The sequence below is a fragment of the Mauremys mutica genome, unplaced genomic scaffold (genome assembly GCF_020497125.1).
Source record: "Mauremys mutica isolate MM-2020 ecotype Southern unplaced genomic scaffold, ASM2049712v1 Super-Scaffold_100101, whole genome shotgun sequence".
NCBI lineage: Eukaryota > Metazoa > Chordata > Testudines > Geoemydidae > Mauremys > Mauremys mutica.
The window spans coordinates 793733-929311 of NW_025423268.1; the positions used below are offsets into that span (position 1 = coordinate 793733).

The 135579-nt window shown below is 54.0% G+C and overlaps 1 long non-coding RNA gene and 16 other non-coding genes across 17 annotated transcripts; 11 read left to right on the top strand and 6 right to left on the bottom strand.

Annotated features, from left to right (window-relative positions):
• The first annotated feature begins 13228 nt into the window (after window positions 1-13228).
• TRNAI-UAU lies at window positions 13229-13322 on the top strand. The gene is made up of 2 exons: window positions 13229-13266; window positions 13287-13322. It is a non-coding gene; the product is annotated as a tRNA-Ile (tRNA).
• Window positions 13323-24146: 10824 nt separating this feature from the next.
• On the top strand, window positions 24147-24220 carry TRNAT-UGU. The gene has a single exon. It is a non-coding gene; the product is annotated as a tRNA-Thr (tRNA).
• Window positions 24221-38470: 14250 nt separating this feature from the next.
• LOC123359172 lies at window positions 38471-41171 on the bottom strand. Its single transcript, XR_006575827.1, has 3 exons — window positions 41079-41171; window positions 40350-40446; window positions 38471-38525 (listed from the first exon to the last, which is right to left on the bottom strand). It is a non-coding gene; the product is annotated as an uncharacterized LOC123359172 (long non-coding RNA).
• Window positions 41172-48640: 7469 nt separating this feature from the next.
• On the top strand, window positions 48641-48831 carry LOC123359189. Its single transcript, XR_006575837.1, has one exon. It is a non-coding gene; the product is annotated as a U2 spliceosomal RNA (small nuclear RNA).
• Window positions 48832-56010: 7179 nt separating this feature from the next.
• Window positions 56011-56084, top strand: TRNAT-UGU. The gene has a single exon. It is a non-coding gene; the product is annotated as a tRNA-Thr (tRNA).
• A 4144-nt stretch (window positions 56085-60228) lies between these two features.
• On the top strand, window positions 60229-60300 carry TRNAR-UCU. The gene has a single exon. It is a non-coding gene; the product is annotated as a tRNA-Arg (tRNA).
• A 4481-nt stretch (window positions 60301-64781) lies between these two features.
• On the bottom strand, window positions 64782-64853 carry TRNAA-UGC. The gene has a single exon. It is a non-coding gene; the product is annotated as a tRNA-Ala (tRNA).
• Window positions 64854-70858: 6005 nt separating this feature from the next.
• TRNAA-CGC lies at window positions 70859-70931 on the bottom strand. The gene has a single exon. It is a non-coding gene; the product is annotated as a tRNA-Ala (tRNA).
• A 112-nt stretch (window positions 70932-71043) lies between these two features.
• On the top strand, window positions 71044-71117 carry TRNAI-AAU. The gene has a single exon. It is a non-coding gene; the product is annotated as a tRNA-Ile (tRNA).
• Window positions 71118-82247: 11130 nt separating this feature from the next.
• Window positions 82248-82329, bottom strand: TRNAS-AGA. Its single transcript has one exon. It is a non-coding gene; the product is annotated as a tRNA-Ser (tRNA).
• A 5149-nt stretch (window positions 82330-87478) lies between these two features.
• TRNAR-UCG lies at window positions 87479-87551 on the bottom strand. Its single transcript has one exon. It is a non-coding gene; the product is annotated as a tRNA-Arg (tRNA).
• A 3174-nt stretch (window positions 87552-90725) lies between these two features.
• TRNAD-GUC lies at window positions 90726-90797 on the top strand. Its single transcript has one exon. It is a non-coding gene; the product is annotated as a tRNA-Asp (tRNA).
• Window positions 90798-93172: 2375 nt separating this feature from the next.
• On the bottom strand, window positions 93173-93246 carry TRNAI-AAU. Its single transcript has one exon. It is a non-coding gene; the product is annotated as a tRNA-Ile (tRNA).
• An 8001-nt stretch (window positions 93247-101247) lies between these two features.
• TRNAT-UGU lies at window positions 101248-101321 on the top strand. Its single transcript has one exon. It is a non-coding gene; the product is annotated as a tRNA-Thr (tRNA).
• An 11974-nt stretch (window positions 101322-113295) lies between these two features.
• TRNAS-AGA lies at window positions 113296-113377 on the top strand. The gene has a single exon. It is a non-coding gene; the product is annotated as a tRNA-Ser (tRNA).
• A 2739-nt stretch (window positions 113378-116116) lies between these two features.
• TRNAF-GAA lies at window positions 116117-116189 on the top strand. The gene has a single exon. It is a non-coding gene; the product is annotated as a tRNA-Phe (tRNA).
• A 5286-nt stretch (window positions 116190-121475) lies between these two features.
• Window positions 121476-121547, top strand: TRNAQ-CUG. The gene has a single exon. It is a non-coding gene; the product is annotated as a tRNA-Gln (tRNA).
• Window positions 121548-135579: the final 14032 nt, after the last annotated feature.

The window sequence follows — 135579 nt, forward strand, 5'->3', positions numbered from 1 at the left end:
GAGTGACATTATGATCAGATGATGACACTCTGACACATGAGCAGAGACACATGGGGGAGGGTGGAGGATGAGGTAACATGGAGGCTTCCAGAGTTGAACGTGGCCGTAAGAGCAAACGCCCTCTCAGCCTCTCCTCTCTCCCACCTCCCAGAGTCAGTAATTCTGAGAAATCGTTCCCTGAAATCTAAATAGCCCAAGTATGAGAGACAGTGATTAACGCAGGTACCTTAGGGGCTGCAGCGCCAACCCCCTGCCTGGACGAGGAGGGTGAAGAATTGCAGTAGAAATGGGTTAAGGCTGGGAGAGGGCACAGCTGATGTGGGACTGGGAGCTGAGTTGACCAAGAGGCCAGAACCCAGGGGCGGGGCGGGGCGGGGCGGGGGGGGAGGAAGGAGAAGAAGTCAACAGGACGGGGTAGAGGCATTTCTGTGTATTTTCCCCATTAACCATTCTGCCATGTATTTAATTTCAGAAACTTTTCATTCACATCTAAACACCTTGGAGCTAAGCTGGGTTGATGCATTTCCACTTACAGTGGTACAGTTTTAATCAGGTGTTTAATCAGATGCTTATGCAACACAAAGCAGTCAATAATGGGTGTGCTTTCATGAACTGACTTGTCTGTGTGCTGTGCATCGCTTTGAAAAAAAGATGGTGTGAACGACTGTCAAAATTTTAGGCATTAAGAAATGGTAAGTAGGTGTCAGTTCCTTTCTCATGCGTTTCTCTCATAATTTTAGTGTCAGTTTTGAATCAGTATTAATACCATGTTGTTTTAACAGCAGTAGGGTCCATTTGTATAATTGTTTGGAAGATTTCATTGGATATTGTGACCCAGCCGTCTTCACCTTTTCTTTTGAGATTCCTAAATATAACCCAGCGCACCACTCCTGACAGACTGCAAGCCCTGGCCGGTGACATGCCCCTTAGACAGCAAACACCTGACAAGTCCTTTCGCCCTCAAACGCGGATTTGGCTCTGACATTGCTTTATCCGCCCCACCAGAAAATGCTGTAGGTAACCAGGTAATTACAGCAGACTGTTACTAGGTACCGTTCTACTAGCTATGGGCCAACATTCAAATGGTTCTGTTTGTTTATCTATCATTCTGCTTTGCAATTCTTAGATCCCATTTAAAAACTGGAACTGAAATAACCAAAGCAAGTTAAGAAGGGAGTGACATCGGGCACAGGTGGGTGTAAAACAATAAAGGGAAAGAACTGACTATGGGAAAAACGAACATCGCAAACTATCAGAGCCCCAGACCCCCGCCCAACTGAACCCACCCCAGCCAGGCATATCAAGCTGGGCCCCTGAAAAATCGCCCAGCCCCTCTGGCAGTGAATGCTGCGTGTTCCAGACGGAGCTATGGTGTGTGCGTCTGCTCTGCTGACGTGCTGCTTTGGTACGGAAGGCACCACGGCCACAGGGAGCAGAGACATGGACTCCTACAAAACAAAATCCCAGATACACCTCCAATGCCGCCTCCCCACTGTCTGCCATCTCCTCCCCCACCGCCACATGGCCATTCTCAGCCCATTGCTAACAGTTCCTTCCAGCCTTCAGCACTATAAATAAATAAAACATGGTGTTACGAAAGGTAGATGGTGCCAGAGAAACCTGATCTGGATGTCAGTAAGGCATTTGATACAGTTCCACATGGGAAACTAGTTGTTAAATTGGAGAAGATGGGGATTAATATGAGAACTGAAAAGTCAATAAGGAATTGGTTATAGGGGAGTCTACAAGGGGGTCATACTGAACGATGAGTTGTCAGGCTGGAGGGAGGTTACTAGTGGAGTTCCTCAGATCAGTCTTGGGACCAATCTTATTCAACATTTTTATTAGCGACCTTGGCACAAAAAGTGGGAGTGTGACACAAAACTGGGAGGGATTGCCACTATGGAGGACAAGAAAATCATACCAGAAGAACTGCATGACCTTGAAAGCTGGAGTAATAGAAATGGGATGAAAATTAATATTGCAAAATTATGCACTTAGGGACTATTGACAAGAATTTTTGCAATGACCTGGAGACTTATCAGTTGGAAGTGACAGAGGAGGAGAAAGACCTGGGTGTATTGGTTGATCACAGGGTAATTATGAGCTGCCAATGTGGTGTGGCCGTGAAACAGGCTAATGCAGTCCTAGGATGCATCAGGCGAGGTATTTCCAGTAGACACAGGGAAGGGTTAGTACTTCTGGCCTTAAAGTCTGTGAGTCTATAAACTGTGGCTTGCGTTGCACAGACACTGGTGGAGCTCAGGGCCCCATCGTGCTGAGTATGGCAGAGACCCTGACTGAGATCAGCACCCGCATTGTGCTGGGCACTGCAGACAGAGAGGGACATTCCTTGCCCCAAAGAGATCACAGTCCAAGTAGACAATGGGTACAAGGAAAACAGAGAGGCTGTGACTTCCCCAAGGCCACCAAGCAGGTCAGGGACAGAGCCAGGAACAGACCCCGTTAATGCCTTAGCCACATCACCCGCAGCTTGGAAAGGTCCCAGACCCCATTGTATTAGGCTGCAGGAAGAGGTGGTTTATCCATGGATGCACAGGCAGTCCCTGCACACAGCTGGGGGTGGGGGGTGTCCTGGGTCAGGAGAAGTCAGTGTCCAGCCCTGTGGGGCTGTGGTCCTGGCTCATACACCTCACTGCTGCCCCTCCATTACCAGCTGCACTGTTCAGCCAGCCCCAGGCCTCAGAGACATCACTGTCCCCCCACATCCCAAACCTTCAAACTGGGACATGATGCACCAGTGCCAATCCGAGTGCACCGGTGTAAATTCTGTCTATACTAAGAGTTTGCACCACTGCCTAAAACCCCAGTGTGGCAGAGCCCTTCAGTGCCCAGACCAGCAGTACGGGGGCACTAGAACTGGGATCTAGTTCTAGCTCTGTCAGGGCAGCCTGGGTGACCTTGGACACGTCAATGTTTCACCTCCCAACTTTAGGCTATTGACCCAGCTGCCCACTCACTGGGGTCTCCTCTCTCTCCAGAGCTGCTCACCACTCAAATCTGTGGGGGGGTCCCCAGAGCTAAGGCAGCTCAGCTCGGGAATAGTCTTACAAGGGGGGCTGTGGAGTCTCTGTCCCTGGAAGTTTCGAAGAGCAGTGTGACGAAGTGGGGCTGTTCTTAATGTTTCCTCTGAATACTGTGTGCGTGCCTCAGTTTCCCCTAGGCATTTCTTAAGTCCCCACTGTGCATAAATGGCCGACACTTTGTATCCTAGCAACAAATGGCTGGGGCCCTTCCCCCCGCAAGGGGCTGGCTGAAGGTGAACAGAGAGATCAGGTGACCTCCTGGCCCAGGAAAGAGACAAAGCCCAGAGGGGGAGGGGCTGGAGGGGGTTTCAGTTTGGGAGCTGGCTGGGGACGAGGCGTGAGGGCAGACGTGAGGGCAGACGTGAGGGGAGGCCACAGGGTCTGCCTCACTGGGCTCCAGAATGGACCCGGCTGAGGGGTCCGGTTCTCTGTACCTACAAGCTCTGTTTTAGCCCGTGTTCCTGTCATCGAATAAACCTCTGTGTTACTGGCTGGCTGAGAGTCACGTCTGACTGCGAAGTGGGGGGGCAGGACCCTGTGGCTTCCCCAGGACCCCGCCTGGGCGGACTCGCTGTGGGAAGCACACGGAGGGGCAGAGGATGCTGAATGCTCCAAGAAGAGACCCAGGAGGTGAAGCTGTGGGAGCTTCTTACCCTGAAGACAGTCTGCTCCAAGGGAGAGGAGGCTCCCCAAAGTCCTGCCTGGCTTCGTGGGGAGCAGTTCCAGAGCATCGCCCGGGGACTCCGTGACAAGCAGGTAGGACAAAGCTCTGTCAGAGGGAATCTACATAGACTTGGTCCTGCCCCCGCAGAGAGAGCTGGACTTGATGACATCTTGAGCTCCTGCCCAGCACTACATGTCTCTGATGCTATGAAATAGATACGTATAAAACACAATGTTCAGAGTAAAACCCACAACATGTCAGGCAATTCAGAAAAAAAACAAAACCACAGCATACAATGACAATACAAAGGAAAAGAAAACCACACAATGCTCACTAATACACCCTAGGACCAAATTACTCAATGAAAAAGAGCTCAACTCAAACCAGCACGACACAGGCACCAAATACACTGAGGCAACACAATGCACCATAAAACTATGCAACACAACATGGTGCAGTCACAAATGGCACCATGCAAAACAGCTCAGCATAAAACAGGCACAGCACAAAACAGAAATATTTCAGTGTAGGCCTGGAAGGGATCTTGAGAGGGCGTCTACTCCAGCCTCCTGTGCTGAGGCAGAACCAAGTATCCCTAGACATTCCCAGACTGGTGTATCTCTAACCTGATCTTAGAAACCTCCAGTGAAGGAAATGCCACAGCCTCCCTTGGAAGCCAATGCAAGGCAAACACAGACCCCTTGCTCTCTAGAGAGAAAGGGGGCAGGATGGGAGAGGATAGGGGGGTCCAGAGAACCCCAACCAGACCATCACTGGCAGGCTGGGAATCCTAAAGGGTTCCCCCCACCAAGAGCCCCCAACAGCCAGGGACCCCCCCCCCAGGGGACCCCTCACTGGGAATTCAGTCCCTCACTGCCTGCCCAGGATTCCCCTACTGCCTGCCTAGGACCCCACCTGTCCTGCAGCAGGACCTGCCAGGCCGTTTGCCTGGGACCCCCTGATACTTTACAATGGGACCCCTCCCTCTGCTTGTCTGGCATCCCAACCTAGCGCCTGGCACTCCCCCACCCAGTTCTGTACATTGGGCACGACTGAGCCCCTGGCACAGCACCAGGCTCCCTCTAACCCCCTGCCCTGCCTCCCCAAGAGATGCCCACCCTCACTGTTCTGCACCAACAAGTCCCCAGTGATACCCACCTCCAGGATCCACAGCCTCAGGGCTGGGCACATCAGAACCCACCCCCCCAAACCTCCAGAACCCCCTGCCCAGTCACCCAGAGGCCTCCCCCTCCCACAATGCCCCTTCAGCTCCAATCTCCCCACACAGACACCCCATCCCCTACCCCAGCAACAGTGTTACCTCACTGTGTCTGCTAAGTGGATAGAAAGTTATCACTGCCCCCTGCTGGCCAGTCACCCGGGCAGAGGGATCCCTGGGGGGTGCTGCTTTAACAGGAGAATGGAAGGCCTGGCGGGCAAGAAAGGTCCATGCCCTGTCACTAGCTACATCTTCACACTGCGGGAAGCAACCCCTCCCAGAGACCATTTGTCATGGGCTTTGAGATACTTCTGGACCCAGGCTGCACTCAGAGTGACCTCCTCACCCAGTGCCAGCTGGAGAAAAGACAAGGGTCCAGCCAACTCTCCTGTTACCAGCTGGGAACCACTGATCCCCCAAACAGGGGGAGGCCTCTGGATTTGATGGGTATTAAATCCGTTTAGAGAGGAAAGTGGAAAATCAGAGGGATTTTATATCAGTTGTTGATACGAGGTAAAATCTGAGTGTTTCACATCAATATCTGATAACTGAATAGAGAGAAAATGGGCAACATTTGCCAACATTTTATATCTATGTTCAGGAATCTGAGAAAAGGTGTAAATCTGAGATTTTCTTAGTATTTTATAATTAGAGAGACAGGGAAAAATCTCAGGCCATAGTCAATTAGAAATAGACAATTAGAGAAAAAGTGGGGCTTAGGATAATTTTTAGATTTGCAGAGAATACATATCAGAAACTACGCAATTGATAACATGAGAGAAGGGGGAGGGATAGCTCAGTGGTTTGAGCATTGAGCTGATAAACCTGGAGTTGTGAGTTCAATCCTTCAGGGGGCCATTTAGGGAACTGGGATAAAAATCTAGGGATTGCTCTTGCTTTGAGCAGGGGGTTGGACTAGATACCTCCTGAGGTCCCTTCCAATCCTGATAGTCTATGAACACCGCCGAGATCTGAGGGGATTTTATGTTGCTGTTAAATAACTAGAGGGAAAAGGGGGACTGTTGGACTGGATTTTATATTACTATCCAATACATATACAGAAAGTGATGGTTCCCCCCAGCCCCACCATTCCCATGGGCAGAAGGGAGCCCTGTGAGGAGCTGTTTTAAGAGGGCAAAAGGGGGTGGGGGGAGCTGGCAGGTCCCTGGATGGGGGAAGGGGGCAGCAGTGGGGGATGGGCAGGTGACTGGGGGATGTGTTGGTAGTTGGGGCAGTAACTGGGACTGGGAAACCAGGGTCCGGGCAGCCCCCATGGGGGACACGTGCCCGTCCCGTCCCCCCGGCAGAGAACGGGCATCTCACCCCCCCCCCCACGCCAGGGGCAGCCACGTGCTGGGGACTGACCCAGGGCAACAATTTCCCACCCGGACAAGGACAAATCGCTGCAGGTAAAATGGGAGGGGGGGGGCATCGGAGAGATTTTAAATGGACACTTGAGAAGTATGGAGAGACCGGGGCAATATCGGGGGAGATCAGAGAGATGATCATTGGGGGGAATCTCCCTGGATTTTATGGCCACATACGATAACGAGAGAAAGGGGGGCAGGGGCGGTTGTAGGATTTCCGCCGCCTGCCGCCCTCCCGCGGGACGCCGCCCCAAGCAGGTGCTTGGCGCGCTGGGGTCTGGAGCCGGCCCTGAAGGGGGGAAGACACAAACACGGGAGGATTCAGTGAACTGACCCCAACCCAGGGGAACCCTTTGGGATTCCTAGCCTGGCAGTGAAGCTCTGGGGGGAGGGTTCTCTGGCTGGTGGGGCTCTGAGGGGTCTCTGGCCAGGGATTCTGGGGGTTGGGTCCCAGGGAATATATGGTGGGGCCCTGGGTACTGGGGGTGTTTGGGGGCCCCTGGATGGAGGCTCTGGGGGCTGCTACTAACCTTGCTCCTTCTGTCTCATCAGCTTGTGCCAGAATCCTGGCTCCAAGCACTTCCTGGCATTCCCCAGCCAGGCCCACTCACCCTGATAACTTTCTACCCACTTACCAAACACTGTCAGGTGAAATCACAGATTTTGCTTTTCTCCCCTCTTGAAAACTGCAGGAACTTCTGGTCCCGCAGGGAATATTCATGCCCCCCCCCCCCACCCAAGTCCTTATCCTAGATCTGGGGGGTGCGGCAGGTGGGAAGGGGGCTACAAATGCCACACAATGGTCTCTTCCACAGCGTTCTGGACTCATTCTTCCTGAAATCTGGTTTCATTGAGACCATCGTTAATCCAGAGTCACTGCATGGAAAGACAAGGAGTGACTCCAGATGGACAGTGGGGCAACTGAGATCAGCAGAGCTGCTCTCCCCAGAGAGCTAAAGGAGGGAAGCTGCTCAAAGGCTCTGTCCCTCTCTGCTCAGAATATTGGGGTTCAGCTTCCTGGGTCAGATGCTTGCAGCCTCCATTGTGATCTGGGAGACCAGGCTTAGCAGCTGCTGTTCCCCCAGTGGGGCCTCTCTGCTGGGAAGTGACCTTAATTAAAGCTTCTTTTCTGCCCTGCCAAAGTGATGACTTTCTCCTCTCATCCTAGCCCCCTAGGGCAGCCCTGGGCCCTGTTAATACAAATTCTACCACAGACTCCAGGTAACAGACCTCAGGAAAAGTGCTGGGGACTGGCAAGAAAGTGACTCTGCACAAACAGCCCCCTCCCCCCCCCATTTCTCCTCCCATTAGTAGTTGCCAGGAGAAAATCCAGCCCTGGGAGATCAAAGCCTCCAGGAATGGGACTGTCCCAGCCAGAGGGGCAGGGAGAGAGGACAGGGGAAGGAGAGACTGAAAGGGGCAGTGGGAGAAATGAGCGGGGGGAGAGATTTCCAGCTCTCTAGTCCACCCAGACACATGTATTGCAGCATCCCTGGACAGAACCACTTTCCAGTGATCACTTTCCAGTGAACAAGAAAAGGTTCAGACAGAGGATAAACCAGTTCTTGACTCCATATTCCCCCTGCTGGGGTGTGGCTGCCCTGGGGTCACTGTCTGAGGGAATCCCCCACGGTGACTCCTTTGGTTCTGCTCTTTTCTAGCCTTGTGTTCAGAGACTTTGTTACGGGGTGAGGGGAGGGAGAAGGGAGGTTAAAAATGTCTCTGTGGGCTTAGCCTGGCAGGAGGGGCCAGGTCTACACTGTAATTAAAGAGATCAAGCATGTTCCCAGCATGGCGGAGTCTACGATGTCTGTGTGCAGGGAAAGGGCCTGGGGGACTCGTGATGTGAAATTAACTAAAGCCTGTTCTGAAACCTCCACAACTGCCCTTCTTGCCCTGCCAGGCTGCAGAATGACGTCCATGTTTTTCTCCAGCTCATCCCATCCTCCCATGACACAGGGAAGAGAAATGTCTGCAGTGGAGCCAGCTCAGGTAGGGATTATTTTTTTGAGGGGGGGTTGGTGGGTTCCTACAGGAGGAAGAGGGACAGCAAATACAGCGGAGATGGGAAGGTTTGTATAGTCTGGTTTGGAGGCTGGAGCAGGACAGGAAATGCACAGGGTGGAGAAAGGGAGGAGGGCAGCGTGTGACAAACCTGCTGGGAGTTGTTTAATAAGTGGCCTAGATTCTAGGAACAGACCCATGAGGTTCGGAGGTGTAAATGCTCTAGTCTGTGGAGCAGAAAATAACCCACGTGAATGGGGCTGGGAAAACTGACCAGACTCATAGTGCTGGAGCCTGACCCGACTAACCAGTGGCTGCTGTGAGATATGAAGGGGGCACCCACCAGTGAGGGTTAGGGGAGATTCCCCTCCCTTCATATCCAGCTCCTCACAATGAGGAGGGTGTTGGGCTTCCTACCAGGGAGCTCTCCCTGGTCCCTGCTAGGGGCTCCCTCTCCTCTATCAGTCTGTGGCTAGTAGGTGTGTGATGGATCTGCTGGGAGAGATAAGGGGCTCTCTCTTTGTCCCCTCACTCTGATGTTTCCTGGATGCTCTGACCAGGGTGGGGGTGGGACTTTGTTGACTGCAAGCCACCCAGGGCTTCCCTTTGATGGGCTCTTCTCCTCACAAGTAGTGGGGCTGTGAATGGGGCAGCAGGTATTGAGTGTTGGCCTTTTGCTCTTTCAGGGGCTGGTGACCTTCGAGGAGGTGGCTTTGTATTTCACCAGTGAAGAGTGGGCTCTGCTGGACCCCACTCAGAGAGCCCTCTACTGGGATGTCATGCAGAAGAACTATTCTAGCACTAGAAAAGGTTCAGAAAAGGGCAACTAAAATGATTAGGGGTTTGGAGAGGGTCACATACGAGGAAAGATTAAAGAGGCTAGGACTCTTTAGCTTGGAAAAGAGGAGACTAAGGGGGGATATGATAGAGATATAAAATCATGAGTGATGTTGAGAAAGTGGATAAGGAGAAGTTATTTACTGATTCCCATAATACAAGAACTAGGGGTCACCAAATGAAATTAATAGGCAACAGGTTTAAAACAAATAAAAGGAAGTTCTTCTTCACGCAGCGCACAGTCAACTTGTGGAACTCCTTACCTGAGGAGGTTGTGAAGGCTAGGACTATAACAATGTTTAAAAGATAACTGGATAAATTCATGGAGGTTAAGTCCATAAATGGCTATTAGCCAGGATGGGTAAGAATGGTGTCCCTAGCCTCTGTTCGTCAGAGGATGGAGATGGATGGCAGGAGGAAGATCACTTGATCATTGCCTGTTAGGTTCACACCCTCTGGGGCACCTGGCATTGGCCACTGTCGGTAGACAGATACTGGGCTAGATGGACCTTTGGTCTGACCCGGTACGGCCTTTCTTATGTTCTTATGAGAATGTGATCTCACTGGGTAAGGGTTACTGTCCCCTCGGTTCTTGGAAGGGGAAATGGAGAGAGAAGATTTACGCCAGCCCCACAATGCCACCTCTACTCTGCCCTGTTTCAGCATTACCCCAATATGCCAGTGACACACACACTACCAGAGACCCTCCCCTGCTGCAGAACACTTTGGGAACAGAGCACAGGAGCCGTATCGCACAGTGTCAAATATCTCCTGTTTGCTCAAATAAAACTGAGGGTTAAGTGCAGCATAATCAACAGAAGATTCCTAGGGATCACCAGATGAAATTAATAGGCAGCAGATTTAAAGAAAATAAAAGGAAGTTCTTCTTCACGCAGCGCACAGTCAACTTGTGGAACTCCTTGCCTGAGGAGGTTGTGAAGTCTAGGACTATAACAGCGTTTAAAAGAGAACTGGATAAATTCATGGTGGTTAAGTCCATCAATGGCTATTAGCCAGGATGGGTATGGAATGGTGTCCCTAGCCTCTGTTTGTCAGACGATGGAGATGGATGGCAGGAGAGAGATCACTTGATCATTGCCTGTTAGGTTCACTCCCTCTGGGGCATCTGGCATTGGCCACTGTCGGTAGACAGGATACTGGGCTAGATGGACCTTTGGATCTGACCCGGTACGGCCGTTCTTATGTCATATATGTATGTGTGCATTTGGTGCAAGGCGCTCCTGGCCCTCAGAGACCGTGTGAAGGCTTTGGAGGCCAGGGTGTTGGAACTGGAGGAGCTAAGGGAGGCAGAGAAGTATGTTGATGAGGCTTTCCAGGACACTATAGAATTGTCCCAACTCCGGTCAGACAGCCCCCCCGCACTGTTGAGGAGGATGGAAGGCCCAGGGAATGAGAGCAGTCAACGGGAGCAGAGGGAAAGCTTCTCATAGTTGGGACCCTCACCCCAACACTATCTGGAAGAACCTCTTGCACTGAGGTTACCTCACCGCGGGAGGGAACTCCACTCATTAAGAAAAGGCAGCTGTTAGTAATGGGAGATTTGATCATTAGAAACAAGGATATCTGGGTTTGTGATGACCGGGAGAACCGTATGGTGACTTGCCTGCCTGGTGCGTAGGTTGCGGATTTCTCAAGGCATCTAGATAGATTTATGTGTAGTGCTGGGGAGGAGCCAGTGGTCATGGTACATGTAGATACCAATGACATAGGGAAGGGTAGGTGAGACGTCCTGGAGGCCAAATTTAATCTGCTAGGAAAGAGACTGAAATCCAGGACCTCTATGGTGGCATTCTCAGAAATGCTCCCAGTTCCATGCGCAGGGCCAGGTAAGCAGGCAGAGCTTCGGAGTCTCAATGCGTGGATGAGATGATGGTGTAGAGAGATGGGGTTTAGATTTATTAGGAACTGGGGAAACTTTGGGGATGGGGCAGCCTATACAGGAAGGATGGGCTCCACCTAAACCAAAGTGGATCCAGACTGCTGGCAATTAACATTAAAAAGGTTGCAGAGCAGTTTTTAAGCTAAGAGATGGGGGGAAAGCCAATGGCTGCAGAGGAGCACGTGGATCGGACAGAGACTTCTCTTAGAGGAGAGTCTAGTGATAGAGATTTTTCTAGTTTTAGTCAGGAAGAGAGGCTGGAAGAGGATAAAGTAGGGGCCAGATCAGACGAGAAGCATTCACACACACAACAGAATCTAACACATCAGAATAGGGCAGACAAATAAACAGTGACAAGTTTTTAAAGTGCGTGTACACAAATGCTAGAAGTGTAAATAATAAGATGGGTGAATTAGAGTGCCTCGTGTTAAAAGAGGATATTGACATAATAGGCATCACAGAAACCTGGTGGAGTGAGGATAATCAATGGGACACAATCATTCCAGGGTACAAAATATATCTGAAGGTCAGAGCAGGTCATACTCGGGGGGTGGGGAGGGGAGTGGCACTGTATGTTAAAGAAAATGTAGACTCAAATGAAGTAAAAATCTTAAATGAAACCGCATGTTCCATAGAATCTCTATGGATATTAATTCCATTCTCTAATAAGAATATAACAATAGAGATCTATTATCGACCACCTGTCAAAGACAGTGATAGTGAGGATGATATGCGAAGGGAGATTAGAGAGGCTATCAAAATAAAGAACTCCATAATAGTGGGAGATTTCAATTATCCCCATATTGACTGGGTACATGTCACTTCAGAACAAAATGCAGAGACAAAATTTCTCGATACTTTAAATGACTGTTTCTTAGAGCAGCTGATACAAGAACCCGCAAGGGAAGAAGCAACTCTCCATTTAGTCCTGAGTGGAGCGTAGGATCTTGTCCAAGAGGTAACTATAACAGGACCGCTTGGAAATAGTGATCATAATATAGCAGCATTTAACAATGGGCCATCAACATTTAACAATGAGCCATCAAACAGGCTAGACAGAACTGACACCAACTTGTCTGGGGTGTTTCCTGGAAGCAGAGCACAAGTTTGAAATACGGGCAGCATAGAGCCAAGATTCATAACGTCAACTACAGAAATGATACACATCTAGAGATAGCATCATTATAATCAGCCAATCAGAACCTCTCCATAGACCCCTTACACGACAACCTTTCTACAAACACCACAATCAGGATTCATAACACAACACTATGAGCAAACCACCCGCCCCACAGTGCGCTGGGCAGTGGCCTTTTGCCTCGGGCTCCTAAATCCAGACACCAGAAGCTCTGTGGATGTGCCCCTCCCTTCACTGCACCTCACCCACAGCTGCTGCCCTGGGTCAGTGAAAACCCAGAGTTCACCTCTCACCTCCCGGGGGGAAAGCCCCTTTCTCCCTCCGCTGTCTGGCCACATTGCCGGCCACTTGCCGTTCTACCCTGTCATTGCTCTGCTGGCCACTCTTTCTGCTCTGGGATGTCTTGTGGTCCCACCAGGAGCGGAACAGGCTCCCTAAAAGGAGCGGCCACCAGAGCCCGAACAGTAGCCCCATCCCTTCCACTCAACGCCACGCCCCTGCCCCACCCCTTCTCCCCGAGGACCCACTCCTACGCTGCCTCTTCCCCCAAGACCCCACTTCCCGCTCACTGCTCTCCGTCCCCTCCCCACCCTCACCTGCCCTTACGGTCATTACAAAGTGGCAAGGCAGAGCCCTCCCATTTTTAAAAGCCCTGGGGTGTTGTTCCCCCGTGTTCAGGCACCCCTGGGGCCCTGCACTTCACACAGCTCTCCCTGATTTCAGCTGTTAGTGAGGGAGCCTCACTGCTAGCGCAGACTGGGCAGTTTGTTGCATGAGAGACACTGTCCCAAAGCAGGACTAATGCTTAGAGCTGGTTATCAGTGATTTCAGCTCTGTTGGTCTGCAGCAAGATTCTCCATTGAGCCTTAACCAGCTCTGTTATTACACAGGAAAGAACAAAAGGGTCAAATGGTGCCTGGAACCCTTAAGAAGAATCCACCCCACCAAGTACAACACTTGTCGCTGCCTGCTCTCAACCCCACTGAGAATGTTTTGGGGTCACTCCTTGCCTATATCAACCTATGGGACTGGGAGAACAACAATTAACAGGTGCTCCAGTGGCGCAATTGGTTAGCGCACAGTACTTATAGGGCAGTGCTGAGAGGAGCTATGCTGAGGTTGTGAGTTCAAGCCTCACCTGGAGCACTGGTTTTCATTAACCAAATGGCTTCACCCCCTTATTTGGCCCTGTGGAATGTAGAATTCCAGCCCAGGGGACACTGAGGAGGGGAGGAGTCAAAAATGCCCCCTTCACTTATTGCCTCCTCTCCAGAGCACAGGTCAGAATCTACAATCCTTTCTCCCCCACCTCCCCCCAGCCCCTGTGCCAGGATCCCTCAAGCAGAGCCTGGAGTCCTGCCCATCCTTGACCCCTGAGCCTGGAGGGAGAGGAGCAAGGAGCCATTGTTAGAGGGCTTTCCTTCCCCTGCCCACTTCCCTGGCTCTTGTCACGCAAGCAGCAAAAGGCCAGAAGTCAGAAGCGCAGACAAAGGGATGGTTACTGGGGTTAGTTTCCAAGCAAGCAGATTTCAAAGCCCTTCACACCAATTGCGCTTATCTCTATACACCGACAGAGTCTGATCCCCAGTGTCCCCCTTCCCAGCTCTGACACCGCAGAGCGTTTACCCCACCACCCTACAGACAATTCTTTCCTGGGTGCTGGCGGGTGAGTCCTGCCCACATGCTCAGGGTTTAGCTGGTCGCCATATTTGGGGTCAGGAAGGAAATTTTCCTCCAGGGCAGGTTGGCAGAGACCCTGGGGGGTTTTCACCTTCCTCTGCAGCATGGGGCACGGGTCACTTACTGGAGGATTTTCTGCACCTTGAAGTCTTTAAACAACGAGTTGAGGACTTCGCTAGCTCAGACATAGGCCAGGGGTTTGTTACAGGAGTGGGTGGGTGAGAGTCTGTGGCCTGCGTTGTGCAGGAGGTCGGACTAGATGATCATAATGGTCCCTTCTGACCTTAGAGTCGATGAGTCTATGAGCTCTGACACTGCAGAGTGTTTACCACACGTCCCCCTTCCCAGCTCTGACACTGCAGAGCCTTGTCTGTGTCCCTGTTCCCCGTTCTCTATTCCCATCCCCCCCCGTTAGCATGATTCCAATTTCCTCTTCCACTTCCTGTCTGACCCCAGTTTACACAGTAATATTCTCAGCTAGACCTTAACCAATCATTGTAACTAACCAATTCTAACCTATTGTAACAGAATTCTCTAACCAATTACATCCCACTCCCCTAATTAACTTACACCCAGCAAAATTAACTTGGCAGCAGCCAGAAACAATCAGAGAACCAGACAGATGACAATAGAAAAGTGGGGGCCAGAAAGATAAACCCTACAGAAATGAGGGTTTCACAACCACAACCATTGAGAAGGGATTTCGTGCCAGACCGGATGCTCCCTTAAGATCTGTTTCGTTATCTGGTGATGGGCACTATCGGGACAGGATCGTCTTCCTAACAGCCTGTTGCCGGCCCAAAAGGCCTGAGGCAGCAAACAGTGGTTCGTTGCCCGGTGTGCGTCGCACTAATTATCACACCAGGGTGGAGAATGCAGAAAAAGTTTATTTGAGCCCAAATAGAGGTGCCAGGGAGATATTACAATCTCAGATCCTGCACACAGATGCAAGCTGTGTGTCCCTTCTTATACATGATTTCAACAAGGCATTCTCATTACCCCCCATTGCCCACTTACCCCCCTTCTCCCTTCTAGTCCCCTCCCATATAATAGGCACTTTGTATAGTTAACAATTACATCAAACAGATTAAATCATCCTTGACAGCAAACAATTTATCTCGTAACTTTTCAAGGCTGTTAGCTTGGTTTACTCCTGGATTTATTACCTTGTCTCCCCTCTAAACTAAACACAAGTAGGGCCCCTATTTACTATCTTCTGCTGTCCGTGTTCCACTGATAAGAAGCAGTTACACATTCCATTCTCACTTCTAACTTGGGAATTCAACTAGAGTTTAACATGAAGGGACTCCTAGCCCAGCATAAAATAACTTTGGTTCAATTCAGGCCTAGTACAGAAAGACTTCATTAATACTGTGGTTTTCTACCCTCCTAAATTATCTAGGGATATGCCTAATGGCACCAACAAGCCCAACCCCACCTTAGTTCAGTGTGACGGGTTTGGGAGGTGAGGATGGGACCGTTCGCTTCCCAGCTTATGGCTGCCCCTGCTGCTTAGCCAAAGGTCTTCGCCTACGAACAAGGCTCAGACTCTCCGAGGGAGAGAAGGCCCAGACACAGGCAGACTGGGATTTTGGGTCTTTGTTTTATACCCCTGTCACTAGCTAAGTGATAAAAATACACCTAAGTTCTTAAAGTCTAGGCCTGTACAGGCAGCCTGAATATCTCTATTCTAACAGCCATCGGTCCCTGTGGGAAAATGATCTATTCAGGGTTGTCCCTAGACATTTTGGTGCCCTACACGGCACCCCCATCCCCCAGCCCGAGCTGGCAGAGCGGAGCGGGCTGGGGCCAGGTCACTCTACTTCCCGCCACCCGGTAATTGCAGGGCAGGCCCGACCCCACACTCACGGGGCGGCGGGAAGTGGAGTGATCCGGCCCCAGCCTGCTGCACTCTGCTCCCAGCCTTGGAACTTGGGGGGGAAATGCCCCCCAGCACTCACCAGTGGCGTGGCTGGGAGCTGGTGGAGCAGAGCAGGCTGGGGCCAGGTCGTTCCACTTCCCACCGCCCGGTGAGTGCAGGGGGCGCCTGATCCCTCCTGCAGTCCACCGGGATGTAGCTCAGGGGAAGGGACAGAGTGGGGGGCGGGGATGGGGTGGAGCAGGGGTGGGAAAAGGGTGGTGGGGGCAGAGCAGGGGTGGGGGGCTGTGGGGAAGAGGCGGAGCAGGGGCAGGGGCAGCTTTCCTGGCCGGCTCAGCAAGCCGGGGGATCGAGTTCGCCGCTGGAGCAGTACACAGCTGCGTAGGGCACCAGGAAATTTGGGGCAATTTGGTGCCTCCACGTCCCTTAACCAGGCAGTGTCCCTGTAGTGTGGGCTGCCTTCATAGGTCCTTTCTCAATCTTTCTCACCCTTTGCCTTGAGTCTCCTGTGTCTCTGCTTTCTAAGCACAGACTAACTCTGGCTGTTCAGAGGAGGGGAGGACCATGCCTATGCGTGGCCAGCAGACAGCGACAAAGACCCCTAGCCAGCCTGCTCCCTGCCATGCCAAAAACCCACTGAAGGCCACCCACAGACCAGCATGCAGGGCGGCTGCTGATGCTCTGTGGCCAACATCAGAAGATGGTAGGAAAGCAGGGCCAGCCCCCGTGGTGGGGCCTCTTACCGTTCCCACTCCAGGTGTTCACTTTTGCAGTGGGGCAGGAGATTTTACCCCAAGAGGCTGTTCCCCAGCTGGCGAGAAGCAGAGAAACACCCCGGCTCCCAAGGCGCTATGTAGCAACCCCCCTCCAGCACAGGGACAGGCGCACATTTGGAAGAGGGAACTGCTCCACACGCTAGCCCGGGCAGCCGCCCATTTTCTTTGGCAAGTCAGGAATGGCAAAGGTGAGACTGGAAGCACCTGGGGCTCATGTCCCAGCCTTTGTGACGCCCAACCCCCAACTCCTTTCCTGGGGCTCTAGCTGAAGCCAGAGCATTAGCCTGAGCGGCCAAGAAGAGGTTCCAGCCCTGAAGGGAGCAGGACGTTCAGCCCAAAGGTAAAACTGCACAAGCACAACCACGAAGGGACTCGCACCCTCAATCGCCTGATCCGAAGTCAGACGCCTTATCCATTAGGCCACATGGTCACACAAGAAAAATCTCTCCAAGTACTTCTTTAAAGAAGACGGACACTGTGTTTCTCAGACTCAGGTCATCTACTGAGGGGGGTTGAGACTCTCTGGGCACAAGAAGTTGAGATCCCAGCGACACGTGAGACTTAATTGTCTGGAGCCAGGTGCAGGGCTTTGGCAGGGAGGTTCAGGCATGGGGGACTGGGGTGCAGCGGATGGACCGGCTGTCTAGGTACAGAGATTTAGCTGCACTGAGGCACAGGAGGGAGGAGGAATCCCGCTGATGGTCAGTGGCTGTGCAGAAAAAAGGGTGTTGATTCCCCCATCCTAAATGGGCTGGTTGGCTTGACCCTTCTCCCCTCTGCAGAGCGTGGTGGGGACTGCAGCTCACCCTCTTGTGGGGCAGGAGGGAACAGGTGCAGGGCGCTGGGCTCCAATGTACTCGGAAGGCAGCTCCAGTGCGGTGGGGCAGGGCAGGGCAGGGCCTGTGGTTTACGTTCTGCGTTGCCTGGTGCTGGGCCATTGCACAATCCCCAGCCACGCCGCACAGCGCGCCCCGAGAGGGGGTAGGGGGCCAAGCAGATGATCCAGCACGAGGGGGGAGAGGATGTGTGGTTGGGGGGAGGAAAGGCCTTGGGCTGCACTGGGGGAGCGCAGAGCAGGGGTGACACCCCAGAAACCTGCAACAAAGGGATGGACAGGTGGGCTGGGTGGATAGAAGAGGCAGCGAGCCTAAAAGGGGAGTGGGGTCTAGCGGTCAGAGCAGGGAGGGGGCTGGGCGCCAGGGACCTCTGGGTTCTATCCCTGGCTCTGGGAGCAGAGGTGGGTCTAGAGGTCATAGCAGGGGGACTGGGAGCCAGGACTCCTGGGTTCAATAGTGGCGGCTGCTTTTTCCTGTGTCTCCCTCCCTACAGATCCCAGCCCAGCCCCCTAGCAGAATCTGACTGGGGGAGGGGGTTGCCCTGCCACTCCAGACTCGTGATTCGAACCCCTCTCTCCATAGGCTCTGACATCACGGAATCTCCCCCCCAAGACAGAAAGTAGGAGCCCCTCCCCTCATGTGGAGGAAGCTAGTGAGTTTCTTGGGGGTCTCTGGCAGAGGTGACGGCACCCACCCATGGTTGCAAGAAGACCCCCCTGCACAGCCCCCTGCTATGAGGGGCTGGGGGTGCCCAGCCAGGGTCAGGAGGTGAGATGGGGATGCAGTGGCAGGAAAGGGGCAGAGCTGGGGGTGGTGCCAGGTCTGGTGCTGGCTACACGGGGAAAAACCACACTGCTCCCCCATAACACACACACACACACACACACCTCCTGGTCTTGGGAGGGGAACAGGAGAAAGGACAAAAGAAGCAAGTGTCGGAGAAAAACTCAGTTCTCGCTTTTTCTTTGGGTGCAGCAAAATCAAATACTTTATTATTTCTCTGGTAATTACAATAGAGGGAGGAGGGAGGGAGTGCCCTAGGACACAGGGTCGCCCCAGTCCCGGACAGGTCTCTCAACTGGTAAACAATTACAGCAAGCCTTTATACCTTTGTTACAGACAATAACTAGCAATAATACAGACAATAAAGAGCAACAACTGCATTTTGTTTATACATAAGCCATCCTGCTATCTTGTTTTTCTCACTCCTAGAAGACACCAGTCTGCATATTTGGTTATCAAGTTGCAAGGTCGTAATAACTTTTTACACAGTTTCTTTCCCTCTCGCCTCACACCATCCTCACTTCTGCAAGTCTCACGTCATTGGGGTTACAGTGTGGCCTGACTTTTGCTAACTATTAGCTTGACTCTTGCTAACTGACTGACACGCATTAAGATCCCCTTCAAATCCTTGTTAATTCTTTCCCTGCTTCCACACAAGAGACAAAGAGAAAGGAGGGATGGAGGAAAAGGTGAAAGCAAAAGGACAAACCCTAATGTCCCCAGTGATTCTAAGGGACAAAATCCCAGGTGTGGAATAAAATTCTGCCTCCTTAAGTTTGTGTTTTCCATGCCTAAAATTCAACTGTCACTAGATGGATCAGACTGAACAGGTTTCAAACCTCGAGGAGGCTCTTACCTTCTAAACTGGGATGGCTGTTTTCTAGTAAAATCAGGAAAAGGGAAGGAGAAAACTCGAAAGAGGTTCCTCCTGGCGCTCACGTACCTGAACCCGAATACTCTCTCTGTCCTCAAAGAGAGACCTGGAGAAGGAGACTTGCTGAAGCAAAGCCACAGGGGTCTCTAAGGTTTCCCTGGCCCCTCACCCCTGTCCTGCCTGCCTGATGTCAGCATCGCTCTGTGAAGTCACCACCTCCCCACCACTTTTGACCAATAGTCTGAGGTCCTGCAAAAAGCCTTTGTGATGTCACTGCCACACCCCTCCCTTGCTGTGCTAATGTCATGCCCCTGGCCAGGCACTTTGGTGGTTTGAGCTACTCCCTGTGGATCACCCCACTCAAGGAGCGTTCGTTCTAGGAAGCAAGCCGGCTAGACAGGAAAACATCAGACGCTGCTCCCAATGCTACACTCAGTTTTTCAGAAATTAGTCAACTTTATGGCCAGAAGAGACCATTAGAGCACCTAATCTGACCCCCTGCATATCACAGGCCTCCTATATGACACAATAGCTACTTTGGGGGCAAATACATTCTATAAAGGCATCTAGTCTTCATTAAATGACATCAGGAGATGGCAAATCCATCACTTTCCTTGGTAGCTTGTTCCTGTAGTGAATCATCCTGGCTGTTGAATATTTGTGTCTTATTTGTAATATGAATTTGTCTCTTTTCACCTTCCAGCCATTGAGTCTTGTTATGCCTTTCTCTGCTAGATTCAAGAACCCTTTCATACCCAATCTTTTCTCTCCATTAAGGCCCTTCAACACTTCAATGAAGTCACCTTTCAATCTTCTTTTGATAAACTAAACAGGTTGAGCTCGTTCAATAGCTCAGTAGAAGGCATTTTTCTCCAGCCCTCAGAACATGTGTTGGCTCTTTCGTCATCAGACTTCTCAACTGCAGCTGGATGTGGCTCTTGTTCTTCTGCACAGCATAGCCCCTGGAGAAGAGGGAGCTGCAAATGTACATTCATATGATACCTTTGTTTAACTGATGAAAACATAAACTAGACACTTAGAGGATTGGAACTGATTTCAGCTGATGGACAGCTTCGCTAGGTTTTTATGCATTTGGACAGTGAAATGTTGAGTGTTTACATCCATATCAAGCACCCCTGTATAGTGGAGCTCCTGAACATAATGGAGAATGGAAATGAAAATGTTTTCCTTTTTTTTAAGAAAAGAAAGAAGGTTATAAGAGAACACTGGGGCTTGAATCAAGGATCACTTGATCTACCATCAAGCACTGTACCACTAAGCTATACCCCCATGACCATAGACTCATGATCTCCAAGACTTTGAAGGACAGATCTTCCTCGAGATCCTTTGCCATTCCCAGACCAGAAGTGGTTTTAAAAATGGGGTTTGATTAAACTTCTTAAATGTGTTAAACACCACAGCTTGCACACCCACCGATATAGCTTCTCCCACTGACATAGCTGCCACCTCTTGGGAAGTGGATTAACTGCACCCACAGGAAAACTCTCTCCCATCAGCATAGAGCAGTGGTTCTCAAGCTGTGGGTCAGGACCCCAAAGTGGGTCATAACCCTGTTTTAATGGGATCACCAGGGCTGGCATTAGACTTGTTTGGGACTGGGGCTGAAGCCAAAAGTCTGAGCCCCAGCACCGAATCATTCAAGCTCTGGGGCAGAGCTCAGGCTTTGTCTCCCCTGCCTCTGCGCAGTGGCTTGGTCCCTCTTTCCAGGGCCATGTAGTAAGTTTTTTTTTTTTTGGGCAGAAGGGGGTTGCAGTGAAAGGAAGTTTGAGAAACCCTGGCATAGAGCCTCTGAATATGTCTAGACTTGGCTCCTTGTGGGTGATCAGACACTGAAAGTACAGCCATGGAGACACCACACACCAGCCTTGCCTAGCAGGCAAGAATCAAACCTCCACAGAAAGACGCCTGTTAACCCATCTCCCTAAGCCCTCAGCCACCACCTCTGAACAAAGAGGCTTTTCTACACTATGGTTCTGGTCTCACTGAAGGGTCATTTCCAGTTGTTTGCTCAGACCAGCATTAGGGAAAATGGTGCCCTGGGCAAAGCTTGTACTTTGGCAATTCCCCATTGCCCCTGGACGATCCCCACTCCCCCTTTACAGCTAGCTCCTGCACTCCCAACCCTTGCGCCTCCTTCACCCCTAACTCCTGCCCCCTCCTGTGCCCCCTTTGCCCTTAACTCCCTGTGCCACCAGCCATTGCCCCTCTCCTGCAGCCCCTTCACATGGCTCCAGTGCTGGGGGCCCCGCACTTGTTCTCCCTTTCCCTGGGCTTTGGCATCACTAGCCCCTGTTTAGCGAGTAGGGTTCAGTGGTTCCCAAAATGTGGGGCATGACTCCTAGGGGACACAGAGGAACCTTCATGGGGGCACCTCAGGGCCTGAGCCAGCCCCCATGGAGGGAGCAGCACTCAGCCCCACTCTGCCCCAGCTCTTCCCCAACCCCACCCTCAGCCTGGGCCTCTGGCTCCCAGCTCGGCCTCGACCCCCTTACCCCTGTCTGCACCCCTCTCCCCAGCAAGCAACAGCCACATTCCCAGCCTTGAAAAAGCAACAAAGAATCCTGTGGCACCTTATAGACTAACAGACGTTTTGCAGCATGAGCTTTCGTGGGTGAATACCCACTTCTTCAGATGCAACTTGCATCTGAAGAAGTGGGTATTCACCCACGAAAGCTCATGCTGCAAAACGTCTGTTAGTCTATAAGGTGCCACAGGATTCTTTGTTGCTTTTACAGATCCAGACTAACACGGCTACCCCTCTGATACTTGATTCCCAGCCTTGGTTCTCAACCGCGGCTTCCGTGGGGCCACAACCATGGCTAAGAGGGCACAGTGTGAAATGTTTGGGGACCACTGGTTTAGGGTGATGTTCTCAATCACTTCTATGCAGTCCAATAAAAGCTCTTCCTCACCCACCTACCCCTCCATCAGGACGGACTAGGTATGTTCTGCTGCCCTTCACTCATGCAGGAAGGATAATAACATTTCATTCTATTCACTCCTAAAGTGATTTGTAACCCACCACGAACCGAAACTGGTCATTTTGGGAAAGTGGCCCCATCATGCTGCATAGCTAGGCAGAGTAGGTGTGTCTGTGCAAACACGGTCTGTTCCTGAAGTCTTTCCCCCAGCTCCTCACTAGATGTGAGGGGGGAGCTCATTCAGCCCCTGCTTCCACTTAGTATTTAAAAACTCCTTATTGTCCCTAGCTCTGCTGGCCTTAGATTTCTCCTCCTGTCCATTTTCTAACAACTCAGATGAGGTGGCCGAGTGGTTAAGGTGATGGACTGCTAATCCATTGTGCTCTACACGCATAGGTTCGAAGCCCATCCTCATTGGATGCATTTAGTTTTCACCCCTCCTTTGTAGACAACCATCTCCCCCTTTGGTACAATGACAGATCAAACAATGTTGCTTCTTGCAAACAAAAACCTTCTCAGAAACTCAGAACTCCCTTGCTTTAAATAAAATGTCTAAATCCCAGATTTCTTTAAAAAAGAAATTCTCTAGTGCTGTATTTCTTAGTTTTTATCTCAAAAGGGAACATCCTCATCTTCTCCCCCAAACACCCTGGGACCTGCCCAAATTATTAAAATACCCTCAACCCGAGCAAGGCCAGAGCAGTGAACCAGAGCTAGTGTCTAGGCCAAGCTGTTCTGAAGGAGGCAACTCCAACATTTTCTCCCTGCTTCCCTTGGCAAGGTCTGACTGAGAAAACAAAATTCCCCAAACTGAAAATTTTCTGCTGAAAAACCAATACTAGTCTGTTTGGGGACTTTGGTTTGCAAGTATTATTGTTATTATTCTCTTCTGATTTCTGAGTCAGTTCAGTTCAGTCTTTGTCCTCCAGGTGTGTTTCCAGCTGCTGAGTTGTGGGGGAGAGAGGCCAAGTCATGATGTCTCTTCCCCTCTTTCATAGTTTCTTCCAACTTGCTAGGAAGCTCCTTTGTTACCATGTGACTCAAGCAGTGTCCCTTGTCTCTGTGCTATCTCGGAGAAGCCTGCATTGTACACGGTTCCTGGGCTAGTCCTTGGGAGTGTGGATCCCTTCAACGGGCCAGCAGCGAGTCTGGCTCCTCCCTTGTCGCACCTGAAAGGCTGGTGGGGGGCATTTCTCAACCTCATAACATATCTCAGTAACACACACAGAGCAAAACTTCATAACTTCCCAACCAATGTGAGCACACACAATCCAACACAATATTAATGTTGAACAGATCAAGACTTTTGAAATGATATGTCACCAGGCAGACTTTGAACAAACCATGTCATCATTATATGAGAGTGGTGAATATGGGGCTTCCAGGTCCTGCTCTGAGCACAGCGTGCCACACCTGGGTTTACATTGCAATGGAGACGTACCCTTAGAGTCCATCTCTCCTGGGATAAAGATGGCCCACTCCTGACTCTCTGCCAATCCCCACTGGGCCCTGAGAAGTGTTGTTCGTGTTTGTATTCTATAAAGCAGAGGAGCAGATGAAGTTTTGCTCCCAAGGTGTGTGTGTGATTCTTTGGACAGGTCTACACTACAAAATTAGGTTGGTGTAATTACATTACTTAGGCTGGCAATGCAGTTCTATCAACCTAATCCCGGTATAGATAGTGGCTCAGCTGTCAGAACTTTCTGGAGCTATGAAAGGGGAGGGGCCCAGCCTCTGTAGCAGGAATGCAGGGCAGGCGAGTTCACGGCGGGCATTATGGGATACTGGTGGAGGCCAGTTATGGTGATATAATGACCAGCAGCATTTACACTGACAATTTGTCACTTTAAGTTTGCTGCAAAAAGCACTAGGCCTCTCGTCGAGGTAGTTTTATTTTGTCACCAAAACAGGGCAATTTTGTCACCAGACGTGGTATTGCAGTGTGTGCACCAGCCACAAGCTGCTGACCGAGGGAGCGTTGTGTGTTTTTCACACATCTGAGCAATATAATGATGCTGAAGTAACCTTGTAGTGCAGACCTGGCCAAAGATTCACACACACAAACACACACACAGCTTGCAAGGAAAACCTCACCTGCTCCTCTGCTTTGCAGAATCCAAACACAAGCAAAGCTTTTCAGGCCCCAGTGGGGATGGCAGGGAGTCAGGTGTGGGCAGACAGTGTGCTGTTGCCCCAGGTAGGCACCATGGCTTAGCTGGCTAAAGCACCTGTCTTGTAAACAGGAGATCCTGGGTTCAATTCACAGTGGTGTCTCATTGACTAACTGTTAAGCAACCTGGTATTGGCTACTGTGGGAGGACAAAACACAGAGCTCTTTGGTCCAGCCCAGTATGGTTGTTTAAAATATACTCACAGGCACTGATAACAGAATTACTGAAAGTTTGGGAGTTAAGAGCTGATAGGTCAGTGTTCCAGCCTGTCACAGATGATCCTGCTTCCTCTGGGACAGAGGCAGGTCTGGGCTCTCACACCAAATGGCTGATTGTGGCTGCCAGAACCTGTGGGCAGCTCATTTAGTTTACACCCCAAGGATTGAGTCCTGCTTTGTGCACTGTGTGTGACAATGAAAATCCTAAACCACCCTTTGAAATAACGAAAGCAGCAGGACGTGTTATTGTCCCTGCCCCAAAGCAGACAGACCAATGGAGAAATGCCATTGAGTCCAGGGTAATACTCCACTGCCATTCTATCTTGTTTGCTTGCTAAACTCCCTCCCAACCTTGAGGGCTCCCAGAGCCGGGTATTGAGCCTGAGCCGAGATGTCTACGCTGCAAATTTACCACCCCACGGCCCTAGCCTGGGAGCCTGCACTGGCACGGGGCAGCCGTGGGTGTTTCATTGCAGTGTGGACATAGCCTAGCGTTATGTCTACACTGCCATTAACACACCCAAGTCACTATTCTCAAACCCTGGGTCAGTTGATTCAGGCTTGTGAGGCTTGTGCTGCAGGGTTATAAAATAACAGCGTAGACACTTGGGCTTGAGCCCAGCCTCCGAGACCCCACGAGGGGTGAGGGTCTCCGAGCCTGGGCTCCAGTCTGAGCCCAGATGTCTATGCTGTAGTTTTTAGCTCCACAACCTGAGCCCCAGGAGCCCAAATCAGACCATCCAGGCCAGCGGGATTTTGTCACAGTATAGATGTCCTCTCAGGATATGTCTACACTGCAATGTAAGCCCAGGGTTAGTAGAAGTAATGTCAGCAGCCCCAACACATAAACATAAACCACGAGGGAAAGACCCACCCCCCAAATAAGCTGGGCAGTGTCCTTCTCCCTACGGTTCGTAAGTCCAGCAACCAAAAGTCCTTTAACATGAGCCATCCCCTCTCTGCACCCCACTCACAGCTGTTGTCCTTAGTCAGTGCAAGCCCAGAGGTGCCTCTGTAGAGTTCACCTGCCATCCTGGGTGGAAAAGGGGGAAAATAAGAAGGCACCGTAGTCACTATGTCACCTGCCTAGCAAGTGCTATTGAATTGAGGGTGTCTCTCTCAATCGGGGGCTGCCAAGCACAGTTGTGCTGCCCTCGATTCACACAACAAGGATAACAACCCTTTATTTCTCCTGCCCCTATAACAAGGAGACTGGGAATCCAACACCAGCCAAAAGTGATCATTTCGGCAAGCAACCCAACCTATTTCCAACATACTGTAAAATCCACATGCAGACTCATACATGAAACCTTGCAAGAAAATCTTCCTGAGGGGGTCTGAAGCACCTGCTGCTGGAGGGAAGGAGGGAGCTGTGGGTTGGGATTGAGGGGCTCTGGGAATAGGAGGGGGCTGTGGGTTGGGACAGAGGAGAAGGGTGAAGAGGAGCAGGCTCTGGTTGGGAGTGAGGAGCAGTGAGCATAGGAGGGACTGAGGGTTGGGATTGAGGGGCACTGGGAAAAGAGGGGACATGGGTTTGGGCTGAAGAGCATCTTCATTTGGGGATCCAGCAGGACAGGGGAAGGCAACAGGTGATTCTAATTCCTTAGGGATATTCTGTGTGTGTGTGTGTGTGTGTGCGTGCGTGCGTGCGTGCAGGGAAGGAACATGCTCTATGCCCAGAGGCCTTTATTCCTCCAGGCTGCAAGGACACAGCGGCTGTCAGGAAGTTGCCCCTTCAAACCCACACACAAAAAGGTCCTTTTGAGGAAAGGGAAAATCCTGCAGAGAAAAGTAACATCAAAGAGGACTCCAGCAAGACTCCTTAAGATCTTGGTGAGTAGTTTATCACCTGACCAGGGACTTGAACCCTAGACCCTCAGATTAAAAGTCTAATACTCTACCCACTGAGCTAGCCAGGCTCACAAACAAAGGATGGAAGTTGGTGCAGAGGAGAAAGTAGTCAAGAAAACAAGAGCGGGAAACAATAGGGGAAACCTGCTGCTCTCTCTGGCCCGGTCAGGGGGCTGTGCCGATCAGGTGTCCACACTAATTTCGGCATCAATATGGTGATCCCGGGGAAGCTTGGGCTCCCCAGGTTGCCTAAGGAGGGGTGAACTGGCCCAGGTTGGAAACGGAGCAGGTCAAAACTCCCGTGCCGATCAGTAGTGGGATCGCGCCTGTGAACAGCCCCTGCAGCGTAGCCTGGGCAAGACAGTGAGACACGGTGTGTTTTTATACACCCCACCCCCACCCCGCAGAGCCTGGCTGGGGGGATGGGAGCTCCCATTGTGGGGATCCTGAACTGGTGGGAGGGAGGCACCATGTATCGGGGATCCCGAAACGCGGAACAGGGACACCCACACACCAGGTGTCTTGCAGCAAGAGCTGCAGTCTTGATTTACAAACTGCAAGTGATGATGAATTTACCACCTCCCTTGCGGATCTTGTTCCACTAGATAATTAGCCTCACGGTTAAAAAATGGTCATTTCCAGTTGGGATTTTCTGACATCGACTGCGAGCCAATGGGGTCTTGTTCAGTCTTTGTCTGGTGAATTAAAGAACCCTTTAAAATCACATATCCCCCCCTCTGGGCATTTGTAAAACGTATTTAAACCAGTGATTAAATCGCCTGTGAACGTCCAGTCAATGAAATCAATTGAGCTTCTTCAGTCTCTCGCTGGAGACATTTCCCTTGTTTTTAAAGGCAAAAATCCTGATCTTTCCAATGGGAGCTGCTGCTTCAATGTTCAGTTTGGGGAGGGATTTGGCTGCGCTCAGAGATCTGCCCGCGGGTTACAATCTGCGATCCGAAGGGTCGATCGCAAACAGCGTTTAGATGGGACCGTTAGTGCCGCCCCCGTGTGGCCAAAGACTAGAACTGACCAGCAGAGTTTACAGCTGGAGCCTGGGACGCTCCTGAACAAACTGGGCACGAAGCCTCTCGCGTGGGATCCTCGCTGTGCAGCAGGAGGCTGAGGGAAGCTGATTGTCAGGGCTCAGGGCAGCTCCCTGCCAGGCTGAGCCGGTGTCTGTGCTAAGCTCGGCATCAATCAGGTGATTCTGGGCAGTTCGGGGTCCCCAGGCTCCCACAGGAGGGTGAAGCAGGTCACCCCTGGAGCAGGTTAAAGCTGCAGGGTGACAGTGGGGTTGCTGCCCCTGTGAACAGCTGCTGTAGCCCCGCCTGGGCAGGACAGGGAGAGCCAGTTATACCCCCCCCAGCCTGTATCGGGGGATGGGAGCACTCACACCCTGGGGACCCACCCACCAGAGATCTACTGGCGGGGAAGTGGCACCCACACACCCAGGATCTTGTAGGGGGGTCAGAGGTACCCGGACACCTGGGTGGGGGAAGGGGGCACTGAAACATCCGGGATCTTACCTGGGAGGACAGCGGCGCCTGCAGCTCGACATGAGACGGGGGCGGGGGAAGCAGGAGCATTTCCCAGTTCCAGGCTGTCCCTGTCTGGCCAAGGCACAGAGCTCACAAGCAGAGTTTAAATCTCCAGCTGCCAGACAGCAAAACAAGCCAGGCACCGTGGCTGGTGCCTGTGATCCCAGCTCCTGGGGAGGCTGAGGCCAGTGGATCACTTGAGCTCGGGAGTTCTGGGCTGCAGGGGGCTGTGCCGATTGGGTGTCTGTACTAAGTTCAGCATCAATATGGTGATCCTGGGGAAGGTTGGGGTCCCCAGGTTGCCTAAGAAGGGGTGAACCGGCCCAGGTCGGAAACGGAGCAGGTCAAAACTCCTGTGCTGATCAATAGTGGGATTGCACCTGTGAATAGCCCCTGCAGCATATCCTGGGCAAGACAGTGAGACACGGTCTCTTTTTATACAGACACCCCCCCCCCACAGAGCCTGGAGGAGGGGGGATGGGAGCACCCACATGCTGGGGATTCTGACTTGTGGGGGAGGGACGCCCCCCTGCAACACGGATCTTGAAAAGAGGAACAGCGACACCCACACACCACAGAGCCTGGATGGGGGCAGGGGAACCACACACGGGAGCTAGTTCATGGGGTGGGGGACACACCCATATGCTCCATTACACCATTCTTAATGAGAAGAACGGGGGCATCCGCACAACACGGATCCTTAACGGGCTGGGGGACACCCACACACTCCACTATTAACCAGGAGGGACAGGGGCACCAGACACCCCCAGTAGTGCGGAGAACACCCACATCCACCGAATCCCTCATGGGGGGTAAGACAGAGGCTTCCAACTTATGAGAAATATGCATTTAGGAGGTAGAATTTCCAATCTTTCATAGGGTCCTAGTGCCCTAATAGACAAGGCAATGGCTTTCTAAGTCAGAGATTGTGGGTTCATGTCCCATCTGGGGTGAAAAACTGCCTTTTCCTGTATATTGCAAGGAAATCTTGGCCTTATTTTCACCAAGGAAGCTGGGAGATGTCTGAATACAAAATACTGGCTCTTGGGGAAAATCCCTCAGAAATGACATTTTGACAAATGCTTTCTAAACCCATCAGTAGCAAACAGTTAATACTAGTGTTTGTCTGAGACTAGAGGGAAGGGGAGTGTTTACTCCCACACCTCAGTGAGTGAAACAGAAGGAAAGAGCAAGGCCGTCCTGAAAGAGAAGGGATCTGTCTGGAGACAAAGCAGCCCCTGAGAATGAGCAACGGTGTGAAAAGAAGAGGTTCAAATGTGTGTTAGATGTTAGTTAGTGTTAGAGGGTTTATCCCTTCACCCTCCCATTACCGGGTCCTTCTCGCGTACACACAGAGCAGCAATACCCAAAGTCCGAAGGGGCAAACATTTAGATGTTTATTGGATTAAACTTAATCCACAGCAACACCGAGAGACCTGAGCACTGTAGCATGGGCCAACATCCTGGCCACCACCGAAACACCTCCTCTCCTCCTTCGACGGGGTCAAGCTTTTAACATGTCCAGTTGCTGGCAGCTGCAATACGCTGCCGCTGCAGGTTTTACATGCTTTTGTCCATATCATAAGTCCATTGAATATCCACAGAGAAATGGGTTATTGTCCAAACCAACTTAACCACATGGTGTGGAATCAGGCCGTATGCGCTGGTTCGATTATTCACAGCAGTAAGATTCACAGATCTATCTTTGCGCCAAAGCCCAGAGAGCAGTGTGTAGTGTGGAATTTGGTTAGGGGCTGGTGTAATTGTGTCCCCAGTGATATGTACATTTCCAGCTTAACACCTCATACACAGTACACCCAATTGTCCACCCCTTGCCACGGGCCATTGGGTGTGCTCCTCCATGGCCATCAGGAAGGGGCACAGTCAGACATCTTCTCTGGATTTACATCATTTTACACACCCCTCCATTGATTCCCAGCGAGCAAATCCCCTTCTCATTATTCCCATAGGGCATGTGGAGCCCACCTTAGCTGCCCATTCACTTCCAGGCACCACGGTAGCTATTACACAGGTGCTGGCCTCCTAGTCGAACATTTTGAATTTCCATCCACATCTTCCCCCAGGTCAGCCTTTTGAAGCCATTCTCACCCATGTCATGAGGTTTTCTGTTCATTGAAACATAACAATGCTAACAACACAATAATAACAACAGCAGTGCAGTGCTTGCATAGTTGGCAGTATTTGAACCTGTGCAGAGAGACCCCAATAGATTTCTAGTCCATCCCTTTAACCACTCAGCCACAACTACTTGACATGCATCCATTTCACTGCATGATGATTTTGTTCTCACTGAATAGTCACTTCAAATTGTTTGCTCAGACCAGCTTCCCCAGCACACTCACGGCTGCGCATCAGTGTAAGTGTGTCCTGGGCTGAAGAGCGAGAATTCCTGCCCATTTCCCTTCTGGCTGGAGCAGGATGAGAGTGTGTTTGTGTGAATGACATTGCTGTAGATTGTTGTTCATTCCCCACTCTGACAACTCAGACAGTCCCTTTCCTAGTCAAATCTCCAGCACATCGTTCCAATAGCAGGGGGCAGGATTTCTCTGGGGCACTGACGGCTGGTGCATGAACTGAGCCTTGCATTCCACCCTTGATGTTTTATGGACTAACAACAGCAGCAGAAAGAAAGAGCCGAGCCAATATCTCCCTGGCAGGGATGCAGGTGCCACGTCCCCTCTGTCTGACCATCGCCACTGCAGGAGAGAAGGGTTCACTGGAATCGAACGCCCTGGCTCAGACCAGAGACACAGGGAGGTTTTTCTGTTTATGGATCTGTGCAGGGCCGGCTCTAGCTTTTCTGCCGCCCCAGGCAGAAAAGAAGAGCGCCCCCCCCCCCGAGCGGCGCCGACCGCAGCCCGAGCCCCCGCCCCCGAGCAGCGCAGCGCCGCCCTAGCCCCCCCGCCCCGGAGGCGGCCCGCAGCTGGCTACCGGTTGGTCTGGAGGGTGGGGGGTGGCCGCTGCCCGCAGGAGAGCAGCGCGAACAAGCTGAGGAGCGGCCCCTCCTCTGCAGCTGGGGCAGGGCCGTGCTACCAGCTCCGCCTGGGGGGGCCTTACTGCGGAAGAGCGGCGGGAGCTGGTAGCGCGGCCCTTCCCCAGCTGCAGAGGAGGGGCCGCTTCTCGGAGTGCACCGGCGGGGACAAGCGGAGGAGAAGCGGCCCCTCCTCTGCAGCCCGGGCAGGGCTGTGCTACCGGCTCCCGCCTTTCCGCGGTAAGCAACCCCCTCCCCTCCCCACCCCACCCCACCCCACCCCACCCCAGGCGGAGCTGGTAGCGCGGCCCTTCCCCGGCTGCAGAGGAGGGGCCGCTTCTTGGTGTGCACCCGCGGGGACAAGCCGAGGAGCGGCCTGTCCTCTGCAGCTGGGGAAGAGCTCCCGCCGCTCTTCCGGTAAGCGGGCACATACACGCCCGTCATTTCACCGCCCCCTAAATTTCGCCGCCCTAGGCACCTGCTTGTTTAGCTGGTGCCTAGAGCCGCCCCTGGATCTGTGCAAAGGAAATTTTGTCTCTGTGTGAAACTGAGGTCAGAAATGAAACGTCCACATGGTGGCCCAATGCTCTAGGGAATGTGGGTGAAGGACTCGGGCTGAGAAATGATTTAACAGGGGTTTGTTTCAATTTATTGCCCTGTTTAAAATCTATGGCTAAAAGGCAGCCACTGTTGTTAGTATTTGTACCTGTGTAGGGACACCCCAGTGGGTGTCAAGTCCATTGCCTTCACCAGGGGCAGTCGATTATTTTAGCAAAGTACAAATTTCTTGGTCAAGGCCTAGGCTCCAGAGAAAACAATACACTGCTGATAAGAAGAAGTACATCAAAAGATTTTGAAGCCACCATGGGCATAACTATGATGTGTCGTGTTTCACTCTTTATACCTGGCACCACCTCCTTTCCCTTTAGCCTTGTAGTTGACCAAGGGCAAAGCTGAACATCTCCTCAGATACCAGGGAGTGTTTATGTCCATTCCTGCGAGCTACACAGGGGTTTGATGTTGCTGTTTCAGTCCTCTGGCTCTGCTGGGATAAGGAACAATTCAGGCTGTCACTGAACTGAAGGAGGAAGATCAGTTTTTGACAGGGAGAGGGACGCCTCCTCTTAAAGGTGTTTGTCTGGCTGGCAGCCCTGGTTCCCAGGTCTCGCCCGTGGGGCGCCAGCAGTTTTGGGACCGGGTCACTCCCTTGGCCCCACCTGCTGCCCCCAGGCGCTCCCCCCCAGGGGCCCCAGCAGTGCAGCGGAGCTGAGCAGCGTCTGCCTGCTCGCTCCAGTGGCTGCCAGCCCCTCCCCATGGCAGGGCAGGGTGGATCGCTGCCTCCGCGCGCTGCCCCCGCCCCGAGCCCCTGCAGCCAATGGGACACTGCGGGGGTGATGCCTGGGGACAGCAGAACATGGAGGCAACCCAGCCCACCCCGCCTTGGAGCCCCAGGTAAGCGCCGCACCCCTGACTCCCTCCCAGAGCCTGCACCCCCACCCCTCCTCCTGTTGCCCCTACCCCCTGCCCCAGCCCAGACCTTGTACCCAGCACCCAAACTCCCAGAGCCGTACAAGGAATTTTTGTGCCCGAGGCAAGGGCCGGCTCCAGGCTCTTTGGCTGCGGGTCCTTGAGTCCCTGTCGGAGGGAAGGACCTGCCACTGAATTGCCATCGCCGCTTCATTCATCCTTCGGTGGCAATTCAGCAGCGGGTCCCTGAGTCCCTCTTGGAGAGAAGGACCCACTGCCGAATTGCTGCCGAAGAAGTGGCAGTGGTAGAGCTGCCGCCGAAGCTCCTCTGATCGTGGTAGAGCTGTGCCCCTCCACTTTGCGCGCCCGAGGCAAGTGCCTCACTCGCCTTGCCCTTGTTACAGCGCTGCAAACTCCATCCCAGAGCCTGCCCCCCAGAACCCCTCCCCCACCCAAACTCCCTCCCAGAGACCAGCCTCTCACCCCTTCTGCACCCAAACTCCCCCCAGAGCCTGCACCCCTCCTGCACCCCAATCTCCAGCCCCAGCCCAGGGCCTGCACCCTAGACCTCCTCCCCCCACCCAAACTCCCTCCCAGAGCCTTAGGCAGGTGGAGGGTGGAGTTTTGGGGGGCGGGTTCTGGGCAGTATGAGTGACATTATTGGCCCACTGGGAGGACTGGAGGACTGGCCCTGGCCCTAAGGTAAATTGAGGTTGAGACCCTGCTTTAAGGGATTGGAGCAATGCTGGAGAGACTGACGGGCAGGGAGCTGGGGAGCTGTGTGTGCTCCAAGGAGAGTTGTTGTTGTGCTCTGGTGACACAGAGCGGGGGTGGGGAGTTTGTAAACTGTGGTGTTTGTATAGAGAGAAAGTTTACTAACCCCCAGGTTAAAAACTGTTCCTGCTCTAGGCTATACCTGACACTCTTTGTTGTGAGTGTAGGTCAGTGGGTGAATGTTTCCCTGTAGGGTAATGGGTTCCTAGTTCCAATCCAAATGATTCCCTTTAAAAACTTTTTCGAATGAAAATCGATTTCCAGACCCATCTCCAGTATGTTCAGGAGTTCGCTGAAGGCAGGGATGGGGCGGGGGGCTGAAATGAATTTAAACTCTCAGCATTTTCCTGTGCAAATGAATAAAGACCTAGCAGAGCTGTCCAGCAGCTGAAATCAGTTCCAGTCCTCGGCGTCTCTAAGAGGGACACTCGGTAGCTGAGGCAGGTGGGACACCTCTGTGGTGAGGACAGGTGAAAAAATGCTGGATTCAATGAAAGCTGAGCCCATAGGAGGGGAAGGTGAACGGCAGCACCACACAGGGTCATAACACTCAGACACGGGGCTTCACTGTCACAGGACTTTGGCAGGGAGGATCAGGCATGAGGGATTGGGGTGCAACGGACAGACCAGCTATCTAGGTAATAAAAAAAAAAAGGTAATAATTGGAGATATACCAATCTCCTAGAACTGGAAGGGACCTTGAAAGGTCATCAAGTCGAGCCCCCTGCCTTCACTAGCAGGACCAATTTTTGCCCCAGATCCCTAAGTGGCCCCCTCAAGGATTGAACTCACAACCCTGGGTTTAGCAGACCAATGCTCAAACCACTGAGCAATCCCTCCCCCTAGGTGCTTAGATTTGGTCTCACTGAGGAGAAGGAGGAATCCTGCTGACAGGCAGTGGCTGTGGAGAAAAAGTAGGATGTCCAGGCTGCTCAGGTCTCCTTCTTCCAGCTCCTCATCTGGCTGAGCTGCTCCACCGGCCTGGACAAGTCCTCTGCATGCACAGCAAATAGCCCAAGAGCCATTTCTGCCCAAACCTGTGCTGGGGGGTGAGCGTCTGTCTTCCCTGTCCCATCTGCGCTAGAGCAGACCACTAGATTGAGAGAGACAGTTAACAACGATTAAGGCTAAGATTATATAAAGGGGGTCACAGAATCTGTGACTTTCAAAGATCTCAGTGACATTTTCCACCTCAGCCCTGGGGCAGCAAGACTGGAGCTGTCGGATGGTGGGGGGCCCACAGCTATCAGCCACCAGTGGCGTAAGGGGCTCCCACAGGCCCATGGCACCACGGATGGACCCCACAGCTCCCAGCTACTGTGAGCAGCCGGATGCCCCCAGAGCTCCCAGCTGTTGTGGGTGGATCCCAGAGCTCCCAGGTACCACATGTGACAGGGGGACCCTGGAGCTCCCAGTGGGGTGACTGGGTTATAAAGTCCGGTCAGCGGTGTTGCGGGGCTCAGGCAGGCTGGTCCCTACGTGTCCTAGGGCACCGCACTGTGCCCTGGAAGTGGCCAGTAGGTCCCCCCTGCTGCGCCGCTGACCAGGAGCCACCCGAGGTAAGTCTGCACCCCAACCCCCTGCCCCAGCCCTGAACCCCCCGAAACCCAGAGCCCCCTCTTGCACCCCAGAGCCCTCACCCCCGTGCCCCAGCTCAGAGCTTCCTCCCACACCTGGAACCCCTCATCCCTGCCCCCACCCCAGAGCCATCACCCCGTCCTGGACCCCGACCCCCTGCCTCAACCCACAGCCCCCTCCTGCACTCTGAATCCCTCGGCCCCACTCTGCAGCCTGGAGCCCCCTCCTCCACCCCAAACCCCTCATCTCCCCACAGCTCCCACAGGCAGACCCTGGAGCTCCCAGCAGCCATGGGTGGCCGGGGAGCCCCCACAGCCCCACCCCACCGCGTATGGACCCTGCAGCTCCTACGAGTGGACCCCAGAGCTCCCAGCTGCTGCGGATGGACCCAGGATTTCCCAACAGGCCTTGATGGCGGGAGGACCCTGCAGCCCCACGTCATTGCTCACAGACCCTGCAGCGCCGAAGCCCCGGGAGCTCCCGGCCGCCCCAGGCAGGAGAGGAGCCCCCAGTGCTCAGACACCGCAGGCAGAGCCGGGAGCTCCCAGTCACCGGGGGGGAGGGGGGGGAGGAGAAGCCGCAGCCCCCGGCCAGTGCAGGTGGCCCCGCAGCTCCCAGCCGCCGCGGGCGGGCGGACGCCAGAGCCCCCAGCTGCCATCGGGACCCCCCGTCCGCCACGGGCAGGACCCGTCACCCCGCGACCGGCAGGAAACAGCCGCGCGCGGAAGCGCCTTGCGCCCTGTGACCCCCCCCGGTGCTGCGGCTTCTCGCGGGCGGCGCTGAGCTCTGAGCGCACAAGGCCCTGGCGGCTCCGCCCCACATCGCTGTCAGACAACGTCACCAACGGGAGATGAGCTGTCAGAAACATCAGTTGGGGAGGGCCCAATGGGAGACCGGCTTTCAGAGACCCGCCCCGCACGAGGGCCAATGGGAGATCAGCTGTCAGAAAACACTTGAACTTCCAGCAAGCAATGATTCCAGTTTCCTTCCTCAGTGTCCCCATCCCAGCCCTGACGCCACAGAGCCTTGCCTGTGTCCCTGTTCCCATTCTCCTCCTTGGCAAAGCATAGGACATATGGTGACACATTTCCTGATAGGGCCAGGCATCAAGGTGGAAGGTGTTGATATTCCATTTGTCCCTGTGCGTAGTGCAGTGCCCTGCACCTTCTCTCGTACGGGCGTGCCACACCTGTTCCAATTAGCGTTCCAGACTTCCCACTATAGTGGGCCCGGGAAGGTTGGGTCCAGGTTGTCTAGTACAGGGGGGAGGGGCTTACTCCATTACTTCTCGGTTATTTCCATAGGCAACGTAACATAAGTATACTTAGCAATACACCAGCCGCTGTAATAATCCACAGCAAAACCGAGAGACCTGAGCACTGCCGCATGGTCCAACATCCCGGCCACCACCGAAACACCTCTTCTCCTCCTTTGACGGGGTCAAGCTCTTAACGTGTGCAGTTGCTGGCAGTTGCAATACACTGCCGCTGCAGGTTTTCGTGCTTTTGTCCATAGCATAAGTCCATTGAATGTCCACAGAGAAATGGGTTATTGTCCCTCACCCCAGGGGCCAGACATGGGGTCCCACTCACCGCAATGCTCTCCACGAGGGCTGCTTTGGAGACCTGGGGCTCCAGAGAGTCCAACTCCTGCTGCTGTGCCAAGCAGCACAGACGTGGGACAACATGGAGGAAGCCGAGCTGTTGGGCCCTGTCCTCCACCAACTAGGAGTGGAGGGGGGGGGAGAGGGAGAGAGAGAGAGAGACGGAGACGGTTAGGTGGGGACCTCCCCAACCCACCTACACCAGCTCCACGGCTCAGGAACCCCATGGAGTTGGACAGGGAAAACCGCCCCGCTTCCCGAAACCAGTGTCGCCCTGAACAGACTGGGGTTGTAACTGGGACAGTGTCTGCGGGGAGCAGACACCTTGGCCTGCGTGAGACAAATGACCCCACTTTGGGGTGCCAGGTAACAGGGGAGAAGTTCCCCCCATTGGGGGTGATGGATTCTCTGGGACAAGACCCCCCTGCGTGGGTGGCGATGGAACAAGGGGCAGGACAGACTCAGGGGCAGCGCAGCTGGGGGATTTTTGTACCTCAGCTCTGCCCTGGAGGTGCTGCTGGATGACCCTGATGGTGTCCTGTTCAGGGGACACATCCTCCTCCTCCTTCTCTTCTTCCTCTTCCTCCTCCTCAGCCCACTGCTGCTGGGCACTGGGGGTCTCTGCATCAGGGAGAGAAGGAGAAAGGACAATCCCTGCTGCCACTGGGGGGATGCAGTGTAGAGAAATGGCTCAATGTCCCCCATCCTCAACAAGGAGCCCCATGGCATAGAGGGCCCCACCCTGCCCCTCCCAGAGGCACCCTCAGAGCCATCAGCCTCAGGGCCCCCCGGCCGTCAGCCCCCCTCCCCAACATCATCAGGGAAGGCTGGAGCTCCCCCGACTCTGCCCAGCATCCCCTGCCACAAGGTGTGGCAGTGTCACCCCCGCAGGTGTTAGTGGGGCTCCCATGGCTCAGTCCTGGCGCCTTGGTGACCCAATGGGCACAGGGTGTTCCTAGTCCCCCACTGCCCCTGTCCTTCCCCCTGTCCCCAGGGTCTCCCCTCACCTGCACAGAGGGAGCCTTCAACCTCAGGGCTGTCAGAACCCACAGAGGAGCTGCTGGCCCCTCGGGAGTAGGCGAACCTGCTGGTCCCCATGCCGGAGCCGCCCAGCTCCTGCTCTGGGCTGGCTGGAGGCTCCTCGGTGGCCAGGCGGGTGGATGGCTTCTGCTGGGCCCTGGGGCTGGGCTCCTGCCTCCTCTGCTTCCTGGAAAGGAAGCCGCAGAGCCACCTTGCCTGGCTCCCGCCCTCTCCTGGGTCCCTCCTACAGAGCATCACCCGGGGCCACCTCCATTTGGGACCAGAAGGTGCCTCTGGGCCTGCTAAGGGAGCTGGTGGTTTTCTCTTCCTCCAGAAGGTCAGAGAGCTCCTCCGCTTTGCCTGCCCACTGGTCTCTTCCCTGCCCGCGGGGACAGAGGGGCCACTCTCCTCCTGGGCAAGACGGACGCTGCTCCCTACTGGCTCCAGAGCCACCTGCCCAGGCTTCCTCCTCAGCATCCGCTTCAGCCGCTCCATCCTGGAACTGAATGGGGAACAGCCATGAGTCTGGGCTCAAGGCAGCCTCTCATTAACGGGCCTGCCTGCTCCCCTGTCCACGTCCCCTCTGCTGAGGCAATTCCTCCTCACCACACACCCCACCCCAGGGCAGGGGGGCTGCCGTCCACACGCACTGGCAGCAGCTCACAGCACAGGCTGCTCCCAATGTTCCCAGAGCAATGGGGCTCTCCGTTAGTTTGGACAAGCAGCTCCCTCCACCCCAGTAGGCCCCGCTCCCTCCCAGGCCAGAGAAAGAGCAGAACCCGGACAGTCCTCAATGAAAGTTCGTTCACAAGGTGCCAGTCCTAGGAGGGAGGAGTCGCCCTCAGTTCCCACTGATTTCACTGCTTGCGGTTGTGGGTGTTCAGCACCTGGCAGGTTCTGCCCTCCCCAAAGACTCTCGACGTTGGGAACAATCTCCTGCAAGGGAAGCGCTGGGAGCCCTATTGCTGGGCCATTCCCACCACACTGGCGATGGCTCTGGAGACCTCCACTCACTTGCTCTAGATGGGGTGGAGCTGGATGGCAGATGCTCTCTTCCTCGATCTCCTGCACCCAGGTGGGCTGGAAAGGGGCTGCACAATGCCCTGCCAGCTGGGTAGGGGGCAGAAGCCAGGAGATCGAAAGTGGCTGTGAAAACAAGACAATGTTTTATTGCCAGGGGATGGATAAACTCAGCCTAGTAACTGGGGGTTCACAACACTGACCTATGGCCAGCAGGACACCCCCCATCTCCAGGTCTCCTAGTACCTCACGCACATTCCTGAAGCGTGACGGCCCAAGGGCTCTAGCGCATTTCTTTGGAGGTGTCTCCGCTGTCGTCGTCTTCACTGTTGTCATGTTCCATTCTATATGATTTTATAAAAATATGCTAATGAGTGTGAATATAAAGTGACTGGACTCTGCTTCATGCAAAAGGTCTCTTGTAAGGTATCATTACAAAGTTTATAATCTACTGAGTGTGTTCATCCTATTTGTATAAATGTATCACTTTTCTATCTGTATCTGGGTGGAAGAGAACAAATGGGGCAGCCATCATGAGAAATCCACTAGCTACCACCTGAGCTGGAACAAAGGCTGTACCAGGGGAAAGGAGCGTGAGGAGGGCTCCAGGGAGGCATGGCAAGGCCCAGCCCAGCCCAGACGAGTGGCTCCCTCCAGTCCGTTCCCGACTGAGCGGCTCCCTTCGGCCTGGCTTCGTCCGCCCCGGCCTGGCCCCAGCTAAGCGTCCCAGGCCCAGCCTGGTCCCAGCCTGGCCACGGCTGTTTTGACCATATATGGCCTGTGACGTTTTGGGTGTAATATAATATCTCATTGGAAGGCGACAGGGCCAGAAAGAGTTAATTAACTCACAGACTGACTTAACCCTTTAAAGACTGGTTAGGAAGATATGTAAAAATCCACTGACTTTCCTTTTGAAAGCTCCAGTGTGGGTAGCTTTGAAAAGGTCTCAGATGGAGTAAGAGCTGATAAGAAAGTTCAGCTTATATAACCAAGTGGCTGTGTTTGGCCAGCAGGTTGGGAAGACAATGGGGTTGGAACAGGAATGTCTCCATTCTGATCCTTTAAGTGAGCAGCCTGTGCTTCTGTGTTGATGCAAATTACTTGGCTGGCAGGGAGAGGAAAGACTTGCTAATAGCTGTTAGCAAAGAGAGCCCACCCCATCAGCCAGTGAATTCTGTTAAGCAAGAAAAATCAGGGTTTGATCCTTCAGAACAAGGAGGAAAGAGAGAACTTAAGTTTGCAAAGGGAAGCCACAGGTTAACCCTAAAAGGCCCAAACCCCAATGGTATTGAGCCAAAGGTGTGGCATGACGACAAAAATGATTGTAGGTGGACACCTGCAATGAATTTGTTGTTATTGCTAATGGTAATTTTTGTAACTGTGTTGTTATTGCCAAGAACTGTAAAAATGATCCATCTAGGGTGACCAGATGTCCCCATTTTATAGGGACAGTCCTGATATTTGGGGCTTTTTCTTATATAGGCTCCTATTACCCCCCACCACTGTCCTGATTTTTCACACTTGTTATCTGGTCACCCTAGTTCCATCCCTCCCTTTCAGAGGTCCCTGTGATCTAACCTGTCACAGCTTCTGCGCCTTCTATTTGTTTCCATCACGCTAGGCGTCTGGCTTTCAAGTCTTGCCTACAAGAGGCAGCCAGCCTGTTCTTGTTGGGATTTCTGGAGCTTGTGAGCCAAACTGGCAGCTCCAGCCTTTATAGGCAGAGGCTGGCTGGTGTGTCACACAATCTCTTTATTACTCACCTGAGATGGGTCACCTGTTACTTGTGGCTCTGAGTGTCCATATAAGGAAAAATCCCACAAGGTTTGACCATCTATGGCCATCAGGTACCAGTGATGTGAAAGTGCCATCACCACAATGGTGACCATAAAGCCAGGTGTTTTGACCATCTATGGCCTGCGATGTTATGGGCATAATATAATATCTTATTCAGCCAATCACTCAGACAAACAAGTTGTTTATATTTGCAGGAGATAATGCGGCCCACTTCTTGTTTACACTTCTCTGCACAAGATGTCACAATTGTGTCCTTGGCAATGGAGTGTGATGTCACAGACTGTGTACATCACCATGTAATGACTGACTGCACCCATCACTTTTAAACCACTTGGTTTGCACCCATGCCCTTAATCCTGTCCTAAAATTACCTTTTCACGTCACTGAGCTCTCTTGTTGCTGCGGGGTACTGTAGGTGTGAGGCAGGGCAGGTTGGGAGAAGAAATATTCTTTATCTGAAGAAATGATCTGTGTGAGGAAAACATTTGAAAACTTGTTTACTGAGTAATGTGAGTTCTTCACTCTACCTGATGGCATTTCTCTGTAACATGAACTTGTGAACACCACATCCAATCAATTCTGAAATTCCAGGAATATTCTAGGCATCAGTGAGCAGAACCATATTGGTTTTGGTGAAAATTGGAACAGGAAATAGACCAGTAGTGCTTAAGTTAGGTTTGGCACCTAACTCCTATTGAAATCGGTGGGTGTTATGCACCTAACCTGCTGGTGGGATTTTCAAAAGCACCTTTAAGCATCTGTTTGCATCTTAAGCACCTAAATATCTTTGAAAATCTGGTCCTTCATCTCTGTCTCAGTTCCCCATCTATAAATGGAGGTTAATACTTCTTTATGCTACTGTTTACCTATCTTGTCTATTTCTTTAGCTTGTATTTGAGGCACGGGACAATCTCTTACTATGTTTTTGTAATGGGACCCTGAATTTTGGTTGGGACAGCTAAACACTACTGTAAAACAAAAAATGATCAGCCCCCTAATATAAAGGCCCACCAATGATCTATTTTTCAGGGCAAGTCACAGGCCCAGCTGTGTCAGAGGAAAGTCTGAGAAACCCCATAGAAAAACAATTATGGATTAACCTGCCCATAGGAGAAGTTTCTTCCTGACCCCCATCAGTTAGTGGTAGGCTTATATCCTGAAGCACGAGGATTTATATACCTTCTACATTTTGTATACCAGCAAAGTTAAGATGATATTATCCATATAAATGTCTAATCCCTTTCTGAATCAGCAGTGTCTGACCCAGGAAACTCAACCCCAATATCCTGAGGCTCGAGAGAGACACAATCAGACAGACACTGAGGGCTCCCCCCGCCCTTTATCAACAAGTGAAACCCCCTCCCCACAGGGACATGGTCTGATTTGATTCACCCCCATGTTAATCCAGCCCAGAGCCTGGGGAAAGTGAGTGAGGGTGGGGGGGAGCGACGGAGGAAGGGGGATGGGGTGAGCAGGGCGGGGCCGCGGGGAAGGAGGGAGGTGGATCCCGGGCTGCTCTGAAGTTCAGACAGTGACCGGGTGGGTGACGAGGCTGCAGCCCCTGAACTGCGACAACTCACAGGCTGGGGCCGCCCCTGGGTCCCTGCGCACCCGGGATGGGACATCGCCCGGCCCCGCGGCCCCAGGCTGCCGCGTGTGGGGCTGCTCCCGGGCAGCTCAGCCCCCCGCCCCCCTGCTGCTGCCCCCCCAGGCCCAGCTGGGGGGGGGGGGTGAAGCCCTTTCACTCCGCGCTGCCTCTGCCCTGTGACCCCCCCGCCCGGATCCCACGGGCCCGGGGCTGCTCCCGGGGCAGGGGCGCGGCAGGGGCTGGGCCTGGCACTGGGGGTCTGAGCCCCCGGCCCCCCCCGTGCGCAGCCGCCACTCGCCGTCCCGCCCCAGCGCCCCTCGGACCGGCCCCGCCCCCCGCGCCGCGCCCCACCCGCCGGCTGCCCCCGAGCCGCGTCCCCCGATCCGGGACCCCCCAGCAGCGCCGGGGCGGGTCCCACTGGTGCCGCCTGCGGGGACTGAGCCGCGCAGCCCCTGGCCGCGAGCGGGATTCGAATCCCAACTGGTGCCTCCCCCCACGCGCCGAGTCTCTGTCCCGCGCTCTCTCTGCCAATCAGGGAGCGGGGAGGGGCGCGGCGAAGTGACGAGTTACGGCCCCTCCTCCAATAGAGGCCGCGCGTGAGACAGAGAGAACTACACTTCCCAGTGTGCACCGGGCGGGGCGTTGCCTGAGCAACCGTCCGTCACTTCCGCTCTGAGACGAGCCAGGAACTACAACTCCCAGCCTGCCCCGGGGCGCCTCCGTCCTCTCCAGCCCAGGTAAGGGCCGGTCCCTGGGTCAACCTGACACCTCCCCCCCAGCGCAACTCCTCATCCCCGCCCCCGCCCCCGCCGGCTCCTGACAGGAAGGCTTGTGTCCCGGGGTCTTGGCCCGGCCCCCCCCCGCAGCGCCGCGCCCCCAGCGCTTCCCCCCCCCCCCGCCTGCTTCTCCCTTGGCCTCGTCTCTCCCCACTCGGGGGGGGGGGGGCTGTTGGATGGAGCCATATGGAAATATGAGGGGCCAGGACTCCTGGGTTCTCCCCCAGCTCTGGGATGGGAGGGGGGTGAGGGGGAGTAGAGTGGGGGAGGGGTTGGGGTTCCTGCTGCCCTCGCGGTGACCAGCAGAGCCCCCCCCTGCAGCTTGCCCCCCAACCAGGCGCTGGGTGTGCTGGTGCCGGGAGCCGCCCCTGGTTCCAGCCCCTCTGCCCAGGCAGCTCCCCCAGCCTGACACACACACCCAGCCCCTGCACCCGCCCACCCCAGGGCTCCTCAGCCCAGAGGGGAGCCCCCCGGCTGAGTGGGGAATCAGAGCCCCCCGAAATTACCCTGGGACCAGCATGATCTGCCTCCGCCCTGCCCTGCCCTGCTCCGCATGTATTCGGAGTGAGTCAGTTTCCCTGTCCCAACGTGTGTCCTGCCCTGTGTCTCTTCTCCTCCCCAGCTCCCTCCAAACCAGCCCATTTCCCTGCACCCCGGGCTGGGTCTCTGCCAACCCCCCTTCTCCCCTCCTGCCCCCAATATCTCCCTGCCCCAGTCTGTCTATGGGGCTGGGTCTCTCCCTGAAGCCCCGCCCCCAGCACGGAGCTCACAGACAATCCCCGCCCAGCGGCTGTGACGTGAGGTGACGTGCTCACTCCCCGCGGGCAACTCATTCACTAGAGACCAAAACGACAGATGGTGTCACGTGTCCAGGGGCGGGGCTATGCAGATGAGCAGTGTCTGGCGGCAGGACGGAGACAGCGAGAGGAACCGAAGGAGCCCGGCGGAGAGAATTCTCTGCGTGTGGACAGAATCCGGTGTGGGGAGTTCGTGCTGTGGGTGCCTGCACCGGAGTCACTTCCTGCAGGAAGTGGAGTGACCCGGCCCCAGCCTGCTCTGCTCCCCTGGCTCCCAGGCTTGTGTTGGTGTTGGCTGGATTTGTGCGGGTGTTTGTGTATATTAGCAATTGTGTGTGTGTGTGTGTGTGTGGCTGGATTCATGCATATGTTTGCAATTGTGTGTGTGTGCATGCTCTGCTGCCCTCTGCTAACGTGACAACTGTTTCTCTGTATGTCACAGCCCCCATACCGTCGACCCCAATGGTGATTTCCCCATGTTACAAGGGCTGGCTGGCCTGACCCTTCTCCCCTCTGCGGAGTGTGGCGGGGGCTGCAGTTCACCTCCTGTGGGGCAGGAGAGGCCAGGTGCAGGGGGCTGGGCTGGGCTCCGATGCACCTGGAGAGCAGGTGAGGTGGGCAGGGCATGTGGTCTCCATTCTGCGTTGTCTGGTGCTGGGCCATTGCACAATCCCCAGCCACGCCGCACAGCGAGCCCCGAGAGGGGGCAGGGGGCCAAGCAGATGATCCAGCACGAGGGGATCATTCTCATTGGTAGCTGTCCAATGGCAGTGAATTCCACAGGCCTTGGCACATGCTGTGTGGGGTAGGAGGTCCTTGTGTTTGGAGCAGTGGGAGTGAATTGTGTGCAGTTGTGTCTCTGAGCACGATTGTGAATATTATGGTGTGTGGGGGGGGTGATTGTTTCTTTGGGGGTTCGGCTAGCATGTCCCTCTGGGTGTGTTGTGTGTGAGTGTTCTTGGGATTGTGTGAGTCCCTTTGTGTGTGTGTGTGTCAGTCACAGTCAGTCACTTGCTGCAGAATACAAAATCCTGCAAAGCCATTTCCTACTGGTTAGCCCAGCAACACACTGATACAAACAGTGTCACACACACACACACACCCCACCCAGAGCGGGGCTCAGCCCCACCAGCAGGGGGCAGCAGGGACACACACGTCTCCCCTGGACCAGCTTGGACAATTTCCCATCACGACCCGGCACAGTGCTGGTGCCCCCACACGGGGGTGGGCAGCAACCCGGGTGGGGGAAGGCAGATGTGCTGGATTCAGAAGGAAGCACTTTGGGAAAATCAGTCAAGGCCCTTAGCAGAGCTGGGACACAGACCCAGTGACCCCTGCACCACCGTGGGAGGGGAGTGAGGTCGAGTGGTCAGAGCAGGGAGGGGGCTGGGCACCAGGACCCCTGGGTTCTATCCCTGGCTCTGGGAGTGGAGGGGGTCTAGAGCAGGGGGAGTGGGAGCCAGGACTCCTGGGTTCCATAGGGGAGACTGTTTTTCCCTGCGCTTCCCTCCCTAGAGATCCCAGCCCAGCCCCCTAGTGAAGAGTGAGTGGGAGCGGGGGAAGTTGCTCTCCCACTTCAGAAACCCAATTCAACTCCCCCCACCATGGGCTGTGACATCATGGAACCTCCCTCCCCCCAAGGCAGACAGTAGAAGCTCTGCCCCACCAGAGAAGGGGGGGTCTAGTTGCACCCACAAGACACCCACTCATGGTTGCAAAGAAACCCCCCCACACACACCACAAACCACTGCTAGGACAGGATCTGCTGCTCCCACTGCTTTCTTTTTCACCATGAGCTGCTCCCCACCAGGCACCACACCCCATTCACACGCCTTTGGTCAATATGCAGCTCCGGGGAGTGAGCACATCACAGCATGTCACAGCCCCAGCACACAGCCGCCGGGCGGGGATTGTCTGTGAGCCCCGCGCTGGGGACGGGGCTTCAGGGACAGCCCCAGCCCCATAGACAGACGGGGGTAGGGAGATATTGGGGGAAGGGATGGGGGGAGAAGGGGAGAGGGAGAGATCCACCCCCATAGACCTGTAGGGGCAGGGGATATTGGGGTCAGGAGGAGAGGAGAGGGGGTTGGCAGAGACCCAGCCTGGTGTGCAGGAGAAATGGGGTGGGGTGGAGGGAGACATGTGGGGTGGGGGTGGGGTGTGTGAAATGTTGGTCCAGGGACTCTGAGTCACTCCCAGGACATGCTGTGCAGGGGGGAGCACAGGGGCAGGGAGAGAGACCCAGCCCCACAGAGCCCCAGAGGGATATTGGGGGCAGGGGAGGGGATGGAGGGAGGAGAGACCCAGCCCCACAGACCCCTAGAGGCAGCGGGATATGGGGGGGCAGGAGAGGGGATGGCAGAGGAGACACCCATCTCCATAGACCCCCAGATGCAGAAAATGAGGGGAGAAGGGGGGAGGGAGGGATCCAGCCCTATAGACCTGTAAGGGCAGGGAGATATTGGGGGCAGGAGGGGAGAAGGGGGGTTGGCAGAGACCCAGCCCAGGGTGCAGGGAAATGGGCTGGTTTGGAAGGAGCTGGGGAGGAGAAGAGACACAGGGCAGGACACATGTTGGGACAGGGAAACTGACTCACTCCGAATACATGCAGAGCAGGGCAGGGCGGAGGCAGATCATGCTGGTCCCAGGGTAATTTTGGGGGGTTCTGATTCCCCACTCAGCCGGGGGGCTCCCCTCTGGGCTGAGGAGACCTGGGGTGGGGCGGGTGCAGGGGCTGTGTGTGTATGTCCGGCTGGGGGAGCTGCCTGGGCAGAGGGGCTGGAACTGGGGGGGCTGCAGCAGCCCCTGGCTTGACGTGGTTTCCATCACACCCAGGGGTTACAGTTGGTTCAGTGGCTCAGCCCCCCCCACTATACAGATTGTTCTGGCACCACTGGCCTAGGGTCACCGTCTAGTGCTCAGGGCCTGCCTGGCTCTCCTAGAGCAGGGCGAGCGCCCAGCTCTCCTGGGGCAGGGCTGGCGAGAGCTCTGGACAGATACTAACAGCGCCGGGGAGCCTGGGCGAATATTAGTTGGGCAGAGGAGCCTGGGGCAGTTTTATCAGAGAGCAGAAATGAATCCCGCACACAGCACTGGAGCTGCACTGCTCAGCGCGTGGGCCTGGGTCTCCTGCACAGTCTCCCTGCCCCCCCTCGTGGCATAACAAGTTCCCTGCAGAGAAGCAGAAGTGCGGGACCGAGGGCTGCGGCGGGGGCTGCAGCACCCCCATGTCTCACTGTGAAAAGCTCCAGGTGCTGTGGGAACAAAGCCAGCATTATTGTGCGATTCCAGAGAACCCCGGAGCTGTGCTGCCCCTGTGCAGTGTGAGCGGGAATTGCACGTTTTCACAATGCTTGTGAACACACCTGGGTACAGTTCGCAGGCTTTCCGCACCCCTGACAGGCTGATTAGAACACCTGCAGCCAATCAAGGCAGAGCTAATCAGGGCACCTGGGTTTAAAAAGGAGCTCACTTCAGTTTGTGGTGTGCGTGTGAGGAGCTGGGAGCAAGAGGCACAAGGAGCTGAGAGGGAGAGGGTGTAGCTGCTGGAGGACTGAGGAGTACAAGTGTTATCAGACACCAGGAGGAAGGTCCTGTGGTGAGGATAAAGAAGGTGTTGGGAGGAGGCCATGGGGAAGTAGCCCAGGGAGTTGTAGCTGTCATGCAGCTGTTACAGGAGGCACTATAGACAGCTGCAATCCACAGGGCCCTGGGCTGGAACCCGGAGTAGAGGGCAGGCCCGGGTTCCCCCAAACCTCCCAACTCCTGATCAGACCCAGGAGGAGTTGACCCAGACTGTGGGTTCCACCAGAGGGGAAGATCACTGAGGTGAGCAAATCTGCCAATAAGCTCAGGACCCACCAAGGTAGAGGAGGAACTTTGTCACAGCCTCTAATTGCAGCGTTTTTAAATGATCTGCATGTTGCTTGTAGGCTCCTAACACTTGCCACAGCAGCTCCTTTTAACTTCCATTCAACCATCTGTACTTATGCCCAGGGCTGCCCAGAGGGGGGGGGGCAAGTGGGGCAATTTACCCCAGGCCCAGTAGGGGCCCCCACGAGAGTTTTTTTGGGGCCCCTGGAGCAGGGTCCTTCACCCACTCCGGGGGCCCCGGAAAACTCTCGCTGGGCCCGGGCCCCCAGAGCTTCTTTGCTCCCGGTCTTCGCTGGCGGGGGGTCCTTCCTCTCCGGGATAGAATTACTGGTGAAGCGGGACCTGCAGCCGGAGTGCAGCCGGGTCTTCGGCGGTAATTCGGCGGCGGGGGGGCCCTTCCGTTCCAGGACCCGCCGCCGAAGTGCCCCGAAGACCCGCGGAGGGGGCTGCACTTCAGCGGCAGGTCCCGCTTTGGCGGTAATTCGGCGGAGGGGGGGTCCCCGCCGTGGGTCTTTGGGGCACTTTGGCGGCGGGTCCCGGAACGGAAGGACCCCCCCGCCGCCGACTTACCGCCGAAGCAGGGCCCCCCGCTGCCAAAGACCCCGGGCCCCTGGAATCCTCTGGGCGGCCCTGCTTATGCCGATAGGTTGACTTTAGGTCTTTAACTTTGATTGGTAGCTGAGAAGATGGTAAATTGGACAGAAATCCGTTCTTCATTTGCTTGTTATTTCCTGACTTCTTTATTCATTGCCTTTTCCTTATTTCCCTGCAGATTGACAAGTTCTGGGTGCTAACAGGGCCAGGGGGACCTGACGGGCTCCTTATTTTCTGATTTCTTTCGGAAGCATTGAACTTGCCAGGGCACAGTCAGATTCTGGATGCTCATGTAAATGTAACACCTCGTGCTCAGCTTTAGTTCTGTTTCTCAGCTCTTTTTTGGAAAATCGATCTTTAGTCTGACATGTAGCATCCTTGCATTAGGAGATGGCTAATTAATAAGACCATAAACCTTGGCAATCAAATGGAACCTGAAGTCCATAGAAGAGCCTGAAAGGCCCTTGGGGAGTGGAGTGCAAGTTGAGGAAGACTTCCCTGCACAGCTTCTCTCTCAATTCTCGTTTTCCTGTATTGAGCGCAAAAGTCGGGAATCAGCTCAGGGTAGGGTTATACCATGTGTGTGCAGTGGTTAGACAAGAAACTGGACTGGTATGGAGCAAAACTCTTATGTGTGCCTGATGACTGTACGTTTGAGAAGGAGCAGAAAAGAGCATTGGGGCTGCAGTATAGCGCTTGCATAGGCTTTCTTTGGCCTGTTTTGCTGTAAGAGTTAACAGTGAGAGATTGTTAGTCACAGGTCAGTGGGTGGGTTTATGCAAATTAGGCATGTACAGGGAAACCAGCGAGAGGAAGGAGGCTGAAAGACGTCTCTGTCTCCGAACAGAACTGTGTGTTAAGGGCTCTTGCTTTGAAGTCTTCCAGTGGAGTCATTTCGGGGAAGTGGTCATCACTTCGAGTTACCTAGTTATCAAAGCCTTGTGAATGGTGTTTGGTGCATGTCTGGGAGCTTCTCATGCTGAAGTAGAAAGCAGTGGGGGAAGAGTGGCTGCCTAGCATCCGAGATTCAGAGCATCGCTTCTCGGTCTCATGGCTAAGATCAAGCGTAGTGTCTGTTCTTATCAGTTTAATATCTGATAGGTCCTGTATTTGAGGACTGTATATTAAATTGATTTTTGAAAAAAGGGAATGGAATAGGAGCTTGCTCTGTCCACCCCATGCATTGACCTGGTATTGCAGTGTCTCCAGGACCAGTGCTTCTTTCTCTAGGGAGAATTGTCTGTTAAAAAGATAGAAAGTGTTTCACTCTAAAGATGTTGATTTAAAAAGATTATTTTAAAGTAGTTGAAAAATCAGGTATCTTTAGCACTTTGGTTTCTTCATGACAACATATTGCTAAAAATTTTGGGGGGTGTTTTCTGAGTCTACAGATGTGAGTTTCTTTGTCTTGCTGGAGGATTGTTTTAAAAACTGGAATTTTTCTGTTTGCTGTGAGTCTTTTCAACAATATGAGGGACGAATGCTTTTTGGACTGAGGGTCTGTTTGAGAGATGGTTGGTTGGGGGGGCAGTGAGTGTGTGTGTGTGTGTGTGTGTGTGTGTGTGTGTGGTGGGGGGGGAACACAGATTGGTAATGTTTGAGGTCACATGTATATCAATAACTGCATGAGTTACATAGACTTCTCCCCACCCAGCCTACGTTCCATGTATCTTGACTGAGCCTGTCGCCCACCATCCCAGAGCAGAAGCCTGAAGCCTGAGCCCCACCGCACGGAGGAGGGGAACTCCCACCGGTTGCCTGCTCCTGCAGTGTTTATGACTCCGGAAGGGGGTAGGGACCAGCCCCTGTAGGCAGCCCGGGGGAAGAGCCGCTGCTTTGCTGCCCCCAACTCCCCCTCAATTACAGCCCAGGAGGCTGCGGCCACAATAAAAGCCCCTGGTGGCCACACTTGAGAAATGCTGGAGCTTCACAGTAAACAAATCCCAGCAAGTTTGTCACACCCTGTCCCCCACCCTGGGGATTTCCTGCCCTCTCCCACCCAGACCAACCTCCCTGGAAGTTCCCACCCCCTATGTATTTATTGCCCTTTCTTCCCACCAAGGGAACCCGCCAGCAACTCCCTGATAATCCCTCCCTCACCTGGCTCCACTGCAGCCATTTCCCTTCCCCGGCCCCTGGAAGGACGGAATGAGCTGGAGCAAAACATGGATGTTGCGCTGCAGCCTGTTAGGGCAAAAAGGGCAATTGGGGACATGTCAGAACAGGAAATAATTTCACAGCACAATTCCCCCCAGGCTCTTTCCCTGCACACAGATATTCCAGCTTGTCCTGCATGTGACAGAAAAATTCAAATCTAGGGCTGTCAATTAATCGCAGTTAACTTACGCAATTAACTTTTTTAAAAAATCATGATTAATCTCAGTTTTAATCACAGTTAAACAATAGAAAACCAATTTAAATTTATTATATTCTTGATGTTTTTCTACATTTTCAAATATATTGATTTCAATTACAACATAGAATATGAAGTGTACAGTGCTCACTATATATAGTTTTATTAAATATTTACACTGTAAAATATAAAGTACTGCAGTGCAATCTCTTTATCATTAAAGTGCAACTTGCATATGTAGATTTTTTGTTGTTGTTGCATAAGTGCACTCAAAAAGAAAACAGTGTAAAACTGTAGAGTCCAGTCAGTCCTACTTCTTGTTCAGCCAATCGCTAAGACAAACAAGTTTGTTTACATTTACTGGAGATAATGCTGCCCATGTCTTATATACGTCACCTAAAAGTGAGAAAAGGCTCTCTCATGGCACTTTTGTAGCCAGCCTCCTGCACCCCACTGAACAGCTGATCACTACCCCTCTGATACTCCTAGTGACACTCTCCAATGGATCCCCATCCTCCACCCACAGTGAGGGAGGTAGGAGCGGATCATTATTATCCCTACTTGAAAGAGGGAGGAGCTAAGGCTGAAAAAGGAGAATTGACTTGTCTTAGGTCACATGTCCAGCCAGTGGCAGAGTTGGGAATAGGACCTAAAAGCCCTGATTTTCAAACTGACCATCAGAACTTGAATTTCACACATTGAATGACCTGAATAAAGTGCTCTCAGATGAGCTCCAGACCAACAACAGTGCACAGTAATTATTCAGCAAGTATTTGAGGAGAACTGCAATGTTAGAGAGAATCATGAACTGCTCAGAGACCATTAATGCAGCGAAGCAGCAAAATTTGTCAAACATATAACAGGTTCTGACTTATTTCCTTGGTCTTAAAAGAGAACAACAAGGACCTGAGTCTCCTCCCTGTCAATAACGCCCTGCTCAGCCAATCAGGGTAGAGACTGAGGACGGGAGGCTGAGGGTTCTCACCAGAGAGCCCAAAGGATGGCCCAGGTCACTGGTGGGGATCACTGCCCGAGCACTATTTCAGCCCCACATTTTGGGTGGACCTCCCACAGTGGGAGCTGCAGAGCACTCCCCCGCAACACACACACACACACACTGCTCCTGGTGTTGGGAGGAGAACAGGTGAAAGGACAAAAGAAGCAAGAGACAAAGAGAAAGGAGGAAGGGATGGATGGATGGAGGAAAAGGTGAAACAAAAAGGACAAACCCTAATGACCCCAGTGGTTCTAAGGGACAAAATCCCAGGCGCGGAATAAAATTCTACCTCCTTAAGTTCATGTTTTCCATGTCTAAAATTCAACTGTCACCAGATGGATCAGACTGAACAGGTTTCAAACCTCGAGGAGGCTCTTCCCTTCTAAACAAGGATGGCTGTTGTCTAGTAAAATCAGGAAAAGGGAAAGAGAAAACTCGAAAGAGGTTCCTCCTGGCACTCACGTCCGTGAACCCGAATACTCTCTCAGTCCTCAAAGAGAGACCTGGAGAAGGAGACTTGCTGAAGCAAAGCCACAGGGGTCTCTGAGGTTTCCCTGGCCCCTCACCCCTGTCCTGCCTGGCTGATGTCAGCATCTCTCTGTGAGGTCACCACCTCCCCACCACCTTTGACCAATAGTCTGAGGCCCTGCAAAAGGCCTTTGTGATGTCACTGCCACACCCCTCCCTTGCTGTGCTAATGTCCTGCCCCTGGCCAGGCACTTTGGAGGTTTGAGCTACTCCCTGTGGATCACCCCACTCAAGGAGCGTTCGTTCTAGGCAGCAAGCCGGCTAGACAGGGAAACATCAGACGCTGCTCCCAATGCTACACTCAGTTTTTCAGAAATTAGTCAACTTTATGGCCAGAAGAGACGATTAGAGCATCTAATCTGACCACTTGAAGATCACTTGAGCTGCAGTCAAGCACTCTACCACTGAGCTATACCCCCACAATGACCTGAATAGGGAATCGTGATTTCCAGGACTTTGAAGGACGAACCCTGCTTCATCGAGGTCCTTTGCCATTCCCAGACCACAGGTGGTTTTAAAAATGGGGTTTGATTAAACTTCTTAAATGTGGTAAACACCACAGCTTGCACACCCACCGATATAGCTTCTCCCACTGACATCGCTGCCACCTCTTGCAAAGTGGCTTATCTACACCCACAGGAAAACTCTCTCCCCTCAGCATAGAGCAGTGGTTCTCAAACTGTGGGTCAGGACCCCAAAGTGGGATGTGACTCTGATTTACATGGGGTCGCCAAAGCTGGCTTTAGACTTGTTGGTGCCTGGGGCTGAAGCCAAACATCTGAGCCCCACCACCCAGGGCTGAATCCCTCAAGCTCTGATTTTGCCCTCCCCCAACTGGGGCAGGGCTCAGGCTTTGTCTCCCCTGCCTCTGCTCAGTGTGGAGGAGCTTGGTCCCTCTTTCCAGGGCCATGTAGTAAGTTTTTTTTTTTGGCAGAAGGGGGTTACAGTGAAAGGAAGTTTGAGAAACGCTGGCATAGAGCCTCTGAATATGTCTAGACTTGGCTCCCTGGGGCAGATCAGAGACGGAAAGTACAGCCATGGAGACACCACACACCAGCCTTGCCTAACAGGCAAGAATCAAACCTCCACAGAAAGACACCCAGTTGCTTTCTATCCCATCTCCCTAAGCCCTCCGCCACCACCGCTTAGCAAAGGGGCTTTTCTACACTATGGTTCTGGTCTCACTGAAGGGGCATTTCCAATTGTTTGCTCAGACCAGCATTAGGGAAAATGGTGCCCTGGGCAAAGCTTGTACTTTGGCACTTCCCCATTGCCCCTGGACGATCCCCACTCCCCCTTTACCGCTAGCTCCTGCACTCCCAACCCTTGCGCCTCCTTCACCCCTAACTCCTGCCCCCTCCTGTGCCCCCTTTGCCCTTAACTCCCTGGGCCACCAGCCATTGCCCCTCTCCTGCAGCCCCTTCACATGGCTCCAGTGCTGGGGGCCCTGCACTTGTTCTCCCTTTCCCTGGGCTTTGGCATCACTAGCCCCTGCTTAGCGAGTAGGGTTCAGTGGTTCCCAAAATGTGGGGCGTGACTCCTAGGGGGACACAGAGGAACATTCATGGGGGCACCTCAGGGCCTGAGCCAGCCCCCATGGAGGGAGCAGCACTCAGCCCCACTCTGCCCCAGCTCTTCCCCAACCCCACCCTCAGCCTGGGCCCCTGGCTCCCAGCTTGGCCTCAACCCTCTTACCCTTGTCTGCACCCCTCTCCACAGCAAACAACAGCCCCACTCCCAGCCTTGGTTCTTGACCGCGGCTTCCGAGGGGCCACAGCCATGGATAAGAGGGCACAGTGTGAAATGTTTGGGGACCACTGGTTTAGGGTAATGTTCTCAATCACTTCTACGAAGTGCAATAAAAGCTATTCCTCACCCACCCACCCCTCCATCAGGACGGACTAGGTATGTTCTGCTGCCCTTCACTCATGCAGGAAGGATAATAACATTTCATTCCACTCAATCCTAAAGTGATTTGTAACCCACCACCAGCCAAAACTGGTCATTTGGGAAAGCGGCCCCATCATGCTGCATAGCTAGGCAGAGTAGGTGTGTCTGTGCAAACACGGTCTGTTCCTGAAGTCTTTCCCCCAGCTCCTCACTAGATGTGAGGGGGGAGCTCATTCAGCCCCTGCTTCCGCTTAGTATTTAAAAACTCCTTATTGTCCCTGTCTCTGCTGACCTTAGATTTCTCCTCCTGTCTTTTTATTGACAGCTTAGATGAGGTGGCTGAGTGTTTAAGGTGACAGACTGCTAATCCGTTGTGCTCTGCATGCATGAGTTCAAATCCCATTCTCATTGGATGCATTTTGTATTCAGGCCTCCTTTGTAGACAACCATCTCCCCTTTGGTACAGTGACAGATCAAACAATGTTGCTTCTTGCTAACAGAAACTCAGAACTCCCTTGCTTTAAATAAAATGTCTAAATCCCAGATTTCTTAAAACAAGAAATTCTCTAGTGCTGTATTTCTTAGTTTTTATCTCAAAAGGGAACATCCTCATCATCAATCCCAAACACCCTGGAACCTGCCCAAATTATTAAAATACCCTCAACCCGAGCAAGGCCAGAGCAGTGAACCAGAGCTAGTGTCTAGGCCAAGCTGTTCTGAAGGAGGCAACTCCAACATTTTCTCCCTGCTTCCCTTGGCAAGGTCTGACTGAGAAAACAAAATTCCCCAAACTGAAAATTTTCTGCTGAAAAACCAATACTAGTCTGGTTGGGGACTTTGGTTTGAAAGTATTATTGTTATTATTCTCTTCTGATTTCTGAATCAGTTCAGTTCAGTCTTTGTCCTCCAGGTGTGTTTCCACCTGCTGAGTTGTGGGGGAGAGAGGCCAAGTCATGATGTTTCTTCCCCTCTTTCATAGTTTCTTCCAACTTGCTCGAAAGCTCCTTTGTTACCATGTGAGTCAAGCAGTGTCCATTGTCGCTGGCCTATCTCGGAGAAGCCTGCATTGTACACGGTTCCTGGGATAGTCCTTGGGACTGTGGATCCCTTCAATGGACCAGCAGCGAGTCTGGCTCCTCCATTGTCACACCTAACACCTGAAAGGCTGGTGGGGGGCATTTCCCAACCTCATAACATATCTCAGTAACGCACACAGAGCAAAACTTCATAACTTCCCAACCAATGCGAGCACACACAATCCAATAAGATATTAATGTTCAACAGATCAAGACTTTGTACAAACCATGTCATCATTATATGAGAGTGGTGAATATGGGGCTTGCAGGGTGCTGCTTTGAGCACAGCGTGCCACACCTGGGCTTACACTGCAATGGAGACGTACCCTTAGAGTCCATCTCCCCTGGGATAAAGATGGCAGCAGGGCTGGCCTAGGTCATCTGACTTGGGCACCTGGACGTAAAGCTGAGGGGCTAAAAACTGTGGTGCAGTTATTTGTGTTCACGCTGAAGCCTGGGTTCAGAAACCCTCACCCCTCATGGGGCCTCAGAGGTTGGGCTCAAGCCCATATGTCTGCCCTGTAATTTTATAGAGGTTGGGAGGGAGTTTAGCAGGTGGAAATGGTAAAACCGCATTGAGGGGAGTGGACCATTGACCTATCAGCTCTTAACACCCAAACTTTCAGTAACTCTATTATCAGTGCCTGTGAGTATAATTTAAACCATAGGGCCATCTAGCTCTGAATCTTGTCTTCTGACAGTAGCCAATACCAGGTGCCCCAAAAGCCATTCCCAAGGGACTACAAGGAGTTGAACCCAGGATCTCCTGTTTACAAAACAGGGGCTTTAACCAGCTAACCCAGGATACCTACTGTTACTTAAAGTGTTGTGTTTGCCCACACCTGACTCTCTGTCAATACCCACTGGGCCCTGACAAGTGTTGTTCGTGTTTGTATTCGGTACAGCAGAGGAGCAGATGAAGTTTTGCTCCCAAGGTGTGTGTGTGATTCTTTGGAGAGGTCTACACTACAAAATTAGGTTGGTGTAATTACATTACTTAGGCTGGCAATGCAGTTCTATCAAGCTAATCCCGGTATAGATAGTGGCTCAGCTGTCAGAATTTTCTGGAGCTATGAAAGGGGAGGGACCCAGCCTCTGTAGCAGGAATGCAGGGCAGGTGAGTTCACGGCAGATGTGGTGGGATACTGGTGGAAACCAGTTATGGTGATATAATGACCAGCAGCATTTACACTGACATTTGTCACTTTAAGTTTGCTGCAAAAAGCACTAGGCCTCTCGTCGAGGTGGTTTTATTTTGTCACCAAAACAGGGCAATTTTGTCGCCAGACGTGGTATTGCAGTGTGTGCACCAGCCAAAAACTGCTGACCGAGGGAGCGTTGTGTGTTTTTCACACATCTGAGCAATATAATGATGTTGAAGTAACCTTGTAGTGCAGACCTGGCCAAAGATTCACACACACAAACACACACACAGCTTGCAAGGAAAACCTCACCTCCTCCTCTGCTTTGCAGAATCCAAACTCAAGCGAAGCTTTTCAGGCCCCAGTGGGAATGACAAGGAGTCAGGTGTAGGCAGACAGTGTGCTTGTGCCACAGGCAGGCACCATGGCTTAGCTGGCTAAAGCGCCTGTCTTGTAAACAGGAGATCCTGGGTTCAATTCCCAGTGGTGCCTTGTTGACTACCTCTGGGGGCACCTGGTATTGGCTACTGTGGGAGGACTAAACACAGAGCAAGATGGTCCAGTGCAGTATGGTTGTTTAAATTATACTCACAGGCACTGATAACAGAATTACTGGAAGTTTGGGAGTTAAGGGCTGATAGGTCAGTGTTCCAGCCTGTCACAGATGACCCCCTCCCTCTGGGACAGGGGCAGGTCTGGGCTGTCACACCAAATGGCTCATTGTGGCTGCCAGAACCTGTGGGCAGCTAATTTAGTTTACACCGAGGGTTGAGTCCTGCTTTGTGCACCGTGTGTGAGAATGAAAATCCTAAACCACCCTTTGAAATAACGAATGCAGCAGGACGTGTTATTGTCCGTGCCCCAAAGCAGACAGACCAAGGGAGAAATGCCATTGAGTCCATGGTAATACTCCACTGCCATTTTACCTTGTTTGCTTGCTAAACTCCATCCCAACCTTGTGGGGTCCAGAGCCTGGTATTGAGCATCAGCCGAGATGTCTACAGTGCAAATTTACCACCCCACGGCCCAAGCCCTGGGAGCCTGCACTGGCACGGGGCAGCCATTGCAGTGTGGACATAGCCTAGCATTATGTCTACACTGCCATTAACACACCCAAGTCACTATTCTCAAACCCTGGGTCAGTTGATTCAGGCTTGTGGGGCTTGTGCTGCAGGGTTATAAAATTACAGAGTAGACACTTGGGCTTCAGCCCAGCCTCCGAGACCCCACGAGGGGTGAGGGTCTCCGAGCCTGGGCTCCAGTCTGAGCCCCAGGAGCCCAAGTCAGATCATCCAGGCCAGCCGGGCCAGTGGGATTTTGTCACAGTATAGATGCCCTCTCAGGATATGTCTACACTGCAATGTAAGCCCAGGGTTAGCAGAAGTCATGTCAGCAGCCCCAACACATAAACATAAACCACGAGGGAAAGACCCACCCCCAGATAAGCTGGGCAGTGTCCTTCTCCCTACGGTTCGTAAGTCCGGCAACCAAAAGTCCTTTAACATGAGTCCCCCCGCACCCTGCACCCCACTCACAGCTGTTGTCCTTAGTCAGTGCAAGCCCTGAGGTGCCTCTGTAGAGTTCACCTGCCATCCTGGGTGGAAAAGGGGGAAAATAAGAAGGCACCGTACTCACTATGTTGTCTAGGGACTCACTCATCCCTACACAGCCACCCTGTCCTAAAGTTGGTCTAACACCTAAATTTTAGTATTGGGACCCAGTTGTGCTGCCCTCGATTCACACAACAAGGATAACAAACCTTTATTTCTCCTGCCCCTATAACATGGAGACTGGGAATCCAACACCAGCCAAAAGTGATCATTTCGGCAAGCAACCCAACCTATTTCCAACATACTGTAAAATCCACATGCAGACTCATACATGAAACCTTGCAAGAAAATCTTCCTGAGGGGGTCTGAAGCACCTGCTGCTGGAGGGAAGGAGGGAGCCGTGGGTTGGGATTGAGGAGCAGCATGAGGAGGGGCGGCCTGTGGGTTGGGATTGAGGGGCACCGGGAGTAGGAGGAGGCTGTGGGTTGGGATTGAGGGGCACTGGGAATAGGAGGGGGCTGTGGGTTGGGATTGAGGGGCTCTGGGAATAGGAGGGGGCTGTGGGTTGGGACAGAGGAGAAGGGTGAAGAGGAGCAGGCTCTGGTTGGGAGTGAGGAGCAGTGAGCATAGGAGGGACTGAGGGTTGGGATTGAGGGGCACTGGGAAAAGAGGGGACATGGGCTTAGGCTGAAGAGCATCCTCATTTGGGGATCCAGCAGGAAAGGGGAAGGCAGCAGGTGATTCTAATTCCTTAGGGATATTCTGTGTCTTCGTCTGTGTGTGTGTGCAGGAGAGGAACATGCTCTATGCCCAGAGGCCTTTATTCCTCCAGGCTGCAAGGACAGAGGGGTTGTCAGGAAGTTGCCCCTTCAAACCCACACAGAAAAAGGCCCTTCTGAGGAAAGGGAAAATCCTGCAGAGAAAAAGTAACATCAAAGAGGACTCCAGCAAGACACCTTAAGATCTTGGTGAGTAGTTTACCACCTGGCCATGGATTTGAACCCTGGACCCTCAGATTAAATGTCTGATATGCTGCCAACTGAGCTAGCCAGCCTCACAAAGCAAAATAGCAAGTTGGTGCAGAGGAGAAACTAGTCAAGAAAACAAGAGCGGGAAACAATATGGGAAACCTGCTGCTCTCTCTGGCCTGGTCAGGGGGCTGTGCCGATCACGTGTCCACACTAAGCTCGGCATCAATATGGTGATCCCGGGGAAGCTTGGGGTCCCCAGGTTGCCTAAGGAGGGGTGAACCAGCCCAGGTCGGAAACGGAGCAGGTCAACACTCCCGAGCTGATCAGTAGTGGGATTGCACCTGTGAATAGCCCCTGCAGCATAGCCTGGGCAAGACAGTGAGACATGGTCTCTTTTTATACAGACACCCCCCGCAGAGCCTGGAGGGAGGGATGGGAGCACCCACATGCTGGGGATTCTGACTTGGGGGGAGGGACGCACCCAAGCAACACGGATCTTGAAAAGGGGAACAGAGGCACCCACAGATCCCAGATTGGGGCAGGCAGGGGAAACCACACACGGGAGCTAGTTCATGGGGTGGGGGACAGAGACACCCACCAAAGGTCCTGCATGGGAGCACCCACATGAGGGGGATCTTGAACTGGGAGGAGGGAAGCACCATGTACCAGAGGTTCTGAAGGGGGAACAGGGACACCCAAACACCAGGTGTCTTGCAGCAAGAGCTGCGGTCTTGATTTACACAGGGCAGTGATGGGGAATTAACCATGTCCCTTGCGGAGCTTGTTCCACTAGATGATTAGCCTTATTGATCAACACTATGAGTTTATATCGAATTTAGCAGCGTTAAATCGCATTAACCCTGCACCTGTCCACACAATGAAGCCCTTTATATCGATATAAAGGGCTCTTAATACCGATATCTGTACTCCTCCCCGACGAGGAGAGTAGCACTGAAATCGGTATTGCCATGTCGGATTAGGGTTAGTGTGGCCGCAATTCGAAGGTATTGGCCTCCAGGCGCCATCCCACAGTGCACCATTGTGACCACTCTGGACAGCAATCTGAACTCGGATGCACTGGCCAGGTTGACAGGGAAAGCCCTGTGAACTTTTGAATTTAATTTCCTGTTTGCCCAGCGTGGAGCGCCGATCAGCACAGGTGACCACGCAGTCCCAGAATCAAAAAAGAGCTCCAGCATGGACCGTATGGGGAGATGAATCTGTTCTATCAGAACTCCGTTCCAAAAGACGAAATGCCAAAACATTTGAAAAAAATCTCCAAGGCTATGATGGACAGAGGCCACAACAAGGACTCAACACAGTGCTGAAACTTAAGGAGCTGAAACAAGTGTACCAGAAAGCCAAAGAATGAAATGGACGCTCATGGAGGGAGAGGCGACTGACATCTGTAGCTATCCCACAGTTCCTGCACTCTCCGAAAACCATTTTAATTCTTGGCTGAGTTCCCAAAGCCTGAAGGGTCAAAAACATTGTTGCGGGTGGTTCAGGGTATATGTCGTCCCCCCTCTCCTCCTGTGAAAGCAAAGGGGAAAAAATCATTTCTCGCCTTTTTTCAATGTCACCGTATGTCTACTGGATGCTGCTGTCAGACGCGGTGCTGCAGCGCTACACAGCAGCATCCCCTTCCCTTCCCTTCCCGACAGCAGACGGTACAGTAGGACTGGTATCTGTCATCATCGTCCCGTGAGTGCTCCTGGCTGGCCTCGGTGAGGTCACCTGGGGGCACCTGGGCAAAAATGGGAAAGACTCCCAGGTCATTCTCTTCTTTAAGCTTTGTCTAATGAAGATTCAGTCCTGCCTGGAATATTATAGCAGTTGGAGGCTGCCCTCCCCTCCCCCCTTTGAGCTCTACTTGCAGAGGCAATAAAGTCAGTGTTGTTTCAAATTCCTACATTCTTTATTACTTCATCACACAAACGGGCGGATAACTGCCACAGTAGACCAGGAGGGGTGGGGGAGGAGGGAAGCAATGGGTGGGGTTGTTGCAGGGGCACCCCCTAGAATGGCATGCAGCTCATCATTTCTGCAGGATGTCTGGGGCCTCAATTCTGGTCTAGCCTCATTGGGCAAGCATAAGTAGTACTTTTGCCAGCTGCATTGGTGGTATAGTGGTGAGCATAGCTGCTTTCTAAGCAGTTGATTTGGGTTTGATTCCCAGCCAATGCAGGGATGTGACAATTTCTCTACTGGAAACTCATTTTATTTCAGTCAACTTGTATAAGTTTATCAATGAAATGAGAGAATCAATGTCCTGCAGGTCATTCAACACACAGTGGAGGAAGAAAGGGGCAGGACTATACAATGAGCTGTTGGAGTTATCATGGTATTACAATGTTTGGTTTATTATTAAAAAAAAAATTCTTTACTTCCCTCTCCCTTTTAGACTCAGAGCCTTTAAGGTCAGAAGGGACCAGTGTGATCATCTAGTCCGACCTCCTGCACCTTGCAGGCCAAAAGACCCCACCCACCCACTCCTGTAACAGACCCGGGAGGGGAGGCAGCTCTGTGCACTGCCCCTACCCCAGGCAGCACATGGAGGCCCTCTGCTCCCCTCCCCCCATGGGTGTGCAGAGATGTGCCAGCAGCACTGAGGTGGCTCCCTGCCCACTCTGCCTCCGTCCCTCCGTGCTGCTCCCAGAAGTGGTTGGCACGTCCCAGCATCCCCTGGGGTGGGGGGAGTGTCTCCATTCACTGCCTCTGCCCCGAGTACCAACTTCGCAGCCCCCATTGGCCAGGAACTGCAGCCAATAGGAACTCTGGGGGCAGCGCCTGCAGGCAGTGGCACACAGAGACCCACTGGCATGGCCCACCTAAGACCTGCTGCCGCAGGGTTGTGTGTACCAGTCACTTGGGGAGCTGCACTGGCCGGGGTAAGTGCCACCCCTCCTGCACCCCAACCCCCTCCCCCAGCGCAGAGCCCGCACCGCGCACCCAAACTTCCTCCCAGAGCTTTGCTTGTCTTCCTTTCACCCAGAACTGTCCTTCTCCTGGGCTGCAAGTAGCCATCCCTGGGAAGCCAAGAGGCAGGCACAGGATTCTACCTCCCAGCAGCCAACCGCACCTTCCCAGGCTTTGCAGAACGACTGGTGGTGCTGTACTAACCCCACTTAGCCGCACTGAGGCGCTTAACTTCTGCCCTGCCTTCCTCAGCTCGACTTTCCTCTTTTTCCCCATTCCTGCCTCACTCCCTCCTTTGGCAAGTCACACAAAGGAAGCCAGCAGGAAGAGCCGGCCGCCATAGGCCAACCTCCAAGGGCAGAGGAGACCAAGCCACAAGGCTTCAAAAGGTGACTGGCCAAGGTCCTCTAGCTTTCCCCTGATGATGCCAAGGCTTTTTCCCAGCTCATTTCACCACCCTCTGCCATGCAGGGGTTGAGTTTATCGCAGGTGTTACTAGCTGGCCCAATTTTGGGTAAGCGTAGGGAGGACTAATGACCCACCAGAGTTTGCCAGAAAGCAGCACATTTATTATACTGACAGCTAAGCTCAAAAGAAAAAGCGTGTGTGTGTGTGTGTGTCACAATCACACTTGCATACTCACGATCTCAGGACAGGCACGGCACTAGAGATGTCAGGATTCTGCAAGTGTCCCACAGCGCAGCTATGGACGGTGTGATGAAGGTAAGTCTTTCTGAGGCACAATGAAATACAACGCAGAGAACCACTGGCCAGGCGGTCCGGGCGAAGGGCATTCACTGGAGGTACAAGCTTGTGAGTGCTCTCCTGAGCACAGGGCCCCTTCCCCTTTTAAGGGCCTGCACCTCATGGCCTGCAACTAGAAATGACTTGGCTGCATCTGGTGGGTCACACCCCACCTTGGGCAGTGTCCATGCTCTGTGTGTGTGATCGCTGCCTAATTCGAGTCCCAGACACCTTGTCTACCTGGGAGCTCTTCTGCTCTTCAACCAGCCCGTTCATCCCAGGAGCATTCCAGGAGGGCTGGGGAGGGGGAAAGCCACCTCACAGGCATTCAGAGAGGGAGAGGAGACAGAAGTGGGAGCAGGGGAAGTATAACAGACCTTCTGAGCATAGAAATCACTGCTGCTCCTACAACAGCAGGAACAGCTGGAAAATTAAGCCCATATGTTTATACCTGGTTTTGAACCAGGGACATTTTGCGTGTTAGGCAAACGTGATAACCGCTACACTGCAGAAACTCTACCTCAGTGCTCTGCCCCTTCCTTCATAAGGACATAAGAACGGCCATACTGGATCAGACCAAAGGTCCATCCAACCCCACATCCTATCTGCCAACAGTGGCCAATGCCAGGTGCCTCAGAGGGACTGAACCTAACAGATAATGAGCAAGTGATCTCTCTCCTGCCATCCATCTCCACCCTCTGACAAACAGAGGCTAGGGACACCATTCCTTACCCATCCTGGCTAATAGCCATTCATGGACTTAACCTCCATTCATTTATCTGCAAAAAGAACAAGGAGTACTTGTGGCACCTTAGAAACGAACAAATTTATTTGAGCATAAGCTTTCCTGGGCTAAAACCAACTTCATTGGATGCATGTAGTGGAAAATACAGCAGGAAGATATATATATATATACACACACACATAGAACATGAAAAATTGGGTGTTTCCATACACACTATAACGAGAGTGATCAGTTAAGGTGAGCTATTATCAGCAGGAGAAAAAACCCTTTTGTAGAGGCTTTCATGGGCTTTGAGAAAGCAAGACAGAGCCTTGGAAGACCCAGCAGGGTTTGTGGCCCAGGAATTGTTCTCAGATTCCACTGAGACTTCACCTCAGATTGCAGGATTCAAAGTCCTGAGTGCTGCCCTCACACCATGGGACCAGCAGAGCACCTGTTGATTACTGTAGACTTCCAGCAGGGAGGACTCTGTGGGCAGGGGCGGCTCTAGGCATTTTGCCGCCCCAAGCACGGCAGGCAGGTTGCCTGCGGGAGGTCCGCCGAAGTCGCAGGACCAGCGGACCCTTCACAGGCAGGCCGCCGAAGGCAGCCTGCCTGCCGCCCTCGTGGCGACTGGCAGAGCACCCCCTGCGGCTTGTTGTCCCAAGCACGTGCTTGGCATGCTGGGGCCTGGAGCCGCCTTTGTCTGTGGGGACAATTTTTTCTGTCAGGGAGGACTCAGTGGGAACATGCCTCTCTGGCCAGCCCTGCATTTGCTCAAAAAGTCAGCACCCAGCACTTTGCTGCAGGCCCAGAGGCCTTTCTTCCTCCAGACTATGAGGCCAGTGGACAGCAGAGGCAGTAGCACCTTCAGTCCCAGGCATTAAAGGGCCCTTCATGGGAAAGGCCATGTCCTGAAAAGGAAAAACTAAAGTCAAGGAGAGTCCTTCTAAAAATCCTTGGGGATGTCACAGGGGGAAAGTGTTTCTTTATCTGACGAGGGACTTGAACCCTGGACCCTCAGATTAAAAGCCTGATGCTCCGCCAACTGAGCTAGCCAGGTTCACATTTTAAAGAGGCAAATTTCGTGCAGAAGAGAAACTAGTCAAGAAAAATGAGGGGAGGAAATAATACAGAAAACCTGGTATTTTCGCTCTCTTAGCAGTCCTAGCCCCAGCCTGCTCCTCCATCTGGTGCCTTCAGGCCTTATTCTTTTTTTCGTTAAATATCAAATCCAGGAGAAAACACAGTTATACAAAGCAAAACAAAATCACAAACAGAAATGTCATTGGAAATACAGAAATAAAAAAGGAAAATGCAGTTCCCATCACTTTATCATGTCTGGGCAATTCCTGTATCAAGAGCACCCGCTAAGGTCCTTGTGTGCTTACGAGAAATCTGGAGGAACTCATACCACAACCTGAACATGAAACTCAACTGCTCCCAGATGCTGCAGTAAAACCCTTTCCCTGCTGTGACATTGCACTCCATAGGATTTTATGAAAATATGCTAATGAGTGTGAATATAAAGTGACTGGACTATGCTTCATGCAAAAGGTCTCTTGTGAGGTATCATTACAAAGCTTATAATCTACTGTGTGTGTTCATCCTATTTGTATGAACCGATCATTCTTGGATCTGAAACTAGAAATATGAACAATAACTCTGAGGTCCTGTTGTAATGATGCAAAGTGTGGGCCATTAATAGTGGTTTGGACTCTTGATGGCTCCCATTAACCAGGACAATAGACTGGAGATGGCTCTGTCCTGCACCATCTGTGAGTCAGGCCAGGAAGAATGAAGGCTTGGGGGTCTCACAGGACATGTGACCATGTCCCCCGGTACAGGAATCCATCTTAAACCTGGGGCTTTTCCCCAGGAGAGAGACAAAAGATTCCTGCCTTGTACCAAAGCTGTACAAGGGGGTGGAACTGAACAAACATGGCTGCAGTCATGAGATATCCCCTAGCTACCACCTGAGCTGGTACAAGGGCTATACCAGGTGAAAAGATTGGGCCCAGACAAGAAATAAGTCTAGTCTTTGCAGATGGGACCTTTCCCTCCAGTGCTGGAGGATTCGCCCTTCTCATCTACCATTGTCCCAAGCAGCACAGCTGGTGGGAATCTTAAATGTACAGAGAAGACTTAGGAGCAGAAACTCCACCCTGACCTTCCATGCAATTGGCACTTGCCCCTCACTGAGCAGGATTAAAATTCCTGCAGGGAGACTGGTGGGCCCCATCCCCTCTAGGGATGAGCAAAGCAGCAGGGTGAAAAGAATTGGCGATGCTGGGGATTGAACCCAGGGCCTCATACATGCAAAGCATGTGCTCTACCACTGAGCTACATCCCCAGATGGGCCATATGTGCTATAGGTTACACTCAGAGCCCTCCTGTTTCCAGAGCACCTAGTGACCTAAAAGCAGCATGAGGGACACATTCCCTGCTCTGAGGCCAAAATAATACACTGATGATAATAAGAAGTATATACAAAGATTTTGCAGTCACTATGGGCATAACTATGATGATTGTTTCGTGTTTCACTCTTAATATCTGGCACCACCACTGCCTTTCCCTTTAGTCTTGCAGTTAACAAAGGGTAAAACTAAACATCACTTCAGATACAAGGGAGTGTTTGTCTTCATTCCTGTTAGTTACACAGGGGTTTCATGTAGCTGCTTTCAATCCTCTGGTTCTGCCGGGATAAGTAACATTTCAGGGTGTCACTGAACTGAAGAGAGGAGATCATTTTTTGACAGGTTACGCCTACTCTTAAGGGTGTTTGTCTGGCTGGCAGCCCTGGTTCCCAGGTCTCTCCTGAGGGAAGAAAGTTTCTGTGCAAAATACTAAAACTTTTAACAGAGAGGAGGTAAAGGCCATGGCAACATGATGGGGCCAGTATGTACCACAACATGGTTCTTTTATGTGGGATGACTCTCAACACTGACTGATCTCCACTCCCTTGGATTTGAAGAGATGTTTAGTTTTGCACTTGGGAGCCTGTAAGGCTGAAGCAATTTTATGGATGGTGACACTACGATTGAAGGGTTATTTAATGTTGTAAAAATTGTTAAAAACACTTAGCTTAAACTGGAACTGCCTGTTATTAAAAGCTGGTTTCCCCATGCCAGTTCCATAAGCTCTGCTAGAAACACCCTGGATTCTCTCCTGCTTCGGTGGGAACTGCAGGGAATCGTCCCCTGCTGCCCTTGGCTCCAGGCTGGTTTTTCTGGGGAGGGGACGTAGAATTGATTTGTTTTCTGTTGAGAAGGGAGCCAGGCCAGTTCTCAGGGAACGAGCATCTTCCCAGCATCTTCCCAGCCCAGCCCAGGCTGTCCCAGCCTCTGTTCCCCTGGGGGCCCCGCGCGTTTGACTCTAGAGCAGGCCGGGAGCAGCAGCTGAGGCAGAGGACAGCCTGGGCTGGGCAGATGCTAGGAGCAGAGCACCAGAGGCTTCTACTGGCTCCCTCCTCAGCAGCAAACAATCAGTCCCCACAACAGCTTGCACACCCACCGATATAGCTTCTCCCACTGACATAGCTGCCACCTCTTGGGAAGTGGATTAACTGCACCCACAGGAAAACTCTCCCATCAGCATAGAGCAGTGGTTCTCAAGCTGTGTGTCAGGACCTCAAAGTGGGATGTGACCCTGTTTTAATGGGGTTGCCAGGGCTGGCATTAGACTTGTTGGTGCCTGGGGCTGAAGCCGAAAGTCTGAGCCCCACCACTGAGGGCTGAATCCCTCAAGCTCTGGTGGTTTTGCCCTCCCCTAACTGGGGCAGGGCTCAGACTTTGTCTCCTCTGCCTCTGCTCAGTGTGGAGGGGTTTGGTCCCTCTTTCCAGGACCATATAGTAAGGTTTTTTTTGGCACAAGGGGTTTGCAGTGAAAGGAAGTTTGAGAAACCCTGGCATAGAGCCTCCGAATATGTCTAGACTTGGCTCCTTGTGGCACGGTTAATGATCATACACTGAACGTGCAGCCATGGAGACACCACACACCAGCCTTGCCTAGCAGGCAAGAATCAAACCTCCACAGAAAGACGCCCGTTGCTTTCTAACCCATCTCCCTAAGCCCTCAGCCACCACCACTTAACAAAGGGGCTTTTCTACACTCTGGTTCTGGTCTCACTGAAGGGTCATTTCCAATTGTTTGCTCAGACCAGCGTTAGGGAAAATGGTGCCCTGGGCAAAGCTTGTACTTTGGCACTTTCCCATTGCCCCTGGACGATCCCCACTCCCCCTTTACCGCTAGCTCCTGCACTCCCAGCCCTTGCACCTCCTTCACCCCTAACTCCTGCCCCCTCCTGTGCCCACTTTGCCCTTAACTCCCTGGGCCACCAGCCATTGCCCCTCTCCTGCAGCCCCTTCACATGGCTCCAGTGCTGGGGGCCCCGCACTTGTTCTCCCTTTCCCTGGGCTTTGGCATCACTAGCCCCTGCTTAGCGAGTAGGGTTCAGTGGTTCCCAAAATGTGGGGCATGACTCCTAGGGGGACACAGAGGAACATTCATGGAGTCAATTAAATCAATTGAGCTTCTTCAGTCTCTCGCTGGAGACATTTCCCTTGTTTTTAAAGGCAAAAATCCTGATCTTTCCAATGGGAACTGCTGCTTCAATGTTCAGTTTGGAGAGGGATTTGGCTGCACTCAGAGATCTGCCCGCGGTTACAATCTGCGATCCGAAGGGTCGATCGCAAACAGCGTTTAGATGGGACCGTTAGCTCCGCCCCCGTGTGGCCAAAGACTAGAACTGACCAGCAGAGTTTACAGCTGGAGCCTGGGACGCTCCTGAGCAAACTGGGCACAAAGCCTCTCGCGTGGGACCCTCGCTGTGCAGCAGGAGGCTGAGGGAAGCTGATTGTCAGGGCTCAGGGCAGCTCCCTGCCATGCTGAGCCGGTGTCTGTGCTAAGCTCGGCATCAATCAGGTGATTCTGGGAAGTTCGGGGTCCCAGGGCTCCCAAAGGAGGGTGAAGCAGGTCACCCCTGGAGCAGGTTAAAGCTGCAGGTTGACAGTGGGGTTGCTGCCCCTGTGAACAGCTGCTGTAGCACCGCCTGGGCAGGACAGGGAGAGCCAGTTATACCCCCCCCCCGCCTGTATCATCGGGGGATGGGAGCACTCACAGCCTGGGGACCCACCCACCAGAGATCTACTGGGGGGAGAGTGGCACCCACACACCCCAGATCTTGTAGGGGGGGACAAGGGCATCCACACTCCGGGATACTCTGGAGAGGGACGGACACCCACACACCCAGGATTCTGTATGGGGGGCAGAGGTACCCGGACACCTGGGCGGGGGATGGGGGGCACCGAAACGTCCGAGATCTTACCTGGGAGGACAGCGGTGCCTGCAGCTCGACATGAGACGGAGGCGGGGGGAGAAGGAGCATTTACCAGTTCCAGGCTGTCCCCGTTTGGCCAAGGCACAGAGCTCACAAGCAGAGTTTAAAGCTCCAGCTGCCAGGCTGTGAAACAAACCGGGCCCTGTGGCTGGTGCCTGTGATCCTAGCTCCTGGGGAGGCTGAGGCCGGCGGATCGCTGGAGTTCTGGGCTGCAGGGGGCTGTGCCGATCGGGTGCCTGCACTAAGCTCGGCATCAATATCGTGATCCTGGGGAAGCTTGGGGTCCCCAGGTTGCCTAAGGAGAGGTGAACTGGCCCAGAACAGAAATGGAGCAGGTCAAAACTCCCGTGCTGATCAGTAGTGGGATCGTGCCTGTGAATAGCCCCTGCAGCGTACCCTGGGTGCGACACGGTCTCTTTTTATACAGACACCCCCCGCAGAGCCTGCAGGGGGGGATGGGAGCACCCACAAGCTGGCGGGGAGGGACGCACCCAAGCAACACGGATCTGGAAAAGGGGAACAGAGACACCCACAGATCCCAGATGGGGTCAGGCAGGGGAAACCCACTCCCTCCACACAATGTTCTTATCTGGCGGTGAAGCCAGGGAAACCACATGGAGGATTCTTATCTGGGGAACTGGGGGGACCCACTTACCACCAGAGATTCTTAAGGGCAGGAGGAACAGGGACTCCCACCTCTGCAGCATGGGGGTGAGTCGCCTGCTGGGATCATCTGGGCATATTTCACCTCGTCAGTTCCCTGCCATTGCCTTGGGGGCCCCTTGTTCGCTGCCTCTGGTACCCAGTTTAGCCTCCTTCCTGAGGGCTGAAACGCTTTGATCTATCTAAGGTCTGTGGGATCAATACGTGTCATGGTGTAATTCTGTGTTATTCGGGGGTCAGACTAGCTGAGCTAATGGCCCCTTCTGCCCTTAAACGCCATGAAAACATTTCCCTGGTTTCTCCTTGCGCCTGACAGACACCACGGTGAGGGGCCCAAGAGAAGATCCTGGACACCGCGCTCTGGCTCTTACTTTACTTGGGGACGTCAGCGCTTTCCTAGCAAAGCTGCTGCTAAAGCGCTGGATTTGGGGAACTGTTCGGCTCTGATTCAGAGATCTGCCTGCGGGGTGTGAACCTGCCACGAGGAGTGGGAAATGCAACCAGCACCGGGAGGCGTTGGCTGAGCTCCGGGCTGCCCCCGTGTGGCCAAAGCTTAGAACTGAGCAGCGGAGTTTAAAGCTGGCGCTGGGAGGGACCTGAACACACGGGGCACGAAGGTTCCTGCTTGTAACGCTTGTTGGGTGGGCAGCTGAGCGTAGCTGATTGCCGGAGTTCAGGGCTGCACCCCGGGGTGCTGAGCAGGTGTCTGTGCTCAGGTTGGCCTCGCTATAATGGTTTCTGGGAAGTTTGGGGTCACCAGTCTCCCTAAAGAGAGAGGAGCCAGGTCAGCCCACGAAAGGAGGCCGGCAAAACTCTGGTACCAATTGGCAGTGGGACTGCCCCTGTGAAGAGCCGCTGCAGCCCCGCCAGGGAGAGCCGGTCTCTCTTTATGCAGCCCCCCCCACATTCCTCAGGACAAGGGTTGTGCTCAAAGATCTGTGCCCCGTGTTTTCACCTCCATGTGAAGCGCACAGTGCAAATAACCCTCAGCACATTAGCTCAGTTCCAGGCTCCACTTCCACCAGCTCAGGCAAGATGGTGCAGAGGAGCCCCTGGGTGGCTATGGGCCTGGGGAGGATGGCTTTTGATTTTTCGGCCTGACCGCTACGGGCAGCAAGGCCAAAAGTCAGATGGCCGACTCTCCCGTCCACCACGCTCATCAGGAGCCCTTAGTCGACAGGCTCGGAGAATGCGGGCAGCGTCCCCCACTACCTCTCGCATGCAAAGCGAGCGCTCTGCCGCTTGAGCTAATTCCCCGCAGCTGGCCTGACTCTCAGGCACCGGGCAAAAAAAGGCAAGGGCTCTGTGGCCTTAAGCAGAACACAGCCTGAAATGGGGGTAGGGGGTGGGGGCGCTACCCAGAGCTGGGGAAGGGGGTCCGAGTCCCAGCCACGCTCCTCGGCACAAACACCAACGCTCCCTCCCTGGAGTGTGTCTGGGCTGAGAGTTAGCTCCTGAAACAAGCACCAAACTTCAGAAGACAACGCAGGGATAGATCACTTGACGATTGCCTGCTCTGGCCATTGCCTCTGAAGCGCCTGGCATCGGTTACTGTCAGAAGACGGGATAGTGGCCTAGCTGGACCATCGGTCTCACCCAGGAGGGCCGTTCCTATCTTCACCACTTTCCTCTAACCCAAGCAAAGCCCGGAGCAGGCCCAGCTCAGCAACTCTAGCAGGCTCCCTGGCCCCTGGCCCAGCATACAGCAAAGCGACCCTGCCTCCGCCAGGATAGACAGCCACCGACTCCCTCTTCCAGACCAATGCAGCCCTTCCCCGCTTTGGCTGTCTCCAAGCTGTCTGCGTGCTCTGCTCTGCTCCACGGCTGCCATGCTGCCTGAGATCAGGAGGCTGCGAGGTCTCACGGTCTCAGCTGAGCTGGTATCGCGTGCCACCCCGCCCATCTCCTCATTCCCTTCATGGACCCCTGGGATGTGAGTAATTCTGTATTTGAGTGGCTCTCCCTCCCGGCCAATGAGCTTGGCGTAGACTAGCAGGGAGGGAGGAGGAAAGGGATTGTGCTCCAGTGAGAGCTCAGAAAGAAAGGTGCAGGTCCCCCACTAGAGCCCAGCACAGCAGAGCAGAGCAGAGCAGAGCAGGCTGGAGAATGTGTGTCTGGGTCTGACTACTTCTCCCCTGCTCTTCCATTTGAGCTAACTTCCCCCAGCTGTCTCCAGCCTCCCAGTCAGCGCAAGGGGGAGAAGGGCCGGGGAGGAAGAGATTTGTGCTCCGCTAAGGCTGGCTTTTTGGGAGGCCAAGCGGGGAGAGGGATGGAGGCCACCGGAGGAGCTGAGCCGGCTGACTGTCCATGGCTTCTAAAAGAAGGGCAAGAGAAGGTCCCCGCGGCTGCCTTGGCGCTGGAGAATGCGGGCATTGATCCCGCTGCCTCTCGCATGCGAAGCGAGCGCTCTACCACTTGAGCTAATTCCCCTACCTTGGAGAGCTACCTCTTGATCCATCCATTCGATAATGGAGGCCACATCGTTCCCCGCGCCAGCCGGTGACTCCTTCCAAAAGGGTCAGGCCAGGGAAGGCTTCCCATCGGCCAGCTAGCTCAGCTGGTTAGAGCGTGGTGCTAATAACGCCAAGGTCATGGGTTCAAGCCCCATGCTGGCCACTCCGGGAGGAAGAGGGTGGCTTCTGCTCTTTTGGCTGACTGCTAGGGGTGGCAGAGGCCAAAACCAGGTGGGCCTGGAGCGGGCAAGAGCCCTGCTGGGCGCAGGCGCCAGGCAGGACCAAGCTCCTGACACCTCCTTGGGCTCCTCGCTCCACCTGCTGCCTGAAAGGAACTTGGGCCCGGGGAGGAGACGGGTGAGCCTGGCCAGCTGCCTTCCAGGCTCATAGGAGGCCAGGCTTGAGCTGCCCGCCCGCGAAGCCAAAATCGCAGGCCTGCCGGCTCGCCCCCATTGTCCACAGAGGGTTGACCTGATGGCCCGAATTCTTGCCGGCCGCCGGCTCCACCCAAATGTACCCGACGCCGGATCACGCTCCCCAGCCCAAGCCACAGAGGAAGGCTTAATACTCGGCACCCCAACCTAGGGGAGAGGCTTCACACTCCGCCGGCGCAGGGTGACTTTTGGGACTTCCCTGGACACCATCCTCCCACCGCCCACAGCCAGACCCCCCAAGCCCATCCCTCCGACAGGAAGGAGCAGGAGGACCACTCCGCCCAGGGGCACCACCACTCGAAGTCAGCTTCACTTGCTTTCTCTTCTACCCCTTTCCTCCCCAGTTATGCGCGCCTCACGGGAGCCGGCCCTGGGAATACGCAGGCACCGCACTCTGACTGGCGCAAGCCAAACGCCCACACCGAGAGTTTAGCACGGGCTCTTGAGGCACTGGAGGAACCCCATGCAGACGCACTGACGGAGCTAAGCTTTACGGCCAAGGGCCCTACCTGTGCAGAAAGCCAACTTGCTTGTGAAAAAGACTCCTCTTTCGGCTCCCCTTCCAAACTTCCAAATGCCTCCCAATGGGAAAACACACACACTGAAACACCCAAACGGTCCTAACGCTGGGGCCAGGCGAAAAAGAAAAGCAAGGAAAAGATTTCTAAATGGCCACCCTGCCAGAGTCGTACAGCTCCGCAAGTGAAACCCGTGGGAGGGACATTACACAGAAAAGGGGAATGGAAAGCTGCCCAAATTGAGATGCTGTGGAAAGCTACAGCCCCATCGCTACTCCTACTCTGCACACTTCTTGCAACAGCTGATGAACGGCCAGGTGCTTTTCGCATCCAAGCCCACACCAGGGGAAGACCTTGAGAAGCTTCCCGTGGCTTGCCTGGTTCAGCTGGTCAGAGTGCGGCACTCGTGGAGGCCAGGGGCACCAACTTATATGGGATCCTGGGGCTAAAGCCCCAGGAATATTCACAGTCAGGGGCTCTGCTCCACCAATATTTGGAGCTAGGTTTCTCCCCTGCTTGGAGCGCCCCCCCCTGCCCCCGCCTCTCATCCCCCCCGCCGCCGCCGCCGCCAGGGCTCAAGCTTCCCCCCCGCTCCCCGCCCATGGAGCTTCCCTGCCTGAACGTAAAGAGCGTGCAGCGCGCGTCTCTCTCCCTTGCTGCTGCTGCCGCCGCCGCCTAAGGGCTACAGCATAAGAGCAGTGCAAGCTGCTGGTGCTGTAGCACCTCAGGAGGGGAGGGGGCCATGCCGTGCCCTCCCCTCCCCTGCCCCTACCTGGAGGAGACGTGAAGGGACTTCCAGCCAGGAGACGGACATTACTCACCTTAGCAGCTGCTGGGGCTTCCGTGAGTGTTTGTCCCTATGATTCCCCCCAGCCCCAGCCCCCGCCCCCACTCCTGCCCAGTGCTGGGGAAGGGGCAGCCCCACCCCCTCCCACCGTCCCCCAGGGAAGCTGTGGTGAGGGGCAGCAGGCTGCAGCAGGGGTCAGGGAGGCAGGAAGCCACATGTGAAGGCAGTGCCCCTCCCCACCACAGGGCAGATGGGGGAGGGGGTTCATAGGCCTACCTGAGCAGCTGGGGCTTGGGTGAATTTTGTGCCAACTTGCCCTCCCTGTTCCCCCCCCCCCAGCCACCACCCTGCAGCCCCCCCCCACTCCTGCCCCACGCTGGGGACGGGAAAGCCCCATCCCCTACCCCCAGTGAGGCACAGCAGGCTGCACAGGGGAGGCAGGAAGCCACATGTGAAGGCAACGCCCACTCCCCCAGCACGCACCAACCCACCCGCCACAGGAGGGATGGGAGAGGGAGGCTTCCTAGACCTGAGCAGCTGGGGCTTGGGTGAATTTTATGACACCCTGTTCCCCCCCCTGCCATAGCCACCACCCTGCAGACCCCACTTCTGCCCCATGCTGGGCAAGGGGCAGCCCCATCCCCCATCCCCAGTGAAGTTATGGTGAGGGGCAGCAACACGGAAGGCCACCTGTGATGGCAACCCCCCCCCAGTACCCATCATAGGGGAGGGGAGTGAGCTTTCTGGACCTGAGGGGCCCTAGGAGCATGTGCAGTGACTGTGGTGCAGAGTGAGTGTGCTGCGGGGGGCAGGGGGGAGAGGGGGGGTCCCTCCCCTGGAGCTTGCTGCTGCCAGTGGTGGTGGTGGGGAGTCCTCTCTGGCCCTAGCCCTGGGGCAGCCTGTCTGCACCCCAAGTTCCTCATCCTCAGCCCTGCCCCACCCCAAAGCCTGCACCCCCAGCACCGAGCACGCTCCTACACTGTGAACCCCTCATCCCCAGCCCCACCCCAGAACCCTCACCTGAGGGGAAAAACGTGCAACTTAAATTTGGTGGTCAGTTTGGAGTATCATTCTATTTAGCACAATATTTGATTATTTTACACCCTTCAAAGTATGTAACTGGTCGTATGCAGGTGTTACGGAGTGGGAATGTGCTTAATGTTTTCTCTGAATACTGTCTGTGTGCCTCAGTTTCCCCTATGCATTTCTTAAGGCTCTAGATGGTGGGATAAGGGGGTGTGATTGTTGTAAAGCCCTGGAGGGCCAGTGTGATGCCGTCTGCACAGAGAATGGCCGAAACCCTGTCTCCAGGCAACTGATGGCCTGGGCCCCTCCCCTGCAAAGGTGCCAGCTGAAGGTGTTGGAGACAAAGAGATCAGGTGACCTCCTGGCCCGGGAAAGGAACTGAGCAGAGAGGAGTGGGGGCTGGAGGGGGTTTGGGGGTCTGGCGCTGGCTGGGGACCAGGCGTGAAGTGCAGACAAGGAGGGTCTGGCTCACTGCCCCCAGAATGGACCCGGCCGAGGTGTCCAGTTCACTGTACCTACAAGCTCTGTTTTAGACCCTGTTCCTGTCATCGAATAAACCTCTGTGTTACTGGCTGGCTGAGAGTCACGTCTGACTGCGAAGTGGGGGGGCAGGACCCTGTGGCTTCCCCAGGACCCCGCCTGGGCGGACTCGCTGGGGGAAGCGCACGGAGGAACAGAGGATGCTGAATGCTCCAAGGAGAGACCCAGGAGGTGAAGCCGTGTGAGCTTCTTGCCCTGCAGACAGTCTGCTCCAAGGGAGAGGAGGCTCCCCAAAGTCCTGATTGGCTTTGTGGGGAGCAGTTCCAGAGCATCGCCCAGGGACTCCGTGACACCCGATACCCACCACAGGGGAGGCGAGTTGGCTTTCTGGACCTGAGAGAGTCCCTAGGAGCATGTGCAGTGACTGTGGTGCAGAGTGAGTGTGCTGCGGGGGGGGGGGGAGAGGAGGGGTCCCTCCCCTGGAGCTTGCGGCTGCCAGTAACGGCAACGGGGAGTCCTCTCTGGCCCTAGCCCTGGGGCAGCCTGTCTGCATTCCAAGTTCCTTATCCCCAGCTCTGCACCCCCAGCACCCCAGCCCTGAGCACCCTCCTGCACTGTGAACCCCACATCCCCAGCCCCACCCCAGAGCCCTCACCTGAGGGGAAAAACGTGCAACTTAAATTTGGTGGTCAGTTTGGAGTATCATTTTGTTTAGCACAATACTTGACTATTTTACACCCATTTAAAGTGTATAACTAGTCGTATACAGGTGTTACAAAGTGGGGCTGTTCTTAATGTTTTCTCTGACTACCGTGTGGTTGCCTCAGTTTCCCCTGTGCATTTCTCAAGGATCTAGATGGTGGGATAAGGGGGTGTGATTGTTGTAGAGCCCTAGAGGGCCAGTGTGATGCCATCTGCACAGAGAATGGCTGCAACCTTGTCTCCTGGTGGCCTGGGATGCTCTCCTGCAAGGTGCCAACTGAAGGTGTTGGAGAACAGAGAGATCGGGTGGCCTCCTAATGCCTGGAAAAGAGACAAAAGCCAGAGGAGGGAGTGTCAGTGCCTGTGCGGACTTCCGGGAAGCGCATGGTGTGGAAGGGGATGCTGGGATGCTTTGGAACTACTCCATACAAAGCCAGTCAGGACTCTGGGGGAGCCTCCTCTCTCTGAGCAGACTGTCTCCAGGGCAAGAAGCTCACACCTTCCTGGGTCTGACCTCGGAGCATTCAGCCCTTCCACACTGTGCGCCTTACGCAACGAGTCTGCCCAGGCAGGTCCTGGGGCAGCCAGAGGTCCCTGCACCCCAACTCTGCAGTCAGACGTGACTCTCAGCCAGACAGTAAAACAGAAGGTTTATTAGACAACAGGATCACAGTCTAAAACAGAGCTTGTAGGTACAGAAAACAGGACCCCTCAGTCAGGTCCATCTTGAGGGGTGCCCAGAACTTGGGTCTGGGCCTCTCCCGATTTCCCCAGCCAGCTCCATAGAATCATAGAATTCAAGATCAGAAGGGACCATTATAATCATCTAGTCTGACCTCCTGCAAGATGCAGGCCACATAAGCCGATCCACTCACTCCTGAACTAATTCTCTCCCTTGACTCTGCTGTTGAATGCTCCAAATCGTGATTTAGAGACTTCAAGTAGCAGATAATCCACCAGCAAGCGACCCCTGCCCCATGCTTCGGAGGAAGGCGAAAAACCTCCAGGGCCACTGCCAATCTACCCTGGAGGAAAATTCCTTCCCGACCCCAAATATGGCGATCAGCTGAACCCCGAGCATGCGGGCAAGACTCTCCAGCCAGACCCTCTGGAAAGGGCTAACAATATCCCAACATTCACCCTTTGTACTAATTACCAGTGGCACGGTATTGACCTATTGACTAAACCCGTTATCCTATCGTACCATCCCCTCCATAAACTTATCCAGCTTAATCTTAAAGTCATGGAGGTCCTTTGCCCCCACTATTTCCCTCGGTAGGCTGTTCCAGAATTGCACTCCTCTGATGGTTAGAAACCTTCGTCTAATTTCAAGCCTAAATTTCCTAACTGACAATTTATATCCGTTTGTCCTCGTGTCCACATTAGCACTGAGCTGAAATAATTCCTCCAAACTGACACTCCCTCATCTGGCCTTTGTGTCTCTTCCGGACAAGAAGGCCACCTGATCTCTTTGTCCCCAACACCGTCAGTTGGCACTTTGCAGGGGAAACTGAGGCACCCACACAGTATTCAGAGAAAACATTAAGAACATTCCCACTTTGTCACAACAGGTGCAACAAAATTTAATACCGTATATTGAAGCAGGCAAGTGCTGCTTCTGACTTTCCACTTTTAATTGACCCTTGTAATCTTGTGGTGCTGACGCATTGTAGCTTCATTTTATATCAGCTTACAGGGTGAGAGCGGGGGGGGACCACCATTTTGGGCCCCACCAAAAATTATACGAACCTGCCGCCTATGCTACCCACAGCCCCCTGCCAGTCCAGCCCTACCCACCCCCAGGTTTGATGGTGCCCCTCACTCTGGACCCGCAGCCCCCTACCAACCCAGTCTTGCCCCCACCCAAGCTTTGATGGTGCCTCTCACTCTCGACCCGCAGCACCCTTCCAGCCGAGCCCTGCCCCCCACAGCTCTGCCGGTGCCCCTCACTCCTGACCCGCAGCCCCTGCCAGCCTGGCCCTGCCCCTCCCAGCCCTGCCGGTGCCCCTCACTCCTGACCCACAGCCCCTGCCAGCCCAGCCCTGCCCCCCACAGCTCTGCCGGTGCCCTTCACTCCTGACCCGCAGCCCCTGCCAGCCCAGCCCTGCCCCCCACAGCTCTGCCGGTGCCCCTCACTCCCGACCCGCAGCCCCTGCCAGCCCAGCCCTGCCCCCCCAAGCTATGTTCAAGAATCTGAGAAAAGGTGCAAATCTGAGATTTTGTTAGCATTTTATAATTAGAGAGACGGGAAAATCTCAGGGCATATTCAATTAGAAATAGACAACTAGAGAGAATGGGACAAACGTTTAGGGTATTTTATATCAACCTTTGAGATTTGCAGAGAAAACCTTCTGGCAAACAGAGGCTACAGGCACCATGCCTGCCCACCCTGGCTAATAGCCATTGATGGACCTGTCCTCTATTAATTTATCTAGTTCTCTTTTTGAACCCAGTTATAGTCTTGGCCTTCACAACAGCCTCTGGCAAGGAGTTCCACAGGTTAACTATGCAACTGCCCTGAGTTTACCCCCCCCCCCGGGTTGTATATGGAAAAGAGGATGAGGATGAGGAGAGCCATGATGTGTCTGTCACTGGCTGGTGCCTCAGTTTCCTCTAGGCAGCAGTGCTGCGGGCTCCTTTGGTCAGTGTCCATGCAACTGTGTCGGGGGAAGGGGGAGTAGAGGCTCATGCTCCCCAGCCCCACGCCCCTCCCCCAGCAGCTGGGGAATCCAGGCCAAATGTAACCCTGGTAGCTAGGCAGGGATTAGCCTGGGCTGGGGTAGGGCTGGGGAGGAATTGCGGGGGAGACAGATGCACCTGCTGTGAGGGGAGATCCTCCCATTCCCTGCCAACCCCCCTCACTCCTTGCAGCACGGCACCCCCTAGCACTTCTTTCTCTGTCGTGGGGGTGTCTGCTGCCTGCTTCTCCCTTAGCATCATCTCTCCCCACCCTGGGGCACTGACGTCGCCCGTCCTATGCAAACAGGCAGGCCCTGGTGTGCCCCATGGCACTGCCCTGCAATTGGGGAGGGGGCAGCTGTTGGATGGAGCCATATTGAAATATGGGGGTGGGCAAGGCTGGGGACCAGGACTCCTGGGTTCTCCCCGCAACTCTGGGAGGAGAGTGGAGGTTAGGGAGTAGAGTGGGGGAGGGGCCTTTAGAATTTCAGGAGCTGTCTCTCCTAAGTGAGTTATTGGTGGACCCAATATGACAGGAAGAGAGTGCTAGAGGGGGTGCTGGGCAGTGACAGGCGGGTATAGAGGATGAAAACTCTTCTGTGCAGCTGAGGGAGGGCAGTACCAGGGAAGGGGCATCTGTGAAAGTGGCCAGGTGGAAGGGAGTTGGGGGCCCAGGAGGAGCTGGGCTTTGGCCATGGTGGGTGTTCAGAAAATGCACATTAACAACTCTAGGGTAGCTTGATGGGCAGAGGGTGATTGGAGGAAGGGCCCATCTCTCTGGTCCTCCAGGCCAGGGAAGAATGATGGGGTTGGAGTCTTGTTCCTCACATTCGCAGTGCGAGTACAGAAGGGGCTGGAGCTCCAACCAGGGAGCGCATTACTGGTGGGCTTTGTGCTCCATGGTACTGGTTACGGCTATATCAGTGTGAATGGTCCCCAATTAAGGCATGAAAGGAAAGTTCTATGAAGGAACTGGCTCCCTTCTTCTAGACCGCATGGTGTTTGGTGTCGGGGGGGATTTCAATTGTTGCACCGTCCTGAGGACTGCTGGTCCTGTTTTCCCGACCATCAGAGGAAACTCTTCTATGATGAGCACTACCTGGCGCAGGTCTGTAGTGAGGTTGGCTTAGAGGACGTGTTCCTCCTATTCCTCTGACCCGAGCTCACACCACCCGCAGAGGGGATACACCTTTCTGCAGGGACAGGCCAGGAGTCGCACTGACTGGATTTACGTGAAAGAGAGCACGTCGACAGCCCAGTGCAGGGTGTGCCAATGGACTGTTTGGATCACACAGCTCTCACCGTGTGCTCAATGTGGGCAATTCCCTGACCCATGGCAGAGGACATTGGAAGCTGAACATCCAGAGCTTGCAAGATAAAGGAGCAGGGGGGTGAGGCCTGGAGGTGTTGGCAGAACGGGAAAGCATCAGAGGGTTCTGTGGTTACCAGGGGGATTGGTGGGAATCGGTGAGAGAGGAGTTGGCGGCTTTGTTCCAGCGGTCAGGGAAACACCACAACATTAAAGAAACCAACAGTGCAAAGTCCTGCAGCGTCACCTGTGGGATTTCCACAAGAGCATCCAGGCAGGGGAGCCAGTCAGCGTGTGACTGTTCGACCGGATCAAGCGACAGCTGCCCGAGTTCCAGGAGATGAGGCTGCAGTTGGCTGATATGAGCAGGAGCATCGAGTGAAGGGAGGAGCAGACTCCCCTGACATTTTTGCAGCCTGCAGGGAATGGAGACAAAGCAGGGGGATGCAGGGACTCAGGGCAGGACCCACGGATCTGGTAGTGCAGGACCACAGTCACTGGAGGAGAAGAGAGAGACCCGCGAGAGGAAGCTGATGGTGGGAAGCAATAAGTGCAGAGTGCAAACCAGCCAAGAGTCACAGGGGTCTAGAAAACAAAACAGCAGCAGGTCCCATGGTGTAATGGGCCCCACTCAAGACTTTGAATCCTGGAATCTGAGTTCAAATCTCAGTGGGACCTTGTGGCGATACGTTGCTTTGCTACAAAGCCCTGGAACTCAATGTGTTTGGCTACCTTCTCTCAGGGTCAACTAGAGTGAGGTTTTTTCCTTCCTGCTGGGTGACTGATCCCCACTGGAGATGGGTCTTTGGTCTGGCTGGTTCAATGGGCTGGCGGCTATAGCTTGGGGTCCTAGAACTTAACAGTCTGGCTAGAGATTCCTGTGGATTGACCATATGGTTGTTTCTTGCTGCTTCACCTGATGTCCATAACTTTGGTCCTTGCAGCTGCCACACTCTTCCTCTTGCCCACATGGCACTTGAAGGAAGGAGTTCCAGGGCCAGGCTTCATAGTCAGGGCTAGGCAGGAGGGAGGAAGAGTCCCAGGCTGGAGCCCAACACACCTCTCCTCCTCTGGGCACCTGGGGTGTTGTTCCCCCCTGTTCAGGCACCCCTGGGGCCCTGCACTTCACACAGCTCTCCCTGATTTCAGCTGTTAGTGAGGGAGCCTCACTGCTAGCGCAGACTGGGCAGTTTCTTGTATGAGAGACACTGTCCCAAAGCAGGACTAATGCTTAGTTGGTCTGCAGCAAGACTCTACATTGAGTCTTAATCAGCTCTGTTATTACACAGGGAAGAACAAAAGGGTCAAATGGGGCCTGGAACCCTTAAGAAAAATCCACCTCACCAAGTACCAACACTTGTCGCTACCCGCTCTCAGCTCCACTGAGAATGTTTTGGGGTCACTCCTCGCCTGTATCAATCTAGGGGTTTTGGAGAATCACATTTAACAGGGGCTTGAGCGACGGTACTTATAGGGCAGTGCTGAGAGGAGCTATGCTGAGGTTGTGAGTTCAAACCTCACCTGGAGCCCTGGTTTTCATTAGCCAAGTGGCATCACCCCCTCATTTGGCCTGCGGAATGTAGAATTCCAGACCTGGGGACCCTCAGGAGGGGGCTAATAAAAATGCCCCCTTCACTTATTACCTCCTCTCCAGGTCAGAATCTACAATCCTTTCTCCCCCCCAGCCCCTGTGCCAGGATCCCTCAAGCAGAGCCTGGAGTCCTGCCCAGGGCGTCTGTACTATTGACAAACACTAAGTGACAGGGACAAAACACTCAAATCCCGCCTGGTGCGGGGAGCCAGGTTTGCTCTTCAAATTCTGTCCTTGGTACATTCCCAGGTCTGGGAATGTCCCACAACAGCATTTAATGGGAAGCTGCCTGCAGAACAGTTACACTGCACAGAGCTCCTGCGGAGGAGAGGTGGGAATTAGTAACATTTTGAGGATCGTTTGGGAAATGAGCCTTTGCTGACAAGGTTTGGCTCTGTTCATATTTCGCCTTCAGGTGTTATGTTGAGGGATCTTTAGTATATTTTTGGGAGGTTAATAACTATCTCCTCAACTTTATTTACTCAACTTAAAAATTGGTGTCACTTGATTTTTGCATCTCCCTGTGAAAATACAACTGACACGTGTGGCTTTCTACAGGGGGTCAAGATGTTAAAGTTAAGGAATTCAGTCTCTGTACTTCTGGGGGGGGTGGGTTGCTTTTTTACAGCTGCCTCAGGGCCAGGCACACCGGGCTGTTAGCTGCACCCACTGTCCTTGCCAGGGGCCCCTGCTGAACCCTGGGCAGCTGCACTGCAGTGCTGGGGTGACTCTGCAGGTGGAGAAGCTGCTGTGGAGCAATGTAGAGCAGGTGCAGGAAGGAGACGAGGTCACTATTCTCATTCTGAACTGCACAGTTTTCCAAATTTGGGACTAGATTCATAGATTCATAGACTTAAGGTCAGAAGGGACCATTATGATCATCTAGTCTGACCTCCTGCACAATGCAGGCCACAGAATCTCACGCACCCACTCCTGTAACAAACCCCTAACCTATATCTGAGTTATTGAAGTCCTCAAATTGTGGCTTAAAGACCTCAAGGTGCAGGGAATCCTCCAGCAAGTGACCCGTGCCCCACGCTGCAGAGGAAGGCGAATGTCTGAGAACAATTCTAGGGGAAGGTGAATGCAGAGCAATGACACTGGAGATGCCCAGACCTCCAATAGGGGCAATGTGGAAATTAATAATGGGAAGATCATTTGTGAAATTAGTCATCACTGACAAGATTTGTCTCTGTTCCTATTTCACGCTATGGTGTTAGTTAGAGGAATCAGTACAGATTTTTACTATATTAATTAAACACTTAATTTTATGTAATCAAGCCAAAAACTTAGTATCACTTATTTTTTCTCTGTCCTAGCAAGAATGAATTGAATTTTGTGACTTTCTGGAAAGTGCAGCGAGATTAAATGTGGGAAATTCAGTCTCTGTGTTTGTGAGCTGATGTTTTCCTCTCACAGGTCAGTGCCTGCATTGAAATACCCAGAGGGATCTAAGGGCTGGTGTACGCTGGGCACTGAACTGGCAAAGCGATGTCTCCCAGGGTGTGACCCCCCACACAAACTCATAGAGTTAAGGTGACCTAATCCCAGGTTAGTTAGTGCTAAAGAAAAGGAAGAATTGTTCTGTCCATGCAGCTATTAGAGGGATGGGAAAATCCCTCCAGTCACTGTCTACTCCAAAGTGCTATAGCAGTGCCACAGCAGCATTTTAAGTGTAGACAGAGTGAAATTAGATTTATCTCCAGTTCGCACTGTGGATGCTCAGGCACTAAGACTGCAATAATAACAACAGCAGCACAGTGCTTGCGTAGTTGGCAGGATTTGAACCTGCACAGGGAGACCCCAATGGATTTCTAGTCCATCGCCTTAACCACTCGACCACAACTACTTAATATGCGCCCATTTCACTGCATGATGATTTTGTTCTCACTGAATTGTCACTTCAAATTGTTTGCTCAGACCAGCTTCCCCAGCACACTCACGGCTGCGCATCAGTGTAAGTGTGTCCTTGGGTGAACAGTGAGAATTCCTGCCCATTTCCCTTCCGGCTGGAGCAGCATGAGAGTGTGTTTGTGTGAACGACATTGCTGTAGATTGTTGTTCATTCCCCACTCTGACAATTCAGACAGTCCCTTTCCCATTCAAATCTCCAGCACATCGTTCCAATAGCAGGGGGCAGGATTTCTCTGGGGCACTGAGGGCTGGTGCGTGAACTCAGCCTTGCATTCCACCCTTGATGTTTCATGGACTAACAACAGCAGCAGAAAGAAAGAGCTGAGCCAATATCTCCCTGGCAGGGATGCAGGTGCCACGTCCCCTCTGTCTGACCATCGCCATTGCAGGAGAGAAGGGTTCACTGGAATCGAATGCCCTGGCTCAGAACAGAGACACAGGGAGGTTTTGCTGTTTATGGATCTGTGCAAAGGAAATTGTGTCTCTGTGTGAAACTGAGGTCAGAAATTAAACGTCCACATGGTGGCCCAATGCTCTATGGAATGTGGGTGAAGGACTCGGGCTGAGAAATGATTTAACAGGGGTTTGTTTCAATTTATTGCCCTGATTAAAATCTATGGCTAAAAGGCAGCCACTGTTGTTAGTACTTGTACCTGTGTAGGGACACCCCAGTGGGTGTCAAGTCCATTGCCTTCACCAGGGGCAGTCGATTATTTTATCAAGGTACAAATTTCTTGGTCAAGGCCTGGACTCCAGAGAAAACAATGAATGGCTGATAAGAAGAAGTACATCAAAAGATTTTGCAGCCACCATGGGCATAACTATGATGTGTCGTGTTGCACTCTTTATACCTGGCGCCACCTCCTTTCCCTTTAGCCTTGTAGTTGACTAAGGGCAAAGCTGAACATCTCCTCAGATACCAGGGAGTGTTTATGTCCATTCCTGCGAGCTACACAGGGGTTGGATGTTGCTGCTTTCAGTCCTCTGGCTCTGCCGGGATAAGGAACAATTCAGGCTGTCACTGAACTGAAGGAGGAAGATCAGTTTTTGACAGGGAGAGGGACGCCTCCTCTTAAAGGTGTTTGTCTGGCTGGCAGTCCTGGTTCCCAGGTCTCGCCCGTGGGGCTCCAGCAGTTTTGGGACCAGGTCACTCCCTTGGCCCCACCTGCCACTCCCAGGTGCTCCCCTCCAGGGGCCATATCAGTGCAGCGGAGCTGAGCAGCATCTGCCTGCTCGCTCCAGTGGCTGCCGGCCCCTCTCCATGGCAGGGCAGGGTGGGGCTGTGCCTCCGCGCGCTGCCCCTGCCTGATCACCCCTGTGGCCAATGGGATGCTGTGGGGGTGATGCCTGGGGGCAGCAGCACACGGAGGCCCCCCAGCCCACTCCGCCTTGGAGCCTCCGGTAAGTGCTGCATCCCTGACCCCCTTCCTGAGCCTGCACCCCCACCTCCTCCTCATATACTCACTCCCACCCCACCCCCAAACTCCCTCCCAGAGCCTGCACCCCCTCCCTCCCCACCCCTAGCCCTCAAACTCCCTCCCAGAGCCTGCACCCCCTCCCTCCCCACCCCCAGCCCCCAAACTCCCTCCCAGACCCTGCACCCCTCCTGAACGCCAATCCCCAGCCCCAACCCAGGGCCTGCACCCTAGACCTCCTCCCCCCACCCAAACTCCCTCCCAGAGCCTTAGGCAGGTGGAGGGTGGAGTTTTGGGGGGGCGGGTTCTGGGTGGTATGAGTGACATTATTGGCCCACTGGGAGGACTGGAGGACTGGCACTGGCCCTAAGGTAAATTGTGGTTGAGACCCTGCTTTAAGGGATTGGAGCAATGCTGGAGAGACTGACGGGCAGGGAGCTGGGGAGCTGTGTGTGCTCCAGGGAGAGTTGTTGTTGTGCTCTGGTGACACAGAGCGGGGGTGGGGAGTTTGTAAGCTGTGGTGTTTGTATAGAGAGAAAGTTTACTAACCCCCAGGTTAAAAACTGTTCCTGTTCTGGGCTATACAGGACACTCTCTGTTGTGAGTGTAGTCAGTGAGTGAATGTTTCCCTGCAGGGTAATAGGTTCCTACTTCCAAGCCAAATGATTCCCTTTAAAAACTTTTTCGAATGAAAATCAATTTCCAGACCCATCTCCAGTATGTTCAGGAGTTCGCTGAATGGGGGCAGGGGGCTTGAAATCAATTTAAACACTCAGCATTTTCCTGTGCAAATGAATAAAGACCTAGCAGAGCTGTCCAGCAGCTGAAATCAGTTCCAGTCCTCGGCGTCTCTAAGAGGGACACTCGGTAGCTGAGACAGGTGGGACACCTCTGTGGTGAAAAAATGCTGGATTCAATGAAAGCTGAGCCCATAGGAGGGGAAGGTGAACGGCAGCACCACACAGGGTCATAACACTCAGACACGGGGCTTCACTGTCACTGCCCCTGTGTTTTCCATCATTTATATCCTAAGGAACACACCCTCCCCCTCCCCCACACACTGTCACACAGAACCTTCTCCCCTTGAGCCCCATCCCACCCCTACCCCTCTCCCCCCACACGCCATGGGACACAGCCTCTCGGTGACTCACCCAGATGGGGGCTTGTCTCTGCATCTCCCCAACAGGGGAGCAGAGAGCCGAAAGGGCCACAGGAGACCAATGGAGCTAGGCAGGGATAGAAAAGACTTCCCTTCCCTTCCCAAGAGTCCCGTTAATCTCACCCATGAGACATTCCAGCACCGGGTGGGCTCAAAGCACCAACCTTCCCCTCAGCAACGGAAGGGGGAACCAGCTCTATCACATGGAAGGAGGCTCCCCACCTCTGCTGCTGCCATTCTGCAGCCTTTAATATGGATTTGTTTTAGCTAATGCACCACCCCCCCAACTCTGCTAATCCATCCATGAAACATGGAGACAAGCCCTTGGAAACAGGGTCTAGTGGTGCAATGGGTTAGTGCCCAGTACTTACAGAGCAGTGCTGTGTGGAGTCATGCTGAACTTGTGAGTTTAAACCTCAGCTACAGCACTAATTTCCTTTAAGCAAATGGCTTCTGCCAATCATTTTGCCCTGCAGAAAATACAGTCGCAGCTCAGAAGACACCAAGGTCCCCTTGCTTTACAGAGAGCAGGGCAGATTCCACAGATCTACCAGGCTCTGCTCTCCACCAGCCACCTGTGTCAGGAGGGGTCAGGCAGAGCCCAGAGCACTGCCCCCGACTCCCCCTCAATCTTTGCTCCCCAAACCACCTGTGTGCTCACCCTCTTCGCTGTGAGACTCAAACCCTGCCTGGCTTTCTGTATGTTGGGTTTTTGTTGTCTGTCGTGTTGATGTGCATGTGGGTCCTGTGTGATTTTTGTGGATGCCATATAGTTTTGTGTGTGTGTGTGTGTGACTTTTGCATGCAGATTGTTTTTTGCTAAGTATTCTTTTGGTATGTGGTTTTTGTGCTTTCTTGTTGTGGGCTTTTGCTGTATTTTTTGGTGTGGATTTGTTCTTTCTATGTTTTGTGTGGCTTTCCCTTATGTGTCTATGGCTCTGTGTGGGTTTGGTTGTTTATGTCTGTGTGGGCCTGTGCAGTCTGTGATGTTCTCTTTCTCTCTGTTTGTATCTTCATGTGTAAATTCACTGGAACTTTTCAAACTCTCCACAGCTTTGCCAATTTTCACCAGGAATTTTACTCATTAACAAATTCTCACTTGTTCCCTACCAGTCGGTGACCATTGTCCCAGGGGCCTGTCAGTCTCAGGGTCCTGATTTCCCATTGGCCCTTCCCCCTTCTATTGGGACTGGGAACTAGCCAACCAAAAAACCCCACTCAGTTTTAGTAAAGGGCCAACAGTCCCCTTACATAAGCTGACCGTGTGAGAAAGGAAGAGCTCAGTGGTTTGAGTATTGGCCGGCTAAACCCAGGTTTGTGAGCTCTGTCCCTGAGGGGGCCATTTAGGGATCTGGGACAAAACTCTGTCTGTAGATTGGCCCTGCTTTGAGCAGGGGGTTGGACTAGATACCTCCTGAGGTCCCTTCCAACCCTGGTATTCTATGATAGGGTCACCAATGGTCAGAGAAACTAGCACAGGCTGGGCCCATGGTGTAATGGTTGGCATGCTGAAATCTGAGTTGAAATCTTAGTGGGACCTTGTGGTAAATCCCTGGAGAGCCAAGTGCTTTCCTGTCTCCAGCTGTATCAGAATGAGTTGTTTACCTTATGCTGAGTGACTCATACCCACTGGAGCCAGGTCTTTGGTTGGAATGGGGTCTAGAAGTGACTATGGTTTGACTGGGTGTTTGGGATTTCTGATGCCCGCAAGTTTGGCCCTTGTGCTTTCTACCACACTTTTCCTCTTGCCCATATGGCGCTTGAAGAAAGGCGTGTCAGGGCCAGGTTTCATAGTCAGGGAAAGGCAGGAGGGAGGCAGAGTCCCAGGCTGGAGCCCAGCACACCTCTCCTCCTCTGGGCACCTAGAACAGAGGCGGCTGGTGCTGACAGCTCCAAGGGAAGGCTTAAAAGCCACAGAGCAACCAAGGGCAGGGCAAGAGGAGGGGAGAACCATGCCTATGCGAGGCCAGCAGACAGCCACAGAGATGCCCAGACAGGCTGCTCCCTGCTCCCTGGCATGCTGAACACCCACTGAAAACCACCCACAGCCAGCTGCTGATGTGGCCAACATGAGAAGATGGTAGGAAAGCAGGGCCAGCCCCCCTGGTGGGGCCTCTTACCGTTCCCACTCACTGTGCTGACTTTGGCAGTGGGGCAGGAGATTTTACCCCAAGAGGATTTTCCCCAGCTGGCGAGAAGCAGAGAAACACCCAGGCTCCCAAGGTGCTATGTAGCAAGTACCCTCCAGCACAGGGACAGGCGCACACTTGGAAGAGGGAAACTGCTCCACACTCCAGCCCGGGCAGCCACCCATTTTCTTTGGCAAGTCAGGAAGGGCAAAGGCGAGACTGGAAGCACCTGGGGCTCATGCCCCAGCCTTTGTGACACCCACCCCCCAACTCCTTCCCGGGGCTCTAGCTGAAGCCAGAGCATTGGCCTGAGCGGCCAAGAAGAGGTTCCAGCCCTGAAGGGAGCAGGACTTGCAGCACAAAGGTAAAACTGCACAAGCACAACCACGAAGGGACTCGAACCCTCAATCACCTGATCCGAAGTCAGACGCCTTATCCGTTAGGCCACGTGGTCACAAGAACAAAACCTTTCCAAGCACTTATTTGGAAAAGGCAGACACTGTGTTTCTCAGGTCCTCTACTGAGGGGGGCCGAGACTCTCTGGGCACAAGAAGTCGAGTTCCCAGCGAGATGTGAGACAATTCTCTGGAGCCAGGTACAGGACTTTGGCAGGGAGGCTCAGGCATGAGGGATTGGGGTGCAGCGGACAGACCGGCTGTCTAGGTGCTTAGATTTGGTCTCACTGAGGAGAAGGAGGAATCCTGCTGATAGGCAGTGGCTGTGGAGAAAAAGTGGGATGTCCAGGCTGCTCAGGTCTCCTTCTTCCAGCTCCTCATCTGGCTGAGCTGCTCCACCGGCCTGGACAAGTCCTCTGCATGCACAGCAAATAGCCCAAGAGCCATTTCTGCCCAAACCTGTGCTGGGGGGGTGAGCTTTTGTCTTCCCTGTCCCATCCGCGCTAGAGCAGACCACTAGATTGAGAGAGACAGTCAACAACTATTAAGGCTAAGATTATATAAAGGGGGTCACAGAATTTGTGACTTTCAGAGATCTCAGTGACATTTTCCACCTCAGCCCTGGGGCAGCAAGACTGGAGCTGTCGGCCGGTGGGGGCCTCACAGCTATCAGCCACCAGTGTCGGAAGGGGCTCCCACAGGCCCATGCCACCACGGATGGACCCCACAGCTCCCAGCTGCTGTGAGTGGATCCCAGAGCTCCCAGCCACCACATGGGACAGGGGGACCCTGGAGCTCCCAGTGGGGTGACTGGGTTATAAAATCCAGTCAGCGGTGCTGCGGGGCTCAGGCAGGCTGGTCCCTACGTGTCCTAGGGCACCGCACTGTGCCCTGGAAGTGGCCAGTAGGTCCCCCCTGCTGCGCCGCTGACCAGGAGCCACCTGAGGTAAGTCTGCACCCCAACCCCTTGCCCCAGCCCTGAACCCCCCGAAACCCAGAGCCCCCTCTTGCACCCCAGAGCCCTCACCCCTCTGCACTTCAACCTCCTGCCCCAGCCCAGAGCTTCCTCCCACACCTGGAACCCCTCATCCCTGTCCTCACCCCAGAGCCATCACCACATCCTGGACCCCAACCCCCTGTCTCAACTCACAGCCCCCTCCTGCACTGCGAATCCCTCAGCCCCACACTGCAGCCTCCTCCTCCACCCCAAACCCCTCATCTCCCCACAGCTCCCACAGGCAGACCCTGGAGCTCCCAGCAGCCATGGGTGGCCGGGGAGCCCCCACAGCCCCACCCCACTGCCTATGGACCCTGCAGCTCCTACGAGTGGACCCCAGAGCTCCCAGCTGCTGCGGAGGGACCCAGGATTTCCCAACAGGCCTTGATGGCGGGAGGACCCTGCAGCCCCATGTCATTGCTAATAGACCCTGCAGCGCCGAAGCCCCTGGAGCTCCCGGCCGCCCCAGGCAGGAGAGGAGCCCCCAGCGCTCAGACACCGCAGGCAGAGCCCGGCGCTCCCAGTCACCGGGGGTGGGGGCGGTGAGGAGAAACCGCAGCCCCCGGCCATTGCAGGTGGCCCCGCAGCTCCCAGCCGCCGCGGGCGGGCGGACGCCAGAGCCCCCAGCTGCCATCGGGACCCCCCGGCCGCCCTGGGCAGGACCCGTCACCCCGCGACCGGCAGAAAACAGCCGCGCCCGGAAGCGCCTCGCGCCCTGTGACCCCTCCCCCCGGCGCTGCGGCTTCTCGCCAGGCGGGAGGCGGCACCGCTGCTGCGGTCTCGGTTCCTCCGCCCGGCAGCGGGACCCGGCCCCGCACGGCCTCGCACCGCTTCTCGCGGGCGGCGCTGAGCTCTGAGCGCACAAGGCCCTGGCGGCTCCGCCCCGCATCGCTGTCAGACAATGTCACCAATGGGAGCTGAGCCTGTCAGAAACGTCAGTTGTGGAGGGCCCAATGGGAGACCAGCTTTCAGAGACCCGCCCCACACGAGGGCCAATGGGTGATTAGCTGTCAAAAAACACTAGGCAGGCCAAGGCACAAGCCAACCAGGAACCACCCCTCATCTCAAGCCCCCAAACCCCCCACCTGTCCTACTCCCCACAGCAGCAGCCAGCACCGGGTGGCTCGTGTCACACCCCACAGCAACCCCCAAAGCAGAGTCTCAATTCCCCTCCCCCACCACTGCTCTTCATTAGGTAACAAAAACCTCACCCAAACACCAAAAAAGAAAGGAGACACTTTCTGCTTCCTACAACCAAGCTTCTCCCGCAGCCCCTTCCCCATGTCTGGCCACACGCTCCCAGCTCAGGGTGACCACACACCCCGTCGGGGCAGGCTCTGCTCAGCCCGGCTCCCCACAGCCTGCACTAAACATGTGGGTCCCAACCCCAAAACTTACTCATATTTTACCCCAATGGCCCCAAACTGCCGCTTTTAATATGCAAATAAGGTGCTGCCACACTCAGGCCACACCCGAGCTCTGCCGTGGAGCCACCCAGCAGAGAACCAGGTGATATTTAAATTAGCCAGGACGCCTCTCAGTCATTTCCCTCTGCTCCCAACAGGTGGCGCCGGAGAGCTCCGAGCTCGCTCAATTCCCTTTCTCCCGTCGGCTTCAGCCCCCCGGGTTACAAACGCACCAACCGGGGAGCAGGAGTGTGGGGCTGCTCCAGGGTGACTAGATGTCCCATGTTTAAAGGGACAGGCAGGTCCGGGAGGACTTTTTCTTATATAGGAGCCTATTACCCCCCCACCCCTGTCCCGTTTTCCACAGTTTCTTCAAGGTCACACTATGAGGCTGCTCTGCGGGGACGGACTTGCACACTTGGGAGCCATCAGCCGGATCTGCGTGCCTGGGAAGCTGCGTCCCTCCAGAGGCGCTTGGGAAGCCAAAGGGGCCGTGGGTGAGTTTGTGATGAGGTGAGTGTGAAGTGTGGAAGGGGGAGGGTGGCAAGAGGAGGTTTTGAGAGGAAGAAAGGTGCTGCTGAGCTGGTAGGGGAGGGCAAGGTCCCAGGCGGGTGTTGTGTGAGGAGCGGTGTAGGCCCCGAAAGGCGTCCTGCTGGGCAAGGGCAGGTGAGGAGGGCCAGGGCTTTTCCCAGGGCTGTTGCTGCGGCCAAAGCCTTTGGGAAGCAGAAGAGGGTCAGGGGTGCTGTTGCCTGCTGGGGCCCATGCGACGGTGTAGGTGTACGCTGACCATAGCTGGTGTGTGGGAGCTGGGGCCACTCACCATACCCCTTTCCACATTAGTATAGTGGTGAGTATCCCCGCCTGTCACGCGGGAGACCGGGGTTCGATTCCCCGATGGGGAGGGTGACCCCTTTTGAAGGGGGGACAAAGAAATCCCTGGCCTGCCCACCACATGCCTTGCATTCTCCTTCCACGGCCACTTCCCTTCGCACCCCGCACTGATGACTTGCACCTCCAGAGAGACAATTACCTCGCAAGGACATGCTCGCCCTAGCCAAAGCCTCCCCCGAGGCCTGCACGTGGGGGCACGTTTCAGAGCCGCAAAGGGAAATAGGCTGACCAGGGCCATGAGGACAATGGCCCAGACAAACGGGGAGGGACTTGGTCCAGGGGTGGAGGAAGACCGAAAAAGGGACAGGCATGGGATTGGCTTCCTGTCTTTTTTCCTTTGCTCAGCATTTGACCTGTGACTGTAATGGGGAGACTTGAGAAAGACCTGTGGCCGCCGGCGAGGTAGGTGGCCGCCCCGAGAGCACAGAGCTGAGCATTTTCCAGTGTGCTGCTTCCTGTACCCCCAGCGCCTGGCCGTGATTGTATAGTGGTTAGTACTCTGCGCCGTGGCCGCAGCAACCTCGGTTCGAATCCGGGTCACGGCATTGCTTTTTGGTGGGGAGGGGCTATCCTGCAGCACGCCTCGTGGTTTTTCCATCCTGGTGTTACAGAGATAGTGTACTTTCTTTCTTTCTTTTAATAAAATCCTTTTCTTTTTAGAACCTGATTGATTTCTTCCCTTGTTTGGATTTTCAGGGGAAGTGGAGGGGGAAAAGTGAATCCCTCTTTGTTTGATTCAAGGAGTTTGAATCAAGGTATCTTTCCCAACAACTAGGAGAGGGGGAAGAAGGTGGGGGAATGGTTTATTTCCCTTAGGGTTAAGAGTCAAGGAGTTTGGATCTGTGTTCCCCAGGGAAGGTTTGGGGGAACAGGGCGTGTGCTAGACACTGGAACTTCTAGATGGTGGCAGCTTTACCAGATCTAAACTAGGATTTAAGTTGAGAGGGGCCCATGCAGGTCCCCATCTTGTGGATGCTAAAGTTCGAAGTGGGGAATAAACATATGACGAGGCGATGCCCGCATTCTCCCAGCCTGTCGACTAAGGGCTCCTGATGAGCGTGGTGGACGGGAAATTCGGCCATCTGACTTTTGGCCTTGCTGCCCGTAGCGGTCAGGCCGAAAAATCAAAAGCCATCCTCCCCAGGCACACAGCCACCCAGGGGCTCCTCTGCACCATCTTGCCTCCACGAGTGCCGCACTCTGACCAGCTGAACCAGGCAAGCCACGGAAAACTTCTCAAGGTCTTCCCCTGGTGTGGGCTTGGATGCGAAAAGCACCTGGCCGTTCATCAGCTGTTGCAAGAAGTGTGCAGAGTAGGAGTAGCGATGGGGCTGTAGCTTTCCACAGCATCTCAATTTGGGCAGCTTTCCATTCCCCTTTTCTGTGTAATGTCCCTCCCGTGGGTTTCACTTGCGGAACTGTACGACTCTGGCAGGGTGGCCATTTAGAAATCTTTTCCTTGCTTTTCTTTTTCGCCTGGCCCCAGCGTTAGGACCATTTGGGTGTTTCAGTGCGTGTGTTTTCCCATTTGGAGGCATTTGGAAGTTTGGAAGGGGAGCCGAAAGAGGAGTCTTTTTCACAAGCAAGTTGGCTTTCTGCACAGGTAGGGCCCTTGGCCGTAAAGCTTAGCTCCGTCAGTGCGTCTGCATCGGGTTCCTCCAGTGCCTCAAGAGCCCGTGCTAAACTCTCGGTGTGGGCGTTTGGCTTGCGCCAGTCAGAGTGCGGTGCCTGCGACTTCCCAGGGCCGGCTCCCGTGAGGCGCGCATAACTTGGGAGGCAAGGGGTAGAAGAGAAAGCAAGTGAAGCTGACTTCGAGTGGTGGTGCCCCTGGGCGGAGTGGTCCTCCTGCTCCTTCCGGTCGGAGGGGTGGGCTTGGGGGGTCTGGCTGTGGGCGGTGGGAGGATGGTGTCCAGGGAAGTCCCAAAGGTCACCCTGCGCCGGCGGAGTGTGAAGCCTCTCCCCTAGTTTGGGGTGCCGAGTATTAAGCCTTCCTCTGTGGCTTGGGCTGGGGAGCGTGATCCGGTGTTGGGTCCATTTGGGTGGAGCTGGCGGCCGGCAAGAATTTGGGCTATCAGGTCAACCCTCTGTGGACACTGGGGGCGAGCCGGCAGGCCTGCGATTTTGGCTTCGCGGGCGGGCAGCTCAAGCCTGGCCTCCTATGAGCCTGGAAGGCAGCCGGCCGGGCTCCCCCGTCTCCAAGTTCCTTTCAGGCAGCAGGTGGAGCGAGGAGCCCAGGGAGGGGAGCCCAAGGAGGTGTCAGGAGCTTGGTCCTGCCCGGCGCCTGCGCCCAGCAGGGCTCTTGCCCGCTCCCGGCCTACCTGGTTTTGGCCTCTGCCCCCCTTAGCAGTCAGCCAAAAGAGCAGAAGCCACCCTCTCTCTCCCGGAGTGGCCAGCATGGGGCTTGAACCCATGACCTTGGCGTTATTAGCACCACGCTCTAACCAGCTGAGCTAGCCGGCCTACAGAAAGCCCTCCTTTGCCTGACCCTTTTGGAAGGAGTCACTGGCTGGCGCGGGGAACGATGTGGCCTCCGTTATCGAATGGATGGATCGAGACGCTACCTACCAAGGTAGGGGAATTAGCTCAAGTGGTAGAGCGCTCGCTTTGCATGCGAGAAGCAGCAGGATCAATGCCCGCATTCTCCAGCGGCAAGGCAGCCCTGGGACCTTCTCTTGCCCTTCTTTTAGAAGCCATGGACAGTCAGCCGGCTCAGCTCCTCCAGTGGCCTCCATCCCTCTCCCCGCTTGGCTTCCCAGAAAGCCAGCCCTTGCGGAGCACAAAGCTCTTCCTCCCCGGCCCTTCTCCCCCTTGCACTGACTGGGAGGCTGGAGACAGCTGGGGGAAGTTAGCTCCAATGGAAGAGCATGGGAGAAGTAGTCAGACCCAGACACACATTCTCCAGCCTGCTCTGCTCAGCTTTGCTCTTCTGGGCTGGGCTCTAGTGGGGGACCTGCACCTTTCTTTCTGAGCTCTCACTGGAGCACAATCCCTTTCCTCCTCCCTCCCTGCTAGTCTACGCCAAGCTCATTGGCCGGGAGGGAGAGCCACTCAAATACAGAATTACTCACATCCCAGGGGTCCATGAAGGGAATGAGGAGATGGGCGGGGTGGCACGCGATACCAGCTCAGCTGAGACCGTGAGACCTCGCAGCCTCCTGATCTCAGGCAGCATGGCAGCCGTGGAGCAGAGCAGAGCACGCAGACAGCTTGGAGACAGCCAAAGCGGGGAAGGGCTGCGTTGGTCTGGAAGAGGGAGTCGGTGGCTGTCTATCCTGGCGGAGGCAGGGTCGCTTTGCTGTATGCTGGGCCAGGGGCCAGGGAGTCTGCTAGAGTTGCTGAGCTGGGCCTGCTCCTGGCTTTGCTTGGGTTAGAGGAAAGTGGTGAAGATAGGAACGGCCCTCCTGGGTGAGACCGATGGTCCATCTAGGCCACTATCCCGTCTTCTGACAGTAACCAATGCCAGGCGCTTCAGAGGCAATGGCCAGAGCAGGCAATCGTCAAGTGATCTATCCCTGCGTTGTCTTCTGAAGTTTGGTGCTTGTTTCAGGGGCTAACTCTCACCCCAGACACACTCCAGGGAGGGAGCTTTGGTGTTTGTGCCGAGGAGCGTGGCTGGGACTCGGACCCCCTTCCCCAGCTCTGGGTAGCGCCCCCACCCCCTACCCCCATTTCAGGCTGTGTTCTGCTTAAGGCCACAGAGCCCTTGCCTTTTTTTGCCCGGTGCCTGAGAGTCAGGCCAGCTGCGGGGAATTAGCTCAAGCGGCAGAGCGCTCGCTTTGCATGCGAGAGGTAGTGGGGGGCGATGCCCGCATTCTCCGAGCCTGTTGACTAAGGGGTCCTGATGAGCATGGTGGACGGGAGAGTCGGCCATCTGATTTTTGGCCTTGCTGCCCGTAGCGGTCAGGCCGAAAAATCAAAAGCCATCCTCCCCAGGCGCTCCTCTGCACCATCTTGCCTGAGCCGGTGGAAGTGGAGCCTGGAACTGAACTGATGCTCTGAGGGTTATTTGCACTGCGCACTTCACATGGAGGTTAAAACACGGGGCACAGATCTTTGAGCACAACCCTGTCCTGAGGAATCGGGGCGGGGGCTGCATAAAGATAGACCGGCTCTCCCTGGTAGGGCTGCAGCGGCTCTTCACAGGGGCAGTCCCACTGGCAATTCGTACCAGAGTTTTGAAAGCCTCCTTTCCTGGGCTGACCTGGCTCCTCTCTCTTTAGGAAGACTGGTGACCCCAAACTTCCCAGAAAGCAGCATAGTGAGGCCAATCTGAGCACAGACACCTGCTCAGCACCCCGGGGTGCAGCCCTGAGCTCCGGCAATCAGCTACGCTCAGCTGCCCACCCAACAAGTGTTACACGCAGGAGCCTTCGTGCCCCGCGTGTAAAGGTCCCTCCCAGCGCCAGCTTTAAACTCCGCTGCTCAGTTCTAAGCTTTGGCCACACGGGGGCAGCCTGGAGCTCAGCCAACGCCTCCCGGTGTGGGGGGGTCAGGCTATTGCGGGTCTCCCTGTGAATGGCAGCCCCCAACCTCGCACTGAAACTGGGGGGGGGGAAAGGTTTCTTCTTGCGCTCCCATTGGTCAGGGCTCTGCCTCCTCTTCCTATTGGCTGTCTCGGGAGAGGCGGAGTTTCCGAGAGGGCGTCACGTGGCCTTGAGGCGTTCGCGAGGCGGCTCCTGAGCAGCCCAAACACCCCCCCGAGCTCCCCCTCCCCCAGTGCCGCCCATCCCCCTCTTCTGCCCCGCCCACAACCCCCCCGAGCTCCCCCCCCCCCAGTGCCGCCCATTCCCCTCTCTGCCCCGCCCCCATCACCCCCCGAGCTCCCCCACCCCCAGTGCCGCCCCTCCCCCTCTCTGCCCCGCCCACAACCCCCCCGAGCTCCCCCACCCCCAGTGCCGCCCCTCCCCCTCTCTGCCCCCGTCCCCAGCCCCCCCCGAGCTCCCCCTCCCCCAGTGCCGCCCCTCCCCCTGTCTGCCCCCCGCCCCCAACCCCCCCCGAGCTCCCCCGCCCCCAGTGCCACCCATCCCCCTCTCTGCCCCCGACCCCAACCCCCCCCGAGCTCCCCCTCCCCCAGTGCCGCCCCTCCCCGTCTCTGCCCCTTTCTGCCCCCCGCCCCCAACCCCCCCCGAGCTCCCCCTCCCCCAGTGCCGCCCCTCCCCCTCTCTGCCCCCGCCCCCAACACCCCCCCGAGCTCCCCCTCCCCCAGTGCCGCCCCACCCCCTCTCCGCCCCCGCCCCCAACCCCCCCCGAGCTCCCCCTCCCCCAGTGCCGCCCCTCCCCCTGTCTGCCCCCACCCCTAACCCCCCCCGAGCTCCCCCTCCCCCAGTGCCGCCCATCCCACTCTCTGCCCCGCCCCCAACCCCCCCGAGCTCCCCCTCCCCCAGTGCCGCCCCTCCCCCTCTCTGCCCCTGCCCCCAACACCCCCCCGAGCTCCCCCTCCCCCAGTGCCGCCCCTCCCCCTCTCTGCCCCCACCCCCAAACACCTCCCCGAGCTCCCCCTCCCCCACTGCAGGCCCTCCCCCTCTCTTGCCCCAGCCCCAACACCCCCCCGAGCTCCCCCTCCCCCACTGCCGCCCCTCCCCCTCTCTGCCCCCCCCCCCAACACCCCCCCGAGCTCCCCCTCCCCCACTGCCGCCCCTCCCCCTCTCTTCCCCCACCCCCAACACCCCCCCGAGCGCCCCCTCCCCCAGTGCCGCCCATCCCCCTCTCTGCCCCGCCCCCAACACCCCCTCGAGCTCCCCCTCCCCCAGTGCCGCCCCTCCCCCTCTCTGACCCCGCCCCCAACCCCCCCGAGCTCCCCCTCCCCCAGTGCCGCCCATCCCCCTCTCTGCCCCCGCCCCCAACCCCCCCCGAGCTCCCCCTCCCCCCGTGCCGCCCCTCCCCGTCTCTGCCCCTGCCCCCAACCCCCCCCGAGCTCCCCCTCCCCCACTGCCGCCCCTCCCCCTCTCTGCCCCCGCCCCCACCCCCCCCCCGAGCTCCCCCTCCCCCACTGCCGCCCCTCCCCCTCTCTGCCCCCGCCCCCAACACCCCCCCGAGCTCCCCCTCCCCCAGTGCCGCCCCTCCCCCTCTCTGCCCCCGCCCCCAACCCTCCCCGAGCACCCCGCCCCCAGTTCCGCCCATCCCCCTCTCTGCCCCCACCCCCAAACACCCCCCCGAGCTCCCCCTCCCCCCCAGCCGCCCATCCCCCTCGTCCCCCGCCCCCCACACCCCCCCGAGCTCCCCCTCCCCCAGTGCCTCCCATCCCCCTCCTGCCCCTCCCCCAACACCCCCCCGAGCTCCCCCTACCCCAGTGCCGCCCATCCCCCTCTCTACCCCCGCCCCCAAACACACCCCCGAGCTACCCCTCCCCCGATGCCGCCTATCCCCCTCTTCTGCCCCATCCCCAAACACACCCCGACACTGCTCCTGGTTTTGGGAGGGGAACAGGAGAAAGGACAAAAGAAGCAAGAGATGAAGAGAAAGGAGGGAGGGATGGAGGAAAAGGTGAAACAAAAAGGACAAACCCTAATATCCCCAGTGATTTTAAGGGACAAAATCCCAGGTGCAGAATAAAATTCTGCCTCCTTAAGCTCGTGTTTTCCATGCCTAGAATTCAACTGTCACCAGATGGATCAGACTGAACAGGTTTCAAACCTCGAGGAGGCTCTTACCTTCTAAACAGGGACGGCTGTTTTCTAGTAAAATCACTAAAAGGGAAGGAGAAAACTCGAAAAAGGTTCCTCCTGGCGCTCACGTCCGTGAACCCGAATACTCTCTCAGTCCTCAAAGAGAGACCTGGAGAAGGAGACTTGCTGAAGCAAAGCCACAGGGTCTCTGAGGTTTCCCTGGCCCCTCACCCTTGTCCTGCCTGGCTGATGTCAGCATCTCTCTGTGAGGTCACCAACTCCCCACCACCTTTGACCAATAGTCTGAGGTGCTGCAAAAGGCCTTTGTGATGTCACTGCCACACCCCTCCCTTGCTGTGCTAATGTCCTGCCCCTGGCCAGGCACTTTGGAGGTTTGAGCTACTCCCTGTGGATCACCCCACTCAAGGAGCGTTCGTTCTAGGCAGCAAGCCGGCTAGACAGGAAAACATCAGACGCTGCTCCCAATGCTACACTCAGTTTTTCAGAAATTAGTCGACTTTATGGCCAGAAGAGACCATTAGAGCATCTAATCTGACCCCCTGCATATCACAGGCCTCCTGTATGACACAAGAGCTACTTTTGGGGCAAACACATTCCAGAAAGGCATCTAGTCTTCATGAAATGACATCAGGAGATGGCGAATCCACCACTTTCCTTGGTAGATTGTTCCTGTGGTGAATCATCCTGGCTGTTGAATATTTGTGCCTTAGTTGTAATATGAATTTGTCTCTTTTCACCTTCCAGCCACTGGGTCTTGTTATGCCTTTCTCTGCTAGATTCAAGAGCCCTTAATACCCAATCTATTCTCTCAATGAAAGCCCTTCAACACTTCAATGAAGTCACCTTTCAATCTTCTTTTGATAAGCGAAACAGGTTGAGCTCGTTCAATAGCTCCCTAGAAGGCATTTTTCTCCAGCCCTCAGAACATTTATTGGCTCTTTGGTCATCAGACTCCTGAACTGTAGCTGGATGTGGCTCTTGTTCTTCTGCACAACATAGCTCCTGGAGAAGAGGGATCTGCAAATGTACATTCATATGATACCTTTTTTAATTGATGAAAATATAAATTGACAGAGGATTGAAACTGATTTTAGCTGATGGACAGCTTTGCTAGGTTTTTGTGCATTTGGACAGTGAAATGTTGAGTGTTTACATCCATATCAAGCACCCCTGTATAGTGGAGCTCCTGAACATAATGAAGAATGGAAATGAAAATGCAGCAAAGAATCCTGTGGCACCTTATAGACTAACAGACGTTTTTGCAGCATGAGCTTTCGTGGGTGAATACCCACTTCTTCGGATGAAAATGTTTTCCTTTTTTTTTAAAAAAAAAAGAAGGTTATAAGAGAACATAGGGGGCTTGAATCAAAGACCACTTGATCTACCATCAAGCACTGTACCACTAAGCTATACCCCCATGACCATGGACTCATGAGCTCCAAGACTTTGAAGGACAGACCCTGCTTCCTCGAGATCCTTTGCCATTCCCAGACCAGAAGTGGTTTTCAAAATGGGGTTTGATTAAACTTCTTAAATGTGGTGAACACCACAGCTTGCACACCCACCGATATAGCTTCTCCCACTGACATAGCTGCCACCTCTTGGGGAAGTAGATTAACTGCACCCACATGAAAACTCTCTCCCCTCAGCATAGAGCAGTGGTTCTCAAGCTATGGGTCAGGACCCCAAAGTGGGTCATAACCCTGTTTTAATGGGGGTCACCAAGGCTGGCATTAGACTTGTTGGTGCCTGGGGCTGAAGCCAAAAGTCTGAGCTCCACCACCCAGGGCTGAATCCCTCAAGCTCTGGTTTTGCCCTCCCCCAACTGGCTAAGAGGGCACAGTGTGAAATGTTTGGGGACCACTGTTTTAGGATGACGTTCTCAATCACTTCTACAAAGTCCAATAAAAGCTATTCCTCACCCACCCACCCCTCCATCCAGACTGACTAGGTATGTTCTGCTGCCCTTCACTCATGCAGGAAGGATAATAACATTTCATTCCACTCAATCCTAAAGTGATTTGTAACCCGCCACCAGCCAAAACTGGTCATTTTGGGAAAGTGGCTCCATCATGCTGCATACCTAGGCAGAGTAGGTGTGTCTGTGCATACACGGTCTGTTCCTGAAGTCTTTCCCCCAGCTTCCACTTAGTATATAAAAATTCCTTATTGTCCCTCTCTCTGCTGACATTAGATTTCTCCTCCTGTCTTTTCATTGATAGTTCTGATGAGGTGGCTGAGTGGTTAAGGTGATGAATTGCTAGTCCATTGTGCTCTGTATGCATGGGTTCCAATCCCATCCTTATTGGACGCATTTAGTCATTACTCCTCCTTTGTAGACAACCATGTCCCTGTTTGATATGATGTTGCTTCTTGCAAACAAAAACCTTCTCAGAAACTCAGAACTCCCTTGCTTTAAATAAAATGTCTAAATCCCAGATTTCTTAAAAAAAGAAAAATTCTCTAGTACTGTATTTCTTAATTTATATCTCAAAAGGTAACATCCTCGTCATCTCCTCCAAACACCCTGGGACCTGCCCAAATTATTAAAATACCCTCAACCCGAGCAAGGCCAGAGCAGTGAACCAGAGCTAGTGTCTAGGCCAAGCTGTTCTGAAGGAGGCAACTCAAACATTTTCTCCCTGCTTCCCTTGGCAAGGTCTGACTGAGAAAACAAAATTCCCCAAACTGAAAAACCAATACTAGTCTGGTTGGGGACTTTGGTTTGAAAGTATTATTGTTATTATTCTCTTCTGATTTCTGAATCAGTTCAGTTCAGTCTTTGTTCTCCAGGTGTGTTTCCAGCTAAAACCACATTGAGGGTACTGGACCACTGACCTATCAGCTCTTAACACCCAAACTTTCAGTAATTCTTTATCAGTGCCTGCGAGTGTAATTTAAACCATAGGTCCTTCCAGCTCTGAATCTTGTCTTCTGACAGTAGCCAATACCAGGTGCCCCAAAAGCCACTCCTTAAGGTACCACCGGGAGTTGAACCCAGGATCTCTTCTTTACAAAACATGTGCTTTAACCAGCCAAGCCATGGTACCTGCTGTTACTTAAAGCAGCGTGTTTGCCCACACCTGACTCTCTGCCAATCCCCACTGGGCCCTGACAAGTGTTGCTCGTGTTTGGCTTCTGTAAAGCAGAGGAGCAGATGAAGTTTTGCTCCCCAGGTGTGTGTGTGATTCTTTGGACAGGTCTACACTATGAAATTAGGTTGGTGTAATTACACCAGGCTGGCAATGCAGTTCTATCAACCTAATCCCAGTGTAGATAGCAGTTCAGCTGTCAGAACTTTCTGGAGCTATGAAAGGGGAGGGGCCCAGCCTCTGTAGCAGGAATGCAGGGCAGGTGAGTTCACGGCGGGCATTGTGGGATACTGGGGGAGACCAGTTATGGTGATATAATGACCAGCAGCATTTACACTGACAATTTGTCACTTTAAGTTTGCTGCACAAAGCTCTAGGCCTCTCGTCGAGGTGGTTTTATTTTGTCACCAAAACAGGGCAATTTTGTCACCAGACGTGGCATTGCAGTGTGTGCACCAGCCACAAGCTGCCGAGCGAGGGCTGAAATAACTTTGTAGTGCAGACCTGGCCAAAGATTTACACACACACACACACACACACACACACACACACACACACACACACACACACACACACACACACACACACACACACACACACACACACACACACACACACCTTGCAAGGAAAACCTCACCTGCTCCTCTGCTTTGCAGAATCCAAACAGAAGCAAAGCTTTTTAGGCCCCAGTGGGGATGGCAGGGAGTCAGGTGTGGGCAGACACTGTGTTGTTGCCACAGGCAGGCACCATGGCTTAGCTGGTTAAAGCACCTGTCTTGTAAACAGGAGATCCTGGGTTCAATTCCTAGTGGTGCCTTGTTGACTAACTCTTGGGCAACCTGGTATTGGCTACTGTGGGAGGACAAAACACAGAGCTCTTTGGTCCAGCGCAGTATGGTTGTTTAAAATATACTCACAGGCACTGATAACAGACTTACTGAAAGTTTGGGAGTTAAGAGCTGATAGGTCAGTGGTCCAGCCTGTCACAGATGATCCTGCTTCCTCTGGGACAGGGGCAGATCTGGGCTCTCACACTGAATGGCTTGTTGTGGCTGCCAGAACCTGTGGGCAGCTCATTTAGTTTACACGGAGGGTTGAGTCCTGCTTTGTGCACCGTGTGTGAGAATGAAAATCCTAAACCGCCCTTTGAAATAACGAATGCACCAGGACGTGTTATTGTCCCTGCCCCAAAGCAGACAGACCAATGGAGAAATGCCATTGAGTCCAGGGTAATACTCCACTGCCATTTTACCTTGTTTGCTTGCTAAACTCCCTCCCAACCTTGAGGGCTCCCAGAGCCCGGTATTGAGCCTGAGCCGAGATGTCTACGCTGCAAATGTACCACCCCACAGCCCTAGCCTGGGAGCCTGCACTGGCACGGGGCAGCCGTGGGTGTTTCATTGCAGTGTGGACATAGCCTAGCATTATGTCTACACTGCCATTAACACACCCAAGTCACTATTCTCAAACCCTGGGTCAGTTGATTCAGGCTTGTGAGGCTTGTGCTGCAGGGTTATAAAATTACAGCATAGACACTTGGGCTTCAGCCCAGCCTCCGAGACCCCACGAGGGGTGAGGGTCTCCGAGCCTGGGCTCCAGTCTGAGCCCAGATGTCTACGCTGTAGTTTTTAGCTCCACAACCTGAGCCCCAGGAGCCCAAATCAGACCATCCAGGCCAGCGGGATTTTGTCACAGTATAGATGCCCTCTCAGGATATGTCTACACTGCAATGTAAGCCCAGGGTTAGCAGAAGTCATGTCAGCAGCCCCAACACATAAACATAAACCACGAGGGAAAGACCCACCCCCCCAGATAAGCTGGGCAGTGTCTTTCTCCCTACGGTTCGTAAGTCCAGCAACCAAAAGTCCTTTAACATGAGCCATCCCCTCTCTGCACCCCACTCACAGCTGTTGTCCTTAGTCAGTGCAAGCCCAGAGGTGCCTCTGTAGAGTTCACCTGCCATCCTGGGTAGAAAAGGGGGAAAATAAGAAGGCACCGTACTCACTATGTTGTCTAGGGACTCACTCATCCCTCCACAACCCCCTGTCCTAACGTTGGTCTAACACCTACATTTTAGTATTGGGACCCAGACCCTGACCCACTTGGCTTTGGAACCCCTGTCCCCTGCCTAGCAAGTGCTATTGAATTGAGGGTGAGTCCCTCAATCGGGGTCTGCCAAGCACAGTTGTGCTGCCCTCGATTCACACAACAAGGATAACAAACCTTTATTTCTCCTGCCCCTGTAACATGGAGACTGGGAATCCAACACCAGCCACAAGTGATCATTTCGGCAAGCAACCCAACCTATTTCCAACATACTGTAAAATTCACATGCAGACTCATACACGAAACCTTGCAAGAAAATCTTCCTGAGGGGTCTGAAGCACCTGCTGCTGGAGGGAAGGAGGGAGCCGTGGGTTGGGATTGAGGGGCACTGGGAATAGGAGGGGGCTGTGGGTTGGGACAGAGGAGAAGGGTGAAGAGGAGCAGGCTCTGGTTGGGACTGAGGAGCAGTGAGCATAGGAGGGACTGAGGGTTGGGATTGAGGGTCACTGGGAAAAGAGGGGACCTGGGTTTAGGCTGAAGAGCATCTTCATTTGGGGATCCAGCAGGACAGGGGAAGGCAGCAGGTGATTCTAATTCCTTAGGGATATTCTGTGTGTTTGTATGTGTGTGTGTGCAGGGAAGGAACATGCTCTATGCCCAGAGGCCTTTATTCCTCCAATCTGCAAGGACAGAGGGGCTGTCAGGAAGTTGCCCCTTCAAACCCAACACAAAAAGACCCTTCTGAGGAAAGGGAAAATCCTACAGAGAAAAAGTAACATCAAGGAGGACTCCAGCAAGACAGTTTAAGATCTTGGTGAGTAGTTTATCACCTGACTTGGGATTTGAACCCTGAACCCTCAGATTGAAAGTCTGACATTCTGCCAACTGAGCTAGCCAGGCTCACAAAGCAAAAGAGCAAGTTGGTGCAGAGGAGAAAGTAGTCAAGAAAACAAGAGCGGGAAACAATAGGGGAAACCTGCTGCTCTTTCTGGCCTGGTCAGGGGGCTGTGCCGATCCGGTTTCCACAGTACGTTTGACATCAATATGGTGATCCATGGGGACCTTGGGGTCCCCAGGTTGCCTAAGGAGGGGTGAACTAGCCCAGGTCGGAAACGGAGCAGGTCAAAACTCCCATGCCGATCAATAGTGGGATCGCGCCTGTGAGTAGCCCCTGCAGCGTAGCCTGGGCAAGAGATTGAGACACGGTCTCTTTTTATACACTCCCCCTCCCCCGCAGAGACTGTAGGGGGGGATGGGAGCACCCATTGTGGGGATCCTGAACTGGTGGGAGGGAGGCACCATGTACCAGGGATCCCGAAACGCAGAACAGGGACACCCACACACCAGGTGTCTTGATTTACAAACTGCAAGTGATGATGAATTCACCACCTCCCTTGCGGAGCTTGTTCCACTAGATAATTAGCCTCACGGTTAAAAAATGGTCATTTCCAGTTGGGATTTTCTGACATCGACTGCGAGCCAATGGGGCTTTGTTCAATCTTTGTCTGGTGAATTAAAGAACCCTTTAAATCACATATCCCCCCCTCTGGGAATTTGTAAAACGTATTTAAACCAGTGATTAAATCGCCTCTTAACCTCCAGTCAATGAAATCAATTGAGCTTCTTCAGTCTCTCGCTGTAGACATTTTCCTTGTTTTTAAAGGCAAAAATTTTGATCTTTCCAACGGGAGCTGCTGCTTCAATGTTCAGTTTGGGGAAGGATTTGGCTGCACTCAGAGATCTGCCCGCGGGTTACAATCTGCGATCCGAAGGGTCGATCGCAAACAGCGTTTAGATGGGACCGTTAGTGCCGCCCCCGTGTGGCCAAAGACTAGAACTGACCAGCAGAGTTTACAGCTGGAGCCTGGGACGCTCCTGAACAAACTGGGCACGAAGCCTCTCGCGTGGGATCCTCGCTGTGCAGCAGGAGGCGGAGGGAAGCTGATTGTCAGGGCTCAGGGCAGCTCCCTGCCATGCTGAGCCGGTGTCTGTGCTAAGCTCGGCATCAATCAGGTGATTCTGGGAAGTTCGGGGTCCCAGGGCTCCCAAAGGAGGGTGAAGTAGGTCACCCCTGGAGCAGGTTAAAGCTGCAGGTTGACAGTGGGGTTGCTGCCCCTGTGAACAGCTGCTGTAGCACCGCCTGGGCAGGACAGGGAGAGCCAGTTATACCCCCCCCCAGCCTGTATCGGGGGATGGGAGCACTCACACCCTGGGGACCCACCCACCAGAGATCTTCTAGGGTGGGAGAGTGGCACCCACACACCTAGGATCTTGTGGGGGGGGGACAAAGGCATCCACACTCCGGGATCCTCTGCAGAGGGATGGACACCCACACACCCAGGATTCTGTATGGGGGGCAGAGGTACCCGGACACCTGGGTGGGGGAAAGAGGCACTGAAACATCTGGGATCTTACCTGGCAGGACAGCGGCGCCTGCAGCTCGACATGAGACGGGGGCGGGGGGAGCAGGAGCATTTCCCAGTCCCAGGCTGTCCCCGTCTGGCCCAGGCACAGAGCTCACAAGCAGAGTTTAAAGCTCCAGCTGCCAAGCTGCAAAACAAGCCAGGCTCTGTGGCTGGTGCTTGTGATCCCGGTGCCTGTGATCCCAGCGCCTGGGGAGGCTGCGGCTGGCGGATTGCTTGAGCTCAGGAGTTCTAGGCTGCAGGGGGCTGTGCCGATCAGGTGTCCACAAGAGCAGGAAACAATAGGGGAAACCTGCTACTCTCTCTGGCCTGGTCAGAGGGCTGTGCTGATCGGGTGTCCGCACTCAGTTCAGCATCGATATGGTGATCCCGGGGAAGCTTGGGGTCCCCAGGTTGTCTAATGAGGGGTGAACCAGCCCATGTCGGAAACGGAGCAGGTAAAAACTCCTGTGCTGATCAATAGTGGGATTGCACCTGTGAATAGCCCCTGCAGTGTAGCCTGGGTGAGACACAGTCTCTTTTTATACAGACACCCCCCGCAGAGCCTGGAGGGGGGGATGGGAGCACCCACACGATGGGGATTCTGACTTGGGGGGAGGGATGCCCCCCTGCAACACGGATCTTGAAAAGCGGAACAGAGACACCCACAGTTCCCAGATGGGGGCAGGCAGGGGAAACCACACACTGGAGCTAATTCACGGGGTGGGGGACAGAGACACCCACCGGAGATCCTGGATGGGAGCACCCACATGATGGGGATCTTGAACTGGGAGGAGGAAAGCACCATGTACCAGAGGTTCTGAAGGGGGAACAGGGACACCAGGTGTCTTGCAGCAAGAGCTGCGGTCTTGATTTACACAGGGCAGTGATGGGGAATTAACCACGTCCCTTGCGGAGCGTGTTCCACCAGCTATTCACAGGCGCGACCCCACTACTGATCAGCACGGGAGTTTTGACCTGCTCCGTTCCCAACCTGGGCCGGTTCACCCCTCCTTAGGCAACCTGGGGAGCCCAAGCTTCCCCGGGATCACCATATTGATGCTGAGCTTAGTGCGGACACCCGATCGGCACAACCCGCCATGGCTGGGAGCTCTGGGATCCACCCACAGTAGCTGAGAGCTGTGGGGTCCATCCGTGGTGGCATGGGCCTGTTGGAGCCCCTTCCGACACTGGTGGCTGATAGCTGTGCGGCCCCCACCGGCCGACAGCTCCAGTCTTGCTGAGGTGGAAAATGTCACTGAGATCTCTGAAAGTCACAAATTCTGTGACCCCCTTTATATAATCTTAGCCTTAATAGTTGTTGACTGTCTCTCTCAATCTAGTGGTCTGCTCTAGCGCAGGTGGGACAGGGAAGACAGAAGCTCACCCGCCAGCACAGGTTTGGGCAGAAATGGCTCTTGAGCTATTTGCTGAGCATGCAGAGGACTTGTCCAGGCCAGTGGAGCAGCTCAGCCAGATAAGGAGCTGGAAGAAGGAGACCTGAGCAGCCTGGACATCCCACTTTTTCTCCACAGCCACTGCCTGTCAGCAGGATTCCTCCTTCTCCTCCTCAGTGAGACCAAATCTAAGCACCTAGACAGCCGGTCTGTCCGCTGCACCCCAATCCCTCATGCCTGAGCCTCCCTGCCAAAGTCCTGTACCTGGCTCCAGAGAATTGTCTCACATCTCACTGGGAACTCGACTTCTTGTACCCAGAGAGTATCGGCCCAACTCAGCAGAGGACCTGAGAAACACAGTGTCTGCCTTTTCCAAATAACTGCTTGGAAAGCTTTTTGTTCCTGTGACCACGTGGCCTTATGGATAAGGCGTCTGACTTCGGATCAGGTGATTGAGGGTTCGAGTCCCTTCGTGGTTGTGCTTGTGCAATTTTACCTTTGTCCTGATAGTCCTGTTCCCTTCAGGGCTGGAACCTCTTCTAGGCCGCTCAGGCCAATGCTCTGCCTTCAGCTAGAGCCCAGGGAAGGAGGTGGGGGTTGGGTGTCACAAAGGCTGGGGCATGAGCCCCAGGTGCTTCCAGTCTCGCCTTTGCCCTTCCTGACTTGCCAAAGAAAATGGGCGGCTGCCCGGGCTAGCGTGTGGAGCAGTTTCCCTCTTCCAAGTGTGCACCTGTCCCTGTGCTGGAGGGTACTTGCTAAATAGCACCTTGGGAGCCTGGGTGTTTCTCTGCTTCTCGCCAGCTGGGGAAAAGCCTCTTGGGGTAAAATCTCCTGCCCCACTGCCAAAGTCAGCACTTTGAGTGGGAATGGTAAGAGGCCCCACCAGGGGGGCTGGCCCTGCTTTCCTACCATCTTCTGATGTTGGCCACAAAGCATCAGCTGCTGGCTGTGGGTGGTTTTCAGTGGGGGTTTGGCATGCCAGGGAGCAGGGAGCAGCCTGGCTGGGTGTCTCTGTGGCTGTCTGCTGGCCACGCATAGGCATGGTTCTCCTCTCCTCTTGCCCTGCCCTTGGTTGCTCTGTGGCTTTTAAGCTTCCCTTGGAGCTGTCAGAACCAGCCACCTCTGTCCTAGGTACCCAGAGGAGGAGAGGTGTGCTGGGCTCCAGCCTGGGACTCTTCCTCCCTCCTGCCTTTCCCTGACTATGAAACCTGGCCCTGACACTCCTTTCTTCAAGCGCCATGTGGGCAAGAGGAAAAGTGTGGTAGAAAGCACAACGGCCAAACTTGTGGGCATCAGAAATCCCAAACATCCAGTCAAACCATATCCACTTCTAGACCCCATTCCAACCAAAGACCTGGCTCCAGTGGGTATGAGTCACTCAGCACAAGGTAAACAACTCATTCTTATACAGCTGGAGATAGGAAAGCACTTGGATCTCCAGGGATTTACCACAAGGTCCCACTGAGATTTGAACTCAGATTTCAGCATGCCAACCCTTACACCATGGGACCAGCTTATGCTGGTTTCTCTGAACATTGGTGACCCTATCATAGAATACCAGGGTTGGAAGGGACCTCAGGAGGTATCTAGTCCAACCCCCTGCTCAAAGCAGGGCCAATCCACAGACAGATTTTTATACCTGATCCCTAATTGGCCCTCTCAAGGACTGAGCTCACAAACCTGGGTTTAGCAGGCCAATACTCAAACCACTGAGCTCTCCCTCCCTCACAGGCCCAGGTTGTGTAAGGGACTGTTGGCCCTTTACTAAATCTGAGTGGGGTTTTTTTTGTTGGCCAGTTCCCAGTCCCAATAGAAGGGGGAAGGTTCAATGGGAAATCAGGACCCTGAGACTGACAGGCCCCTGGGGCGATGGTCACCAACTGGTAGGGAACAAGTGAGAATTTGTTAATGAGTAAAATTCCTGGTGAAAATTGGCAAAGCTGTGGAGAGTTTGAAAAGTTCCAGTGAATTTACACATGAAGATACAAACAGAGAGACAAATAGAGAGAAAGAGAACATCACAGATTGCACAGGCCCACACAGACATAAACAAAAACCAAACCCACACAGCACACAGAGCCATATACACAGCGGTGAGCTCCAGCCGGTTTGCACCGGTTCGCAAGAACCGGTTGTTAAATTTAAAATTAGAATTGTTCCAGGACAACCGGTTCTAAAAAGCTTTTAAATTTAACAAAGGCTCGGGCAGCTGTCTGCCCGGCCCCCGGCCACAGCTCACCTCCCCCTCTCCCCTGAATCATCCGCCCTCCTTCTCCTCCCCTTCTCCTGCTTCCCGCGAATCAAATGTTCACGGGAAGCCTGAAAAAAGCAGCAGCAGCAGCAACAGGCAGGTAAGCCGGGTGCGGGCGGGACGGCTCCCCCTGGCCCCGGCCGAGTGCCCCAGCCAAGCACCCCTGGCTCGGGCTGGTTCCGGCTGCACGGCTCGGACCCAGCCCAGCTCTGGACCCGAGGCTCCGGCCCTGGTGCCGGCAGAGCGGCTCCGGCCCCGGTGCCAGCCCGACCCGAGGAGTCGGGGCCCGCGGCTCTAGCCCCGGTGCCGGCCTGGCCCGGGGAGTCGGGCCCCACAGCTCCGGCCCCAGGCAGTGTGGTAAGGGGGCAGGGAGCAGGGAGGGGGTATTTGTTTGGTTGTGGGGGGGTGGATAGGGGTCAGGGCGGTCAGAGGGCAGGGAACAGGGGCATTGAATGGGGGCAAGGATCCCGGGGGGCAATCAGGAAGGAGCAGGGGTTGGATGAGGTGCTGGGGGCACTCAGGGACAGAGAGAAGGGGTGGTTGGATGGGGCAGGGGTCCCGGGGGGCCATCAAGAATGAGAGGAGGGGTTGAATGGGGCTGCAAAGGGCAGTCAGGGGACAGGGAAAGGGGGGGATGGGTCAGGGGTCCCGGGGGGGTGTCAAAAAACATGGGGGGTTGGATGGGGCACGACCCCCTCGTGAAGGAGGGAACCGGTTGTTACTATTTTGGCAGCTCATCAGTGCATAAGGGAAAAGCCACACAAAACATAGAACAAATCCACACCAAAAATACAGCAAAAGCCCACAACAGGAAAGCACAAAAACCACATACCAAAAGAATACTTAGCAAAAAACAATCTGCATGCAAAAGTCATACACACACACACACACACACAAAACTACACAAGGCATCCACCAAAATCACACAGGACCCACATGCACATCAACACAACAGACGAAAACCACACCGACATACAGAAAGCCAGGCAGGGTTTGAGTCTCACAGCGAAGAGGGTGAGCACACAGGTGGTTTGGGGAACAAAGACTGAGGGGGAGTCGGGGGCAGTGCTCTGGGCTCTGCCTGACCCCTCCTGACACAGGTGGCTGGTGGAGAGCAGAGCCTGGTAGATCTGTGGAATCTGCCCTGCTCTCTGTAAAGCAAGGGGACCTCGGTGTCTTCTGAGCTGCAATTGTATTTTCTGCAGGCAAAATGATTGGCAGAAGCTATTTGGTTAAAGAAAACTAGCGCTGTAGATGAGGTTTGAACTCACAACCGCAGCATGACTCCACTCAGCCCTACTCTGCAAGTCCTGGGCACTAACCCACTGCACCACTGGACACTACCTACAAGAGCTTGTCTCCATGTTTCATGGATGGATTAGTGGAGTGTGGGGGTTGCATTAGCTAAAACAAATCCATATTAAAGGCTGCAGGATGGCAGCAGCAGAGGTGGGGAGCCTCCTTCCATGTGATAGAGCTGGTTCCCCCTTCCATTGCTGAGGGGAAGGTTGGTGCTTTGAGCCCACCCGGTGCTGGAACGTCTCATGGGTGAGATTAACGGGACTCTAGAGAAGAGAAGAGAAGAGAAGAGAAGAGAACGGAGGGGAAGTCCTTTCTATCCCTGCCTAGCTCCATTGGTCTCCTGTGGCCCTTTCGGCTCTCTGCTCCCCTGTTGGGGAGATGCAGAGACAAGCCCCCATCTGGGTGAGTCACCGAGAGGCTGTGTCCCATGGCGTGTGGGGGGAGAGGGGTAGGGGTGGGATGGGGCTCAAGGGGAGAAGGTTGTGTGTGACAGTGTGTGGGGGAGGGGGAGGGTGTGTTCCTTAGGATAGAAATGATGGAAAACACAGGGGCAGTGACAGTGAAGCCCCGTGTCTGAGTGTTATGACCCTGTGTGGTGCTGCCATTCACCTTCCCCTCCTATGGTCTCACCTTTCATTGAATCCAGCATTTTTTCACCTGTCCTCACCACAGAGGTGTCCCACATGCCTCAGCTACCAAGTGTCCCTCTTAGAGACGCCGAGGAACTGATTTCAGCTGCTGGACAGCTCTGCTAGGTCTTTATTCATTTGCACAGGAAAATGCTGAGAGTTTAAATTCATTTCAACCCCCCGCCCCCATTCAGAGAACTCCTGAACATACTGGAGATGGGTCTGGAAATCGATTTTTATTCGAAAAAGTTTTTAAAGGGAATCACTTGGATTGGAGCTAGGAAGCCATTACGCTGCAGCGAAACATTCACCCACTGAGCTATACTCTCAACAAAGAGTGTCATGTATAGCCCAGAGCAGGGCCAGTTTTTAACCTGGGGGTTAGTAAACTTTCTCTCTGTACAAACACCACAGCTTACAAACTCCCCACCCCCGCTCTGTGTCACCAGAGCACAACAACAACTCTCCTTGGAGCACACACAGCTCCCCAGCTCCCTGCCCGTCAGTCTCTCCAGCATTGCTCCAATCCCTTAAAGCAGGGTCTCAACCTCAATTTACCTTAGGGCCGGTGCCAGTCCTCCAGTCCTCCCAGTGGGCCAATAATGTCACTCATACTGCCCAAAACTCCACCCTCCACCTGCCTAAGGCTCTGGGAGGGAGTTTGGGTGGGGTAGGGGTTCTGGGGTGCAGGCTCTGGGATGGAGTTTGCAGCGCTGTAACATGGGCGAGGCGAGTGAGGCACTTGCCTCGGGTGCGCAAAGTGGAGGGGCGCAGCTCTACCACGATCAGCGGCACTTCGGCGGCAGCTCTACTGCTGCCACTTCTTCGGCAGCAATTCGGCAGTGGGTCCTTCTCTCCGAGAGGGACTCAGGGACCCGCTGCTGAACTGCCACCGAAGGATGAATGAAGCGGCGGTGGCAATTCAGTGGCAGGTCCTTCCCTCTGACAGGAACTCAAGGACCCGCAGCCAAAGAGCCTGGAGCTGGCCCTTGCCTCGGGCACAAAAATTCCTTGTATGGCTCTGGGAGTTTGGGTGCTGGGTGCAGGCTCTGGGCTGGGACAGGGGGTGGGGGAACAGGAGGAGGGGTGGGGGTGCAGGCTCTGGGAGGGAGATTGGGGCAGGCGGGAGGGTTTGTGTGGAGGGAGGGGGCACAGGCTGTGGGAGGGAGTTGGGGGCAGGCGTGTGTGGACCGGGGTGCAGGCTCTGGGAGGGAGTTTGCGGGGAGGAGGGGGTATGTGGGGAGGGGATGGTGTTGCAGGCTCTCGGAGGGAGTCAGGGGTGTGGCGCTTACCTGGGGCTCCAAAGCAGGGCAGGCTGGGGGGCCTCCATGTTCTGCTGCCCCCAGGCATCATCCCCACAGCGTCCCATTGGCTGCAGGGGCTCGGGGCGGGAGCAGTGCGCGGAGGTACAGACCCACCCTGCCCTGCCATGCGGAGGGGCCGGCAGCCACTGGAACGAGCAGGCAGATGCTGCTCAGCTCCGCTGCACTGACGGGGCCCCTGGGGGGAAGCGCCTGGGGGTGGCCGGTGTGGCCAAGGGAGTGACCCGGTCCCAAAACTGCCGGAGCCCCACGGGCGAGACCTGGGGACCAGGGCTGCCAGCCAGACAAACACCTTTAAGAGGAGGCGTCCCTCTCCCTGTCACAAACTGATCTTCCTCCTTCAGTTCAGTGACAGCCTGAATTGTTCCTTATCCCGGCAGAGCCGGAGGACTGAAAGCAGCAACATCAAACCCCTGTGTAGCTCACAGGAATGGACATAAACACTCCCTGGTATCTGAGGAGATGTTCAGCTTTGCCCTTGGTCAACTACAAGGCTAAAGGGAAAGGAGGTGGCGCCAGGTATAAAGAGTGAAACACGACACATCATAGTTATGCCCATGGTGGCTGCAAAATCTTTTTATGTACTTCTTCTTATCAGCAGTGTATTGTTTTCTCTGGAGTCTAGGCCTTCGCCAAGAAATTTGTACCTTGATAAAATAATTGACTGCCCCTGGTGAAGGCAATGGACTTGACACCCACTGGGGTGTCCCTACACAGGTACAAGTACTAACAACAGTGGCTGCCTTTTAGCCATAGATTTTAATCGGGGCAATAAATTGATACAAACCCCTGTTAGATCATTTCTCAGCCCGAGTCCTTCACCCACATTCCCTAGAGCATTGGGCCACCATGTGGATGTTTCATTTCCCGCCTCAATTTCACACAGAGACACAATTTCCTTTGCACAGATCCATGAACAGCAACATCTTCCTGTGTCTCTGCTCTGAGCCAGGGCATTCGATTCCAGTGAACCCTTCTCTCCTGCAGTGGCGATGGTCAGACAGAGGGGACGTAGCACCTGCATCCCTGCCAGGGAGATATTGGCTCGGCTCTTTCTTTCTGCTGCTGTAGTTAGTCCATGAAACATCAAGGGTGGAATGCAAGGCTGAGTTCACGCACCAGCCCCCAGAAATATTTCAGTGCCCCAGAGAAATCCTGCCACCTGCTATTGGAACGATGTGCTGGAGATTTGACTAGGAAAGGGACTGTCTGAATTGTCAGAGTGGGGAATGAACAACAATCTACAGCAATGTCATTCACACAGACACACTCTCATCCTGCTCCAGCCGGAAGGGAAATGGGCAGGAATTCTCACTGTTCACCCAAGGACACACTTACACTGATGTGCAGTCATGAGTGTGCTGGGGAAGCTGGTCTGAGCAATTTGAAGTGACAATTCAGTGAGAACAGAATCATCATGTAATAAAAAAAGTATGCATCAAGTAGTTGTGGCCGAGTGGTTAAGGCGATGGACTAGAAATCCATTGGGGTCTCCCTGCGCAGGTTCAAATCCTGCCAACTACGAAAGCTTGTTGTTGTTATTACTGTAGGCTTAGTTCCTGAGCATCCACAGTGCAAACTGGAGCCAGATCTATTTTCACTCTGTCTACACTTAAAATGCTGCTCTGGCACTGCTATAGCACTTTGGAGTAGACAGTGACTGGTGGGGTTTTCCCATCTGTGTAATGTCTGCATAGACAGAACAATTCTTCCTTTTAATTAGCACTATCTAACCCGGGCTTAGGTCACCTTAACTCTATGGGTTTGGGGGTGGGTCACACCCTGAGAGACGTCGCTCTGCCAGTGAAGTGCCCAGCGTACACCAGCCCTTAGATCCCTCTTGGTATTTCAATGCAGGCACTGACTTGTGAGAGGAAAACATCAGCTCACAAACACACAGACTGAATTTCCCACATTTAATCTCGCTGCACTTTCCAGAAAGTCACAACATTCAATTCATTCTTGCTAGGACAGAGAAAAAATAAGTGACACTAAGTTTTTGGCTTGGGTAAATAAAATTAAGTGTTTAATTAATATAGTAAAAATCTGTACTGATTCCTCTAACTAACACCACAGCGTGAAATAGGAACAGAGACAAATCTTGTCAGTGACGACTAATTTCACAAATGATCTTCCCATTATTAATTTCCACGCTGCCCCCATTGGAAGTCTGGGCAACGCCAGTGTCATTGCTCTGCATTCACCTTCCCCTTAGAATTGTTCTCGGACATTCGCCTTCCTCTGGAGCATGGGGCACGGGGTCCCTTGCTGGAGGATTCCCTGCACCTTGAGGTCTTTAAGCCACGATTTGAGGACTTCAATAACTCAGACATAGGTCAGGGATTTCTTACAGGAGTGGATGGGTGAGATTCTGTGGCCTGCATTGTGCAGGATGTGAGACTAGATGATCATAATGGTCCCTTCTGACCTTAAGTCTATGAATCTATGAATCTATTCCCAAATTTGGAAAACTGTGCAGGTCAGAATGTGAATAGTGACCCCGTCTCCTTCCTGCACCTGCTCGACATTGCTCCACAGCAGCTTCTCCCCCTGCAGAGTCACCCCAGGACGGCAGTGCAGCCGCCCAGGGTTCAGCAGGGGCCCCTGGCAAAGACAGTGGGTGCAGCTAATAGCCCAGTGTGCCTGGACGTGAGGCAGCTGTAAAAAAGCAACACCCCCCTCCTCTAGAAGTACAGAGACTGAATTCTCCAACTATAACATCATGACCCCCTGTAGAAAGCCACACGTGTCAGTTGTATTGTCACAGGGAGATGCAAAAATCAGGTGACACCAATTTTTAAGTTGAGTAAATAAAGTTGAGGAGATAGTTATTAACCTCACAAAAATACACTAAAGATCCCTCAACATAACACCTGAAGGTGAAATATGAACAGAGACAAACCCTGTCAGCAAAGGCTCATTTCCTAAACGATCCTCAAAATGTTACTAATTCCCACCCCTCCTCCACAGGAGCTCTGTGCAGTGTAACTGTTCTGCAGGCAGCTTCCCATTAAATGCTGTTGTGGGACATTCCCAGGCCTGGAAACGTACCAACGACAGAATTTGAAGAGCAAACCTGGCTCCCCGCACCAGGCGGGATTTGAGTGTTTTGTCCCTGTCACTTAGTCTTTGTCAATAGTACAGACGCCAGGGGCAGGACTCCAGGCTCTGCTTGAGGGATCCTGGCACAGGGGCTGGGGGAGAGAAAGGATTGTAAATTCTCACCTGTGCTCTGGAGAGGAGGTAATAAGTGAAAGGGGCATTTCTGCCTCCTCCCCTCCTCAGTGTCCCAGGGCTGGAATTTTACATCCCACAGGGCCAAATGAGGGAGTGACACCACTTGGCTAATGAAAACCAGTGCTTCAGGTGAGGTTTGAATTCACAACCTCAGCATAGCTCCTCTCAGCACTGCCCTATAAGTACTGTGGGCTAACCAATTGCGCCACTGGAGCACCTGTTAATTATAATTTTCCAAGACCCCCTAGGTTGATACAGGCAAGGAGTGACCCCAAAACATTCTCAGTGCAGCTGAGAGCAGGTAGCGACAAGTGTTGTACTTGGTGGGGTGGATTCTTCCTAAGGGTTCCAGGCCCCATTTGACTCTTTTGTTCTTCCCTGTGTAATAACAGAGCTGGTTAAGACTCAATGGAGAGTCTTGCTGCAGACCAACAGATTTGAAATCACTGATAACCAGCTCTAAGCATTAGTCCTGCTTTGGGACAGTGTCTCTCATGCAACCAACAGTTAGCTAGTCTAGCTCAGGGTCCAGCTCAACTTTCACCACGGTCCACTGGCCAAGGGCGGCTCTAGGCATTTTGCCGCCCCAAGCATGGCAGGCAGGCTACCTTCGGTGGCTTGTCTGCAGAGGGTCCGCTGGTCCCGTGGCTTTGGAGGCACGCCCGTGGGAGGCCCGCCGGAACTGCGGGACCAGCGGACCCTCCGCAGGCACGCCTGTGGGAGGCAGCCTGCCTGTCGCCCTCGCGGCGCCAGCAGAGCGCCCCCCCGCGGCTTGCCGCCCCAAGCACGCACTTGGTGTGCTGGGGCCTGGAGCCGCCCCTGCCACTGGCCCCCAGTCCTCTTCTGCCACCAGGTCAACCCGGAACTCAGGCAGGAATAGGGTGAGGAAGCAAGTCAAGCTGAGCAAGGCAGGCAAAAGTGACTCTTGCCTTCAAGGGCTGCTCACAATGACGTCCTTTTTGTGTGCAACTGCTGCAAAAACATCCCAGGCAGAGAAGCAACAGGCCAAAATGCTGCTCTATAGCTGCCAAAGTAACTCAGTTGGGAGAGTGTTAGACTGAAGATCTAAAAGTCCCTGGTTCAATCCCAGGCTTTGGTGGGCCCTTTGATCCCTCTTTGTGCAGTGCTGGCTTGTTTTCTGGGAGCACAGCAGTCCCTGCACCCAAGGTGAGTCCCTGAGCTTGGGCTCTGCAGTAGGAAAAGATAGTGTGGGCTTCTTCTGCTAGTTGGCCCACCTGACCTTTAAGGATGAGAGCTGTCTTTCTCAATATCTCAGGAAAAGAGTGAGGCAAGGCAGCCCTCAGGAATGGTGCCAGAGGGCTGCTAGGCAGGGATTGGGGATGAAAACTCCTCTGTGCAGCTGAGCAAGGGCAGTACCAGGGAAGGGGCATCTGTAAAAGTGGCCATGTGGAAGATGGCAGGGGTTTGGGGGCCCAGGAGGAGGTGCTTGATGCCCAGTGCCATGCACATTCATGACTTTAGGGTAGCATGATGGGCAGAGGGTGATTGGAGGAAGGGCCCATCTCTCTGGTCCTCCTGGCCAGGGAAGAACCATGGGGTTGTAGTCTTGTTTTTCACAGAAGGTGCTGGAGGGCATTACTGGTAGATTTTGTGCTCTGTGGAAAGTGTGTATGGTTCCCTGTTAAGGCGTGAACGGGAAGATCAATGGAAGGGACTAGCTCCCTTCCTCTGGACAACACGATGTTTGGTCTGGGCAGGGGGGGATTTTAATTGTGTCAGCTGGCCTGAGGACCACTGGTCCCGTTTTCCCAACTGTCAGAGGAAATGTTTGTGCAATGAGCACTACCTGGCACAGGTCTGTAGTGAGGTCAGAGGAGCTCACTCCAGCCACAGAGGGGATACACCTTTCTGGGGGACAGGCCAGGAGTCACACTGACCGGATTTCTGTGAAGGAGAGCACGTCGACAACCCAGTGCAGGGTGGTGCCAATGGACTGTTCGGATCACGCAGCTTTCACCGTGTGCTCAATGTGGGCAATTCCCTGACCAAGGGCGGCTCTATGTATTTTGCCACCCCAAGCACAGCAGTCAGGGAGCCTTCGGCGGCATGCCTGCTGGAGGTCCTCTGGTAACGCAGATTCGGCGGCATGTCTGCAGGAGGTCCTTTGGTAACGCAGATTCAGCGGCATGCCTGAGGGAGGTCCTCTGGTAACGTAGATTAGGCGGCATGTCTGCAGGAGGTCCTCTGGTAACGCAGGTTCGGTGGCATGCCTGTGGGAGGTCTGCTGGCAAGGCGGATTCAGCAGCATGCCTGCGGGAGATCCTCTGGTAATGCAGATTTGGCGGCATGTGTGTGGGAGGTCTGCCAGTCCCGCGCCTTCGGTGTACCTGCCGCCGAATTGCCGCTGAAGCTGCAGGACCGGTAGACCTCCCGCAGGCACGCCGCCAAAGGCTGCCTGACTGCCACCCTCACAGCGACCAGCAGCCGCCCCCCCTGCAGGTTGCTGTCACAGGCACGCGCTTGGGGCACTGGTGCTGGAACCACCCCTGTCCCTGACCCAGGGCAGAGGACATTGGAAGCTGAACATCCAGAGCTTGCAAGATAAAGGAGCAGGGGGGTGAGGCCTGGCGGTGTTGGCAGAATAGGAAAGCATCAGAGGGTTCTATGGTAACCAGGAGGATTGGTGGGAGTCGGTGTGGGAGGAGTTGGCGGCTTTGTTCCGGCGGTCGGGCAAACACCGCAACATTAAAGAAACCAGTGGTGCCAAGTCCTGCAGCGTCGCCTGTGGGATTTCCACAAGAGCATCCAGGCAGGGGAGCCAGTCAGCGTGTGACTGTACGATCGGATCAAGCGACAGCTGCCCGAGTTCCAGGAGATGAGGCTCCAGCTGGCCGATATGAGCGGGAGCACCGAGTGAAGGGAGGGGGCGGCCTCCCCTGACATTTTTGCAGCCTGTAGGGAATGGAGACAAAGCAGGGGGATGTGGGGACTCAGGGCAGGACCCGGGGATCCGGTAGAGCAGGACCACAGTCGCTGGAGGAGGAGAGAGAGTCCCGTGAGAGGAAGCTGCTGGTGGGAAGCAATAAGTGCAGAGTGCAAACCAGCCAGCTGAGAGTCACAGGGGTCCAGAAAAGGGCCTAGCAGCAGGTCCCATGGTGTAATGGGCAGCACTCTGGACTCTGAATCCTGCAATCTGGATTCAAATCTTAGTGGACCTCTTGGTAGGTTTGCTGCAAAGCCTCAGAGCTCAATGTGCTTGACTACCCTCTCTCTTGGTGAACTAGAGTAAGGTTCCCCCCGCTCCCCTCCTGCTGGGTGACTGAGGCCAGGGCCGGCACCAGCGCAGCAAGCAGGTGCTTGGGACTGCCAATGGAGAGAGGGAGCATGTCTGGCTCTTCGGCGGCAATTCAGCAGCAGGTCCCTGCTGCTGAATCACCATTGAAGAATGAAGTGTCGGTGGTAGAGCTGCCACCGAAGTGCCGCTGATCGCAGCCTTTTTTTTTCGCCACTGGGGGCAGCAAAATTGCAGGAGACAGCCCTGACTGATGCCCACTGGAGATAGGTCTTTGGTCCAGTTGATTCAATGGATTGGTCGCTATAGGTTGGGGTCCTAGAACTTAACAGTCTGGCTAGAGATTCCTGCGGGTTGACCGGCTGGTTGTTTCTCGCTGCTTCACCTGATGTCCACAACTTTGGTCCCTGCAGCTGTCACACTCTTCCTCTTGCCCACATGGTGCTTGAAGAAAGGAGGGCCAGGGCCAGGCTTCATAGTCAGGGCTAGGCAGGAGGGAGGCAGAGTCCCAGGCTGGAGCCCCACACACCTCTCCTCCTCTGGGCACCTAGAGCAGAGGCGGCTGGTGCTGACAGCTCCAAGGGAAGGTTTAAAAGCCACAGAGCAACCGAGGGCAGGGCAAGAGGAGGGCAGGACCATGCCTATGCATGGCCAGCAGACAGCCACAAAGACACTGGCCAGCCTGCTCCCTGCAATGCCAAACACCCACTGAAAGCCACCCACAGGCAGTTGCTCTGTGGCCAACATCAGAAGATGGTAGGAAAGCAGGACCAGCCCCCCTGGTGGAGCCTCTGACCGTTCCCACTCAAGGTGCTGACTTTGGCAGTGGGGAAGGAGATTTTTCCCCAAAAGGCTTTTCCCCAGCTGGTGAGAAGCAGAGAAACACCCAGGCTCCCAAGGCGCTATGTAGCAACCCCCTCAAGCACAGGGACAGGGGCACATTTGGAAGAGGGAAACTGCTCCACACTCTAGCCCGGGCAGCCGCCCATTTTCTTTGGCAAGTCAGGAAGGGCAAAGGCGAGACTGGAAGCACCTTGGGCTCATGCCCCAGCCTTTGTGACACCCAACCCCCAACTCCTTCCCGGGGCTCTAGCTGAAGCCAGAGCATTGGCCTGAGCAGCCAAGAAGAGGTTCCAGCCCTGAAGGGAGCAGGACGTTCAGCACAAAGGTAAAACTGAACAAAGACAACAACAAAAGGACTTGGACCCTCAATTGCCTGATCCAAAGTCAGACACCGTATCCATTAGGCCACGTGAGAAAAACCACTTCCAACACTTCTTTGGAAAAGGCGGACACTGTGTTTCTTGGGTCATCTACTGAGGGGGCAGAGATTCTCTGGGCACAAGAAGTCGAGTTCCCAGTGACACGTGAGACTTAATTCTCTGGAGCCAGGTGCAGGGCTTTGGCAGGGAGGCTCAGGCCTGAGGGATTGGGGTGCAGCGGACGGACCGGCTGTCTAGGTGCTTAGATTTAGTCTCCCTGAGGAGGAGGAATCCTGCTGACAGACAGTGGCTGTGCAGAAAAAGAGGAGGGGTTTTGGGGACTTTTTGTGCCTCTGTTTTGCCTGCCTGCTCACTCTTGTGGTGAATGGTGAAGATTTTTCTCAACAAATCCAGGTAGCTCAGTTGGTAGAGCATCAGGCTCTTCGTCTTAGGGTCCAGGGTTCAAGCCCCTGTCTGGGCGCTCAGCTTTTTAAGTTGCCTTGTGTGCCAGGAGCCAAATACTGTTCACAGCCACATGCGGATTCCCAGAAGCCATGGCCATTTCCTGGAACAGTTCCTTTGTAATCAGGAGAGAGGCCACATCCACATCCACAGGAGCAGGCGTAGAAAGCACAGTCTCTGGCTGGCAGGAAGCGCTGTAGGGCCAGGTGCTGAGAAAGCCCAGAGGGGGAGCAGCAGAGGTGGGTGTGGGAGAGAGAGGGAGCAGCTGCAGAGAAGCAATGAGGACAGAGGACAAGTGTAAAGGGGGCTCTGGTCCTACTGCTGTGGGGAACTTCCCTGGCTTATACGTGAAGGATCTGAGCCCAGAGGCTGCCTGACCCCAAGGACGCTCTTTCTACTCTCCTGTGTGGCAGAGACCTCGTAACCCCAACAAGGCTGGGCCCAGGAATCCTGGGGGGTTTGATGACCCCCGATCTTGCCATGATCACTTGAACAGGGCTACAGGGTCCCCACTCTGGGCACTTCCCTGACCCACTCCGCATTGCATGTGCTTCAAGCAAACACCATTTATTACCCAGCAATCAATGTAAAACATAAGGAAAGATGGGAAAGGAAAACACGTCACCCTGTTCTGTGGCGCAGGGAGATCACAACCAGCGTCTCTGGAGGGTCAGGGCAGGTCACAGTCTCTCCCTCACATGTCCCAGGCCTCCTCCCCAGGCCCTGGCTGTGCTGCAGGGACACCACGGGCTGGACACTTGCTCTGGCAGTGGCCACATGCTCTAGGTGACAGGCCCTTGTTCCCAGTGTCAGCCCCCATGTACGGGATATGATCCCCCCACCCCCAAAAGTCTGGCCTGCAAGATCTCTTGAGGGGTGGCATCTCCTTGCACTGGGCCTTCTGCCCAGGGTCCCCCTCGCTCTCCCACGCTGCTCCCTGCACCCACCTCCAGCCCCAGTACTGCTGCGGCTCTGCCTCCAGCTCCCTGGGCTGCTCCTCTGGCTCCGCTTGCTGCAGCTCTTCTCCCAGCACAGATCTGCTCCCTGGGCAGCTTCTACGGCTCGTGCTGCTGCGGCTCGGCTCCCAGCACAGATCTGCTCTGGTTCTCCCCGGCTGGTGCAGCTCTGCTCCCCGGCTCTTCTCGGGCTCCTGCTCTCTCCTTAGCTCTGCCCCACTCTGGCCCAGGCAGTTCCAGCTCCCATGGAGGATGGGACTCCCTGGCCTGGTGACTCCCTCATTACACTGCCTGGCCTGTCAGTGCGGCTAACTTGGAGCTTTGGCCTCTCCCCATTGCCCCTGGGGACAGTCAGTCTCAGGAGCCTGATTTCTCATCAACCCTTCTCCCTTCTATTGGGACTGGGAACTAGCCAACCAAACCCCTCACTAAGTTTTAGTAAGGGGCCAACAGTCCCTTACATGAGCCAGCCCTGTGAGGGTCACCGATGTGCAGCAAAGGAAGTATGAGCTGGTCCCATGGTGTAATGGGCAGCACTCAGGACTCTGAATCCTGCAATCTGAGTTCAACTCTCAGTGGGACTTTGTGTTGGTTTGTGGTAAAGCCCTGGAGCTCACAGTGCTCAACTTCCCTGTCTCCAGCTGTGCAAGAGCAAATCTTTCCCCTCCTGCTGGGTGACTTGCCCACTGGAGCCAGGTCTTGGGTCGTGATGGCCAAAATTGGTTGGGGGCTCTAGAACTTGTTACCTTGATGCCTGTGGTTTGACCAGGTGGTTGGGATTCTTGCTGCTTCACATGAGGCCCACAAGTTTAGCCATGTTGCTTGCAGCCACATGTTACCTCTTGCCCACCTGGCACTTGAAGGAAGGAGGGCCAGGGCCAGGCTTCATAGTCAGGGCTAGGCAGGAGGGAGGCAGAGTCCCAGGCTGGAGCCCAACACCTCTCCTCCTCTGGGCACCTGGAGCAGAGGCGGCTGGTGCTGACAGCTCCAAGGGAAGACTTAGGCCTTGTCTACACTACAAGACTATTTCGAATCTACTTAAGTCGAATTTGTGGATTCGACCTTATGAAGTCGAATTTGTGTATCCACAGTAAATACACTAATTCGAATTTCTGAGTCCACAGTAACGGGGCTGGCGTCGACTTTGGAAGCGGTGCACTGTGGGAAGCTATCCCACAGTTCCCGCAGTCCCCGCTGCCCATTGGAATGCTGGGTAGAGCTCCCAATGCCTCCTGGGGGAAAAATGTGTCGAGGGTGCTTTTGGGTAACTGTTGTCATTGAACCGTCAATCACGCCCTCCCTCCCTGAAAGCTCCGGCGGGAAATCTGTTCGCGCCCTTCTCTTGTCAGTTACAGCGCGTACGCCACAGCACTGCGAGCATGGAGCCCGCTGCGATCATCGCTGCACTTATGGCCGTTGTCAACTCCTCGCACCTTATCGTCCACCTCTTCCACAGTCAGCTGCTGAGAAATCGGGCGAGGAGGCTCCGGCAGCGCGGTGAGGAGAGTGGCGAAGACCTCTCACAAAGCAGGGTACGCCTCGCCGTGGAGATCATGGTGGCAATGGGTCAAGTTCATGGTGTGGAACGGCGATTCTGGGCCCGGGAAACAAGCACGGACTGGTGGGACCGCATAGTGCTGCAGGTCTGGGATGAATCACAGTGGCTGCAAAACTTCAGGATGCGTAAGGGCACTTTCCTTGAACTGTGTGACTTGCTGTCCCCTGCCCTGAAGCGCCAGGACACCCGGATGCGAGCAGCCCTGAGTGTGCAGAAGCGAGTGGCCATAGCCCTCTGGAAACTTGCAACGCCAGACAGCTACCGGTCAGTAGCGAACCACTTTGGCGTGGGCAAATCTACCGTGGGGGTTGCTGTGATTGAAGTAGCCCACGCAATCGTTGAGCAACTGCTCTCAAAGGTAGTGACTCTCGGAAACGTCCAGGACATCATAGATGGCTTCGCCGCGATGGGATTCCCAAACTGCGGTGGGGCTATAGATGGGACTCACATCCCTATCCTGGCACCAGCCCACCAGGCCAGCGAGTACATTAACCGAAAGGGCTACTTTTCAATGGTGCTGCAAGCACTGGTAGACCATAGGGGACGGTTTACCAACATCTTCCTTGGGTGGGCAGGCAAGGTTCATGACGCGCGTGTGTTCAGGAACTCTGGTCTGTTTAAACGTCTCCAGGCAGGTACTTTCTTCCCGGAACACAAACTAATGGTTGGGGATGTGCAGATGCCTACAGTGATCCTCGGGGACCCAGCCTACCCGCTAATGCCCTGGCTCATGAAGCCCTATACAGGCGCCTTGGACAGAGAGAGGGAACTCTTCAACTACCGGCTGAGCAAGTGCAGAATGGTGGTGGAGTGTGCTTTCGGACGTCTCAAGGGGAGATGGCGGAGCTTACTGACTCGCTCGGACATCAGCGAAAAGAATATCCCCGTAGTTATTGCTGCTTGCTGTGTGCTACACAATCTCTGTGAGAGCAAGGGCGAGACCTTTTTGTCCGGATGGGAGGTTGAGGCAAATCGTCTGGCTGCAGTTTACGCTCAGCCAGACACCCGTGCCGAGAGAATATCCCAGCGGGAAGCGCTGTGTATCCGGGAGGCTTTGAAAGCAAGTTTCCTTGGAGAGCAGGGTAACCTATGACTCTCCACTTGCTTTCAAGAGAAACTGACCCTGGGCCTGTGTCTCTATGTGTTGAGTGAGATCTGCGGTTACATACCCCGTTCTCCAAGTTTCCCCCACTTCCAAAGCACGTTTTAAAGCAAATTAATTGTTACACTCATTATTAATAAATGTTTGTTTTACTTTGCATTTCTGTTCAGGTGTTGAAACATGGACGCATACTGTGCTGGGCACGGTGTGCACTGATGTACAGACCGCTTGTTCCATAGAGGAATGACATCCTCCTGCTCCTACATAGGTCTCTGGGGTGGGGGACGGTTGCAAGTGGTTGTGCATGGAGGGGAGGGATTGCAGGAAGGGGTGGGTTTGCAGGAAGGGGCGAGTGGTGCCTTCTTTGGATAGGGGTTTGGATGACGGCAGTGGGCTGCGGGTTTGGGCGTAGGAAGGGGTGAGGGGTGTGGGGGAAGGGTGAGTATCTGTCCGTGGATGAGGGCTCTTGTTGGGGCTCAGGGCAGCGGAGAGGCTCATTGCTACGGTGGAAGTGCATGGTAAGGGCAGCGTGCCTTAACATTAAGGGGGTGGCAGGCGCTAGGACCCTGGACAAGCATACACATCACAGAATGACCCGGGGCAGCATACACCACACAGAGTGACCCTGGTGCCTACTGACTGCAGTGTGTGTGTGCCCTGCAGTTGATCATGCCCCCAAGTCTGTACCCTGGTAATGTAGGCTATACCGTGCAATTATAAATCCACTACCCCCCCATACACAAAAAAATCCTCTGACACAAAAGACGTGACCGAAACAGTGAATAACAGCAAACAGCTTTTAATAATCTAATACACAGTGGGGGGATGAAACTTGGATTTGGGACTGGGTGAGCCTGTAAGGGAAGCACTTCTACAAATTTATAGCGTGAGAGGTGTGTGGTACATTAGCTCTATGCAGTGGTGCAGTGACAGTTCTCACGGCCCCTACCGCCCCTCCGTCTTGTACTTTTGGGTGGGGGGGGCAGGACTTCTTGGCGGAGGAGGGCGGTTGCAGATACACTGCAGGGGGGCTCTGTCCTCCTGCCTGCGGTCCTGCAGAACATCAACAAGGCGCCGGAGCATGTCCGTTTGCTCCCTCATTAGCCCAAGCAGCGTTTGAGTCGCCTGCTGGTCTTCCTGCCGCCACCTGTCCTCCCGTTCGATGTGTGTGCGATGCTGTTGACATAGGGTCTCCCTCCACTGTCTCTGCTCTGCCGCCTCGGCTCTGGAGCAGGCCATCAGTTCCGCGAACATCTCGTCCCTAGTCTTTTACTTTCACCGCCTAATCTGCGCCAGCCTCTGCAAGGGGGATGCCGGGGCAGTCTGGGAAAGAGCCGAAGCTGTGTGATGGGAAAAGTAACTGATTTCCTTGAACAGATACATGTTTGCGAACAGTGAACACAGTCTAGTCAGTTTCTCTGAACAAGACCATACAGGGCAACAAGTCTCACGAGATCTCAGGCCAAGTTCGAGATTTCGGAATACGCTCTCATTGGCTGCGGCATTGCACAGGAGAGCGGACAAGTGGGGAGAGACAGCTGAATCCGTCTAGCAGACAGTCCTGGTAAGCCTTACAGTACATTCTGCTTATCAGTTAATGGATAGCTGTGCCCTCCCGCTAAAGGCAATCTGGAAATCATATACTCTGACCCTTTTCCAGCCACTCCCGCCAGTGCACGGGAAAGATCAATGTATGCTTTTCCTATGTGGCCTACAACACGTGGCTGTTAAGCGAGGGTCATTGTTATGCAAAGTAAAAGTCAACCATTCACAACAGTAACAATACACTAATTGCCCTAATTAGATGCAGCATTTCATGAACGAGATCACCCTGATGCGGGTCCCTCGGAGTCACAAAGAGCGGATGCTAAGGGAAGCCCTGCAGAGACCAGGACCATATGCGGCCATGCTTGTCGAGGCGATGATTCCCATCTACATAAGGATGTCTTGGCGCGGAAGAGTGTGCTTCCACGGAGCATCCAACAAGGCACCTCTCCCCAGGAACCTCCTGCGGAGGCTTTTCGAGGACCTAAATGAGACCTTTCTTGAATTGTCCCTGGAGGATTATTGTTCAATCCCTATATGTGTGGACCTACTTTTCATATAGTTTTTCATTGAAAATTTTATATATAGTATTTCTATTTTTTTATACCTGTTTTATAAAAAATAAATGTTTACATGTTTAGAGCACTTACCGCCTGATCCTTCCCCTGATTCAGAGTCCGGGTTAACGGCCGGGGAGGGTTGGTAGGGGATCTCTGTGAGGGTGATGAAGAGATCCTGGCTGTCAGGGAAAGCGGTTTTGTGTTCGCTGTCGCCTGCGCCGTCCTCCACAGACCCTTCCTCATCTTCCCCATCGGCGAACATCGAGGAGGAACTGTCCAGGTTCACTATGCCATCCACTGAGTCCACGGTCACTGGTGGGGCAGTGGTGGCAGACCCACCTAGAATGGCATGCAGTGCCTCGTAGAAGCGGCATGTCTGGGGCTGGGCTCCGGAGCGTCCGTTTGCCGCTCTGACTTTTTGGTAGCCTTGTCTCAGGTCCTTGATTTTCACGCGGCACTGCATTGCATCCCAGCTGTATCCTTTCTCTATCATTGCTTTGGAGACCTTCTCGAAGGTCTTTGCATTCCGCTTGCTGGAGCGCAGCTCCGACAGCACAGACTCCTCGCCCCACACACCGATCAGATCCAGGACTTCCCGGTCTGTCCATGCTGGGGACCTCTTTCTATTCTTGGATTGGCCGGACTCCTCTGCTGGAGAGCTCTGCATCGTTGCAGGTGCTGCGGAGCTCGCCCCGATGTCCAGCCAGGACGTCAGATTCAAAGTGCCCAGACAGGAAAATGAATTCAAATTTTCCCGGGTCATTTCCTGTGTGGCTGGTCAGAGAATCCAAGCTCTGACTGCTGTCCAGAGCGTCAACAGAGTGGTGCACTGTGGGATAGCTCCCGGAGCTACTAAGTTCGATTTGCATCCACACCTAGCCTAATTCGAGCTAGCCATGTCGAATTTAGCGTTACTCCACCTGTCGGGGTGGAGTACCAAATTCGAACTAAAGAGCCCTCTAGTTCGAATTAAATGGCTTCCTGGTGTGGACGGTTGAGCGGTTAGTTCGAATTAACGCTGCTAAATTTGAATTAAAGTCCGAGTGTAGACCAGGCCTTAAAAGCTACAGAGCAACTGAGGGCAAGGCCAGAGGAGGGCAGGACCATGCCTATGCGTGGCCAGCAGACGGTCACAAAGACACAGGCCAGCCTGCTCCCTGCTATGCCACACCTCTACTGAAGATGAGCTTAATCCACTTGCTGATCAGGAGGAAAACCTGTCAAAATCTGTGTGCGAGGAGAACCCGCTTGGCTTGGAAGAAGCGAGGAAAAAGAGCAAGTGAAAAAAATAACCAGCGAGAGAGAGAGAGTGAAAAGAACGTGAAAGGCAGAGAAAGAAATAAAGAGAGAAAAAACATTAGAAAAAGAAGGAAAGAAAGCAAGAGCGTGAAAGGTAGAGGGGAAAAAAGAAAGCAAGAACATACAAGCTAGAGAAGGAAAGGAATGAAAAAGAACGAATGAACCACAAGCGCTAGTTGAAGCTGGAATGGGAGAGTCAGAGAAAGGACAGACTGACCCGTTAAGTAAGGTTGCACCCCAGATTCTCCATGTTGGGGGCACAGGCCTCCCATTTCCGTCCTGGCCCTGCTTGGGGGGACCATCCATAGGTGTGTGGCTGTGGGGGGTTGTGTTTGTGGCTGTGCAGGTGTGTGTGTTCGTGTGGCTGGATTTTTGTGTGTGTTTGCATCTGTTAGCAGTTGTGTGGGTGTGTGGCTGGATATGTGTGGGTATTTTTGTGTTAGTAATGTGTGTGGTGTGTGTGTGTGTGTATGCTGTGCTGCCCTCTGCCGGCTGTAGCGACAACTGCTTCTCCATGTGTCACAGTCCCCATATCACCGACCCCGGTGGTGATTTCCCCATGTTACAAGGGCTGGCTGGTCTGACCCTTCTCCCCTCTGTGGAGTGTGGTGGGGCTGCAGCTCACCCGCTGTGGGGCAGGAGGGCCCAGGTGCAGGGCACTGGGCTGCGATGCACCTGGAGAGCAGTTCAGGTGAGGTGGGGCAGGGCGTGTGGTGTCCGTTCTGTGTTGCCTGGTGCTGGGCCATTGCACAATCCCCAGCCACGCCGCACAGCGCGCCCGGAGAGGGGACAGGGGGCCAAGCAGACGATCCAGCACGAGGGGGAGAGGATGTGTGGTTGGGGGGAGGAAAAGCCTTGGGCTGCACTGGGGGAGTGCAGACCAGGGGTGACACCCCAGAAACCTGCAGCAAAGGGATGGACAGGTGTGGTGGGTGGATAGAAGAGGCAGCGGGACTAAAATATAAAAGGGGAGTGTGGGGTCTAGTGGTCAGACCGGGGGCGGGGGCAGGTTTGGTGGTCAGAATTCCTGGGTTTTATCTCCAGCCCTGGGAGGGGAGTGGGGTCCAGTGGTTAGAGTGTGTGTTGGGGGGGAGCCAGGACTCCTGGGTTCTCTCCCTGGCTCTGACTCTCTCGTGCAATCCCTCTGCAGTTACCCAACTCGCCAGCTTGTGGGAGCGAGGGGCTGGGGCCAGGTTGTGACACGGCCCAGAGTCCTGTGTTGCCCCTTTGTTACCCAACCCGGGGCAGGGTGGGGGATGGCCTGGGAGATCCGCTAAGAAAAGCGCTTCTGGTGGGTTTGTGTGTGGGTCACGCTGCCCCCTGCTGGATAGACCCCTCTAGGTCAGAACCAGCCTCAGCCCAGGTCAGACCCTGGGAGCCCAGCCCCCTCTGTCGCCACGGCTATGTCTATTGGTCTCCTGGAAAGAAGAGAAAGGAGGGAGGGAGGGATGGATGGAGGAAAAGGTGAAACAAAAAGGACAACGCCTAATGTCCCCAGTGATTCTATGGAACAAAATCCCAGGTGCGGAATAAAATTCTGCCTCCTTAAGCTCGTGTTTTCCATGCCTAGAATTCAACTGTCACCAAATGGCTCAGACTGAACAGGTTTCAAACCTCGAGGAGGCTCTTACCTTCTAAACAGGGACGGCTGTTTTCTAGTAAAATCACTAAAAGGGAAGGAGAAAACTCGAAAGAGGTTCCTCTTGGCGCTCACGTACCTGAACCCGAATACTCTCTCAGTCCTCAAAGAGAGACCTGGAGAAGGAGACTTGCTGAAGCAAAGCCACAGGGGTCTCTGAGGTTTCCCTGGCCCCTCACCCCTGTCCTGCCTGGCTGATGTCACATCTCTCTGTGAGGTCACCACCTCCCACCACCTTTGACCAATAGTCTGAGGTCCTGCAAAAGGCCTTTGTGATGTCACTGCCACACCCCTCCCTTGCTGTGCTAATGTCCTGCCCCTGGCCAGGCACTTTGGAGGTTTGAGCTACTCCCTGGGGATCACCCCACTCAAGGAGCGTTCGTTCTAGGCAGCAAGCCGGCTAGACAGGAAAACATCAGATGCTGCTCCCAATGCTACACTCAGTTTTTCAGAAATTAGTAAACTTTATGGCCAGAAGAGACCATTAGAGCATCTAATCTGACCCCCTGCATATCACACACCTCCTGTATGACAGAAGAGCTACTTTTGGAGCAAACACATTCCAGAAAGGGTTCATTAAATGACATCAGGAGATGAAGAATCCACCAATTTCAGTGGTAGCTTGTTCCTGTGGTGGATCATCCTCACTGTTGAATATTTCTGTCTTATTTGTAATATGAATTTGTCTATTTTCACCTTCCAGCCACTGGGTCTTGTTATGCCTTTCTCTGCTAGATTCAAGAGCCCTTTAATACCCAATCTATTCTCTCAATGAAAGCCCTTCAACACTTCAGTGAAGTCACCTTTCAATCTTCTTTTGATAAGCTAATCAGGTTGAGCTCTTTCAATAGCTCACTAGAAGGCATTTTTCTCCAGCCCTCAGAACATTTGTCATCAGACTTCTCAACTGCAGCTGGATGTGGTTCTTGTTCTTCTGCACAGCATAGCTCCTGGAGAAGAGGGATCTGCAAATGTACATTCGTATGATACCTTTGTTTAATTGATGAAAACATAAACTAGACACTTAGAGGATTGGAACTGATTTCAGCTGATGGACAGCTTTGCTAGGTTTTTATGCATTTGGATAGTGAAATGTTGAGTGGAGCTCCTGAACATAATGGAGAATGGAAATGAAAATGTTTTCCTTTTTAAAAAAAAAGAAAGAAGGTTATAAGAGAACACTGGGGTTTGAATCAAGAGCCACTTAATCCGCAGTCAAGCACTCTACCACTGAGCTATACCCCCAGGCTGACAGGAGTATAGAATTGTGATCTCCAGGACTTTGCAGGACAAACCCTGCTTCATCGAGCTCCTTTGCCATTCCCAGACCACAGGTGGTTTTAAAAATGGGGTTTGATTAAACTTCTTAAATGTGGTAAACACCACAGCTTGCACACCCACCGATATAGCTTCTCCCACTGACATCGCTGCCACCTCTTGGGAAGTGGATTAACTGCACCCACAGGAAAACTCTCTCCCCTCAGCATAGAGCAGTGGTTCTCAAACTGTGAGTCAGGACCCCAAAGTGGGTCATAACCCTGTTTTAATGGGGTCACCAGGGTTGGCATTAGACTTGTTTGGGCCTGGGGCTGAAGCCAAAAGTCTGAGCCCCACCACCCAGCGCTGAATCCCTCAAGCCACTGGGGCAGGGCTCAGGCTTAGTCTCCCCTGCCTCTGCCCAGTGTGGAGGGACCTGGTCTCTTTTTCCAGGGACATGTAGTAAGTTTTTTTTGGCAGAAGGGGGGTTTGAGAAACCCTGGCATAGAGCCTCTGAACATGTCTAGACTTGACTCCCTGTGGCAGATCGGACACTGAAAGTGCAGCCATAGAGACACCACACCCCAGCCTTGCCCAGCAGGCAAAAAATCAAACCCCCACGGAGAGACACCCATTGCTTTCTAACCCATCTCCCTAAGCACTCAGCCACCACCACTTAACAAAGGGTTTTTCTACACTATGGTTCTGGTCTCACTGAAGGGTCATTTCCAATTGTTTGCTCAGACCAGCATTAGGGGAAATGGTGCCCTGGGCAAAGCTTGTACTTTGGCACTTCCCCATTGCCCCTGGACGATCCCCACTTCCCCTTTACCACTAGCTCCTGCACTCCCAACCCTTGCACCTCCTTCACCCCTAACTCCTGCCCCCTCCTGTGCCCCCTTTGCCCTTAACTCCCTGGGCCACCAGCCATTGCCCCTCTCCTGCAGCCCCTTCACATGGTTCCAGTGCTGGGGGCTCCGCACTTGTTCTCCCTTTCCCTGGGCTTTGGCATCACTAGCCCCTGATTAGCGAGTAGGGGTCAGTGGTTCCCAAAATGTGGGGCATGACTCCTAGGGGGACACAGAGGAACATTCATGGGGGCACCTCAGGGCCTGAGCCAGCCCCCATGGAGGGAGCAGCACTCAGACCCACTCTGCCCCAGCTCTTCCCCAACCCCACCCTCAGCCTGGGGCTCTGGCTCCCAGCTCGGCCTCGACCCCCTTACCCCTGTCTGCACCCCTCTCCCCAGCAAGTAACAGCCCCACTCCCAACCCCGGTTCTTGACCGCGGCTTCTGAGGGGCCACAGCCATGGCTAAGAGGGCACAGTGTGAAATGTTTGGGGAATCACAGGTTTAGGGTGACGTTCTCAATCACTTCTACAAAGTCCAATAAAAGCAATTCCTCACCCACCCACCCCTCCATCAGGACCGACAACGTATGTCCTGCTGCCCTTCACTCATGCAGGAAGGATAATAACATTTCATTCCACTCAATCCTAAAATGATTTGTAACCCACCACCAGCCAAAACTGGTCATTTTGGGGAAGTGGCCCCATCATGCTGCATAGCTGGGCAGAGTAGGCGTGTCTGTGCAAACACGGTCTGTTCCTGAAATCTTTCCCCCAGCTCCTCACTAGATGTGAGGGGGGAGCTCATTCAGCCCCTGCTTCCGCTTAGTATTTAAAAACTCCTTATTGGCCCTAGCTCTGCTGGCCTTAGATTTCTCCTCCTGTCTCTTTTGTGACAGCTCAGATGAGGTGGCCGAGTGGTTAAGGTGGTGGACTGCTAATCCATTGTACTCTGTCTGCATGGATTCAGATCCCATACTTATCAGATGCATTTAGTCTTCACCCCTCCTTTGTAGACAGCCATGTCCCCCTTTGGTACAATGACAGATCAAAAAATGTTGCTTCTTGCAAACAAAAACCTTCTCAGAAACTCAGAACTCCCTTGCTTTGAATAAAATGTCTAAATCCCAGATTTCTAAAAAAAATTCTCTAGTGCTGTATTTCTTAGTTTTTATCTCAAAAGGGAACATCCTCATCATCTCCCCCAAACACCCTGGGACCTGCCCAAATTATTAAAATACCCTCAACCCGAGCAAGGCCAGAGCAGTGAACCAGAGCTAGTGTCTAGGCCAAGCTGTTCTGAAGGAGGCAACTCAAACATTTTCTCCCTGCTTCCCTTGGCAAGGTCTGACTGAGAAAACAAAATTCCCCAAACTGAAAATTTTCTGCTGAAAAACCAATACTAGTCTGTTTGGGGACTTTGGTTTGAAAGTATTATTGTTATTATTCTCTTCTGATTTCTGAATCAGTTCAGTTCAGTCTTTGGCCTCCAGGTGTGTTTCCAGCTGCTGAGTTGTGGGGGAGAGAGGCCAAGTCATGATGTCTCTTCCCCTCTTTCATGGTTTTTTTCCAACTTGATAGGAAGCTCCTTTGCTACCATGTGAGTCAAGCAGTGTCCATTGTCTCCGTGCTATCTCGGAGAAGCCTGCATTGTACACGGTTCCTGGGATAGTCCTTGGGAGTGTGGATACCTTCAATGGGCCAGCAGCGAGTCTGGCTCCTCCATTGTCACACCTGAAAGGCTGGTGGGGGGCATTTCCTAACCTCATAACATATCTCAGTAACACACACAGAGCAAAACTTCATAACTTCCCAACCAATGCGAGCACACACAATCCAACACGATATTAATGTTCAACAGATCAAGACTTTTGAAATGAAACCTCACCAGACAGACTTTGTACAAACCATGTCATCATTATATGAGAGTGGTGAATATGGGGCTTCCAGGTGCTGCTTTGAGCACAGCGTGCCACACCTGGGCTTACATTGCAATGGAGACGTACCCTTAGAGTCCATCTCTCCTGGGATAAAGATGGCAGCACGGCTGGCCTGGGTCATCTGACTTGGGCTCATAGAGCTAAAGCTGAGGGGCTAAAAACTGTGGTGCAGATATTTGTGTTCACGCTGAAGCCTGGGTTCAGAAACCCTCATCCCTCGTGGGGCCTCAGAGGTTGGGCTCAAACCCATTTGTCTGCACTGTAATTTTATAGTCTTGCAGCCCGAGCCCCATAAGCCTGAGTCAGCTGACCCAGGCTTTGCGACATGTGCCCTGGGTGTGTTAATCACAGTGTAGACATAATGTTAGGCTACGTCTCCAGTGCAATGAAACACCCTTGGCTGGCCCGGGTCACACTAATCAGGGCCATGCGGCTTAGTCTGGAGTAAAGTTGCAGTGTCCGTGTCTGGGCTCAGGCTCAGTCCCCTGCTCTAGGAGCCCAGAAGGGTGGGAGGGAGTTTAGCGAGTGGAAATGGTGAAACCGCATTGAGGGGACTGGACCACTGACCTATCAGCTCTTAACACGCAAACTTTCAGTAACTCTATTATCAGTGCCTTTGAGTGTAATTTAAACCATAAGAAAAAACACACTGGGCCAGACCAAAGATCCATGTAGCTCTTGTTTTCTGACAGTAGCTAATGTCAGGTGCCCCAAAAGCCACTCCCCAAGGCACCACTAGGAATTGAACCCAGGGTCTTCTGATTACAACGCAGTGGGTTTAACCAGCTAAGCCATGGTGCCTGCTCTTACTTACAGTGCCGTGTCTGCCCATACCTGATGCTCTGCCAATCCCCACTGGGCCCTGACAAGCTTTGCTCGTGTTTGGATTCTGTAAAGCAGAGGAGCTGTGTGGGTGAGTGGTTATTTGTACAGGTCTACGCTACAAAATTAGGTCTGTGTAACTACATTACTTAGAGGTGTAAAAAATGTACACCCCCCCCCAAGCAATGCAGTTATATCAACCTAATCCCAGTGTAGACAGCGGCTTAGCTGTCAGAACTTTCTGGAGCTATGAAAGGGGAGGGGCCTAGCTTCTATAGCAGGAATGCAGGGCAGGCAAGTTCACAGCAGGCATGATGGGATACTGGTGGAGGCCAGTTATGGTGATATAATGACCAGCAACATTTACACTGACAATTTGTCACTTTAAGTTTGCTGCAAAAAGCTCTAGGCCTCTTGTCGAGGTCGTTTTATTTTGTCACCAAAACAGGGCAGTTTTGTCGCCAGACGTGGTATTGCAGTGTGTGCATCAGCCACAAGCTGTTGACCGAGGTAGCGTTGTGTATTTTTCACATACCTGAGCAATATAATGATGCTGAAATAACTTTGTAGTGCAGACCTGGCCAAATATTCGCACACACACACACACACACACACAGCTTGCAAGGAAAACCTCACCTGCTCCTCTGCTTTGCAGAATCCAAACAGAAGCAAAGCTTGTCAGGTCCCGGTGGGAAGTCAGGTGTGGGCACACATGACACTTCAGTTGCAGGCAGGCACTGTGGGTTAGCTGGCTAAAGCCTCTGTTTTGTACATAGGAGATCCTGGGTTCAACTCCCAGTGGTGCCTTATTGACTGGCTGTTGGGGCACCTGGTATTGGCTACTGTCAGAAGACAAAATACAGAGCTAGATGGACCTTTGGTCTAGCCCAGGGTGGCTGTTCTTATGGTTTAAATAACACTCACAGGCACTGATAACAGAGTTACTGAAAGTTTGGGAGTTAGGAGCTGGTAGATGAGTGTTCTAAGCCCCTCGCAGATGACCCCCTCCCTCTGGGACAGGGCAGGTCTGGGCTCTCACACCAAATGGCTCATTGTCGCTGCCAGAACCTGTGAGCAGCTCATTTAGTTTGCACCAAGGGTTGAGTCCTGCTTTGTGCACCGTGTGTGAGAATGAAAATCCTAAACCGCCCTTTGAAATAACAAATGCAGCAGGACGTGTTATTGTCCCTGCCCCAAAGCAGACAGACCAATGGAGAAATGCCATTGAGTCCAGGGTAATACTCCACTGCCATTGTACCTTTTTTCCTTGCTAAACTCCCTCCCAACCTTGTGGGGTCCAGAGCCCGGTATTGAGCCTGAGCCGAGATGTCTACGCTGCAAATTTACCACCCCACGGCCCAAACCCTAGGAGCCTGCACTGGCATGGGACAGCCGTGGGTGTTTCATTGCAGTGCGGACATAGCCTAGCATAATGTCTACACTGCCATTAACACACCCAAGTCACTATTCTCAAACCCTGGGTCAGTTGATTCAGGCTTGTGGGGCTTGTGCTGCAGGGTTATAAAATTACAGTGTAGACACTTGGGCTTCAGCCCACCCTCCGAGACCCCACGAGGGGTGAGGGTCTCCGAGCCTCGGCTCCAGTCTGAGCCCAAATGTCTCCACTGCAGTTTTTAGCCCCACAACCTGAGCCCCAGGAGCCCAAATCAGATCATCCAGGCCAGGGGGATTTTATCACAGTATAGATGCCCTCTCAGGGTATGTCTACACTGCAATGTAAGCCCAGGGTTAGCAGAAGTCATGTCAGCAGCCCCAACACATAAACCTAAACCATGAGGGAAAGACCCACCCCTCAAATAAGCTGGGCAGTGTCCTTCTCCCTATTGTTCGTAAGTCCAGCAACCAAAAGCCCTTTAACATGAGCCATCCCCTCTCTGCACCTCACTCACAGCTGTTGTCCTTAGTCAGTGCAAGCCCAGAGGTTCCTCTGTAGAGTTCACCTGCCAGCCTGCTTCATCTCAGATCTGCTTTGGGTTTCAAGAGGGGGAAACCTTAAGCCATAAGGACTGAGATCCCCAGTCACTG